The sequence below is a fragment of the Sus scrofa genome, chromosome 1 (assembly GCF_000003025.6).
Source record: "Sus scrofa isolate TJ Tabasco breed Duroc chromosome 1, Sscrofa11.1, whole genome shotgun sequence".
NCBI lineage: Eukaryota > Metazoa > Chordata > Mammalia > Artiodactyla > Suidae > Sus > Sus scrofa.
Window position 1 is genome coordinate 145,768,638 of NC_010443.5, and position 118,291 is coordinate 145,886,928.

The 118,291-nt window shown below is 51.1% G+C and overlaps 1 protein-coding gene across 4 annotated transcripts; it reads right to left on the reverse strand.

Moving 5' to 3' along the window:
- Window positions 1,126-43,036, reverse strand: CTDP1 (CTD phosphatase subunit 1). 4 transcript variants are annotated; one of them, XM_005660586.3, is made up of 13 exons: window positions 42,344-43,036; window positions 34,866-34,949; window positions 33,902-33,995; window positions 31,646-31,774; window positions 29,965-30,115; window positions 27,467-27,557; window positions 25,269-25,435; window positions 23,835-24,773; window positions 22,444-22,585; window positions 22,098-22,301; window positions 15,630-15,792; window positions 4,897-5,075; window positions 1,134-1,866 (listed from the first exon to the last, which is right to left on the reverse strand). In XM_005660586.3, exons 1-13 carry the CDS (start codon window positions 42,646-42,648, stop codon window positions 1,725-1,727), a joined length of 2,790 nt encoding a protein of 929 aa, XP_005660643.2. In that variant the 5' UTR covers window positions 42,649-43,036; the 3' UTR covers window positions 1,134-1,724. The 4 variants fall into 4 exon arrangements, 3 of the variants coding, with proteins under 3 accessions (XP_013849439.2, XP_005660643.2, XP_013849438.2); XR_002345811.1 differs by lacking the exon at window positions 15,630-15,792 and having other exon boundaries at window positions 1,126-1,866; window positions 42,344-43,009; XM_013993984.2 differs by lacking the exon at window positions 22,098-22,301 and having other exon boundaries at window positions 1,142-1,866; window positions 42,344-42,785.

Here is a 118,291-nt window from a genome sequence, read left to right on the forward strand (position 1 = left end):
GAGGTTGAGGCCGAGGGCTCCGAGGTGGTAGATGTCCAAACCCCTGTACAGGGCAAGCAGGTCATTGCCTCCACACTTCAAGGAACCCAGGCTTCATGGGGGCCTCTCTGCAGAGTGGACCTGGCCCATCCGGGGCCCCTCACCCCATGTGGCACAAGTCCCCTAACAAATCTGGGCTTTTCTGGAACACTGTCGGCTCTGGGGAGATGGCAGGGCTGGGGAGCAGCTGCCCAGAAAATGCTGTGGAACTCACTGCAGCCTCTCAAGTGACACATCACATGGTGACCTTGTCAACTTGCGTTGCTGCGCGGAGCTCAGATGCCAAGGTCAGGCCCTTAGAGGGCTTTGGTTTTGATGCGGGTTATTCCGCTCTGGCTCAGTGCCAAGATGTAGTGGACCCTTGGAGGTGTTATCAGTTCGTGCCCTCAGGGACCTGCATCTTGTGTGAATGTCAGCTCCAGGGTGGTGGCATGTACGTGTGTGTACTTGTGTGCACGTGTGCCCCCACATGCATGTGCACACATTAAGTGTGCACGTGTCTGGAGGCAGGGTTCATATGACCTGTGGGCGCTAAGCAAGCATAACACTGTGTCCACTGCGTCACTGACAGCATCTGCTGGTTCACACACATCACAGCCCCAGCCCTGGCCGGGGGTCCTCTCTCCCCAGACTCTGGACCTGAGGGCAGGCTTGGGCAAATGCACCACTGTTACCTCCCCCTGGGGCCTCAGCCCAAGGCTAGTGCCCAGGGGTTTCCAAAGAACACGTGCCCAGTTGTCTGGTGTATGTGGGGATCCTCGTTTCAGGCCTTGCCAGAGGTGAGCTCCTATAATCAGAATTGCCTTTGGTTTCCCTGGACGTATCAGATCTAATTTTCATTAATCTAACAATCAGAAATAACACTGATCCCTTGCATGCCTGAAGCTCTGGTGCAAGCTCACCCACCCCAGTGAGAGGAAGCTCAGGGCGGTGGACTGGCTTCGGAGAGGATCACTTCTCCCTGTTTAAATTCCAAGGCCCTGGTGATCCACCGGGGATCTCTGGACAGACCTTCTGTGCCACAAGACCCGACAGGGAGGGTGCCTGGGCGGCTCCACGTGGTGCAGATGGAGCACGGCAGAGAAGAAGGCTTACAAAAAGGACTTTTATTAAATGAAAGAAAAATCTGTTTGGTGGGTCACATATGAAATAGATATACAAAACTTTACATCTGATCTCACACAAGAGCCAAAAGCCAGCACGGGCCGTGCCCTTCACCCCAAAACCTGTGGGCCCAGTGCCGCCAAGTCACCTGCGGCTACAGAGACCAGGCGGTCCTCACTGTGCTGTTTCCATACACACTTCAGTTGTGGAAAAGCACGGGTCACGGAGGGTGCTGGGTCCCTGCTACATGGTTCCTATGCCTTGTCAGGTCCCCAGTCTCCACCCTAAATAGCCCTCTGTGGTCTTTAAAGGGAAAAAACACCACACCCCTGTCTTCCTGATTACAGACCACCAACTCCGGCCTTGCTGTGCAGCTCGGCTGAGCTCAGCAAGGGTCTTTGGCATGGCCCACATTCCCCACGACGCTGTCCCGTAAAAAGTAGGCTTTCCTGTAGTAAAACTTCTAAAAACACCTATTTCTGCAAAATAATGTGTTTCTGTAGGTGGAGTTCTGCAAAACAAGTGGAGAAGAGGTGGCCCCATCCAGGGAGGCCGGAGGTGAGTCGCCTGCCACCCTGTAGTCACATGAGGTCACCGAGCTCGGCCTCCAGCGCGGCTGCCATCTCATCTGCCTCCGAGCTGCCCCCCTCCTCGTCCTCGCAGCTGGATGCCCCGCTGGACTCACTGGCAGCGTCCTCGTCGTTCAGCTTCCTCTTGTGGCCCCTACAAGAGAAGCACAAGCACCATGATGCTCAGGTATGGGGTAGAGCCCTGTGCCTGGTGCAACCATGGGCTGGGTGCTGAGGTCGAGAGCCCAGGCAGCAGAGTGCTCACGCTCCCCAGTCCCACCAACTCTGTGTTCCCAGGACCAAGAGGATGTGGGAGAGGATGGAGGACGGCACTGTGGGGGCGAGGCCACTGGGCTGGACACAAACACTGTTAACCAGCATGCGTGCCCATCACCTACTGGACAGATGCTCACACAGCACCCTGGAAACATCCCTTCCAACTCCACAGGTCTGTGACGGGGGGTCTTTGGGCACAGAGACCCTCACACACCCTAAGGGGCTTTGGCCCGATCGCAGAAGCTTGGGAGTGACCTGGGGCTCACACTAGGAAGCCCAGTGGGTCTGTGGTCCTTGCGGTGGGGATCCTATGATCCCTGGGAGAGAGGGGTTGGTCTGAGGTCCCCGGGGGGGTGGGGGGGTTCTGTGGTCCCCAGGTGGGAGGCACAGGTAGAGCTAGGAGGAAGATGAGGGACCCTGGGAGGGCAGCTCAGGGGTGACATGTCACTAAAACCTCCTGAATTGGGTTTGCAGCCCTTGCTGCACTGCAGCCCCTGGGGAGAGCGTGGGCTGCATGGGCACCGGCCCTCAATCCTTGAGAGACTTGTCAGGTGGGGTCAGAGTCCCCAGAGCCAAGCCCCAGGGAGATGCCTGCTAATGTGCAGGCGGCACAGGCACAAGGTCATCTCCCAGTCCTGGGAACGTGGACCTCAGACCTTCTGTGATGAATGACAAAGAGCTTGACTAGGAACAGGCAAAACCTTCAGTCTTGGTTATATACACACCACAATTGAATTTTACTAATTAACTGATACTAGCTTCCTTTCCTCTTAGAACAGGCAGTATTTGTATTTTGTTTTCACCAACTGCACAGCCCCCTAGAGAAATGCTGACAGATTTACTTTGGAGAAAATTTAAGGCCTGAAAATCATCTCAAAGTCCATGTGGGATAAAGCAAGGACATGATGGAAACACAAGCGCGTAGATTCCTCCTTTCTTGGCTCTGCCATAAAAGGGCACTCGGACCCATGCCCAGCTACCTGATCTATTTGCGCCTCTGTCCTCTCTCCCTGCGTCCTCTGTGTTCGTCACGCAAGTGAATCCTAGTGCGGCTGAAGCTCAGGAACCACCTGGTCAGGGCTCACACCAGAGCCTGCCTCCTGAGCTATAACTGTTTAACACAGGTTGCTCATCAACACAAAAAACCTACATGGAAATTGCTATGTTTGGGGATTTCCTTCTTTTTTTTCCCACTATTTTAGGGCCACACCCACAGCATATGGAGGTTCCCAGGCTAGGGGTCCAATCAGAGCTGTAGCCGCCAGCCTATGCCACAGCCACAGAAACGGGGGACTTGAGTCACGTCTGTGACCTACACCACAGCTCACGGCTGGATCATTAACCCACTGAGAAAGGCCAGGGATAGAACCTGCATCCTCAGTGATCCTAGTCAGGCTCGCTAACCACCGAGCCATGAAGGGAACTCCCGAGGATTTCATTCTTTTAAACAGATGCTCTAATAGGTGACAAAGTAGGCCACAGGCACACCCCAGTGCTGGTCACACTGGCTCCTATTTATCCCCGCCCCGTGCGGTTAGCACTTGCACGTGTCACAGGCTGATGGTGCAAGTGCAAACATGTCCTCTCATAGCTGCGGCCTCACTCAGCTGAGCAAAGCAGAGAACCAGGCTCGTGGGCGCTCACACCCTCTGGGCGCCTTGCTTGGGGCGGGCGGGGATCCTTCAGCACGTCCTGTGTTCGAGCTCACTACGTCTGGTGCTGCAGCCCCCACCATGGATGCCAATATTGCTGGGTATACGATTCCTGGCTGTTTGGGCCTCAGTGCCTGCAGTTAAGCTCTCGGGTTCTCAGGGTTTTCCTCTGGCGGCTTCTAGGGCCTCAGCGCCTGCACTGGAGGACCCAGCTGGAGGGTGTGCAGCTCCAGGATGCATCTGGAGCACTTCTCTGCCTCCTCCAGGAGTGCTGCCATGTGTTGGCCTCACCTTGGGCCCCCCACTCTCATCTCTGATGGGACTCGGGCCACACGCTCCTTCCATCCTGCAGCTTCCTGTGGCTCCTCTGAAATCTTGTCTTTCACTATCCAGTCACCCTCACAGGCAGCTGCTCTCTGCCTTCTGTTCTGTGTGTGGATCCTCCTCTGTCTGTCTCATGATTCTTTTTGCTGGAAACTAGACGTTTTAGTTGCTACGCTGTAGCAACCCTGGGGCCTGGGCTCCCTCTGCCCAGGGCCTATTGCTGCCGTGTGCTTAGTGACCGGCTGGGCTCCGGCTCCAGGTCCGGCCCACAGGGAGGGAGAGGCATGTGGAACTATAACAACACACTTTTTATCTACAAGGTGCACTGGCCAGATGCTGTCACAGAGCATCGTGTAGTAGAAGGGCAGACTAGTGAGACTTCTCCTGGAAGGAGGGCAGCTGGGAAGTAAGGCTGGCGTGTGGAGGACGCCCTCACACACCCACAAACAGGTGCAGAGTGGTGCGCAGGATCTAAGCCAAGGGCTCAGGTCCCAGAGTTGGCTGCTAGCAGCGCAGATGCCCCATCCCCACTCTACCCCACCCCACGTCTAATGGCATTCGAGACCAGGGGCGCTTCCTCACAGATGCCACAGGGCCCAGTTTCCTCCACCTCCGGGAAGGACAAACCTCCTGGGTGTAAATGAGAGCCCTGCCCAGGCTGACCACCCAATACTCTCCACATGGAGAGAGGGCGCTGGGGCTCTGGAGCCAAACATCTGGGACACGTTTCTATAGTTTCCTGACAGTGGTGGTCAGACCAGTCTGCACCCAGGTGAGCATGGCTCCACCCAAGACGCCTGTCACAGGAGAACCAGCCCACAGACCTTGTAGTCAGCTCAACACCTCATAACTCCAAGGATGAGACAAAGGTGCCCATGATGCCCACCTCACCCAGGCCCACGAATGCCCACCTCACCTGGGCCCGCCCTCACCTGGGCCCCCGGCCATCGGCTGCGTGCCTCTCGCTGGGTGGCGCTGACTTGAGCGTGTGCCCCCTCTGGGCCCTCAGGGCCCCGAGCTCCCCAGACTTGGGTCCTGGCTCCTCTGGATCGTCTGGCTTCTTTTTCTCACTGTCACTGTCATCGCTGCCTTCTCCTAGGATGTCATCCACCTGACAAAGGGCCGAGAGTCAGCACACTTAGAGACAGACCACCTTCCTGAAGAGCCCACGCAACACTCCCTCCCAGGGGTAAAACCACTGCAGATTTCAGCACAGGCCCCACTTCCATGAAAAGAACAAGGGACACCTTCAAAAACTCCAAGATAGGGTCTGCAGGCAGAGGAGCATGGAAGAGGCGCCCGGGATGAACAATGTAAAGAGGCGGTGGCCTAGCCTGTCTGTTCCTGCGTGCCCACCTTGCCCGGGACAGGCCACGCAGAACACCCAAAAGCCGCTTCTCAGCTGCACGACTCTTAACGGGGGCTCTGCCTGAAGTGCCTGGCAGGTTTTGTACTTAACGAGCAGGGCACTCGCCAACTGCTTGTGCTCGAGGAGCAGCAGAGCCTGGGGGATAGGTGCTGCATGGGGAGCCCCAGCTGTGTCCATGGGGGTCTGCCCCCCTTTTCCCTGACAGACCTCAGGCCTGTTTGAGGACACGTCAAGTGAGGGGGGCTGGGACAGGAGGAGCAGGGCCCTAGTGACACCTGACACAACCAAGGATGGGGCGCCGACAGCAGGAAGCACAAAGAGGAGGACAGGCAGGTGGCATCCTCCTGGGAAGGCACAGAGGGAGGACGTAGTGACATCCCCGCTCTGTTCCAGGGAAGGGACAGAGGCAGGATACAGTGACATCCCAGCTCTGTTCCTGGGAAGAAACAGACTCTGTTTCTCTCATGTCACTCTCATGAAGCAGTGACATGTCGGGCTCTGTCCTTGGGTCCCATGTCCCTTGGAATTGCCCGGACCCTTCACCTGGCTGCTGGCTGTCTTTCACCACCTCTGTGATGATGTGCTTCCCTGAGTTCTGAGCCGCCCTGGCAGAGATGGACCCTGGGCAGGTGGCTGGCAGGTTGGAGGACGGTGACCACCTGGGACCTATTATCTGCACCAAGTCTGACCTGGGGTGGGCCTGTGGGTGGGGTCCACAACGCCATGTTCTCGACATTGAACACACGGCTCCCGGCAAGCCCGCCCTGAGCATGGATCCAGGGAAGGACAAAGGGTGCTGTTTGCTTGGGAGCGTCTCAACCACCACCTTCAGCCAGAGATGAAGGTCTCACAGCAAAACCAGGTAATGCTCCCTTCCCTGACAACCGAGCATGAGTGCCCACCCGCAAACACTCAGGACACGTGTACGCCAAGGACAGATTCCACCCAACACCGGGGAGAGGGCCTGACGATGGCGGAGCAGCCTGGGACACCATGCGCAAGAGGAAAGCTCGCTTTCCGGACCCTGAGGAGGGACGTGGCCACGCAGGCTTTTGGGCTTTTTTGAACTTTTCATATTTCTGTAGTCGTTACGTCCCTGTGGTTTAATGTGGAGAAAACACGCAAAGGAAGGAGGGCTGTGAGATGGACTTAACTCCTGAGAACTTTGACTTCCTCCCACAAACCACCCATTTTTTGTTTTTTTGTTTTTGTCTTTTTGCCTTTTCTAGGGCTGTACCCGTGGCATATGGAGGTTCCTAGGCTAGGGGACTGAATCGGAGCTGTAGCCGCCGACCCACACCACAGCCACAGCAATGTGGGATCCAAGCTGCGTCTGCGACCCACACCACAGCTCACAACACCGGATCCTTAACTCACTGAGCGAGGCCAGGGATCGAACCCACAACCTCATGGTTCCTAGTCGGATTCATTAACCACTGCGCCATGATGGGAACTCCAAACCACTCATTTTTAACGAGGCCCTGGGGTCAGGGGGCTCCTGCAAGGTCTCAGACCCAGGGCACCTATGGGGTCCCCTCTGTGTCTTCCTATGCCCGCAGCACTCGGTGCGTCCTGTGCAACCCTCCTCCACGTGGCTCCACCAGGCTGTTTCCCTGTGCGGGAGGCACGCCAGATGGCAGGGCACCTGCAGCAAAGCACCACAGCTCAGGACCAGCCAGTTTTTACCCCCCATTAAATTAGTGGACACACCCCAGCCCAATACAGAGCAGCTCTGACCGGGAACCACCAGCCACACCCAGAGCGCTCAGGCCAAGGGTGACGTCTCTGACACCACTGTCTCTAATTTCTAGTCTTTTTTTTTTTTTTTTTTTTTTTTTTTTGTCTTTTTAGGGTCGAACTTACGGCATACGGAGGTTCCCAGGCTAGGGGTCAAATTGGAGCTGTAGCTGCTGGCCTACCCCAGAGCCACAGCAACGCCAGATCCAAGCCGTGCCTGCGACCTACACCACAGCTCATGGCAATGCTGGATCCTTAACCCACTGAGCGAGGCCAGGGATTGAATCCGCATCCTCATGGATACTTGTCGGGTTCGTTAACCACTGAGCCATGACAGGAACTCCCAATTTCTAGCCTATTGATGCACAGTTCACGTGCCTACACACTGACCTCAGTGTTTAAGTACAGAAACACTCCAGTCTACAGCTAATTCATCATTAGGTGGTCACGAGCTTTACCCATAACACATCCTCTTGGGCTAAGCTAAAGTCATTTAACAAAGAGCACCTTGATTTATTAATTTTAACAAGTTACGGCATTTACACTCACTGGTATATTTAGTTGGCTGTACTTACTCTATTTTGAATATTTCACTAAATTTTGGTCTAAAAATACTGAAGGCCATCCTTTCACTTTGCATCCTATCTCTTCAAGGGAAAAAAAAAAGCTGGTCATTTAAAGCCTGCCTGAAGCACACAATTCGGCACCTCAGAGACTGGGGAGCGACCCCAGACTGGGCTGCATGCAGGGCGCCCCACAAAGGGTTCACCCCTGGGCATCAGCACCTGGCTGGGTGGGCGCACGGGTCTCTCAGGGAGCAGGCCTGGGGATTCCCAATGTGACCTGCAGGCAAGCCACCTGTGGCACTGGGATGTGGCCTCGGCTGAATCCTGCTCAAATGTGTTTTCTCCTGCCTTCGACTGAGAGTGACACTGTCTTTCCACGGCTTGTGTTTACCAAAAGGTAACCATGCTTTCTGAAATACAGTAATCTGTAATGAACTACTTACTTTATGAATGTTACTTTTAAAATAATATAAATATTTAAAAATCTTCAGAACTAAAAGTGACTAAGTGAAGAGAAATACAAATTCGTTTTTTACTCATGTACACAATCTCTCAAACAAAAGAGTGAATGTGAACGGCATCAGACGCTCTTGGAAATGTCTCCATCTATCTACTTGGAAGATGTAGGACCGTGAACAATTCTGACATATGGAGATGAGGCAGCCGAGAGATATGGAAACTGCATGTCTGGGGCTAGAATAGTGGGGGCGGCTGGGGGGAACGCAGAGATGTGGGCAGTGCAGCCTATTCCAGCAGCACGTTCCTCCTCCACTGCTCTGTTATTTTACCTGCAGAGGGAATCTGACACAGTGGGGGGAGGCTCTTTGGGACATCATGCCGATGACCAGTCACATGAATTCCAAGCTTCAGTCTCAGGCAATAAATTTCTCCTAAGACAGAAGTGATACCACCTAAAGGGGATTCAGACCAGCAGAAACATCTCTCTTGGCCAGAGAACAAGCATCCCCGGTCATTCTCTCAAACGTACCGCATTCTCATGAAACAGAACCAGAAGCATTTCTAGACATTTTAAACTAACTTTCTCCAATGACGTTTTCCCAAGATGGGGAAAAGGGGGAAAGGAAGGCAGCAGTGTACACACATGCACCGTCTCCCAAGTTCAGCTAGTCTTTAAGCTTCAGGGAGACAACACCAAAAAGTCTGCCTGTTCCCCTGGCGGAACATGGCCAGGGAGGCGGTAACAGAGAAACGCTCTCCCCTGTCTCACCGGCCCCGAGCTTTCAACAGCAACCAACCTGGCAGCCTGGCTGCTCTCAATAATCCTTCCACCCTCAGCATGCACCAGTTCTTCCTCAGGCAGACCCAGCGGGTCTGCGGGAACAGGCGTGCTGGGAAATGAGAAAAGTCCTCACATGCCTCCATGTTGCTGTCATAATATTACAATGCTACTTTCACACATTATTTTCAGTATCAATTATTTTTTTCCTAAAGCCCAATACATGTTATCCCCAAATTATCTGGGAAGTTCCTGACAGTAACCGCAGTACTGCCAGCGTCCTAAAGCAGAGCACAGAACTGTGGTGATATGCACACGACTTCGTCACACTGATTTTCTGGACACCTTATCTGGGGAAGCCTGTTCACCCATATAAATCTTGGTCTTGTAAATGTACCAGCTGGTTCAGGAGCACCTGCCCCAAATCTCAGCAGGAGACCGTGGCGTCCCTGCTTCTCAGAGTGGGAAACCGACCCCACAGTGCCAGGAGGCTAACCAGCCTACACAAACCGAAATGCGTCCCATGGCAAACCTGGCCAAGCAAATGGCTGAAGATAAAGGAAAAGATTCAGGCTGCCTCAAAACCAAACTCTTTGCAAATGTGTGCTGCTCATAAAACAGGCGTAAAGTCACCTCGTATTTTTTTTGGCTGCCCAGAGGCATATGGAATTTCCTGGGCCAGGGATCAGATCAAAACCACAGTTGCAACCTATGCCACAGCTCAGCAATGCTGGATCCTTAACCCACTGTGCTGGGCCAGGGACTGAACCTGTGTCCCAGGGTTCGAGATGCCACTGATCCCACTCGGCCATGGCAGGAACTCAGATCCCTCATATTTGAGACATGCGTGATCTAGCCTCAGCCAACCCTGCAGTTAGAAGCAAGCAGGGCTGCACCCCCGTCCTGGTGACCGTCTCAAGTCCTCCTTCCTCCCCGCACACTGACGAAGCCTGCATGTGGCCTTCTCCACAGCCTGCTATGATCCCAGAGGAAAAGAAGCACGCACACAGCGAGTGCCTCTGAAAACGTCTGCAACCAGCCAAATCAGTTTGTACCATCAAGGCCAGTCAATTGATCTTTCAACAAATATGAGGATTTCAGCCCTTATTTCCCTGAGTATCTTCTCCACACCAATCTCTCCCTCTTTGACTCAGTGACACACACATGCAACTACTGATTCAACCCAAGTGTTCTTGGGACTCTGGTCCCCTCGCCTGGCAAGTTTCCTTGCTGTTCTTCAGGGTGGTTTTTGTATGTGTCTTCAAGCTTAGTCAGTCTTTCCTTGCCACCTGTCACTGGGGGTCCTTCTGGTGACTTTCAATGAACCTGTTTTCAGGTCTGATGTTTCCATTTGGTTCCTCTTCGTGGTCTGCACCCTGCAAGGCTGTGTCTTTCCTGATAGCCATGGGCACAGCCACGCAAACTGCTGCAGTACCTGTGCAACGAGCCATTGCCTGGGCTGGGGGCAGGCACCTGCTGTCACCTCTCAGGAATTGCCAGTCCCTGTGTTCGCACGTTGAGTAACTTTTAAATGGGGTCCTGGATACCCTGACTCTTACATCCTGTTAGAAGCTCTGGAGAACAAAGTTTTGTGTTTCTGCAGGTGACCAGCCCAGTCAGGCTAAGATGGAAAGTTCCGTCTTGCCATCTATGGACTGTGACGTGAGTCTTACACCTTTGCAATACCATCTACCCCACACCCAGGGTGGGTTTCCATGGTGGGTCAGCTCTCGTGCCTCTGATTTATTATTTTTTCCTTTTTTCTTTTTAGGGGCATACCTGTGACATACAGAAGTTCCCAGGCTAGGGGTCTATTAAGAGCCGTAGCTGCTGGCCTACACCACAGCAACACCAGATCTAAGCCATATCTGCAACCTACGCCAAAACTTGTAGCAATGCTGGATCTTTAACCCACTGAGCAAGGCCAGGGATTGAACCAACATCCTCATGGACACCAGTCAGGTTCTTAACCCACTGAGCCATAACAGCAATTCTTGTGATTTCTTCTGTTCTGCATCTGTACTCGGGGTGAGCCTGGGGCTTGGGCTGGCTCATATGCAGAATTGTGGCGCCCTCTCCCAGACAGGGACCCCGAGCCCTGGCACAGCTGTGCTTGGCTGAAGCTGTCCATGGTGCAAAAGCCATAAATGACAGGGCATCCCTGTCCCCTCCGGCTATCCCCTGCCCCCAGCAGGGCAGCCCCACAACAGGGCCAGCCCAGGGCAGAGACCAGGAAACCCCCTACTGTGATGGCTCTTCTGGCTGTGCCATGCCCCTTCCCAGGGTGACAGTGCAGGGTCCTGCTTTTCCTGCTCTGCCGAGGCTTCTGTTGCTGTCATAGGGCAGGAGAGGTGGCAGGCCTGCCTCTTGTTGGCTGGCGCCAAAAGCCAGCCCTGCCTCGCTTTCACTTATAAAAACACTGTCAATGGCGTCTATGATCATTTAGGGCTAGCACTTAGCCACCTGCCTCTAAACTTTACCTTTCAGTATGGGTTGCTGTGTGTTTCTATACGAGGATGGGCTTTCCTCCCGTGTTGCAGCTGAGACCTACACTTCCCACCACAAACACTTATCAACCTCAAAAAATGGCAGACACAAACAATCAGGTTCTGGGTGGGAGTCCTGTTAAGGCGGAACCAACAAAGACCTAACATCAGAAGGAGCAAGAATGGCACTGATTCCTAACAAAGAGCCAGTGAAAGAAAAGGTGAGATGAGCAGAAATGGCAACAGAAGCCCACACAGCACAGGGGAAACACGTGTGCAAGCGGTCCACAGGCCAGACCCACGGAGAGGGGTGCAGAGAAGGTAGACTCCTGCCGCCAGATGTGTCACCCACGCACCTGCAGCTGTGAGATGCCTGCTGCTGCTAAGCGGGACCTGAGAGGTCCAAGTGCTGCACTTGCTGTGGGGGTGGGGAGGAGGCCCAGGCCGTCGCCGCCCCTCCCTGCTCCCTCATCACTCTAACGTCTGCACTTGCTGCCTCCCACCAGAGCTCGAGCAGATGCTGCTGAGCAAAGGCTGTGAGGAAGAGCTCTTTTCCATGCCTCCCTTGTGAGTTTGCCTTGAATGTGAAAATACATATGACTAAATCCTGTCACTAGCAAAACAGTGCTATGTGAAGACATCACAACCTTGGGGATACGACAATTCTAAAACAATGCCCTGCAGAATATAAGACCCCGTTAACCCTAAAGAGAATCATAATTTGGGCAAAGAATCAGGAAGGCGCTAACGGTCCTGACTGACGGACACAAACTGAAACATTGCCAGAGCTGCACCTGCACCTGCCTCCTGCTGCCCAGAGCAGAGGCTTCAAGCAGCTCTGGGGGTAAACCTGCTCCTTCTCAGCATCTTGAAGCCCAGGGGAAGTGTGCCTGCTTCACCCAGAGTCATCACAACAGTACTGCTGCCAGCACGGAGCGAGGCATTGTCAGGTGGGAGAAGTGACTCTGAAGACTCTCTGGGGCACCGGCCCCACCACATGTGAAGCAACAGGGACCATGGGCGAGGGCGTCAGGCTGAAACCATGAAGTCTCAGGGGACTAAGAAGGCAAGTGGGATCATTTGCAGGATAGACATGGCGCATGTGATGGCCTCTCAGGGTCACGGGACCACCTCGGGACACTCTGGTTAGTTCGTACCAAACCTGAACCCACCAGCCGACAAGCCTGTGTCTGAGGCCTCAGCTCCTCCAGTGACAGGTGTTCATGCTCACAGGGGGAATGACACGTGCTCCCTCTTCTTGGATGGAGCCCATGGGTCCAAACAAACCTATGGTCAAGGAGGACAAACCAGCCCCAAACTACAAAGTCTATACTCTCTCCTTGCTGGAGGCTGCTGTGGGCAGCTGCCCTGGCTCTGCACACAGGCCACACACGCCGGCCCTGCTCACTTGGGCCCTGTTCACGCTGGCCGGCACCCTCACTGCCTCTGCCTGAACCACGGCAGACGTGACGCTGCTGAGCCTCTACTCAGCAAATGGCTTTTCCATGTAAAAGTATGAAATACACAAACATAACCATATGGCAGTAACAGGACTCAAACAAACAGGTGTAATCACGTTAGACCTGCATTTGCTTCTGTAAGACCCTGAAGGGAGTAGAGAGCAGATTCTGCCTCAGACCCTGGGTTGACGAAGAGGCTGCTCTATGCATGCCAGCCTGTGCGCCTGGTGTGTCCTTGCCAGCAACATAGGGCAGGCAGTGAGGACAAGACAACCTTGATGCTGGCAAGACAGTGAGCTTTTCAGTGAGAGTGGCAGAGACAAGGGGCTGGATGTGAAGTGGGGGTGGCTGGGAGCTGCGCTGTGGAGCTCTAAAGGTTTGGAGCACTTGTCACTGTGGGTCAGAGCCTGACTGAAGAGCCCCCTCTGGTGGGTTAAACTACTACCACAGGCTCAGATCCAGTGCTCGGGTGGGGTCACCTCACAGAGCACAGGTGGGCGCAGGGGCCTCAGGACTTATCCTGGGTCATTAATCTCATGTTTCTCCATCACAGTTCCCAGGACCCCCCCATTTACTGAAACAAGTCAAGCATGTCACCTGACAACTGTGCACAACTGCGGTGACCTGAGGTAAGTTTCGGGATTCCTAGAACTGAAGCATGTTGGAAACCAATGTTTCCAGCAGCTAGCCCACTGCATTCAGGAACATCTGTCATTCAATGGAAAGATAATTTGCTGATAAATCAAGAGAGAATGCACAAAAAGCAGGCCACTTCATAAGTATGCAGTGTATAGAAATGCCTACAGAAACCAGAGTGAAGCTGAGAAAAAGCAACCTATTTCAAGTTGTCTCAAAAGAGCAAGAATCTCTGAGGCACCAAATCTCCCAGACTCACTCAGACATGACAGTTTCCTGTCAGAATCGATTCCAGCACAAGGCGCCTTCTGGCATTTTCTCCTAAACCCATTTTGATGAGCTTATTTCGGGGAAAACAACAGCCTTTTAGACTCACTCTGAAACCTCCCTGCACAGCAAATGTCCAGTGGGCACCCAGCCCCCTATTTCAGGATGACTTTCATGGATTCTCTCCCCTGATCTGGAGCTCTCCGGGTGCAGACCTCCCAGGACTGGAGGAAGTGGGGGAAGAACTCAAACCTCAAGGGCAGGGCTCAGGACCAGGGCTCCTCACCAGGGGAGAAGGTGAGGACAGCCAATCGGCAAACTGGCTGTGCCCGCCCCAGGCTCACAGCCTCTCGGGGACTCGGATCTGAAGGGCCAGTCTGGGACTCCCCTCCCCACACCATGTGCGGACCTGGCCCAGGAGCAGGGGACAGTCGTGCTTTACTAAGCGTCAAGGGCTTGGACGTTCTTTGGCTCAGCTGCTCTCTGTGGGGATGCCCTCTGAGGAAACAGTGGGAAGTGGGACCTAGTGGGCACCGCTCCAGCTCCCAACCTGGTCACTGGGCACCAAATGCCCTCGCTCCCGAATGACAGCCACGTTCACTGCAATCCAAGATTCAGGATTTCACTGTCTTTCAAAATCTCTTATTTTTGAGGAGCCAAATCTAAGGTTTTAACTATGTTTTATTTCTGAAAGGAGAGTTGGGTTTCAGAGTGACAGAAGGTGTACTTAACACTTTAATTTCCTTTGATACAAACACAACAAGTGGCAAAACTGGTGCCACTGCTGACAAACTGCACTGTGTCTGTAGGGACCCACCTGTGGTCACTGGGAGGACTGGGGGCCGGGGCAGAAGGGAAGTGAATGTCCAGGTGCACTGCCCAACCCCCACCCCAAGCAGGACGCTTCCTTCATGCAGACTAAAGGTCATCCTAGATCGAGGGGACAGGCTAGGGGATAGAGACGTCTTTTAGGGAGAAAACATTTTATGAAGAAAAACCCAGCATGTATACTGGCTACACCTTCAAAAAGGCAGAAAATGGCAGAGAGAGGCACTCGGCACACCCACAAACAAGCTGCAGTGTCCCGGGATAAACTGCTGTCTGAAGATGCGGGTCTGAGCTGTTGGAAGGACTGTACCGACTAGGACCACGAACGCTTCCTGCTACTGCTGGAAATGAGCTGAGATGCCCTGGCCCTGTGTTCACTCAGTGCCCCCAGTTGTCTGAGATGACAGGACCCCTGGGATAGTGATCCAATGGGCAGAGGCGGGGAGCGTCTGTCCTGACCAGGAACCCTGGGGGCGAGGGGTTGTTTCCCTGACAAGCCTTGTGAAGAACAATTAGCCCACGAATGATGCCGTAAAGCCACCTCCAGCAGGTGACCCATGACTGAGGAGGGGCACTTGGGGCCTGGGGAGGCACAGGATACAGGGCCCAAAGGGCAGGCCAGGGGGAGTTCCCGCAGGTTCTCTTGTGGACCCAAGGCAGGTGGCTGACTTGCATAATTACCTGTACTTTAGTTTTGTTTTGGTCCCAAGGAGAAGCCTGTTTCGTCGTCAATTCAAAAAGGATTCTGGGTCCTATTATCATTATTCCCCAGACCGAGCACTTAAAAGAAACCCCGGACCCCCACCCCTGTGCTGCCTGAACCATGGGCATATCTGGGGAGGTGGTAATGACCTTTTGGCCTCAGCCAGATGAAGTGTGGGGACTGTCCTGGGCCCTCCCGGCCCCACCCACTCGATGGCAGGAGCCCCCCTATCACAACAGCTCCCAGACACTGCCAGGTGCCCAGGGCCCGGAGAGTGTGGAGGATCAGAAACCCAACTCTTGTGCTGCAGCGCCGTCCGCCCCCTTCGCCAGAGGCCGTGGAGGCCAGGACACAGGGGGCTGGCCTGGGGGCTCACCTCTTTGTCCATACTCTCTAAGTCCTCCTTACACAGCGTGTACAGCGGCATGGCCTCGGACATGCTGGGCTGGCGCTTTCTTCTAGAAGGACCAGGCTGCTCCCCGTCTTGATTATCTGGCGAGTCTTCACCAAACATCTGCTGCTGGTGTGGCTGAACCGCTCTGCAAGGAATTTTATAGGCCCCACATGAGGAAGGTCACTCTGAATGTACCATTCCAGCCCTGAATCAGATTCCTGAATCGGAATAGGTACCACACACACACACAGGATATTTCAGCTGCGGAAACACGGTACCTCCTTGGGCTTTATCAGGGTTTGTTTATGAAACCAAATCTTTGCCGGTCCAGCCAGGCTGCGGGCAGGCCAGGCTCACCCTCTTCTGCCCAAGAGCAAACGAACACCCACCTTCTTTCATCAACAAACCGCACCCTTTGGAGTCCTCCTGGCTGGACCCGTTTTAGAACAAAGGGCAAAGGTGAAGACAGATGGTGGGCAGGCTCCCAGAAACCAGCCAGAAGGGCTGCTTATCCCCCAAAAAAGTTCAAGCCAGCTGTATGATTTCAAGAAACAACCGTGTCTATATCACCCAGGCTGAAAGAAAGTCTGTGATGGCAACTTTAAGAAACAGACGGCCTTGGCCACAGGTAAAGTTGTCCGTCCACAGAGGACAAGAAAATTCAGGGTTTTGTGTGTGTCTGGTTTTATTAAACCTTAAATATTAATAAAACAAGCTTCTGTTTTAAGGCTGCTTTGCTGCAAAGCTAGCCCCAGGCTTAAGAACAGTGACTCCTCTACTACTTAGTTTCAGGGCCACAAGAGCAGTTTTTCTGCCCCCTCTGCACACACTCTGCCCCAGGTGTCAGGTCAGGGACACCTGCCAGGGGGCATGGTATGAGCCGGATGTGGAGTGGGAATCAGGTGAGGAAGCCCTGCAGAGCTCCTGGCCACCAGAGCTCACGCACCAAAAAGCTGAAGACGACCTAGTAAAACCTCATTGGCCAGGGGAAGCCAGAGGGCAACCCACGGTTTGGGCTCAGGGAGCGCCCCTCGGAGCCCAGCCTATCACAGTGGGCTGTGAACTGAGGCTGGCTGCGACAAACTGCAGGGCCAGCCACTCTCCCTGCAGTGCCCCAGAAACCCTGTGCAGGGCCACCCTTGTACTCGTGGACCGCAGGACATGAGTTCCCAGGGACCTCGGACTCCAAGGCCCCTGACGGGCCGGCACTTTTGTCCAGAACCCAAACATCAAAGCAAGAATTACAGAAACTCACAACTGTCCAAGCCTCAGCTCTGACAAGTGCCCAGGAAGGAAGGAGCTGCCTGTTGGCACCAGGGATGCTGTCACAATAGGGTCTCTGTGGGGTTCCAGGCTCAGAACACGGCTGAGACACCACTCCTGCGGCAAGAAGGAGGCCCAGGGTTCAAGGACATGGCACACTAGACACCTGGCATCTGTGGTGCCCACTCTCCAAAGGCAGGTGCTGGGTGGCTGCCTGAGGTCAGATAAACGAGACACCCGCATGTCTGTGGTCAGCACACATTCTCCTCAGAGTCCCACTGCCGTGCCCGCATCCTGACAGTTAAGAGAATAGAACTCCTAGCACCCAGGCCCCGTCAGGAGAGCACTTGGCTCCTGCCCGGGTGAGGAAGGAGAAGCAGAGTCAGGGAGTGTCAGCCTCTCTGGTTCTCAGCAGGACCAGGCTGGTCGGCTGTAGCTGCCTACCCACCAGCCCCACAGGATTAATGTGACTCAGTGCACCACAGACACACCCTCCCATGCATCCAAACGGTCTGACCATAAGAGAAAAAAATGAATGCTTTGTTGTAAAGCACACTTCCAAGTTCACTAAAGAAGAAAATTTCCTATAAAGTCAACTCTAGCATAAACTACAAGCCCAGTGAGTATGTTTTCCACAGAAAAGACAGCCAGGGCCAAACATTACCAAGGCTACTGTTCACGTAAATTCCATACCTTTTGGAACAAACGTGGTTACGTGTTGCTTGATTATCAACCTTCTCTAAGTTCACCTCCCCATCGGCGAGTCTGCTCTCAGACAGCACTGAATTACATCTCCTCACCCCTAGCCCACTGCCACTGACTTCCAGGAAGGCTGGACCAATGAAACACCAAGATGTACCTAATTTTTAAATATTCCAAACAGTTTCAGACCATATGCCTTTGTTCTTCACATTTAAAAAAAATAAGTCCAATGTCTGTGATTTTATTTTCAACAGTATGAGAGCAGATGCTAAAAACCACGAATGGCTGGTAAATGGCAGTACAGTACTTTGCTTACAATGACACATCCCTGTAAAACTGCATTTCTCTGTCATTTTAATGCGCAGGTCCTCCCTGTCAGCATGCTTTCAGTTCAAATTATTAAATCTATCTTTTTAATTTAATTTTTTATTATTTTCTTTATGGCTTCACCTGTGGCATATGGAAGTTCCCCAGCCAAGGAACGAATCCGAGCCGCAGCTGCAACCTATCCTGTAGATGCAGCAACACTGGATCCTTTAACCCACTGCACTGAGCTGGGGATCAAACCTACCCTATGCAGTGATTCAAGCCGCTGCGGTTGGATTCTTAACCCACTGTGCCATAGCAGGAACTCCCAAATTACGACATCTATCAAACGGAAATGGGAGCCACACAACCAGTAAGACCTCAGTGAAATGTGAGCCACGGTGTCGTTTTGCTCCAAGTGATGATCATTTCAGCCAATCTCAGCAGTGACCACTGCTAGGAGCCTAGGGAGGTTTGTCAGTGCTGCAAATGGCTGGAAGTGAGTCAAAGGAAGAATCACACCAACAGTGAGAGGTTAGGGCTATGACAGAACCTTGTCATGAAGTCGGAAATGCTCTCACTTTTGTGGCCGTGCCATCCCCGTCACCCCAGTGGGAAACATAGCCTCATCACAGGCCCCTCCCTCTCTCACATCTACCCCCACCAGGCAGGACCCATGGCCCTCTAGGTCCCATCCAACACAGCCACGCCTTCTGCCTTGAAACGACCAACTCTCCAGAGCCTCCAGGTCTGGCGGAACTGCGGCCATTGCATGGGACTCACTCAGCAGGTGCTCCCGCTCCCCTGTCCTCGGGGCCGCCTGCGCAGAGTGGCCTGGAGGTTTGCAAGAGGCCATCCCAGGGTGTTCAAGTGGCCTGCTGGCCCAGGGAACCCTCTTTCCAAACGACGTTCCATGGTTGCCTCACGATGCCCCCAGAAGACCCGACCCTCTTTCCAATCCCTCCTGTGTGTGCACAGCTGGATTTGTACCAAATGCCCAGCTTTTCTTACAGAGGTGACCTTATGACACATTGATGCCATCAGCCCTAACGTTCTCGTAGCAATTAAAAAACCAAGTTGCTTTAACATTTTTCGTTACATAGAAATTTAAATTAAAATTTAAATTACCTTAAAACTTAAGAGGTAAAAACCAACCCATTACGTAATTATATACATTATGTAACGAATACATAACTACAATGTCACTTGATAGTATAATGCACTATTAATGTACCAACATTAACTAATGTTAATCTCAGACATTAGCATTAACTGAGAGCACGTGGGGCATAGACTGTCACACAACATACGTAAAGCTCTGGTTTGCGAGGAGCTTCACTAGACCTGACTGCTCTGCTTCTCTCCACTGTCTAGCCTGTGGTCCCTGAACCTTGGGATCTGTGCACTTGCTCCTAGTTGGCTGGGAACTTCCGAGCTGACTAGTCCCCACCCTGGGGTCCCGCCTGTCCCATGTCTCCCCTTTCCCAGCCCTCCCTTCCACAGCTGGCTTGAATATTTTCCAGTTAATTTTAGGTTTTGTCACTTTCAGTCTGGCATGTCCACATGGCTGTTTTCAAAGGCTGTGATTCTCTGTCGAGAAGCTCTGCCTTTTCATCTGCTCTGCTGCCCTTTTGCTTTTTCAATGTGGCAGCCGCTGCGCTCTGAAGGCTCTGGGGGCCCTGGGCTCCTCCTGCCCAGCCTCCCTTCCAGGACCTGCTCCAGTGGCCTCCAACCCCAAGCTTGTTCCAGCTTCTGTGCAGTTTCTGGCTGTCCTGTCCTAAGCAGGAGGGTTAACCCAATCAAAGCAGCACTATCGCGCCAGGACCAGAACCCCTGGACACAGGTTCTGACCTCAAGGCTGGCACTCTCCCTTGGGGGAGGTGCCCAGAGCCCATTAAGAGGAACTGAGCGCGTCTCCAGTAAATGCTGCAGGGTGCTGTGTGCTGTACTGTCCACCCACCTGAACACAGACAGGAGCAGAAAGACCATGGGCCTGTGCCACATCTACAAGGGCCCCTGCGGGCAGGCGGGTCCCCTGGGAGGTATGCCCTGCACACCACTGGGTTTACTTTCATATGGAGGAAGCTCAGAAATGAGGGTGATCTCAACACTTTAAAGAACGGGTCAGAGAAGAAGGAAGGCACGATGAGCACACACCTGGTGGTGACAAACAGAACACGCTGAACAGATGCAGGTCTGCCCAAGCCAGGAGTCTAAGGACAGGCGACCAGGCTGGGTGGAGAAAACAAGCCGCCCCGAGACTCTTTGGGATGCAAATATAGAGCTGCAAACCAGGACAAGGTGGACGAGTTATTCTAAAATATGGCAACGTTTCTGTCCTGATGGTGGGGCCCACCAGGTGCTTCAGCTGGACCATCACTCGACCAGCAGTCCATTTAGCTGGTATTCGGGCAACAGAGAAAACCCCCAAACACCTACTCTATGTTGAGAAAGGATCTGACAGTGAATACAGCAGCCGCACGTGTTTACACCTTAAACATTTGCGCTAAAGACAAAGCCCAGCAATCCGCATTTTCAAAAAAGGCTGCCGCCTCCAGCGTGGCTCAGTAAGAGCCTGGGCACAGGCTGCTGGCACAGGCACCTCCTCCTGCAGCCATGAGGGCATGTCGTCATCAGAACACTTTCCTACCTTAGACTAAATATTTCCCAAAAGGGACAGAGGTGAAATTTCAAAAGCCCCGGAAGGAAAAAACAGTCAATTAAGGATATAAAAAGCTAACCCACTGAAGTGAAATCTGAAAGGCTGACCAACACATGAGAGGCGGCCACCCTCGCTGGCAGCCAAAGATGGACAGAGTGGATGTACGCCTGGGAGACAGACCTGTGATGGAAGGAAGGAAGGAGCGGCTGGGTCCTCCTGCCTGGGACCCTGAAGCGCAACACTTTTTTGGCAAAATAACTGACCTTGTTTATTAAAGTTAAAAACATACATGATCTGGAGTTCCTGTTATGGCTTAGTGGTTAACGAACTCGACTAGCATCCATGAGAATACAGGTTCGCTCCCTGGCCTCGCTCAGTGGGTTAAGGATCCGGCGTTGCCATGAGCTGTGGTGTAGGTTGGCAGTTGCGGCTCGGATTTGACCCCTATAGCCTGGGAACTTCCGTATGCCACAGGTACAACACCCCCCCTCAAAAAGACATACATGACCTTTAAACCCAATAATCTCATTTCTAGAAACTAACTCCACAGGAGAACAAGCAGCAGCAGAGACCATAACGTGTCTCTTTAAATGATAAGTAACACGTTATTGGAAAAAAATGAACGCTTTATCAGCAATGGTGCGTTTAGTTACAAATAAAATATATCACCAATAGCTCAACTCAAACCGGCCTGAACCAGGGCATCTGTCTGTTCACATTCGGAGCCCAGCAGCAGGATCAATGGACACCCCGTGACCTTCGGGAGAGGCTCCTTGTCTGTGTCCACTCTGCTCATGTCAACCCTGCAGTGTCACTGTCCACCCATGGGGTGCTCTAGGGGAGCCACACCAATCAGTGCAGGTCTGCCAGGAGCCAGGGCAGAAGGAACCCACTGCCACATGGGACGGCTACTGTGTGTGGCAACTCTTAGGAAGGGCTGGGCTCCAGAAAGGTGGGGCCCAGAAGCAAGACTCATCAAGGCGCTTCAAAGCCCTGGCCACTCTTCAAAAAGAAAATGAAGTTTCAAACTCCTCATCTAAATCTGCATCCTAGTTGTTCAAAAAATGGTCTGTGAGGCCCTCCACCCCCAATCACCAATCGATGTGCAGGAAGGGAACTTGCACAGAGACCACTGGCCAAGGCCCTCAGGGTGGCACCAATCCAACCACCCTGGGTTTCTCTCTCCACATTCCTACTTACCAAATGCTACAGCCACCATGGCCCTCAGCCTGAGGTGAGTCAGGAGCAGGACAGGGAGGGCTGGGGCCACAGAGCAGGAAGGGAGAGGCAGAAGGGGCCCATCCAGCTTAAGGCCCGCACCCTTGGGCCTGACTGAAGGCGGGATGAGTGTGTGAATGTCCAGGCTGAACTAGTTCTGGGACAGGATGGAAGGAGGTTCAGGCAGGGCTGGCGTGCATGTGGGCAGGCAGTGTGCCCAGGCCCGTCGCACATGCACCTACCCTGGCACCTGCCGGCTAAGCCCCAGGAGGATGTCCTTGTGTGCAGGGTGCCTGTACCTGAAGGAGGAGAGCTCCGTGTGGACTGGCAGGGAGCCAGGGGGTCCGGGGCCCACAGCACCCTTTCGGATGAGCTTGCCCGTGCTGGCGTCGTAGATGCGAACTTCGGGGCCGGGCGGGGCCCTGGGGTGCACAGGCGTTGGGTGGCACAGGGTGGTGGGAAGCACGCCCTGCCTGTCGGGAAAGGCTGCTGGGCAGTCCTCCCTGTGGGGACAAGTGGGTGTGAGGAGGGGCTGGAACCCACGGGGATGCCCCAGCCACCTTCCCACACCCTCAGACTGTGGGTTGGGTTGAGGGACCAGGCCTGGGAGTGGCAATCACAGGAAACAAGGCTGGTGGTGCTCACCGCTGCCCTCTGCCATGGTCGTCCTGCAGCGGGAACAGCTGCTCCTCCACCTTGTCCCACCGCTCCAGGCAGCTCCACAGCCAGTCAGGGTTGACCACATGCAGCTGTCCACACTCCTGGGCCTGACGCACCTTCTCTGTGCCTGCGATGAAACACCCGCTCAGCTCAGCGTTGCTGCTGGGGGCACAGCAGCAGGCGGGCTGGGGTCCTGGAGGGTATCCCTCAGGGCACCATTCTGTGGGACTGGTGAAGGGCCCAGACCCTGGCATGATTTCTCTACATCAGTGTCCACTCTCGGGCCCCAAAGCCGGGTGCGTGGGTGTGGTGGAGAGGAGCTGAGACCATGAGAGCAGACCAAGCCTGGGCCAGTAGGTCTCCCCATGCAAAGCTAGGCACTTGGCACAGATACACCCCACAGACGAGCTGTGGCCCTACCCTCTTCTAAAGGATGTTTCCCAACCCCTCCCACCTATCCTGTCTAAAAGCCCAAGCCACACCCTTGCCTCCTCTGCACCCTCGGCCAGCTGCGTGGAGACCCCCACTTCCGTGCGCCATACCCCTGATTCACTGCCACCTGCTCAGAAACCCACAAGATCCTCCGCATGGGGCGGAGTCCAGGGAGGGCAGATGGGGCTTGGTGTCCCATGTGCACAAGGCCAGGTCTCGGAAAAGTGTCCGTGCCAGTCAGAGGACCCCTGCCTGCCCAGCACAACCTCAGAGAGGACCGTGCTGGACCATGACCATGAGAGTAGAGGCCAGCCCAGTGGCCATGACTGTCCCAAGCATATGCCTGCAAACAGTGACTTCAGGATGGGGCAGGAGAGAGGGTGGGAGATGGGGTGGGGGGGAAGAGGCACCCTTCCCTCCCAGTTAGGGTCGGCTGGTCAGTCTTTCACCACAGACAGCCTCCTCCACCCCCAACAGAAAGGCGTGTCTGGGCACACACGTCACAGGCCCACCATAGGCCTGGGGGACAAGCTTCTCTGTGCAGGCGCGGGGGCAGAGGCAGTCTTTGGAAATGTTAAACTGCTTCATTGAAGGAAATGATAAGGTTCTCTTTTTCTCATTCCCTTTATTTTTTAAAAGCAACTAGGTGTAAGCATCCCTTCAGGATCTGCCCATCCCTGAGGGTGTCCCCTGGGCTGGAAGCAGCCTGAGGCCATGAGACTACCCCCCACCATGCTTCAGTCTCTTTCTGTCAGTCCAGGGGGTGGTAAGGTCCTAGGCGGCCTCCGAGCTCACTTCTCTAAGCCAGAGGCTGTGTCCCAGTAGCTATGTGACTGCCCACACTCGCTCTGGCACAAACTGCAGCCCCACCTCCACCCCAAGCATGCGGCCCACGGAGGAAGCCTGTACAGCAGCCGCAACAGCTCGCGGAGGGGTGGACTTACCTGCCCGTGCAGCAATCAGGTGGGTGGGTCTGTCGGGGTCATCGGGGTCCAGCACGAGCTGGGTAAGGATCCTGGCTCCGAGTGCTGTGGCGTGGTAGTGTTCCCGCGTCTTCTCAATCGGGAAGTTCGTGGGGTGCAGCCCACTGAAGATGATGGCCACGTCTGCCAGCACCCTGCTCCGGAGCTCTGGGACAATCTTCCGGATGTCAGGAGCCTCCTGGGTTTCACCGCAGAGGAAGCGGTCGTACTTGGCGTAGTAGTCGGAGTGCACGCGGGCGAGGATCTCCTCCAGGTGGACAAGGTGGTCGTCGTCATCAGCGTCTTCCTCCTCCCCCTCCTCCTCCTCCTCCGCACTCTGGTCCAGGGACTCGCCTGCTGTGACGCCAGACTGCTCGCTGTTCTGGGACTCGGTCTCTGCCTCCTTCCTGTCAGCACTGCCGCCCCCCAGCCCGCAGAGCCCATCCCGGCCGCCCTCCTCCTGCACGTCCAACTGGACTCCGGGCATGGGCTCCCCACAGTGCTTCACCCCTAAAGGCCTCTCTATGGCCGAGCCAGTGTCCCGAGGCTTCCTCCGGGTCCTCTTATCCCCACTCTCCCCATCAGAGGCGCCGGGGGAGGGCTGGCCCTCAGAATCGCTGCTGCTGCTCCCGCTGTCACCCTGCACATCCAGGTCTAGGTCAGGGCCTGCTGGACCCCGCCCGGGCCTCTTCTCCGGCAGTGTCCGCCCCCGCTGCTGGGCACATGCTGAGGACCCCCGGCTGGTGGGCCGAGAGCCCCTCTCCTCCTCCTGCCCGGACCAGGGCCAGGCCCCCCGTGGGGCAGTGCCCCCGTTGAGCTCCCTCGCCGACTTTCCGAGGCCATTGCTCTGCTCGACCCCAGATGCCTGCCTGCCTTCCTCAGGGTCCTTGACGGATGCAGGCTGTTCTGTGACATCGGCACCTTTAGAAAAAAGATTTACTACACATGTGTACACAAGAAAAGGTTACCCTTACTTACTAGTTAACAGGACCCTTCCTGATGAAGTAAACAGACCACCTCCCATGGCTGCCGCCGCCGCCACTATACTCTGCACTGGGCAGCAATACCCGCTGTGAGGCCAGAGCCAGGACTTTAAGTCTGCAGGCCTTATCCAGGCCCAGCAAATGCAGGACACTCTTAGTCCCTGGGCTGGGCTCATCTAGGCACAATGGCACATGTGCGGGACCTTTTTAGTCCCTAGGCTCTGGGTGGCTGCTCAAGCCAGGCGGTCTAGCTCTGTCCCGAGGCTGCCCTTAGGTCTCACCCCTCCTGCCTTCACCTCTAGTTCTACTTCAGCGACTGCAGCAGCAAGCGCATGGCTCGAAACTTCACAATGAATCTTGAATTTACAGCAGCCACAACAGAGACAAGAGACAGAAGCCAATGTTCTATCTGCCGGCCGGGGAGGCCACCCACCTCTCTTTCTCGCTTGAGGTTCCCGGGGCCCAGATGGAGCATTGATGTCGCCTATGCCCTGGAAATACACGTATTTCTTCACAGTTATCAGGTTGGGGGCAAACTTCCAGACATCTTCTCGGTCATCGATAATGCAAACCATTGAGTCTCCACAAGGGAACAGATTTCTGGAAGTAAAAGCATATCAGAACTACTAGTACAATGGACAAAAAATCGTCATCAATCAGAAGTCAAGATCATCTTTTATCTGTAATCAGTAGATAGCAGGTTAAGCAGACACAGGTACAGGCTGCACTGAAGGGCTTTTGTTTAGCTCCCACACAAACTCTGTTTCCAGAAGTAACACTGAGACAGTTATGCTTCTTTCCACTGTGTGACACCCCTCAAAGAGCAGGAATCAGTACACTTTCTTTAAAGGGCCAGTGAGTGGAGTTTCTGTTGTGTTTGGCGGTATCTCTGCAGCAGCGGGATGTAGGTTCGATCTTGGGCCAGGCACGGTGGGTTAAAGGATCTAGTGTTGCCACAGCTGCGGCACAGGTTGCAACTGCAGCTCAGATCTGATCCCTGGCCTGGAAACTCCATGGGGCAGCCAAAAGGAAGGAAGGAAGGGAGGAAACCCTGGCCTGGGAACCCCATGGGGCAGCCAAAAGGAAGGAAGGAAGGAAGGAAGGAAGGGAGGAAAGGAGGGAGGGAGGAAGGAAGGAAGGGAGGGAGGGAGAAAGAAAAAATGGCCAGAGATTGAGGATTTTCGTGTTTAGGGGCCACGGAGAGCCCTCGTCCAGAGAAGCTGGCTACACCCAGTGGGCCTGGCCATGTCCCAACAACTTTATTTACAAGCACACAGGTGAGAACATTCAGTTACAGGCACAAAGGCAAGACCTTACTCAGATCTTAGCTGTCTGAAATAAACCACCATTTCGTACCTGAGTCAAGTCCAAAATCGGTCTATTATTTCCAAAAGCTATTAGGAGGTATGGGGTGAGCAGAAACGCTAATGAGGGTCCAAAAAGCCACCTAACAGGTGCAGGTGAGCTCCGTGGTCTTTCAGGTTGATTTCTGCCTACAATCCTGAGGTTCCGACAGGCAGGTGTGAAGATTCAAAATGCAGAAGGATGGGTGCTTCTTGCCTGGCTCCCTGAATCTAGAATCAAACCTGGGAGAAACGCCCACTGTCCTTCGGGGTCTCAAACTGCTGAAAGAGGCTACAACTAAGTGTTCATGGGTCCAAAACTACTATCACTTTGTATGAGTCTGTTTCCCAGAGGTGACCCCCTAAGAGGCAGCTACAATGATTTCACAGCTGCCTGCCCCATCTGCACCAGCCCAGTGCCCACAGCCTCACCACGCTCATCGGGGGTGGCTATCCCCCTGAACAAGTCGTCACACTGCTTCTCCACTTCTCGCCCTTGCCAATCTGCTCTCGGAAACAGGAGGGGCCTGTTTCTGCAACAAGTCCTTGCAGGGTCCTATTTTCCCTGCAGGTGTGCATAGCTCTCAGTCTCGTGGACACCCTACATCTAAAACATGAGACAGCAGTTGAGGGTGGCCAAAAGGCCACTGAGGCCACAGCTGCTGCCATCCAAGTCTTGTTAGGAATCAACACTCATGAGAAAAGTTATATCTGATTTAGGGTCACAATGAGGGGAGCCTACCTTTCTGGGTAGAAATGGGGAAATTTCTTATACAGAGTGAGCAAGAAATTCCCAAGAACATAATACAGCCTCCCAACGGGAGGGAGCACCCTGCTGGAAACCCTGCTGGAAAGCACAGGACGGGGTAGCCCAGGCAGATAGAGGGAAGTGGGAACAGGCAGCGCAGGAGCAGATCGTATCATGACTTAGGAGTTTATAACTTACTACAGATATGACGGCACGCAAGGTCCCACAAAAGTATAACCCCTGAGATGCTGACACCAAGGCCAAAATCCTCTATCAACTCCTGACTCAGCAAAAATGATCGCCCCGCCCCCTGTGGAGGCTCTGGGGGCTCCTCTGCCCAGTCGGCTGCTCCACGCGTCCCCTTCCATTTCACAGCCCCTCCCCCACACCCTTGCTGTCCTGGGCTCCAGTCGGAGTCCCCCAGGAGCCACCAAGGTCTGGATGCTCAGGGAGAGGCAGGGGAAGGGGGCCGGTCATGGGACAACGAGTCCAGACCCGCAGGCCTGAGGCTCAGCGCAGCCCGCACAGCCAGGGACATACCTGAGGTTCCCTGTTTTGGAAAACGGGTCAATACATTCATCCCTCGATAAAATTCGATGAGAAAAGAGCTTCTTCTCAGGATCTAAAAAACCTGTGAAAAGGAAAGAGGATAAGGTCAGATGTCTAAGACGCACTGGCATCTGGCCCCATGTGCAGCAAAGCTGTGACACTGTCCAGGGCAGAGTGCTTCCTCTTGGGTGAGGACGCTGACTCTTGACCCTGGGTGAGAGTGCCCACCCAGGAACCAGCAATCTGCGAGGAGAGAGGGGGAGGAACAAGGCTCAGGTTCCCTGGGCAGCTCAGCGCCCTCACCATGTCCACCCACCATCAGAGAGGGGCTCCGCGTAAAGCGGAGGGGAGGGGAGGGCAGGGTGTCTGGGCACCACCTTCAGCTCACCCCAACAGTGTAAGCTGTGTTTTCTGCAGGCTGCTCACACACAGGGCAGCAGCTTCATAATGTCACGTGAGCCCTCTCCCACCAGAGTCCCCGTCCCCTTCCCACTGGCTTCCATCCAGCACTGCGCCCTCCTGGAGCTCGCCTTGCCTGTGACAGGACCTCTGAAACCACAATCTATGCACCATCCCATCATGTTCTGCTCCAGACTAATGCAGACATGCCGCAGTACACAGTTTGATAAGCCTGCACGCTTCCACACAGTGCTGCATGCCTCACCCTTGGGCCCAGGTGGCCTTCCTGAGGACCCTCTGCAATGAGGAGGCATCGCCACCCCTGGAGCTCAGAGCCTCCCCATCGCCAAGTTGTTACAATCTCATCAACAGAAAACACTCATCCGTAGAAGAAACAATATACTATTTTTTTTTTTAAAACCATACAAAGAACGTAATTTCTATAGAAACCCTAAAATCTCTCAGTGGCTAAACTTAAAACTAATTAGTAGGATTATCAGTCTTTACATTAAACAAAAGCACGTGAAGCTTTTATCAATTCAACCCCAATGAAAATGTTTCTCCCTTAATTATACTGAAAATACATATTCTGTGAAAACAGTAAATTTTTATAATTAGAAGGTGAAAGAAGAAGTTATGGAAGCCGTCATCGTTAGGAACCACTGTTAGGTGCTGGAATGAACACCTGGCCTCTACTGGCATCTGCCAATGATCAGACTGACACAGATGATCAGTTGGCTCCTTCCAGCAACAAATGCCACGACTGTGTGTGGATGCTGGGCTCAAAGCCACGGGCTCTCAGAGGCCTCAGGCCATGGGGCAGCCATCCTACGGGCCCTAAACTTGCTCTTGGTCCTGGTGAGCGAAGCCTCATTGGTCTCAGCGCCCTGCTGGCTGAGATGATACCCCGAGGGCTTCTGCACCCACTTTTCAAGGGACAGTGCCTGCAGTTTCCAAGGGACACCCCTGTCTGGACTTGCTGGATGTGGGAATTCTGTAGCACACAGCAGAGCCTCGGCCAGTCTGCTCCCGAGAACCTCAAGATACAGCTTAACCCACGGGACTTCTTAACCCACGGGGACACCTCCCCAGGGACCTGAGTCCTGCCAAGTGACCACTGGAGAAGGGCACCTGAAGGGCTCCACACACTATTCCCACGCTGGGCACTGCAGTGTGAGTTCTACAAAGGAGCTGGCCAGTCTCCAAAGCCTGTCTCCCGGGTGGCCGCAGAGCAGCCATCGACTGCAGGCAAACAGGCTGGGTTTTACTGATAAAGTGGATTACCTTTAACATGCCGCTTCCATGTTTGTGATGAACATTTCCTACAAAGGCACTAAACCTTCAAGAGGGATTCAAAATCTATTTCCCCGTCAACAAAAGACTGAGGCTGATCTGCCAAAATAATTGAATTTAAAAGTATGGAACCTTGTAGTAACTAACCCTAAGGAGCTGTGACTATGTCACAGTGCAGGTACCAGTGTCCACGGCTGGGTCCTGGTGGGCGGGAGCCCAGCTGTGCCTGTGCAGGGTGAAGCAGGTGTCCTACAGTCCCTCCCCAGCCAGAGGGGAGGCCAGTGAGTCCTGTGCACAAGCATGAGCATGGCCAGCCCAGAACCACAAAGCCCAGCCTGGGACAGCAGGCCCAGGCTGACGCAGCGCGCTGTTCCCCTCCAGGTAAAAGAGCTCCATCTGTGCTGCAAGTGCTTCCCGCAGACAAACACCAGCAACGTGATCCTAGCTATTTTCAAACCAATGAATGGTTTTCTAAAGGACACTTATAAAGAAAGTTTCTACTTTCCCGTCTATCTGTGGTACTGACCAACTTCCAAACTGGCCTGCAGTGTGCAGCTAATGGGAGGGGCAGCAGCTTGTCTGGTGGGCCCAGCAGAGTGGGGAGGTGCCCTCCCAGCAGACATGAGCTGCAGCACGTTCATCTACCGTGCCCAGCCGCCCCTAACCGCCAGCTGGAAGATGAAACTGCATCCAGACAGGCTTTCCTTCACCTTCACGCAAACACCACTGGAAACCAGAAGCAAGCAAGCCCTCTGAGCAGGTGCTCACTTGTGATCGTGTCTCCACAGGGTACCCACCTGCGATCGTGTGTGCATACAGTCGGCTGCCAAAAGTGAAGACGTGCAGCTCGTACAGCTGGGCGATCTTCTCCAGGAACTCCTTGCAGTGAGGGCGCAGGCGGGTGTGCAGCATCGGTTCACCCCGGCCCAGCTGGAAGTGAAATATGCCCTGCAGAGGACAGCTGGTTAGGACAGGGCCCCAAGAGCCTGGAGGGCAGCCTGCGGCCACGGATGGGGTCAACATACAGCCAAGGACACTCGCTTAACACAAATACTTTCCTTTCCCACCTTCTGTGAGGGGGACTTGGCCTTCTCTGCTGTGGCAGCCATGTAATCACCTACAGTGCTACCTGGGACGAGCACAGCAACCACCCAGAGCCACCAGGGAACCACCGGCCTGTGGTCACTGTGTGACTGTGCTAACTGGCGCCTCAGCTGCCTCAGGACCAGGAGCCTTGGGCCTCATTAACTGACAAAGCCAGCACCCCCAGTGAGTGACCCACCGCCTCAGCAGTCTCCAGGGACCCACTGACAGCGTCTTTAAGAAGCAGTGATGGAAGCAAACCACAGCCCCAGCAATGGTCTAGCCCACGGACAGTTTTAGATGCAGCTTCACTAACACAGTGCAAAGCTGAAGATTGTGACCTCAGCCATCTTCAGGGGACAGGCAAAATCAGTAATACTGGTCTGCTCACACATGATTAGCATGCAAATATGTCTACTCTCTTAAGGAAGATTTGGATCCCTTAAATTCTGCTCATCATTAAATTTCTCAGTAATAATAACTAAAAATGGAAAGTAAACGACCTGAGACCCAGTTAATTTTTTACTGATCTTAAATTCATCACACCCATCATGATGGGGCTGTCCTGTTAAAACGTTTGGGAGCATACATTGTATGAACAACCTTGATCGTACCCAACACTTAAAAAGTCCAAAAGCTATAATAGAAACATTTTTAAAAACTGAAGTTTGGGTCTCTGAGGTGAAGGAAGGACTAAATGTAGCTTTCTAGAGTCACCAGCAGGTGTTTGGCAGGTTTGGGGGCCATTGCAAGCGGGTGGCCAGGAGTCGTGGACACCAGATAGGGGTCAGCAGAGGAGCCTGACCAGAGTGTGTATGTGTGTCGGGGGAGGGGGGGGGACAGTGAAGCCCCAGAAGTAGCTGAGTGGCCCGGAGGACACCTTCTAGGACACAAGAGCCAGAAGAGGCATGTTAGAACTCGTTCCAAGTGTTCAATGAAATGATTTAAAACACCCAGCATCAAAGGCAGCCAGGCCCTGGGCAGCCACGGTGGTGGTAGTGGTCTCGGTGGCACACTCGTGCTCTGGCTGAGTGAGCACCGCAGCTGTGACACACAAGACCGCCTGGTAGCGCATGCGAACAGCTGGTGGTGCATGTCCTCCAAGTGTGAAAGCTCCCTCCACCTACAAAGATAACTCATGTCACCAAACACACCGTTTCCTGGGGGACAGGGCTAGACTCCAGCCACTCACTGGTCACTCCTTGTCCCCCACACCCGGAGCGTCAACTCTGGGGGCAGAGTGACCACTGCAGGAGGACACATGTCCCTACCACCTATTCACTGCCTAAAGCCTAGGCAACCAGGTGTTTTCAGATGAGTGTGACAGATCTCTGCTGACGTGTGCTGTTCACTGAGCTGGCCCAGCCAAACCTCCCCTGCCCAGGAGCTGCTCACTTTGTTGGACATCTGCTGGCAGTGCTGCTCCGTCGTGTGGATCAAGGTCTGGTCCAAGTCGACCATGAGCACCAGTTTGCGGTTACGATGCAGTCGCTGCTGGTCTTCCCGTCCCAGCTTTTCAGCCTGCTACAGGTGCAAAGAGAAAAGAAATGACAAAGTAAGCACATCTGGATCCAAAGTAAAATTCAGCCTTATGAGGAACCGGAAAGGAAGCTGGGTGCTGCCTTCCACGCCCATACACCCTCTGCCCAGGGCCACGCCCCAGCTGCCTAGAGTGGCTGTTCCGTCCAAACTGCTTTAAGCCAGCCTGATTTGTGAGTGCCTTTTTTTCTTTTTTTTTTTTAAGGCTGCATCATAGCATACGCAGGTTCCCAAGCTAGTCAACTCTGAGCTGTAGCCTCCGGCCTACGCATGGAAACAGCAACGCCAGATTCAAGCCTCGGCTGCAACCTATGCCACAGCTCAGGGAAACACTGGATCCTTAACCCACTGAGCGAGACCAGGGATTAAACCTGCATCCTCATGGACGCTAGTCAGATTCATTTCTGCTAAGCCATGACAGGAACTCCCTGTGAATGCTTTTTTATTTTTTAATTTTTTCTTTTCATGGTCGCACCCACAGCATATGGACGTTCCTGGGCTAGAGGCTGAATCGGAGCCGCAGCTGCAGGTCTACACCTCAGTCAAGCAACACCAGATCTGAGCCGCATCTGCAACCTATGCTGCAACTTTGGGAACACCGGATCCTTAACCCAATGAGAGGCCAGGGATTGAACCCACATGTTCATGGATACTAGTTGGGTTCTTAACCCATTGAGTCACAATGGGAACTCGTGATGTGAATTTTTAATTAAATGTATAGACCAGTCAAAGGGGGATGAGAAGAAACTGGCTGTGTCTACACAGATTCAGTTGAAGGCTCTGGAGCCACTCAGGGCCAGTGAGGTGCAGATCTAGGATAGCACAGGGAGCCGAGCTGTGGGACAACGCCACCTTGGGCTTCTGCCATGTTACCCTGGGGAGAGAGACACAGGTGGGTCCACAGCTGGCAAAGCACAGATATCCCCACATTGGCCACTGTGGGACGCTGTTCTGGAAAGGAGCCCTGGTCCTACCCTGCATCAGCCAAGGGGACATGAGTGATGGTGAGAGTTACCTTAGAGCTGCGTCATTTTACCACTTCTCATGGTAACTGATACGCACTGACTCCTATTAACCCAACAAGTGGTCCTGACTGGGTCAGACAGGACTTGCAGTCTGTTCCTGAATGGGTTATGATCTCAGCAAAAACAATGAGTGACACCTTCTTCTCATTTTATCCCCAAACTTCCTTGTTTTGCTTTAAACACGCATTTATTTGCATTTGTTTAAATTTCAGTAACTTGGGAAACCAGAATCATGTATCTGGCATTTTGTCTTTCCTGTGAAAAATGGAGTAGCTATCTATCATTTAAAAGCACAAATCTAGGAGTTCCTGTCATGGCTCAGTGGTTAACAAATCCGACTAGGAACTATGAGGTTATGGGTTGGATCCCCGGCCTTGCTCAGTGGGTTAAGGATGTGGCATTGCTGCAAGCTGTGGTGTAGGTTGTAGGCCTGGCTTGGATCCCGTGTTGCTGTGGCTCTGGCACAGGCTGGTGGCTACAGCTCCAATTAGACCCTAGCCTCGGAACCTCCATATGCCACAGGAGCGGCCCAAGAAATGGCAAAAAGACACACAAAAAAAAAAAAAAAAAAAAAAAGCACAATGAAAAATATTTTTACCTACCTACTTACAAAAATGTACAGCTCTGAGACTGCCCTGCAGTGAGGACAAGAGCCCCGTTTGTCCAGGGTGCTGCACCTCGTGCTCTGTCCTGGAGATGAGCACTCACTAGACCCTGGCCAGACAGCAGGCTGCCTCTGACCAACACTGCTGGGTGACTCTGGGATGGCTAAGAAGAAGCCTCTTCTCTTCCTGGACACCTGCGCACACGCTCCTTCAGAGGAGCTCCCAACAGCTCCCGCTGCAGCACCTGGGAGAGCTCCCAGCCCCTGGTGCTGGGGCCTGGGTGCCTCTGCAGTGAGATGGCTTAGGAAAGAAAGAGCAAGAAGGGCAGCCCTCACCCTGCAGGCAGGCAGCATACGCCATAGTGAGCACCGTGCACTGTGCTCATCCAGGACCAGCGCTGAAGGCAGGCCTGGATTTCCTCTGACTGCCCTCCTCAGGGAAGACAGGCTCGCGGACACGCTCACGGCTCTCAGTGCACTTACCTCGGAGCTCACCATCAGCTCCGGGACACTGTGCACCATTGACACAGTGGCTGTGGACAGCGGCACCTGCTGCTTCCCATTCTTGCTCTGCAACCTGCAGAAGGAGAAGAACACTGCTGAGCAAGGTTCCAGAGGGTTTCAATGACACTTTGAGTGATATTCATGGAAAGCTTAGTGCAGAATTTTATTCTGTGGACAGCTGCTGAAATGTCCTCCATTGAAAACAAACAGGAAAACTGGTGAAAAAATTTAAGCAACAGGCACACTCATTATCACAATTCTCTTTGAAAACAGTATGATGGTCACCATGACACGTAGAGGCTCACAAACAAGCAAGTAAAGGAGTTCCCATCATGGCGCAGCAGAAACAAATCCAACTAGGAACCATGAGGTTGCGGGTTTCATCCCTGGCCTCGCTCAGTGGGTTAAGGATCAGGCATTGCTGTGAGCTGTGGTGTAGGTGCAGACGCGGCTCGGATCTGGCATTGCTGTGGCTGTGGTGTAGGCCGGAGGCTACAGCTCTGATTAGACCCCTAGCCTGGGAATCGCCAAATGCCACAGGAGCGGCCCTAAAAAGACAAAACAAAACAAAAAAACAAGCAAGTAAAGAGCAGCCCACACTGCTCCACACGGACAAACGAAGAAACCACTCGCAACAGTGGTAAAGCAGCCCTGGTCTCAAGCTGAGGGCCTGGGGTGGTGAAGACCAGGCTACCTTCAGGGATGGCGGGTCCCAGCAGCAGGGGCCCTAAGGTCTGCTCAGATGGGACAAGGAAGTAAATCTCAGCCACTAGGCATTTCCTACCACACCTGTGAGCAGGAGACAACTCAAGTTGGTTCCAGAACTCAAAGAAACCAGAAAAGAGCACCCCCCAGGGAAGTTGATGGATTTTTGCTGCATGTCAGCAGGTAAATGGAGGGGTCCTCATCCCATCCCATGCCCCCTGCAGCCGCCAGCACTTACTGGGTTAGGTCCTGGCCACACTCAGCACACAAGCCTTTCATGACCACCGGGTGGCTACATCCTTCCAGCCGCACCAGAACCGCTCTGGAAAAGAGATGGGAACAGCCACAGTCAGAACTCAAATCTCCTGGTTTAGCACATTGTTCTAGAAAGAGCATCTGCAGGGCATGAAGACACCGAGACTGCGGCCCTGATTCTCCCGGTGACGCTGGCGGAACTTGAGGGAGGTCACGTCACCCTCCTGGGTTCCCTGCTCTGGCCACAAAATGAAGGGCTCGTTCATCTCTGGGTGCCCCTCACATAAAACAAAACAAAGGACATACAGAACAACTGGGCAAACCCAGGCCATCCTGTCAGAAGAGGAGACTTGAGGACAACGTGAAAATTATCAACATACATTACATACTTACATGCGGTTGTCCTATGTTTCTGACAAATAACTTTCAAAAATGGAAACCATGAATAGAGTAAGGAACAACTTGGTATAATGCCAACAAACAATAAAGGACTGTTATCGCCCATGTATTAGTCCCCGTCTAGAGGAAAGCTAGGATTAATCTAAGTTTTTCTGATAGAACTATTGCCATGTTCCTAGTTTTCCTAAGCACAGAAATGACTATTTTCTCGGTACTTTCACATCCAACTCTGGCTGCCAGGCAGCAGTCTCTGCAGGTGGGCTTTAGATCCAGGTTATGCTCTCCCATGAGCATGGTACAGGCCACTCGAGCACCGGAGGCTCAAGGGTTCCCAGGCCTGGGAGGGTGACCTGGGAGCTGGCCTCCACTATCAGTGCTCCTCCCGAAGGCACAGCTGATGGGGTAAAACTTCCGGGGTAAAGCATCTCAGAAACATCCAGCCCATGTTACGAGGAGGAGACACAGACCTGACAGTTGTCCTTCCAGATCCGCTAGGGATGGGTTCCAGAACCCTGCAGGTACCAGAAGCTGAGGATGCCCAAGTCCCTTAAATACAATGGCCTAGTGTTTGCATTATAACCCACACACACCTTCCTGGACACAATAAGTCATCTCTAGGTTACTTATGATACCTAATACAATGTGAATGCTATGTAAATACCTGCTAGTATACAACAAATTCAAGCTTTGCTTTTCGAAACTTTCTGAGAATTTTCACCCCAGATGCTTCAAAGTTTGGCTGGATCCACAGATGCAGAACCTGAGAATATGGAGGGTTGATTGCATCTTGTGTCAATTATAAGATCATTCAGAGCTGCCCTCCAGGATCAGAGCTGAGCACAACACTACGTATCCCAGCTGACTCCTGCATCTCTGCACAGGAGGCAAACATCCCCCAAAGAGATAGAATGGCCAAGAGAAAGGAAAGGGATCAGAAAGAAGCACAACAGCGACATCATCTTTGGCACCACATGTTTTCTTCTTCAGCTCTGCAGACACCGCTGCCGACAGGGGCAGAAGGCTGCAGGGTGGCTCATGTTCACCCTCATCCACCACACCTTCAAGGGTCTGCCGTGCTGCGAATTCTAGAAACACCATTTCTACCAAAGAGACAGGCCCCAGAATGCCAGGCCAGTCGTGAATTAACTTTCCAGGTTTGCCCATGAATAAAATCATGACATGCAATTTCTAAACAAGTTTTTTCCCCCCAGAATACAGAAGCATCAAAGTCCCCTGAATTTTGTGTACTCATCAGCTTTCAGGTCTGCTGACGGCAAGGGCGGAGGGCACAGGGTGTACTGGAAAGAGCAAACGTTAGGGAGGTTAGGGAGCTGGGCGGCTCTTCAGGCACTAGGCCTGGGCGGGGCGGACTGCCTCTCTCTGTAGCATAGATTAGGAGCCACGGGGCTCTTCTAAGCTCTGAGCATCTGAGTACTGAAGTGTGTTAGGGGAAAACAGAGACTCTCGTGCACCCAGACGGTGACTTCTAAATGTCATTCTCCACTAAAAGCAAGCAGGATTTCTTGGGGGAAATGGCTGATTCCAGGTCTGGGGAGGGGAGAGGAAAAGCCATCTGTACCAGAAAATAGGACCACGCTCTAAGATAAGGGCACCTTGAAAGGCACCAGCTGGCAAATCTAGGATAATTGCAGCATCAGGACATATAACAGTAATGCAATACAATCCACAAGATCCAAGAAAATAAGACCTTCTGAGTCTACACGAAATTAGTTTTCTTACAGCAAAAAGCTGACCAAGAAATGGGGACGGAATGATGGACAGGAAAACATCACCACTGTACAGTTCTGATAAAAACAGCCAACTAAGACCATCATCCAACTCAAAAAGTGCTGGGCCATGCTCCCTGAGCTTTACGATGTTTACAAGAAACAAAGTCTCTCTCATGTGATACTTAATTACCAGAGGAGAAAAAGGAAGGTCTTACCACAGACACCTCCCTAACTGAACGACTGACACAGAACCAACCGGCTGCTTGGGAGACAGGGCTGGTCTCAAAATCTCCCCACCAAGGAGAAGAAAGAGGAGGGAAAGACAGAGGGACTGTTCCAGGTCACAGGAGACCCAGAGCTGACAGCTGAACATACCAGGGTTTCTTTTGCTACAAAGGACATTATGGGCCCATCGGGGAGATCTGCAGGGAAGAAAACAGCCCATGCCAACATCATTCCTGATTCTGATGACTGTACATAGGTAAAAGAATATCTTTATTTTTTAGAAAATCCAAGTATTTAGGAATAAAGTTCTAGCATGCTACAACTTACTCAACTTTACAGAAAAAACAAGGTGTGAAAGAGGAACGAAGGATGAAGCAGATAAGGTAAAGTGTCACCATTTGGCAAATCTGGGTGAAGCTTATACAAGACTTCTTGGTACTATTCTTGTAACTCTTCTCTATGTCTGAAAAATTACGTGCAAAAAGCCAAAAAGAGAACTTAGTTTGTAAGTTCTACAGGGATGGGTGAGTGGAGTGCCTGTGACTGGGAGCACAGCTGGGCTACCAGTGGCATATCCCACTGTCATCCAAGCTGGGAGCAGGGCTAGAAGTCACTTAGAGCCAGAACACAGCCACTTGCAAGAACCTCGGCCAGCCCTGGCCTAGTTACTGAATCTTTGGCTGTAAAACACAAAGTCTAAAGATGGAACTAAAATAAAAATGGACTATCCATTCCCGGTGCCATCACAAATCTACAGTTGCTACTGAAATTTTACAAAGACAGTCTATACAAAACTCCCTTAAAACTGTACATGGTGTGTCCTAGGGTGACTTAACTTGCCGAAACTGTCTTTTCCTAATATATTTCAGAGGCGGGTAGAACCCTGCACATTCGGGCTCCCCATCCTAAGTAAACAGGCTTGAGGGGCTCCCCTCCCCAATCTGCCTCCCCTCTCTCTGAATTTCAACAGTATTTCCAGCCACACTCTGGAGGGATGCAAATCCTTTAAAACAACTTGTCAGCCAGAAGTGCTACATCCTTAAAAAGCAGTAATCACCCACCCCGGCTCCACCCCCCACATACTCAGATGAAAAGCAATGCGGGGCGAACACACATATCAGCTACTGGCAAGGTGGACTCAACTCCATCAGCCCACCTCCCAGGCAGCACAGGAAATGCATCAAGAGAGCATGGAACCAACAGCCACCACAATTCCAAGCGCAGGAAAATCATGAACATCTTTTAAAAGCTACTTCAAAATACAAACATCAAGCAGGTTAAAATTTAGTTCAAGGTCTTCCTGAAGTTCTAAAGAATTTTGTAAATATAAAATGCCAAATGAGTAATATTTAAAATCTATTTATAATATTTAGGGAGTATATCTATCTTTTAAAACATGATGCAAATACTATAAAATTGATCTGTTTTATTTTCTCTAGATTCTCACTCCCATATATAGGCCTTTTATATAAAGTCATTTTCCTGAGACAAATTGACATGGTACACATCACTTGTTATTAACTGAAAATTCACTCAATCCCTGTAACCAGATGTTTGATAGCACAGACTCCACTTTAAAATTAACTTTAAAGAAAACATGAAAATGGAGATAAATCTAATTTAAAGAACACTACAATTTCTTAAAGGCTACCTATCATGTTTTAGGAAGACATGCTTCAAAGCCCATTTGGTTCAAAGGAGTATATTTAAAAGATCTGACAAGATGACAAAAAATCAGAAGTGTAGCAAAAATAAATCACATGTGTACATAGAACCAGGAAATGAAAAGGCCAATGGTTTATTGCTAACCGAACACTGGAAAACAAAACAAATATCCATCTGAAGTACAGACTAAGTATAATGGGTTCAATTAAACAAAGTGACAATTTCTAAAGTTTCAGACATTAAGTGTCTTTAAATGAGTAATCTTTTAAAGAGGACAAATGTCCATGGCCAATGATAAAATGTTTTAACTGAAATAACTGACTAATTCATTAAGATTCTTTTTTTTCCCCCTTTCTTTTTACAGCTGCACCTGTGGCATATGGAAGTTCCCAGGCTAGGGGTGGAATTGGACCTGCAGATTGCTGGCCTACACCACAACCACAGCACTGCCAGATTCAAGTCACATCTGCAATCTATACCACAGTTCAAGGCAATGCCAGATCCTCAACCCACTGAACAAGGCCAGGGACTGAACCTGCATCCTCATGGAGACTACGTTGGGTTCTCAGCCTGCTGACCCACAATGGGAACTCCAAGACTCTACAGATACCAGGATGAAAAAGTAATCCCCTTGCTTCCCAGGTAAGACTTCTGCAGACAATTATTTCACTGTACCAACTGAACTGCATTTAGAATTTTAAAATAGCCTCACTAATTTCAAACACTGAAATGGGGTACTAATCTCAGGTTGCACTCTATTCTAAGGGTTTTTTTTTTTTTTTGCTTTTTAGGACTGCACCCATTGCATATTGAGGTTCCCAGGCTAGGAGTCGAATGGGAGAGCTGCAGCTGCCGGCTTACGCCACAGCCACAGCAATGTGGGATCCAAGCCGCCACATCTTTGACCTATACCACAGCTCAAGGCATCAAGGGACCCTTAAACCATTGATGGAAGCTGGGGATCGAACCTGCAACCTCAAATCTAAGATTTCCTATTTTAAAAGCCAGAGACAATAATGGTGCTTTTATTGGAATGGTTTTCACTTTATTCAGTAATACTTTTGTCCTGCTCCTCAGTTGACTCCCTCCAAACTCTGGCTGAGCTGCACCTTCTCCCTGAAGACAGAATGGCTACTGGACACAGATAAAGCTGGTCAGGTGTCAGTAAAAGATGCAAACACACACCTACACAGCCTCTTCCTGTGTCGGTCTTTATCTCATATTTCTTCCCTGATTATTTTAGATTTATATTTTCCTTTTCTTTGGAGTCTTCAATGTATGCCTATGAATAACAGGAAAAAAAAAAAAAAAGCAGACTTGGGATGGGGACATCATCAAGAAAACAATTAACAGATTTAGTTTCTGGCAGATGGTGCCTTGTCAGAATATTCCCAAATCAAAATAATTTCAACTCACATACATGTTATGAAGACAGAAACAGACTCTCATTCCATTCACTTCCCACACTGGGGTGCTTTGGATGAAACACGGCCCAAGGAGAGAGCAGCACGGAGGAGCCAGGGGAAGCCTCACTCAGCAGGGCCGACGCCGGCACATCAGAGCCCCTGCCTCTGTCAGAGGAGCAAGGATAGTCCCCACCACCACCTGACAGCATGAAGTACTACAAAAACATACAATCCTGTTCGAGGTCCCGAGAGTAATCTAGTGATTATTTTAACTCCACCCCAAGGCAGGATTTTTAAGTTTCTAGAAACGTTCACTGCCTGAGAACCACCTCTGATGTGGTCAGGATGAGCCTTGCTGATGACAGCAATGACAGAGACAGGGTGACTCCAGCTAGGTGAGCCCAGCTCTGGTCTGGTACTTTACACATACCTCGCACACCTGTGTTCCAGGAGAAATGCTATCACTCTTCAGATTCTCAAAAGGCCCTGTGATGAACCTCTGCAGATCTGAGATCTCAAATACACAAAACACACAAGACAGAAAACTACTCCCAGCTGGGAATTTGTCAGAAGATTGTTTTCTCAGCTGATTGGTGAGTTTACTGTATTGGGTTACTCAGACTTGCGGGACTGATCAACACACTGTACATGAAGTCTCATTAACTGCTGTGACAGCCACTGGCCTGTCTGGGCCCTGGCGGCCTTTTCTGAGCAGTCAGAGGAACAGAACAGCATGGAGAGGAGTTCTTTCCCTCAGGGATTTTCTACACAGTGAAACACCAGCATCATGCTGCACCTTCATCATTTAGCTGACGGATTTACAGGCTCATTAGTGCCCAAGCAATGGTCAGGTAAGACTTGACTTCAAAGCCATGCTAACAGCATAGTAGTGTGTTAAACACACCAGCACAGCGAGCCCCTCCCTTCTAAAGGAGGCCAAGCAGATGGCTCCAGTGGAGGATGCAGCCTAGGCCACCCCGCCTGCATTCAGTGGGCAGGTACTGGCAGGCGAGCAGTAGGCTGAGGACTAGGCTCTACCTCCCAAGATGACAGAGACATAGATGGAGAAGGAGGCTCCCCGCGGTTGGGGAGGAGGTGGTTCTATCCTGGTCATTCGCTTCTGTGTGAATGGAGCAGAAGAGGCTCAACAACCAGAGGTCACTCAGTCCACAGGGGGAGTAGCAGGATGAGAGTGGGCAGAAAGGGAGCACTCAGGGCATACTGTGGCCTCCACAGAGGTAAGGTAAACAGGAGCCACTACAACAGGAGTCGGGAATGCTCGCCTGCCCCAGGTTCTGTTCCTGAAAACAACCACATGTATATACACCTTTGCACACAGCACTGGTAAACTTAGAAAAATATGAACTGACGAGCTCATACACTTCAAAGAAGAAAAAAAGTCATGCTACATGGTTAAAACAGAGGTACCCACAGCAAAAGCCTATTGTAGGAGGGTGTACTACTACTTTGCACACTGACCTACTTGTGCCAAAGCTGCACCCCCCTTCCTAAGCTTGATGCAGAACTACACTAGGTATTACAGGCAACGTTTCACGGGGTCTAACTAGGATCTAAAGAAGTGCACACCTCCCAACAGTTATTACCACGACAACCAGCATGGAGCATGTCTGATTCCTCCTGTACTCGCTATAGACCCATGTTTTCCTAATTTACAAACGTGCAATCCTATCACAGAAAAAAGAAGGGAACACAACCGTTTTCTAAAGAATTCAATTTTGGTAGTTGAGAACTTTAAAAAAAAAAAAAAAAAACCCAGCCGCCTCTGATTATTAAGTCACAAGTAGTGACTATCGTCTGACCTTAGAAAAACATGCAGACACACAACAGTGGGCCTTACATTCTAAAGCTCTCCCCAAGTGCATCCCGTTCAACTGCAGCCTCAGAGACTTTTCCTACCCAGTTCCCAGCTCAGGACCCCCTCCTGTCCCCGGCCCTTCTTCCCTCTCCCGGCCCAGAACCTCTTTCCAACCCGGCCGCCCCGCCCGGCCCGGCCCCGTCCTCCCCTTCCCACTCACCCGGGGACCACCACCTGGCCCGGCTGCGCGCACAGTTCCCGAACCACACCAGCGCGCTCCGACCTCAGTCTGCGTTCGGTACGCACGCAGCTCCCAGAGCTCGCGCGGGCAGGAGCGGGCCCGGCGGGCTGCGCGGAGGTTGCGGCCTCGCACACAGCCAGCACCGAGCCGATGCGTACGGCTGCGCCCGCCGCCACCTTCCACTCGAGTAGGCGCAGCGGCCCGGGGCCGGGACAGCGCACCTCGGCCACCGCCGGCGGCGGGGCGCCCTCGGTGGGAACGCGGCCGCCGGGCGGCGCCTCCATCGCAGCTGGGCGGAGTTGCTGTGGAAAAGCGGCGGCGGACGCTCAGGGCCCGGCGCCCATCGCGGGCTGGCGGGCGACCCAGGCCCAGGCGGAGGTGGCGGCAGCTGCGGAGCACCGATTCTCTCCCCGGCACCGGCTCCCACCCGCCGCCCGTTCCCCGCCGACTTCCGGGACAGCGTGCGATGTCACGTGCCGCCGCGTGCGTGCGCGGATGCACTGAGGACCCGAGTTAAAAACCACGCCCACGCGGGGCCCTAGAGGTCCTGCACCAGCCACGGGCAGTGAGCCCCATCCTAGAACTACACCTATGGGGCTGATTCCGGTGGAAACAGTGTTCTTAGTCCCCATCCGTCCCACGAACACCAGCGTCTGGGATCGCGGGTCCCAGCATACAACGCGCACCCCCCCCCCCATCAAACGCTGAGGTTGGACGTCGTGGTGGGACTACAATTCCCGGCGTGCAATGCGCCCCTCTGTGTCACGAGTTCCCATCAGGCACAGCGGCTGGGGCTTACAATGAGAGTCTGTATCCTGCAGTTCCCCTGGGCTGCTGAGATCCAGTATACTGAGAACTAAAATATCGGTATGCACGGTGCTTGGCTGTCTCACAGTCCTCCATTTGCTGAAGTCTTGGGGGTGTCTTTGGACTACAAGGCTGAAGTCCCGGCATGCAACTTGCCTCTGTCCCAGAAACACCGTCAGGCTCTGCGGTCCCAGCATGCAACGCGGGGCGCTGACCCACGACTCCTCTCGCTGGCGTTGAGGCTGGCTGCCTGTGGGACTGCAAGGCCTAGGGTGCGCCACCGGTGCGCTGCTGTCCCATGGGTTCCAGTGGGGCGTTTGGAATTCCGGCATGCCACGCGGGTTTCGTGGAGCTGCTGTCCTAGCATGCGGAGCGCGGTTGGGATTTGGAACCTGGTGGGCGCCAGGTTCCCTGCATCCCCCAAGAGTGCCTGTTTTGGGGTCTTCTTTGGTTCCGACCCTCCCCGCACTGTCCCAGCCCTCTTGCCCTGGTGCCCGCCTGGGGAGACTGGAACCACCTGGAGACCAGCCTTTGGGAGGAGTGGACGTGGTGGACTGCGGCTGCCCTCAAGGTCTTTCTTGATTCGATTTTTGAAGAGCTGCACTCTCTGGCGGGAACTGGACAGAAGCACCTGTCCCAACAACAGAACCCTTAGGTGCATGAAGCAGAAACTGATGTAATTTAAGGGAGGCAGACAACTCAACAGTAGTATGTGCATAACTATGTTGTACTTTGCTTTATTTCACTTTGTGGATACTGCATTTTTTCACAAGTTAAAGGTTTGTGGCAGCCCTGTATGGAGCCAGTCTATCGGCACCATTTTTTTGTAAAAGCATTTGCTCATTTCATGTCTGGGTCACGTTTTGGTATTTCTCACAATATTTCAACTTTTTAATTATTATTTGTTATGATTATCTGTGATTAGTGATCTTTGATGTTACTATTATAATTGTTTTGGGGGTATGCCCTGGTAAGATAGTGAACTTAATTGGTAAATGTTGCGAGTGTTCTGATTGCTGCACTGACCAGCCTTTCCTCCCATCTCGCTCCCTCCTCTCTGCCCTCTAAGTGTAATTAGGCAGATTAATAAACCATAATGGCCTCTAAGTGTTCAAGTGAAAGGAAGAGTCGCACATCTCTCACTTTAAATCAAAAGCTGGAGATGATTAAACTCAGTGAGGAAGGCATGTCAAAAGCTGAGATAGGCCGAAAGCTAGGCCTTTTGCGCCAAACAGTTAGCCAAGTTGTGAATGCAAAGGAAAAGTTCTTGAAGGAAATTAAAAGTGCCACTCCAGTGAACACACGAATGATAAGGAAGCGAAACAGCCTTATTGCAGATATGGAGAAAGTCTTAGTGGTCTGGATAGAAGATCAAACCAGCCACAACATTCCCTTAAGCCAAAGCCTAATCCGGAGCAAGGCCCTAACTCTCTTCAACTCTATGAAGGCTGAGAGAGGTGCGGAAGCTGCAGAGGAAAAGTTTGAAGCCAGCAGAGGTTGGTTCATGAGGTTTAAAGAAAGAAGCCGTCTCCATACCGTGAAAGTGCAAGGTGAAGCAGCAAATGCTGATGTAGAAGCTGCATCAAGTTATCCAGACCTAGTTAAGATAATTAAGGAAGGTGGCTACACTAAACAACAGATTTTCAATGTTGATGAAACAGCCTTATATTGGAAGAAGATGCCATCTAGGACTTTCATCGCTAGAGAGGAGAAGTCAATGCTTGGCTTTAAAGCTTCAAAGGACAGGCTGACTCTTTTGTTAGGGGCTAATGCAGCTGGTGACTTGAAGCTGAAGCCAATGCTCATTTACCATTCTGAAAACCCTAAAGCCCTTAAGAATTATGCTAAATCTACTCTGCCCGTGCTCTATAAATGGAACCACAAAGCCTGGATGACATCACATCTCTTTACAACATGGTTTACTGACTATTTTAAGCCCACTGTTGAGAACTACTGCTCAGAAAAAAAGATTCCTTTCAAAATACTACTGCTTATTGACAATGCACCTGGTCACCCAAGAGCTCTGATGGAGATGTATAATGAGATTAATGTTGTTTTCATGCCTGCTAACACAATGTCCATTTTGCAGCCCATGGATCAAGGAGTCATTTCAACTTTCAAGTCTTACTACTTAAGAAATACATTTCGTAAAGCTATAGCTGCCATAGACAGTGATTCCTCTGATGGATCTGGGCAAAGTAAATTGAAAACCTTCTGGAAAGGATTCACCATTCTGGATGCAATTAAGAACATTCGTGATTCGTGGGAAGAGGTCCAAATATCCACATTAACAGGAGTTTGGAAGAAGTTGATTCCAACCCTCATGGATGACTTTGAGGGGTTCAAGACTTCAGTGGAGGAAGTAACTGCAGATGTGGTGGAAATAGCAAGAGAACTAGAATTAGAAGTGGAGCCTGAAGATGTGACTGAATTGTTGCAATCACATGATAAAACTTTAACAGATGAGGAGTTGCTTCTTATGGATGAGCAAAGAAAGTGGTTCATTGAGGCAGAATCTACGGGTGAAGATGCTGTGAAGATTGTTGAAATGACAACAAAAGATTTAGAATATTACATAAACTTAGTTGATAAAGCAGCAGCAGGATTTGAGAGGATTGACTCCAATTTTGAAAGAAGTTCTACTGTGGGTAAAATGCTATCAAACAGCATTGCATGCTACAGAGAAATTGTTCATGAAAGGAAGAGTCAATTGATGTGGCAAACCTCGTTGTTGTCTTATTTTAAGAAATTGCCACACCATCCCCAGTCTTCAGCAACCACCACCCTGATCAGTCAGCAGCCGTCAACATCAAGGCAAGACCCTCCACCAGCAAAAAGATTACGACTTGCTGAAGGCCCAGATGACTGTTAGCATTTTTTAGCAAGAAAATATTTTTAAGTTAAGGTATGTCCTTTTTTTTTTAGACACAGTACTATTGAACACCTAATGTGCAACATAACTTTATATACACTGGGAAGCCAAAAATCCATAGAACTTGTGATATGTGCTTTACTGTGGTGGTGTGGAACCATACCCTTAATGTCCCAGAGGCAGACTGTCATCGCCTTCAGTTGGATCTGTCTCCTTTTGTTCTCTCCTCTGATTTAAAAAGTATGTAAATTATGTACGTATCAAAGACTGCAATGCTAAAATGAACCTATCTGCCAACCTAAAATCTAGAACATTACCAATATTGTTATAAGTACTCCTCACCATCCCATCCCATCGCCTTGATTATTCCCCTCCAGAGGCGTCCGCCATCCTCTGTTTCATGTTTGTCCTCCTTTTATGTAGTGTTTTGCTGCATTTGTATATAGGTATGCACAAAGGTACTGTTTAGTCATGCCTGTTTTTGGGGTTTATAAAATGCATCATGTTTTTCAATCTACGAATGGCTTTTTTATTCATCACTATATCTAAGATGTATTCATAGCACTTTATATGGTCCTAGTTTTTATTGTGACTTCTGTATAGTAGCTCACTGTATGAATGTAACAGGATATATATATATTTTTTGTCTTTTTTTTTTTTTTTTTTGCTATTTCTTTGGGCCGCTCCTGCGGCATGTGGAGGTTCCCAGGCTAGGGGTCGAATCGGAGCTGTAGCCAGTGGCCTACGCCAGAGCCACAGCAACGAGGGATCCGAGCCGCTCCTGCAACCTACACCACAGCTCCCGGCAACGCCGGATCGTTAACCCACTGAGCAAGGGCAGGGACGGAACCCGCAACCTCATGGTTCCTAGTCGGATTCGTTAACCACTGCGCCACGACGGGAACTCCCAACAGGATATATTTATCCATTATCTTTTAGATGGACATTTGGATTGTTTTCACTTTTTGGTATTATGAAAATTGCTACAGTGAGCATACCTCTGCATGTTTCTTGGTGCACATTGGTTAAAAATCTGAGGATATGTATGTGAGTGTGGAATTGCTGAATCAGAGTATGCAAATGTTCAGATTTGTGAGATAATGCCAAAATGGTTGTCTCAGTGTATGCCCTCACCACATCTTCAGCAAATTGGTTTTATCAGACTTAATTTTTGCCAATCTAAATGAAAATCCGAGTGGTGGTTTTAATTTTCATTCTTCTATTAGCCATTTTGGCTTAGTATCTTTTCCTATTTTTTATTTACCTTTTGTGTTTTCTATGAAGTGTCTGTTCAAGTTTGTTGCTCATTTTTCTGTTGGGTTGTTTCTCTTTTTCTTGTTGAGTAGTTCCTTATGTTTTTGGGATATATATATATATATATATCCTTTATTGTTACATGTTACCCACAACATCTTCCAGCTTTTGGCTTGTCTTTTTCATGATCTTTTGAGAAGTCCTTAATTTTTAGAATACATCCCCTAACCTGAGGCTGTAAAGATGTTACACCCATTTACCTTAATAAGTTCTTTTATTTCCTTTTTTACTTCTGAAATTTGTAAAAGTTTGCCTTTTACAGCTAAGTCTATAAATAGTAATAAATGGATGTTTTGTTTATGCTGTAAGCTGGGATCTGATTGATGTCTTTCCCATGTGGGTAACCAATTGTCCCAGCTCTCTATTGAAAAGCTTATCTCTTTTTCACTGTGCTGTGATGCCATCTCTAATACACAGTAAGTCTCTATAAATATATGAGCCTATTTTGGACTTTCTGTTCTGATTTGTTCTTGCATTGTCTTAATTGCCACAACTTCACTGCAAGGCATGGTATTTGGGAAGGCAGTTGGGCCCACAGTAGTTTACTTAAGAAGTTTTGTGGTTATTCTTGGCCTTTGTTTCATAAATTTTAGGAGTAGTGTGTCAAGTTTATGGTTTAAACCTGTTAGAATTTTGATCAGAACTGTATGGAATCTATAATTCGGTTCGAGGAGAAATGACATCTTTGTAATATGAATCTTCCCATTTGTAAATGCAGTATATCATTCTATCTATTTAGGCCTCCTTTAAAATCCTGCAATAAGGATTTATAATTTTCTGCATATAGGACTTGTACATTTTTTGTTAGATTTATTCCTTATTTTTTGTTGTCAGTACTTTTGTTGATACATAAAACTTTTTAAAAATTGACGATTTTCTGCTCATATATAAAAACGTAGTAGATTTTTGTGAACTGATGTTACACCTATTTACCTTAGTAAGTTCTTTTATTTCAGATAGTATATCAGTAGATTCTTTGGATTTTTATGTAGAAGTTTGTATCATTTACATATAAATGTTTTATTATTTTCCAAGTTTTATAGCTTTATTTTTTTCTTTTCTTTTCTTTTGTGTGTGTGTGTGTGTGTGTGTGTGTGTGTGTGTGTGTGTGTCTTTTAGAGCCACACCTGCGGCATATATTCCCAGGCTAGTGTTCGAACTGGAACTGTAGCTGTCGGCCTACGCCAGGGATCGAACCCTCATCCGCATGGATATTAGTTGGTTTCATTACTGCTGAGCCACACCGGGAACCCCTGTATTTCTTTTCTTGCCTTACTGTGCTGGTTTATCTCTGTTCTGAAGTGATGAACAGGATCAGATATTGTGGGTATCCTTGTCTTATTCCACATTTTAAGGGAGACGTTTACAACAGTTCCCTGATGAGGGTTTTTTGTACATCCATTATAAGGTTAAAGAAACTTCAGTCTTTCCTGAGCCTCTTAAAAGATTCTTAGGATCATTTTAGAATGATAGCAAAAGTTTTCTGCATCTTCAAGGTAATCATATGGCTTTTCTCTTTTGTTAAAATTATATGGAATTTTACGTATATAAAAATATATAGGGAGTTCCCGTCGTGGCGCAGTGGTTAACGAATCCGACTAGGAACCATGAGGTTGCGGGTTCCGTCCCTGCCCTTGCTCAGTGGGTTAACGATCCGGCGTTGCCGTGAGCTGTGGTGTAGGTCGCAGGAGCGGCTCGGATCCCTCGTTGCTGTGGCTCTGGCGTAGGCCAGTGGCTACAGCTCCGATTGGACCCCTAGCCTGGGAACCTCCATATGCCGCGGGAGCGGCCCAAGAAATAGCAACAACAACAACAACAAAAGACAAAAAAAAAAAAAAAAAATATAGGAGTTCCCATTGTGGCTCAGTGGTAATGAACCTGACTAGTCTCCATAGGGATGCAGCTTCGATTCCTGTCTGCACTCAGTGGGTTAAGGATCCGGTATTGCTGTGAGTTACCATGTGTCGCAGATGCGGCTTAGATCTGAAGTTACTATGGCCATAGTGTAGGCTGGCGGCTGTAGCTCTGATTTGACCCCTAGCCTGGAAACTTCCATATGCTGGGAGTGTGGCCCTAAAAAGACTATATATATATATGTATATGTCTTTTATATATATATATGTATATGTATGTGCATACATATACATGCACACATATACATACACACATATGAATTCTATTTATATAACCAAGTTAAATTATGCATTCCTGGGATAAACCCAATTCAGTCCGAATATTATTTAGTTACCCAATATTTTACTTAATATTTTTACATCCATGTTTATGAGTGAGAATAGTCCATAAGTTTTCTCTTCTGTATTCTTATTTAACTTGGTATCAAGACCAATAGGTTTCATGAGTTGGGGAGCTATTTCTTTTTTTTGTTTTTATTCTATTTCTAAATTTTTTTATAGGTGTGGAATGATCTATTTCTTGAAAATTTGGTGGAACTAGCTTTTATAATCTTCTGGTCTTTGTATCTTATTTATGGAAAGATTTTACCCTAATGATTCAGTTTCTGTCCTACTTCTTGGTCTATTCAGACCTTCTGTTTTCATCTTGAGTCATTTTTGGAAATTGCGTTTTCTAGGAATTTTGTCAGTTTGTTCGGATTCACTCTTTTTTTCCTTTTATCTTTAATCACATGTTTAAAGCATTAATTTTAGACTACTTTTATTATTTTTTTGTCTTTTTTTTTTTTTTTTTTGTCTTTTCTAGGGCCGCACTTGTGGCATATGGAGGTTCCCAGGCTAGGGGTCTTAATTGGAGCTGGAGCCACTGGCCTACGCCACAGCCACATTAATGCCAGATCGGAGCTGCGTCTGAGACCTACTCCACAGTTCACGGCAACGCCAGATCCTTAACCCACTGAGCAAGGCCAGGGATCAAGCCCGCAACCTCATGGTTCCTAGTCGGATTCGTTAACCACTGAGCCACAAGGGGAACTCCCTAGTCTATCTTCTTTTAAAGTAAAAACTCTAGGCCATATATGTCCTTGCCTTTCTCTTAGTTTTGATATGTAGTTTTTTTTCACTATCAGTCATTTGATAATTCATTTATATCCATTATGATCTTTTTCTTTGTTTGACCAGTGGGTTATTTAGAAATATATTTTAAAATGCATGGGAATTTTCTCCATCTTTTTATTGGTGATTTCTAAGTGAATTGCATAAGATGAATGATACTACTTCTTTGAAATTTAATTCAATTAGCATAACTCTAGAATATGGTTAGTATGTGCTTCAAAAGAATATATCTTCTTTCCTTATTTAAATCGGGATTCTATCTACCCAATAAATTAAGCTTGTTGAATATGTTACTAAAATTTCCCAGGTTTACTTTTTTTTCCTGATTGACCAAGCAATGATCGAGAGATACATGTTTAAATCTCCTTCTGTGATAGTGGACTTGCCAATTTCTCCCTGTAGTTTTATTGATTGTGTGTGTGTACACACAATTGTACATATATATACACAAATGGGGGGCAGAGATTGTTATTAAGGTATAGACATTAACTTTTTATATCCTTGAAGAATTGAAACTTTTCAATAGGTAGAGCCCTCTGCATCCTGAGTAATTCTTATCTTTTAAAACGTTTTTTTTTTTTGGTCTTTTTTTTTTTTAGGGCTGCACCCACGGCATGTGGAGGTTCCCAGGCTAGGGGTCGAATTGGATCTGTAGCCACTAGCCTACGCCACAACCACATTAATGCCAGATCGGAGCTGCGTCTGGGACCTGCACCACAGCTCATGTCAACGCTGGATCCTTAACCCACTGAGAGAGTCCAGGGATCCGACCTGCATCCTCATGGATACTAGTTAGGTTCGTTTCTGCTGAGCCACGACGGGAAATCCTGTTTGAGTAATATGACTATCTTAATTTTCTTTTTTTTTTTAATTTTTATTTATTTATTTATTTGTTTATTTATTTATTTATTTTTGCCTTTTTGCTATTTCTTTGGGCTGCTCCCGCGGCATATGGAGGTTCCCAGGCTAGGGGTCCAATCGGAGCTGTAGCCACCGGCCTACGCCAGAGCCACAGCAACGCGGGATCCGAGCCGCGTCTGCAACCTACACCACAGCTCACGGCAACGCCGGATCGTTAACCCACTGAGCAAGGGCAGGGACTGAACCCGCGACCTCATGGTTCCTAGTCGGATTCGTTAACCACTGCGCCATGACGGGAACTCCTCCTTAATTTTCTTTTAATAAATTTTCGCCTGGTATATACTTCACTTCTACTTCTAATCTTTTTATACGTTAAGTTTAGATATTTCTCTTTTGAGTGACGTATAACTAGACTTTTATAATTCATTCTGACAATCTCTATCTTTTAACTGGAAAGTCCAATATATTTATTTTTAACTTTCCAATTTTTCTATGGATATCTTTTCTCTTTTATCATCTTTTTCTCTTTGGGGATATATTAAGATCTGCTCTTCTGTTTATTTTCCTGTTACGTTTTTTTCTTATTTCTTTTTTTTGGTGACCACTATTGAAATTTTACCTTTGCAATATTGCAATTTTTAGGAAAAGTATATATTTGGTCTTCATCCACAGTAGCTGGATCGCAGCTCCCAAAACCCTTGGAATTTCCTGAGTGCTAAGAAGAATGGGACAATATTTGGTCTCTTGAAAATGCTTTCAGGAAGGGACTTTTGGACCCCACCCAAGGGTAAGGGCTGATTGCCAGAGGACCAGCCACGTGATTAAAGGGTTGGAGCTTTCACCCCTTCCCCTCCTCCACTCTGAACTTGGGGAGGAGAGGGACTGGGGATTGAATCAATTGCCAGTGGCCAGTGATGTAATCAACAGTGCCTAACCAACGAAGCTTCTGTCAAACCCCAGAGGACAGGGTTTGGAGAACTTCTGGGTTGGTGAACACGTGCGGACCTAGCAGAGTGGTGCACCCGGGGTGGGGGGTGTGGAAGCTTTATTTCTCTTCCTGTGCCCCTCTTTCATCTGGATGTCTACCTGTATGCTTTACTGTATTCTAAAATAAACTGGTAATCCAGTAAGAAAACCAGATTTTCTAGATGCTGTGAACGGTTCTAGCAAATTAGCGGAAACCGGGGTAGGGTCCATGGGAACCTCTAATTCATAGCGAGTTGATCAGAAGTACAAGAACAACCTGGACTTGTGATTGGCATCCTGAATTGAGACCTCGCCAGGATCTCAATTCTGTGACCAGTGGATCAGGAGCAGGAAACCTGGGCTTCAGACTGGAGTCTGCAGTGAGGCTGTCCTGTGGGTCTGAGCCCTCAACCTGGAAAATCTGATTCTGTCTCTCCAGGGACCCAGCATCAGGATCAAGTTGAATTTTTGGGCACCCTGCTGGCATCTGAGAATTGCTTGTGGTGTGGGGAAGCCTACACACTCAATTACACATATACACAGTTACACACACACAATTATACATATACACAGTTACACACACATACCACACACACATAGTTATACATACACACACATGGCACACAGATGCACACTGGAATTGGGTGGGTCCAGGACCCCAAAAGAACCTTGTATTCCTAACTTAACTAAATTTAAAGGTAACATTCCAGTTTCCTTCCAAACAATACATCGATCTTAAAACACTATACCTCTCTTCTCCAGACTTACACGCTATAATTGCCAATATTTCAATTCTGCTTTTTTTACAACCTCCAAATTAGATATTATTTTAAAGGCAATGTGTGTTTTGCTTTAACATATTGACCAATTGATTTTTCACCGCTTTTTTCTTACATTTGATATCTTCCCTTTTTAAAAAAAATAAAAGTAAATTTGTTAGGAGATAAGATTCCAATGAAAAGAAACTGGTTCTACTAAAATGATAGATATCTAATATATTTATGTAATATATGATTACGTATGATATGTATCATAATACACATTTGTATATACTATGTTATATGTAAATAATCACATTTTATCCATGTGATTAGGGCTCACCTTGGCATACATTCTTTAGAATTTCTCTGGTAGGAATTCCCATCGTGGCTCAGCGGTAATGAACCTGACTAGGATCCATGAGGAAGTGGGTTTGATCCCTAGCCTTGCTCAGTGGGTTAAAGGATCCTGTGTTGCCATGAGCTGCGGTGTAGGCCGGTAGTTGCAGCTCTGATTCAACCCTTAGCTGGGGAACCTCCATCCGCCACACCTGCGGCCCCAAAAAGCAAAAAAAAAAAAAAAAAAAAAAAAAAAAATTCCTCTGGTAAAGTTCTTCTGTAGTTAAAATCAGTTTCTGTTTATCTGAGAATGTTGTATGTTGCTCTCATTGTGGAAAGGTAGTTTTGATAGATATACAGCCGTAGGGTGACAATGGCTTTTTTCATTTAGAAGACATTTTCTTGCATTCTTGTTCCTATTTTTTATTGTTGAAATTCTGTTAATCTGGTTCTCCTGGCATTGTAGATGATGGTCTTCTCACTGCCTTTGAGGGCCTGTAATTGTGTTGCAATGTGAGGTTTCTTTTTGTTTATACTGTTTGAAATACATTGTGAGTTTATGAATTCCATTAGTTCTTGAAAATTCTCAAACATTATCTTTTTAAATATTTGTTTTTAGTCTCTGGACCTCTGAGTGTGTATGTGCGGAACCTTCTTATTCTCTAATCATCTCTCAAGCTTTTAAAAGTTCTTCCTCTTATTTCTTTATCTAGCCTTCTGGGGAATTTCCTCAAACACAGACTCCAGTTTATTCATCTCTCCTTATCTTTGGTAATCTGTCATCTGACTCATCTTTTGAAGCTTTATCTCAGAAATTATATTTTTCATTTATGAAAGTTCTGTTTGGATATTTTTCAAATATGCCTTTTCATTTATAGTCTATTTTTACTTGCACATCATCTTTATAATTTTATCTTTTTTATTTCATAGTTCACACCTGGAGTTCCCATCATGGCTCAGTGGTTAACAAACCCGACTAGTATCCATGAGAATGAGGGTTTGATCCCTGGCCTCCTTCATTGGGTTAAGGATCTGGTGTTGCTGTGAGCTGTGGTGTAGGTCGCAGCTCAGACCCCACGTTGCTGTGGATGTGGTGTAGGCCAGCAACTGCAGCTATGATTTGACCCCTAGCCAGGGAACCTTCATGTGCTGAGGGTGCTGCCCTAAAAAGACAAAAGACAAAAAAAAAAAAAAAAAAAAATAGTTCACACCTAATTTTCGAGATTCTGAATCTGATCATTTGAATAATTGATATCCCTGTGGGTCTGAGTTGGTTTGTATTTGTAGCTATTCCTACTGATTCTCATCTCTAGAAGTGTTTCTCTTTATGCTTGGTGCTCATTGTGAGCATACACTTGGTTGAAATCTGTGGAAATCCTGGTGACATTTGCTGTCCTGAGAACCAGAGGCCCCGATGAGGACACTTGTGAATCCCCCAGGCTTGCCTTCGGGAGCTCGCCTCTCCTGCTCCCTCCTTGGTCTGTGGCCCTGAGGGGTCCTGACATTGGCACATTCTCTGAGGCCATCTGTGTTTCTTGAGTTTTTTAACTGGAGTTCCTTCCTTGGATCAAGCCTATTAGGGATTCCTTGGTCTGAGAGACTTCAGGCCCAGCGCTGGCACAGAGAATTTAGTCCTAGACAGAGATCCAGCTGTGTTGTATGTGAGGGCCTTTGGGAGTTCCCAGACTGCTGTACCGCCCCAAGTGGAAATGCACTTTGATTTTTTCTTGTCTTGGCTTTTAACTGGATCCCAAGGAGATTGGGAGAAAACATTTTCTTGCTCCCCCTCGCCGTCTTCCTTCTCCTCTGCTTTCCCCCTCCCCTCTCCCTCCCCCCTCCCCCTCCCCTCTTTCTCCCACCCCCTTTCCCCTCCTGGTTGTTTTCCCCTCTTTTACCCCTTGGTTTCTCCTTTTCTGGTCTGTACTTCAAGTTTCCATTCTTGGAGGAGTCGTGTGCTCACCAGCCCCTTGATGTTGATGAAGGAGGCAGAGGAAGAGGAGGAGGTAGGAGAGCTCCTGTTGGAGGAAGAGTACCACCGACACGTCTGGGAAAAGAGACACTTGTGATGTAAGGGTTTTAAGTCATTTGCAGGAGAATCCGCTGTAAGACCAGGTGTCTGCACAGCCCATACGTCTGTGTGTGGGATGTTTTCACCTGATGGAGTGACCGTAGAGTGGAATTGCTGTTCTGTGCAACACGGTACACAGACAGTCTAAATTGATTGTGCAAGGCGTGTAAGTACCGGATCTGTTCTGGCTTAATCAACGATTTACTGACTCTTTGTCACTCGTGGGGCTTGGCTGCATAGCACTTTACTTTCTGTAAAATGCCTCTTTGAGAAGAGAGGAATAATGAAAACAAATGTATTCTGGCTAAAAGAAACATTCTACCATTTTTTTTCAAAGGGGGCAGTGGTAGTTACAGTGTGCTTTTGGGAGCGGAGAGGGCTGCTCGGGAGACCGTGGCTTGTGCTCTCTGGGAGAAGAGGAGTCGTGGAGTGATAATGCCTATGCTTTCATGACTCCAGACCACAACTAGTCGGCTGTGTAGCCAATTCATATACAGGATAACCATCAGTCAGAAACATTCCCTTTAAATAATCCCACAAACCTACCAGAATAGAGGGTATGCTTCAGAACCCCACACACGTCTGGCGGGATCTTCTAGGTTGTGTCTTGCACCAACAGTGACTTTTTCAGGAGCATTTCCTAGCGCTTGGCAGCAATTGGGCAATCCTGAGAGAAGAAACAGACTGTACTTATTCCTACTCTCTTGTTATACTTCCTAGTAAAAGGAAGTGCTGTGAAGCCTGTGGTTGGTTCCCCCGGAAATTCCTATGAGGTTATGATCCAGAGAGCACACAGCCTCTTTCCCAACTGTGGTTTCAGTTGTAGTGGTGGAGAAGTGGCATCAAAGCATTTGACTATTTGAGCTTTGCCATATGGCTCAGATTTAATTTTTTAATTATTTCAAGTCCTATTAAGAAAACATTTTAGGAATTTTGTCTGTGGCTCAGTGGTTAATGAACCTGACTAGTATCCATGAGGATGCAGGTTCAATCCATGGCCTCGCTCATTGGGTTAATGATCTGGCATTGCCGTGAGCTATGGTATAGGTCACAGACATAGCTTGGATCTGGAGCTGCTGTGGCTGTGGTGTAGGCTGGCGGCTGCAGTTAGGATTCTACCCCTAGCCTGGGAACTTCCATATGATGCAGGCGTGGCCCTAAAAAGACAAACAAACAAACAAACAAAAACCCAAAACATTTTAGAGTGCAGCTGATCACATCTCCAGGCACAGGTTTCATTTGAATCAGGCTTAGAACAAGAAGGTAAGCCTTTCTTCTGCACTGAGGCTCAGCTTTCCTAGGGCTGCAGCTGCCACCTGAGATGACCCCAGTGCGTTTCGTGGGTCGTCTGTCCATTTTATCTCGCATACTCGGGCCCGGCAGGACAGCAGGTTCCTGACCACTGCTTATTGTGATATTTGCTGCTGGAAAGTGTATTTTAAGGGGGAAGTGAGCGTGAGACTCATTTGATTTCACATCCTCAGATGGGTGTAAAAAAGCTGTTCACAGAGAGCATTGGGCTTCATAGGCTGAATGCAGAGTCCATGGAGCTTATGGAGGATTTCTTCTGTTTATTTTTTAGATTCCCATAGGAGAATACAGGTGATTTATTTGGCTATGGATTTAAGAAGAATATCATTTAGATATATGTGCTGAGATATTTATGGATGAAATAATGTGGTACCTGGGGTTTATTTCTAAACAGGTAGGTTCCGGGAATAGTAGGTACAGCAGAAAGGAGATAGGTTCTGTGCTGATAATCGTTGGGAGCGGGTAATGGGAACATGAGTATTTTTGAATGTTTGAAAACTTTCATAATAAAAGTTTAAGTGTTGCATTAGAGGAAATAATCTTCCTGCATAAATTCCACGTGTAATTTATGTACAAGTTACTTCCTAATTTGCTCTCATCTTATGACTGCCAAGTTTCCATTACAGCCACTGGAGAGAGTTATAAAAAGCAGGTCCCAAGATGACTGTGTTCGTGTAATTCTAAACAGAACAGGTTGAAGTCATGGCCTGTCAGCCCGTTCTCTGAATTGAGCACAAGTTAGACCTGAGAATATACTATGGGGTTGAGGGAGCCTTTAATAGAAAAAAATCTCTCTCCAATGACTCTTTAAAATGTTACTTGTGTTAAAATTTATAGTATAGACGATGAACATCCTCGAATTTCCAGTTCTATTCCATTGATCTTCCCCCCCCCCTTTTTTTAGGGCTGCACCCACGGCATACGGAGATTCCCAGGCTAGGGGTCCAATTGGAGCTCCAGCTGCCAACCTACACCACAGCCACAGCAACAATGGATCCGAGCCGTGTCTGTGACCTACACCACAGCTCACAGCCACACCAGATCCTTAACCCGCTGAGCAAGGCCAGGGATCGAACCCACAACCTCATGTTTCCTAGTCGGATTCATTTCTGCTGTGCCACTATGGGAACTCCTGTTCCATGGATCTTTGTGTCTAGCCTTATGCTAACACCAGATGATCTTGATTACTCTAGATTTATAGTAAGTTTGAAATCCAGTAGTGTAAATTCTCCAATTTTGTTCTTTTGCAAAATTGTTTTGACTACTCTAGGTCTTTTTCATGTCCATATAATTAATGGGATTAGTTTGTCAATATCTATAAAAACATGATAGCATTTTGATAATGATTACATTGACTCTCTATAATTTGTGGGAAATTAACATATAAATAATATCAAATCTTTTTATCTATAAGCATGGAATGCCTCTCCATGTACTTAAATTTTCTGTAGTTTCTCTCAGCTATGTTTTATAGTTTTTAGTGACCAAATCTTGCATTTCTTGCAAGTTGCCATTGTGACTCAGCGAAAACAAATCCGACTGGTATCCATGAGGATGCAGATTTGATCCCTGGCCTTGCTCAGTGGGTTAAGTATCTGGCATTGCTGTGAACTGTGGTGTAGGTCAAAGACACGGCTCAGATCTGGTGTTGTTATGGCTGTGGTGCAGGCTGGCAGCTGTAGCTCTGTTCAACCCCTAGCCTGGGAACTTCCATATGCTGCAGTTGCAGCCCTAAAAAAAAACAAAAACAAAAACAAAAACAAAAACAAAAAAGGCAGGAAAAAAACTCTTGCATTTCTTTTTTTACATTTAATACTCAGTATTTTATTCTTTTTGATGCAATTGTAATTCTTTTTGATTTCATTTTCAGGTTGTTTGTTGATAATAATGACCCTTGGACAACACAAGTGTTAGGAGCACCCCTGTTCAGGAAAACATCTGTGCATAACTTCTGACTCCTCCAGAACTTGACAGCAAAGAACCTACTATTGACTGGAAGCCTTACCTGTAATATAAATGGCTGATTAATACATATTTTGTATGTTATATGTAATATGTACTATATTATAAAGAAATAAGCAGAGAAAAGAATGTTATTAAGAAATCATAAGAGAGTTCCCATCATATCTCAGTGGTAATGAACCAAACTAGTATCCGTGAGGATGCAGGTTTGATCCCAGGCCTCCGTCAGTAGGTTAACTATCTAGCATTGCTGTGAGCTGTGCTATAGTTTGCAGACGTGGCTTGGATCCCGTGTTGCTGTGGCTGTTGGGTAGGCCAGCAGCTTTAGCTCTGATTTGACTCCTAGCCTGGGAATTTCCATATGCTGTGGGTGTGGCCCTAAAAAGACCAAAGAAAAACAGAAAAAGAGAGAAAGAGAAATCATAAGGAAGAGATGATACATTACGTATATGAATTTATTGAAAAAATCAGCATATAAATGGACCTGGACAGCTCAAACCCATGTTGTTCAGGGGTTGACTGTATGAAAATGGGTTTTGCACAGTGACTTTGGATCCTGCAATCTTTTGTGGGTTTTTTTTGCTTTTTAGGGCCGCACCTGCAGTATATGGAAGCTCCCAGCCTAGGGGTTGAATCAGCTGTAGCTGCCGGCCTAAGCCACAGCCACAGCAACACAGGATCTGAGCTGCACCTGTGACCTATACCACAGCTCATGGCAACGCCAGGTCCTTAACCCACTGAGCAAGGTCAGGAATCAAACCCGTGTCCTCATACTAGTCAGGTTCATTACTGCTGAGCCACAACAGGAACTCTGGATCCTGCAAACCCGGTAAGTTCATTTTTTAGTTCTAGTGGGGTTTTTTGGTGTATCAGAATTTTCTTTATATGGGATCAAGTTATCTGTAAATAGACAGTTTTATTTCTTCTTTTCAATATTTATTCTTCAATTTATTTTCCTTTCTTTCCTTCTCTTCCTTTGTCCAGCAGTGTTGAGTAGAAGTGGCAGAATCCACACCCTTGCCTTGTTCACAGTCTTAGGAAGGAGAAACATGTTTTTCTATGATGTATAGGCTTTTCATATGTCCATTACCAGGTTCAGAATGTTCCTTCCTCGCTTACTGAGAGGTTTTTCTTTGTTCTATGATGGATAGGTGTTATATTTTGTCAATAATACTCTCCCACATCTATTGATTGATCAATTTTCAGATGTTCATCCAACCTGCATTCCTGGGATAAATTCCACTGGTCATGGTTTATAATCCCTTTTTATACGCTGTTGGATTCAGTTTGCTGTATTTTATTAAGGTTTTTTATGTCCATGTTCATGAGAGATGTTGGTGTGAGGTTTTCTTTGAATTTTTTGTGTGCTTGGGTATCAGGGTGATCAGGTCTCATAGCACGAGTTTGGGAAGTGTTACCTCGTCTTCTTCTGAAACAGCTTTTCTTTAACTACGTGGTGGAATTCATCCCTGAAGCCAGCCAGCCTGACCTTTTCTCTGTGGGAAGACTTCAAATCACCAATTGAATTTCTTAACAAATTTTCTGTTTCTTCTTAAGTTGGTTTTGATCATCTGTGTCTTTGCAGGAATGTGGGCCTTTCCTCTTCATTGGTATAAAGTTCTTCATTTTCCTTATGATCCTTTTCACTGCAGTTGGTAGCCGAAGCTCCTCCTCCACGGCCGGTTTTGCCCATCGTGTCTCCTCTCTTTCTTTCTCCTTGGCTAGTCTAGCAAGGATGGCTCAGCTTCACACCTGTTGACACCCTGAGCTAGATGATGCTTTGGTGTGAAGGGCCGTCTTCCGCCTGATGGACTGTGGCTGACGTGCAGGTGGGCTTGAGGTGTGAGGTGTGAGAGGAGGAGCGGGATCAGGACTGAGTGGGGAGAAGCAGAGCTGCAGTGCTGGCCTCACTGGAGGGAGGGTGGCCATCAGAACTCTCCCTAGATGCCACATGGGCTTCCCCCTCGGCCCTGCTCAGGCCCCTGCTATGGCTCTGGCTGAGGCACCGAGGCTAGAGGGGCAGCAAAGCCCTCTGGGGAGCAGATTGGGGTTGGTACTTTTGCTGCCCCCACAGAGGGCACTTCCCCAGGCTTATGGATGAGGAGGACCAGCTGAGGGCACAAAGATGTGAGCTGTGACAGTGGCAGAGCTAAGGCTCGCCCTGGGCGCTGGAGGTCTTGAGGCCATGTGTCTAACACACCTCTGTGGGAGCGCGCTCCTGGCAGGCGGGGACCACTCAGTGTTCTCCCAGAGAACGAGCTGTGCACAGAGGCTTTGTTTTCCACTGTATCCACACCTGTAGCTGAGTGAGGCTGAGGCTGCCTCTCAGCTGGAAAATTAACACTTGAATCCTAAATAATAATAATTACTGTTTCTGGTTATTTTGAATCCACTGACAAAGACCTTTACAAAATAATTGCACTGATCAATCCCCTGTGAGTTACAGGGGAGATTCTTGAGTTGGTGTGTGATGAGAACATTAGTGGGAATTCTGTGATGGTGTTCTGTTTAGTAAGTGTAATTGTAAGGAATACATCGTGTTAAAATGCCTGACGTAGTGTCTTGTATAACACATGGTTTCCATCAAACAGCAGATGTTTCTTAGCCTCCCCTTAGAATAAAACATCATAATTTAACCACACCCACAACTCCGCAGCGAAGCAAGAGCAAAGGCATATGCTGCACATTTCAGATCTGTGTAGCTGCAGCTGGAAAGCACTTTCTAGGGTGAAATGGCCTTAAAAAGAAACAACTCAGGAATATCAGATAAGGACTCCTGGGAAAACTGTGCTTAATAGGAACTGTAGCTGTGGTTTACAAACAAACAAAAATGAAAGAATTGATTTCTACTTTTAAGACCTCTGGCCCCTGGATAAACTTCATGTCCCCAAGACAAAGCAGAGAAAAAGACACCCTTGCCATGCTTTAGATCATTTCATTTCACCAAAGGAAGGCTAGACAGTGTTTTCTCTTCTGTTCATAGTGAATCCTTCACATTTTTGGAAAACTGAGATATGACTTCTGTCATGGAATGCATCCCTTTATTTTTTTTATTTTTTGCTTTTCAGGGCCACACCCGCAGCATATGGAGGTACCCAGGATAGTGGTCTAATTGGAGCTACAGCTGCTGACCTATGCCACAGCCATAGCAACGCCAGATTCGAGCTTTGTCTGCGACCTACACCACAGCTTATGGCAACACCAGATCATTAACCCACTGAACGAGGCCAGAGATAGAACCCGCAACCTCATGGTTCCTAGTCGGATTCGTTTCCACTCTGCCATGACAGGAACTCCAGAATGCATCTCTTTAGAGTGTGCAATTCAGTAGGTTTCAGTATATTCAAAATGATAAGCAACCATCAGTATTGTCTAATTCAAGAACTGTTTCATTGGGAGTTCCCATTGTGGCTCAGTGGGTTAAGGACCTGACGTTATCTCTGTGAGGACACAGCTTAGATCCCTGGCCTCTGTCAATGGGTTGATGATCTGGCATTGCCAAAAGCTGCAGCATAAGTTGAAGATGCAGCTGGGATACCCCTGTTTCCATGGCTGTGGTGTAGGCTTCAGCTGCAGCTCCGATCTGACCCCTAGCCTGGGAACTTCCATATGGTGTGTGTGCCATGTAAAAAGAAGAAGAGGAAAAAACCTCAAACCCTGCTCCACCCACCCACCCCAACCAGGTGCCAGAGCAGGAGCTTGCTTCTCAGTGTGATGAGAGGGCCCAGCCACTAGATGGAGACATCCCTTCAGCGAATCTGCAGATTCGACCCCCTGACTTGTGCCGTGGGGTGTGGGGGGTTGCAGAGGGGACCCAGGGGGCTCTCTTGCTGGAAGGGGATTTCAGAGCTGGTACCTCCCACTATGCAGGCGAGGCAGGCATGCTCCCTCAAAGGCAATTTTTTCAAACAATTTTCCCCAACTGCTACACTGAATCCTTTGGTACAAGAGAGGATTTTTAGGTGACATGGATAAACATGTTTTATTTTACTCATTATATAGTTATTATATATTATATACATATAGAAAAAATATAACAAATACATTAAGCCCACGGTGTTATTTTATTTGGGAGGACAGGTTTTGTTTTTTAAGGATTACATTTATAATTAAAGAAAGCTATTAAGTAACTAAATAGCACAAGCGACATGTGAATATGGGAAAAGCAGTGTGTGGGCGCTCAGGCCCTGAGTCTGGGAACAGCGCTGGAAGAGTGGCCGGGAGGAGCCCTCCCCACAGTGAGAGCGGGAAACTTCCTTTCCAGAAACAGGCCATCAGTGCCAGTGTGCCTGAGGGTCATCCCTCCCTGAACCAGAGTCCTTTTCTCAGAGCACCCTCGGGAGGCCTGCCCTTTATGGAATTAGTGGTCACTTGTGCATGAGTGGGGACCTGTCTGTCACCATACACTCAGTGACACAGGGACCGGGGAGGGGGATGGACAGGGAGGATCTGGGAGGCAGCTCACACCTTGGAAGCCAGAGCCAGATTGGGAAGTGTGCACTAGTTGGTGGTCACATGGACACTGCAGCCTCCCGCTGACTCTCCTCTAGGAGTGCTCACCTTGTGTTCCCACGATGTTGGTGACAACCCTGTGAGGCAAAAGCCTTTTCCCACTTTCTCAACGCGGAATCTGACATTCGGAACAGCTGAGCAGCTTCATGGGTCCCAAAGAAATGGACTTGAATCTTGGTCTTCTAACTCTGGATCTTTCGCTGTGTTATAGTTTCTCGGAATCATTTCTGCCCCAGCACGAGAAAGTTCTTGCCCAATACATACGCTGAGTCTCCTTGTGTGGGGTGACCTCAGGCTTTCTGGTGGGGAAGGCCATCGGAGTGAAAAAACCTAAGACAGGATTTCCCTTCATGGCTCAGCGATTAACAAACCCAAGTAGGATCCATGAGGATGCGGGTTCAATCTCTGGCCTCACTCAGTGGGTTAAGGATCCTGCGTTGCCGTGAGCTGTGGTGTAATGTTGGCTCGAATCCTTCGTTGCTGTGGCTGTGGCTGGCAGCTGCAGCTCTGATTGGACCCCTAGCCTGGGAACCTCCATATGCTGCAGGTGCGGCCCTAGAATAGCAAAAAAAAAAAGAAAGAAAAAGAAAGAAAAAGAAACCCAAGACAGCGTGGGGTTTCTCTGGATCACAGTGCTGCAACCACAGGACGGGATTCACTACTAAGTCATTGTCTTCGCTCACACATTGTGGTGGTGCCTGGTCATATTGCATGAAAGGGTGTTTTTCCATTATAACCATCTGTCTGAAATGCTTGGGGGATACACATGCATTAAGGAATATGAAATTTTTCACAAGTAAATGAATAAGCTAGATAACAGAGTACCTGGTCTCAAAGAATTAACAAGCTAACAAAATCCTCCAACTTTACAAAGACCAGAGTTCTGTAAAGAAGCTGGTGTGGCACTGCCACCCTCGCTAGTTACCTCCAGTTCCTGGCACTGCCTTTCAGGTGTGTGTAGGTCACGTGCACTGCGTGGCTCTGGTTTGCATTCTTCCCTGTCACCACACTGGGGCACCATCAGACCTTTAAAAGCACACGTGTAAGCCGTGAGTGTTTCTGTAGGACAGTGTCCTCACATGGAAACGGCAGGACCCAGTTCAATGAACAGGGGAGAGGCTCAGGCTTTAGAGAGGCTGCCATGCTGTGCAGAGTGGGAGGCACTGAGGCCAGGGGTCCTGGGTGGGGCCTCAGGTGGGCTCACCCTGCTTCACTTGGAACAACAGACCATCCTGGTTGCAAGTGTGAGAGGAAGGCAGGGCCTCTCTGAGGTCGTCACACCAACAGCAAGTGGGTGAACCATCCAGCCGGGAGGTGGGGGCCTAGGTGACCCAGAGCTGGGAGGCCCGGGTGAAGGTTTGCAAGGGCACCCCCTTCACTGCTCCCCGCCATTTTCCACCTAGAAAGGGACCTAAGAGTCGTCACTCCTGATGAAAATCCCAGAACCCGGGGCAGCAGCATCAGAACAGCCTGTGGGTCCAGAAGGAAAAAGGCCCAGCAGGAGGTGCTGCTTTTGGCTGGGACGCCACCAGGACACCCGGACGCCGCCGAGGAAAAGCAGACTCAGTGGTCTGGCCTCGGCCGGGAGGCAGAGGTTCCAGAGCTGCCGTCTTCCTCCCTCCCTCTCATCCCCCTGTCTTCCTTTCTCTTCACAGATTTTTATTAGCAGAAAACCGATTTGTAGATGGTGTTGGTTATCAACGTCAAAAACAGTAATTACCAGTACATTTCAATTAAATGAGTTAAATTTACAAATGTGTAAAAAGTAGCTCAGAGAAAGATGAGCTCGCTTATTCAAATACAGTGGAAGCTGGGGATATACCAAAGAATTGACGCAGGATCTCAAAAAGATATGTGTGGTCCCCAGTGCACGGTCCCCTGAGCCAAAGTGGTCTGATGAAGAAGAGCAAAATGCAGTAAAAGACGAGGCAGTGTTGTTTATTGCTAAAAAGGAAGGAGATTCTGATTCAGGCAACAACATGGGTGAGCCTGGAGGACTTGAGCTGAGTGAAACGGACCCGTCACAGCATGTGAGAGACTTGGAGTGGCCAGATTCACAGAGAGTAGAGAGTGTGGCCAGGGCTGGGGAGGGGTGGTGGTGTGTGTAAGGGGGACAGAGTTTCAATCTTGCAAGAGAAGAAGGGTTTTGGAGATGAATGGTGGTGACAGATGCACAACAGTGTGACTGTACTTGGTACTGCTGAACTGTTTTCTTGAACATGGCGAGGATGGTACATTGTATGTGTCTTTTACTGCAATTTAAAAAATGCAGTGGGAGCTCCCCTGGTGGTACATCTTGTTAAGGTTCTGGCACTGTCACTGCAGTGGCTCAGGTTCAATTCCTGCCCTGGGAACTTTTGCAGGCTGTGGGTGCAGCCAAAAAAAAAAAAAAAAAGATTAAAAAAAAAAGAGTCAAAATTCAGGGAAGGAGCTAACCATTATCAGAAGGACCAGCCCTGTGGTGAAGCTGCCTTTGGTCCTTTGAAAGTGAGGACTGCTTTGGACTCATCAGTCTGCAGGCCCAGTCCCCCTCCCCTGGCAGACAGATAAAACGTGACACACAACAGAGTTGCCAGGACCCCTCTTTCAGGTGCACCCCGCGGGGTGTCGAGCCGCAGCGTCCCTGGGGTGAAGCTCCACTCTGCACTCCACCCTTGGCCTCATGGGGGCCACAATATTCATGCCCTTTCCTGTACTTTTCCCTCCGCATTCCATCCATCCCATGAGGGAATTCGTGACGTTCTTTACGTAGATGTCACTCTTTTCTTCCCGTCCCACACAGAGGGACCCTGAGCTAGAGGTTAAGGTCTTTTCCTCCCACTCAGACCCCAGTGGGTCTGGTCCTGCGGCGACTTGGGCTCAGGCCTGTCTCCCCACGATCCCTGCCACGATGCACCTCTTGGGCGGGAGAGAGTGTCCTGAGAGCCTCTCCAGCCCTTCAGAAGCTTCTCCTTAGCCCACGTGACCGGGTTGGAGAAGGAAAGAAAAGCAGTTAGAACAACACAGCAGGAGGGGCTCTAGAGGTGCAAGGCCGGGCAGCCCACCCGGCTTACACTGACCCAAAATAAGTGCCCTTATAGACACTTCTCAAGAGATGTTTTCACCCAAACGTTTAAGCCTATCACAGCATTTTAGGTCAGAGTTTCTAATTTAGAGTCCAGACATGGGCAAAGATGCATGGCAGAGCAATGGGAGTTGAACAGCACCTTCTCATTTTGTTTATTTATTTATTTAAGATTTTTATTTTTTCTATTATAGCTATATTTTTTCTACTATAGTTTCTATAGTTATATAGAACGTCTATCATACTTTCTCATTTTAAAAAGATAACATTTTTCACAAGGTTGGGACAATGCCGGGGGACCAGCCCAGGCCCCTTCTTTTCTGGTTCTGGCCCAGAGAGGCAAGGCCACCAATAGGAGGCCTAGAGAGGCAGCTCCCCAGAAACCTCTTGAGAAAAACCTGGAAGCTGCCCAACTTCAGAGCCCTTAAAAGCAGCGGCTTAGAACCTGGTGGACCAGCACATGGAAGATAAGTTTTTGTCTGAGCGCCACTCCAGGCTCTGGGATATGACACTGGTGTGGCCCCTCCCCCACATCTGGGGGTGTCACCAGACCAGAGTGGACATTTTTCCTGCCAGAGGCCACATGCAGGCCTCGGCCACTTGGCCAGGCAGCTGTGTCTCCCACTCTGGGTTGTCAGAAGCCAGCAGGCCCAGCCTCTCCCAAGTCTTCCAAGAACAGGACCCCCCAGAGCACCCCCCCAGCCAGCGCCTTCACTCCTTTGCACACAGCACAGCCGCTCAAGACTGTTCTGTCCCCACTCTGTGTGTCGAGTGAACAAGCTGGAGCAACTTCACAGAAGATTAGACCAAGAAATGCTTTTCCACCTGGAAAACAGAAATCAGACTGTCTCCTAAGCGGCTGGCCTCTTACCCCCGGGGGCACAACAAGAAAGTGCAGCAGAGCAGACCAGACCCGGGCCAGGTAGACAGCCTCTCCTTCGGGAGACACCGCCCAGTGGCTGAGCTGTGCCGGGTGTTTGGCCCCATGGAGCCTGCCTTCTCTGGGGCACATCCAGGAGAGGCACCCTTTGTGAGGTCATGTCCTGGTTCCTCTTTGTTATTAAATCTTAGCTTGGCCTGATGCAGCCATGACAGGGGCCCCCTGCCATCACCCTTGGCTGCTCTCTGCGCTCCCCCAACCCTGCCCTCCTGTCTACCCCAGCTCACAGAACACTCCCTCCTGGAGCTTGTGTGCAGATCTGATGCTCACATGCCCATCCTGGGAGGCAGCACAGACACAGAGATCAGCCCTGGCCTGGGAGCAGGGCAGCAGGATCCTGGCAGGATGGGCAGCCAGACATTAGCCTGGTTTTCCCGCTGGGTCTCAGAAATGCAAGCAAGAGGTGGGACAAGGAGGATCAGGTCACCAGGACCAGCAGATGTGGACCGAGGTATGGACTGTCCACACCCGCTGGTCCTTGGGGCCAAGGGTCTGCGGGCATCAGAGAGCTGTGCTCCTGCTCCGCCCTTGCCCTGGAGGTCCTGGATGGCTCTGTCTGCCCTCGTTTCCCTGCAGTCTGCCCTCCTTGGCGGTGGCGGTGCCCTCAGCAGAGGAATACTGGTGATCTGACCTTCCTCACTGGCCCCTCCTCATCATCTTGGCTCTGGGAGCACCGGGCGGCTCCAGAACTCCAGGCCCATCCGCTGGGACTCCTGGGGTCATTTCATCAACACCCAGGTCTTGTCAGGGCTCCTGCTCCCCTGAGGGTGCAGCATGGGTGACCTGGGTAGTTTTCATGTCGGCCCTATGGGGTGACCCCTGCTCACGGTGGGCACTGGGGGCCGGACGATGATGGGCTGCAGGAGTGAGTGCATGTGGGGGGCCAGGAAGGAAACCTCCTGGGAAGAGATGGAGGGGAGGGGTTGGAAGTGCAGCCAGCAAAGCGTCCAGCCCTTTACTTCCTTGAGCTTATTTCATGTTTTACAGAGAGTAAATTGGAGCACATAAGTTATTTTCCCTGAAAGTAGAATTCTGCCTCAAGATGGCCTGAGCCTTGTACTTGAGAGTTTTGCCCTAAACAGAAGTTGTTCCATATATGTTGACGCTGTGGTATCACCAAAGCCCTGGCAGGGAGCAAGCCTGTCACAGAAAAAGGATGTGATCCAGCCCTTTATAAATACCCACCTCCATGTCTGTCCTATATTTGCATCTTCGTTCAGATTTTGGGATTTTTTTTTTTTTTTTTTTTTTTTTTTTTTTAGTGTCAGAATTCTCATTTATTTTACTTCTACTTTTACTTTTCTGGACTCCATCATACTATTAAGAAATATTTTAAAATACAAGTATAAACTAATATTGAGTGTAATTTACCTTAGCTTCCTTAAAAGCCCACCATCCCGTGGAAACCTGCTCCCATGCATCAGGAGTAGGAAAATATTGTGAGGTCTGGTGGACAACACACAGGACAAACTGCTCTCCGGACACTGACTGTGCCTCGGAAAGAGGAAGTGTTTGAGCCCTGCAGGCCTGGGGTCCTTGGACATGACTCACCACCCTTGTGGCTGGGCATAGGTCCGCCTGGAGACAGAAGCGCCTCCGGGAGGGACTCCGGGTGGTGTGGCGGCCACAGCACAATGTCTTCCCCATCCACCTCTCTGTTTTGGCTTTAAGTTTATAATCCCCCTGCCCAAAAGCATTAAAACACACATGAGGAGTTCCCATGGTAGCTCAGCATGTTAAGAACCTGACTTAGTATCTGTGAAGACGTGGGTTTGATTCCTGGCCTCACTTAGTGGCTTAAGGATCCAGCGTTGCCGTGAGCTGTGGTGTAGGCCAGCAGCTGCAGCTCCAATTTGACCCGTAGCTTGGGAACTTCTATATGTCCGCAGTGCACCTGTTAAAAAAAAGAAAGAAAGAAAGAAAAATTTACTCACATAAAAGGACAAATGAGATTAAATTTCAGCATTAACAAAAACTGATCCAAGGTACTCCATGTTCCTGGACTCAGACACTAGCTGAGCTTTGAGCTCAGGCTCTAGAAAGAAGCCTGCCATTCCCTCAAGTCTCAACTTGGAGTGATGCTGCCGGCCACCCACTCCCACCTTTTCCTTCATCCTCCCCACCCCTGGCCCCAGCCCTGTGTTGCTGTGAATTTGGGTTTGAGGAGAGCCTGCATCAGCTGTGTGGCAGGTGCAAGACTGAGCTCAAAGCAGGGTCTGGAGGCCTGGAGAGGGCAGTCACCCCACCCTGGAGCTTCCACCTGGCCACTGAAGCTCTCTATGGGGCTGACCGCTGCTCCCACCAGCCGGGAGTCTGGGGCTGGTGCCGTCAAGGGGCTGCAGTCCCACAGTAGCAGTGAGTGGTGTCCGCAGGAGCAGAAGGCCTTTCTCTTCAGGACAAGACTTGCTACAAGACCACCCACCCAGCAGTGAGCAGCCCAGAGCCTTAAAGGGTCTGTAACCGGTTGGCGGTGACAGCCAGCCCAACTGCCCTGAGCAGGCCACAGACTGGCAGCCTGGAAGAGTCATCCAGGCCCACCATGTGCAGGGGACACAGCAGGACCTCAGTTCCAGGGGACAGTCAGGAGGCAAAGTCAATGTCTGTCCAGTGGGAAATGAGTTGCCTCGAAAAGCAACCAGGTTGCCGGAGTGCAGGGCAGGGCTGTGGGTTTAACAGGACAGACATGGAGAGGGTCACTGGGAAGTGACTTTGAGGGGAAGGCACATGGGTGTCCCAAGCAGGAGAGACTTGCTGGTGTGCTGGGCTGTGCACCTGGCGTGGGACCCAGAGTTGCTCTGCCACAGCCCAGCACGTGGACGTCCAGAGCTCCTGAGAGACATGGCAGATCAATGGTGTTTTCCTGGACCCGGATCGCAAAGGCCGATTAGACTTGAAGTAACTGATGAACTTTCCACATCCCACCAGCATCTCCTCCTCCCTGGGAGACACGAGAAGACAATTTGATATTAATTATTAATATACTCATTTCAAGTGAAGCCTCCCTAAGGATAATAGCAATGATAATAAAGACAGGTGACATTTATTGAGTTATCCGGCCGGCACTGCTCTCTCCATCAGAGGATGATATCTCTCAGGTCAGCGTTTATTTTAAACGTATCGAGTGTGTTCTTAGAGACCAGGCTTCATCTTTCCAGGGGCACTTGCTCCATCTCCAAGCTGCTTTCAGCAGTTCCTCCATCTCTGGGTTACCAGCTGCTCTGGCTGCCTTTCAGGTATTCACAGCTGGCGCCTCTGCCCAGCCTGCCTCCACCCCGTGTGCACAAGGCACAGACCCAGCAGCACTGTCACCACACCTCTGCCTGCAGCAAGCCCACTGCTATCCTGGCAGTTTCCACATCCTTAGATTTGAGGATTCTCGCTGGAATCTTCTGAGGCATGATGCCCTGCCGTCTTGACTTCCAGCCTCCAGCCTTGCTCTTGAGCCCAAGACCCACTCTGTCTCCCTGTCCCCCAGGACACTGCAGCCCCTGCCCCGGCGGCACGTCTCTGTAGGATCAAGTCAGGTGTCCGCCTGGAGACCACGCCTCCAGTTCCAAGGAGCTGTTCTCCATTATTGCTTGATTTCCTCTTTTCCTTCTTAAATGTGCTCCCCTTTCCGGGGCTCCTGGAAGCCAAATGTAGCCCTTCCGGGCTGGGCCTGTGGCTTTCTTTTCCTTAAACTGTACTTCCTGGTAGATTTCCTAACATTGGTCACCATATTTCTAATTTCCAGGGCTCCTTGTGTTTGCTGTGTTTTCTATTGTAAACAGAGGGTTTGCATATATTTTCTGCCTGTGACACGTTTCTGAAACAATACTAAGCTTTTCTCCTGCACAGTGCCTGCTTGCATAAGCTCTTGTTGGAAGTTGATGTTTTTCACGTTGGAGAGTTTGCTCTGAGGTCTGCTTCTATTTGAGGGTAGGGAAGTGTGGGGGGGGGGAGCTTCTAGTGAGGGTTACGCCCTGTGAACTCCCCTGGGGATCTTCCTTCAGGCCGGTGGGAGTCCCAGAAAAGATGCTCTGGCCCTTGCCAGAGCCTGTCTGGACACTTGGCTTCCAGCCCCTGGGAGCCGGTGGTTCATCTGGCTGTCCTTCCTGCTGCCACACATCCTCCACTTCCCAGGCTGCCTCCTGTTCCCCTGTCTGTGCCGTTTTGTTTTACAACATCTCTGTGCTTGAGCAGAGCGATCAAATTTAAATGGAGATGAAAGCTAGATGTGTTTTCACTCTACATCTTCTCCCGACTGGTTCACTCTAATAGCACCGTTTCCATGTCTTTGCAACACCCTGGAGCAGGTGTTCAAAACCAAGAAGACAACAGTTCATGCCAACTAGTTGCTTCAGTAAATCTCCTACATCTTCCCACGTAGCTCCAGAACTTTCTCCTTATCCACTCTCAGGGGCTTCAAGGGCCTGCGGTTTCCTTTCCTGCTGCCTGAGACAGGGTCTGGCGCCAGGCAGCCCTCTGCTGGCCTGGGCCTGTGCGGTGTCTACCAGAGGGGTTCCATCTGGGCTGGTCCACACAGTTTAGCCCTCGTCTGCAGGGTTTCCATGGGTTTGGGGACATGCCTTTGGCGTGTGCATTCCGTCCATGTTGGGGCGTGAGGGTGGCGAGGACATGGGAACTGCCCCCGTCACTTTCCACTAGACTGGCCTCCTGCAGGTCATGTGTCCACCCACCACCCACCCAAGCACTCAGGTCTGCGGCCTGGCCTGCAGTCTGGAAGGGGCTGCAGGAGGCAAGCAGGTTCTGCATGAACCATGGTTCCTTGTTTCTCCTGCCCACCCTCCTCCAAAGCAGCCAGACCTGAAACTGAGGCTCTTAATCAGTGGGACCTGAGACCCAGCCGGGCCACCCTGCCTTTCCTTCTCTGGCCCCCGGGGAACGAGATGTGGAGTGGCCAGTTTGGGGCAGCCAGTGCCTGGGGGCCCTTCTCAAGGCCCAGGGCCTGTCAGAACCGTCCCTGAGGCTCCAACACCGATACTGGGTCACAGCATAGAAGCCTCTGATGGTTTTTGGCGGCAGCTCCAGGGGTCTTGCTGTTCCTTGCCAGACCCCGGTTTGCTCCGGGCTGGGCCCCTTCTGCTTGGCCAGCCTCCACCAGCAGCTTGGGTCTGCTCCTTTCATCGCTAGGCTTCTCCTCCAAGGGCGGGTTGTGAACATGACCTCCAGCCTGGCTTATGCATCCCGGTTGCTTCACTTCAAGTTAAAACTCCGATTTAGAATTCTCTCGGAAGCCTGACACCTGCTTATTTGGGTGTTAGAAACGAAAGTCTTCACTGGCCGGTCACTGCACTGGCTTCTCTCAAATGGACCGTCTCCCGTGAGTTGCTGGAGTTGCTGTGCGTGGCCAGCTGGCCAGTGCCAGACGCAATGAGTCTGTCAAGCTGGCTTCACATCAGGCCAGCTCTGGGCTGGGGGGGACGTCCACACTGCCAGCTGTCTGTTAGGGGCTTTTAAACACAGGCTTCTCCCAAATGCAGATTCCAGAAGTGGGTGGAACACTCCGGTGACTTCCTGATGGCTGTGGCCGTGGAACACGATGCAGTTATACTTAGCCCAGGCTGACAGCTCCTCCCGAGGGCCGCGTGGGCGCTAATAGGTGCCAGCTGTTGCATCTGAACCACTCAGATACAGAGGCCATTCCCATCTCCTTTGAGCAACAGAGCGGACACGAGAGAATAGAGGGTCCACGGAGCCTGTCCCCTGAGGCCCTGCATGCCAGACCAGTCAACCCGCAGAGGACTGACTGTCATAAAGTGGAAGTGACCAGACTTTATTTTATTTTATTTTTTGCCTTTTCTAGGGCTGCTTCCCGTGGCATATGGAGGTTCCCAGGCTAGGGGTCTAATTGGAGCCATAGCCACCAGCCTACACCAGAGCCACAGCAATGTGGGATCCGAGCCACGTCTGGGACCTACACCACAGCTCACGGCAACAGTGGATCCTTAACCCACTGAGCAAGGCCAGGGATCGAACCTGCAACCTCATGGTTCCTAGTCGGATTCGTTAACCACTGAGCCACGACAGGAACTCCCAACCAGACTTTAAAGAGGCAGCTTGTTCATTGTTTTAAATCTGGCCTAGTTCCAGACAGGTTGAAGGTAAATCATGTGAAATAAAATGTGTAAAATGAATGGAAAAGGAAATTGTGACCAGAGAAATGAGAGGTGGGCCTGAGGCCTAGGGGAACATGTGGAGTGGGTTGGGGGCCTGTTCTGGTGGCTGCACGGGAGGAGGGGGTGCAGCACGCCTGGCACTCAGAGGAGACTGGCCTCCTGCTGGGCCTGGACGTCCCACTGAGGGACATGCAGAGAGAACCCTGAGCCCACAACCCCCAGCAAACATGGCAGGTACCCCAATCAGGTGCCCCTGTCAAGATCCCACCCAGGACTGGGCTCCTGTGGGGTGAGGACCCCCATGGCATCTGGGGAGGATGGAGCCACATGGGGTGTGGCCAACTGCTGTCCCTCGGTCTCGGCACCTGCTGGGACACTCCAAGTTCCCACAAAGTCTGGAGGTGGATCAGGAACAGATCCATCTTCCGAGGGTGGCGGAGCAGTGGTCTCTGGACCATTTATCGAAGAATCTCTTCTTTGGTTGCGATGGCCCGCGTCACGTTCCGCGCGCTGCTATGCGTCCTCACCTGCTCCTGGCTGTCAGTCCCATTCCCTCTGTCTGTCCAGTCCTGAGCTGCCCCCTCATGGCCTCAGTGGCTGCATTTTGTGAATCTTTAACTGCGTTGGAAGCACAAATACTTCCTAGAACTGCAGGGTTTTTGTTTTGTTTTGTTTTGTTTCGTCTTTCTTGATACTTTTCCAAAAAAGAAAAATGAAATTTTCCAAGTTTCAACCCAAAGGGATGGACTGACTCAGGGCCGGTCATCGTCTCCCCAGGTGACTGTGCAGACTTGTGTCGGGTGACGGGCTCGGGATGGGGACTCGGCTACAAGGGTCCAGCCTGTGAGTCAGGGGCCCATGTCCTCGCACCTGCCATGGTGTCCTCAGGAATACGGAAGGGAAACTTCCGGTTTTTCTCTGAAAGAGGAAGCTGGGATCCATCATGAGTGTTTTCGGTTGGTTTGTTTCTTCTTTCCCCAGAGACGTCTCTCTGCGGGTGAGACATCCCAGCTCACAGTGAGGGCTCACAGGAAAGTCCCTTGACCCCTGGCCTCTCTGGATTTCCGTGCTGTAATTAAACTGCCTTCACAAGAATGTTACTTAAAAAATGTTCAGAACAGGTTGCTGGCCTCTTGAACTGCAACCGTTTGCTCTCAAAAGCATAATGTTGTTGTTATTAATATTTTAAATATTTTCTTTAATATTGAGGGTTAGGCTCTAAATAGAAACCCCCTATACCTGAATTTCCCATGGCAGATATGTCGTCATGAGGTTCGTGATCTCCAAGGTGGTGCTATGGTGGCCGCACCAGTTAATGCCATCCCTTAACCCTGTAGATTAGCAAGGATTTACAAGACCCTGTGCTGGGACTCTCCTGACATATTACCACTTAGAGCTTAACTTGGCCTAGGTGGGGTCTTCAAGGCTCAGTGAAACTAAACTTCCAGCTGTTATACATTAGGATTCTGTCAATTCAAACTCACTTATATGACAATATAGCAAAGGAAATTTATGGCCCCTACAGCTGACAGGCTCACAGGGTCAGGCTTCAGGGATGGTTTGATCCAGCAGCTCAATGACACCAAATAGTTTCTTTTGTTTGAAATTTTTGGTTCCATTTCACCCTGAGGCTGGTTCCACCTGCCATCACCAGGGGATTCTGACAATGCTGTGAGAGTGAGGGTCTCCCTGTCCTAGTATTGGAGGCTGGATCTGAGGGCCACTCTAGGAGGCTATCTTTGGGCTACATGTCCAATGGCAGGGGAGAGTGCTGTGCTGGATGGCCCCTCAGGGCTGGGCTGGGTCAGCCTTCCCAAATGCAGATCCTGTGAGTACGGAATCTGGACCAATTCCCTCACTTCCTGGTGTGTAAGATAACAGTGCTGAGCTAACAGCTCCCTGAGGGCCCCTTACACCCGGTTCTCTTTCTCTCAGCCTTGGCCAGCGGTCTTGCCCTCAGAGCACAGGACAGGGGCATAAGGAACGCCTTCTTCTGTGGGTGCAGGTGACCTGGGGAATTTTAGAACCTGGTCTTCCCTCCGCAGGACTTGGTTTGTCAGCACTGGGACATGGGAGATGGACGGACTTGGATTTGGTACATTGGATCCTCCACATGGCTCTGTCTGCAGGTGTCACCAAAACAGAGGGCCTGAAGGTGGGTCCGCAGTGTATCTAGGACAGTAATGAGTTATATTTAGGAGTTCCCATCGTGGCTCCATGGCAATGAACCCGACTAGTATCCATGAGGATATGGGTTTAATCCCTGGCCTTGCTCAGTGGGGGATGCCCCAGAGGGCGCTGGGACAGATTGGAGTGTCAGGGGAGGGTCCCAGAGGAGACTGGAGCCTAGAGAGGGCTGGGAACAGAGTTGGGGTGTCAGGAGAGGGGGCTGGGGGCAGACGTGGGGTGACTGGGGATGACTCCAGGCTCCAGTCTGATGCCCCTCAACATGCTGTGGGCTGGCGTGCGGAGGACACCAGCCTCTGCGTGTGCCCGTCTCAGCAGGTGCAGATGTGGCTGGTTTGTGTCGTGAGGAGGGATAATAGGGAGCACATTTTTCCACACACACTGAGTAATTAGCTGAAACCGTTAGAAAGACTGTGGGCTGGAGCAGAGGACCAAGGGGTCTGGAGAAATTCACCAGCTTCTCCAGATCTGCTTCTTCATTTGCAAAACAAAGGAATTAGAACAGAAGATTCTAGCAAGTGATTCTGCTTCCATATTTTCTTCACAGGTGTTCTTTCATTTGTTGACTGAAGACAAAAGAACAGCCTAAAAGTTTGAGTGAGGTTTTATTCTGGGAATGGTAGTTCTGAGATGCTGCTGGGAGGTTTTGGGAGGGGGGATGGGATATACAGGAGTTTTTCTTGAAAAACGCCCTTGAGATCAGACATCAGAAGATCACTGATAGTCACAAAACCCAAGACTTTACAAGTTAATGACTTTGGTGCTTTTCCATGTGAGGGAAGATGCAAGAGTCAGGCTCCTTGAAATCAGTCTTGACCGTGCATCCTAACCGCCTGCTCTCTCCTCCCTGAGTCCCTCAGGGCGTACCATCCAGCAACCTGAGGGGCTGATGGCTTGGGTGGGCAGCATTCATTGTTTACTTAACTGGCAGGCAAATTTTTTTGTCCTATATTCATTTGTTGTTTTATACTAGCTTAAAAAAAAAAAACCCACAGTGATTTTCAGTTCATTCACTGAGCTGTGGAGTCTTCCCAACAGTCCATTTTACAAATTTCCATCTCTTCAAAGCAGCCCTGCACCCTGGCCCCCAGCTCCACTGTCCAACCCCCACTGCCCACTCTCCACTGTCCCCCCCGATTCCCAATGTCCCACCCCTTACTGTCTAGCTCTCACTGTCCACCTCCTACTATCCTGCTACCCACTTTCCAGCCCCCACTGCCCACCCCCACTGTCTCACTCCTTACTGTCCACCCCCCAATGTCTTGCCCCCACTGTCCACTCCCACTGTCCACCCCTCACTGTCCATCCCACTGTCCAGCCCCACCGTCTGACCCCACCACCATCTGGCTCCCACTGTCTGGCCTACTGTCTGCACACACATCCTGGTCCCGACTCTTTAGCCCTCCATTGTCCAGCCCCCACTGTCCTTCCAGCCCCCTCTGTCCAGCCTGGCCCCATTGAGCTGCTTGCTGCCCATGGACTTGCCTTCTCTGGACTTTTCCTGCATGTGGGTTGGACACGTGTTCCTCTGGATAGCCATGGCTGCTTGTTTTTGGCGGAGCATCCTCCCTCTGGCCTCACAGGCAGCATGGGCTTCTCTGTGTCACCTGTCAGGGACAGTAGTTTAACAATCCTCTTAGATGTCCCTAAAACCCACACTGGGGCTCAGGGGGAGGTGCTCTCATGCTCACATGGCCACCAGGCCCAGCCCCACTGAGTGGTGAGGCCAGGGGACCATGTCCAGTGCCACTGCCTGTGTCAAGCACACTCAAGGGACCTGCTTCCCAGTGCTGGTGCACATTTCAGATTGTTCTTCAGGACGGTCCGGGCCACGTGGTCAAGGGTGGGGCAGTGGATCCCGGCTCACAGCTGCTTATCCAGAAAGGGATGGTGCTGTGCAGATGGGAAGTGTGGCACCAGGAGCGAGTGAGCCTCCCTGACCGGCACCAGCAGGCCTTCCCTACTGGCTCCCTGCGGGAGAGCATCTCGTGGGCTTTGGCAGTGTCAGCTCGCCCGTGCTGCCCTGCCTCCCAGATTGTGGTGACAGTGACACTCTGACTCTGCTGATGCTCACTGTGCCAGGCGCCTCTCAAGCACGTGCTCGTGTCAACTCGGATAATCTCTCACCCACTTCCGGGACATGGAGACCGAGTCCCAGGGAGTTTCCTTTGTGATCCCTGCACACCCAGCTCTGGTCACCCCTCAGCTGGAAAACACTCCGTGGGCACTCTGCCTTCTTGTTGGAACTTGCGTCCAAACCCAGCTGAGGGTGGGGTCCTCCTAGGCCGTCCAACATCCCCCTCCCCCTAACATGCCTGTCTTTGTTGAGCCCCCAAGCCCATGCTGAGGCTCTGGCTCCCTCAGGGGTCCTGACCACAAGCCCAGTCTGTCCCCACCTGGTGCTGCCTCTCCACCCAGCCGGAGCTGGGTCCATACCTGGATGCCTGCCTGGCTGCACAGGCCCACCTGCGGGGTAGCTGGGCCAGAGGACATGAACCGCGAGTGTGTGCCTGTCATAGGGGACACTGGAGCGGGAACGAGAACATAGCATCACTCCAGAGGCTGCAAAGGTCTTTCCCTTCCTCTCTCTTTGCTAAGAAAGCATGTGGGAGGGATTCTGGGTCCACTGGCCATTTTGACTCTGAGGGCATTAACGCAGAAACCCATTTTCTCTGTTCACAATTTGTTTGCACAGAACTCACCAGCTCTGCCACAGGAGGGCACAGACCCCCAAGCAGGTACAGGTGGTATATTTCCCAATGGCACCTCCCAAAGCTCCTTTGAGGGGCAGAGGCTGTGAGCTGGCCTCGAAGTGGCCATCATGGGCCCAGGTTGTGCGCTCTATCCAAGGGCTCACGGCTGGTGCGGGATGGGTGGGTGGGGGGCTGCTTTGCTTCCTCCCTCCTCAGGTCCTCTTCCACAGCTGCTTCTCCTGTGCTCACCCCTCCTAGTCTGCCAAATTGAAGGCACTTGAGGGAGCTTCTGGATGAGGAAGGCTTTCAGTACATTTTGGTGAAAGGGTGGTTCTTTTTTGTTTGTTAGTTTTTGTTACTTTTAACAATTGAAGTATATGTGATTAAGTGTTGCTTCTTTAGACCGAAACCAAAGCCTAAACAGAAACTGGACTGATGCCCAGGCCACTGTCTGCGCCCACCTTCCAGAGCACGTGTTCAAGGAGGCAGTGGCCTGGGCTGGCAGGTGGGCCGATGTAGGCTTTTCAGGAAAAGCATCCGCAAAACATAGGCAAGTTGGCTTTGTTATATTTACTGTTTTAAGACCACGTCATGTAGACTTTCTTGATTTGTAAAATCAAAAGAGGAAATAAAATGAAACATATTTGTTGTTTTACTGAGAGCTATAGTTATCAACGTTTGTTTAAAATGAAAGAGATGTTCCTTGCTCTGTACAGTAGCGGTGTCTTTGAAGAGCAGATTAGAAGTCGGATTTTGGTCCATTGCCTTGTCTGGCTACAGTCTAACTACACTGGAGAAGGGATGAACATGTTAGTGAAACAAAAGCCCCTCGTAGTGAAATCCTCCAGCCTCTTTGTTCTGTTCACTTAGACTCTGCAGTAGGAGGCTTCCTTCCATTGTGTCATCAGGCAGGGAAAACCAAGTTTAACCAACCGCGTCACCAGGCGGGCCTTTGTCTTCTGTTGTGGAACCGAACTGACCATTATGAGAAGGTTTAAGACGAACAGCAGGGCTTTATTATTATTCCTGCTGACATTTTACTGAAAGTCACAGGTTGATCCGGGACTTTGAATTTGCACTGCATCCGACTGCTGGATGAGAATGCATCCACACATGTCAACCGAAAATACTTTCCAGGGTTATGGAAAAATATTCTGACCTATCGCCAGACAATTCGTACTCCAGACGAGGCTTGTCTGCTGCGATGTCGTCAGAAAAGCTCGCTGGCAGCTGGAGCGGGGAAGGCCGGTCTCCGCCCTGCTCACTGTATTGATCCAAAGAAGATTTTCCACATTACTTGGACCCGACCCGAACGCCTGCGACACCACTGAGACCTCTCATTACAAAGGTAATGGGGCACAGAGCTGTGCCCCCCGCCTGTGACACCATCCGAGCCAGGCCACCCTCGTAAGGAGCACACTTGACCCCTCGTGGTGGCAGCGTGGCTGGGAGGCTGAGGGCTGAATTACACCAGGGGCCTTGAGGTAGCCTGTGGCCGCCTTGGCCTCCTGGTCCCCTGTGGTGTGTCGTCTTAATGTCACCACTAAACTTTGCTCCCAAAAGGAGGGGACAGAGGTGGTGAGGAAGGCTTGCTTCTGTGGACAATAAATTGTTTACTTTGACCCGTTTGGGAAATAACTCTTCTCTCGATAAGATATCCAAACTCGACAGAATCTCCTCCATCAAAATCCAACGCAAACGCACCAGCCTAACTTTCAGGTCCATGTCAGAAACCCCCCTGGCCTAGGCCTGCTGGTTTGTGCTGAGCCCTCCTCAGTCAACTCATCCACTCGCTCACATACTGGAAATGCCGGCTCAGCCTGGGCCTGGGCCCCGAGGCCCTGAATCCAGATGCCCCCCCCAACACAGAGCTTGGGGAGGCTGTGGGGGCTGCCGGGGCCTCGAGTGACAGCAGGTGACTCAGTCAGCTGTGAGGGCTTCATCTTGCGGGTTCCTTTCCATTTTATCGAAGTGGTAAAAGTGCAGAAGGACGTGCAGCCAGGCCCCTCCCCTGCCCCCGAGGAGAAAGGCCCACCTACCCCCCACCCCTGATTCTAGGCCATGGTGCTTGGCTGGTTTCTCCAGGGTGTCCCTGAGCCCCCACAGCCCATCACACTTGTTGTCTGGTTGATACGCGGTATGGCCAAAGGTGTTCTGTGTGCTCCCTGCTCGGCATGGGGCCTACGGGACACCGGGAGGTCTGGAACTGGAGGCTTTGGACGTGGACTTGGGAGCAGTGTGGACAAACCACTGTGTTAGCGCCTGAGCTCGTGCCCACCCCCGCCCTGTCCAATAATCCCTCCTCCTCCCTGTATGGCTGTTACCGTTCTGTAGTTGTGTTGCTCTCTCTGCGCACCTGTCACGAGGTCTCCCAAACTCCCCAGAGCTGTCAGGGGCACACCCGTGGATGTCCACCTGCTCTGTTTTTCCCTTGTCTCCTGCTCCGGGGGACTATCGGGGTGGAGGTCCCCTCCCTCTGGTCTCCCTGTCTGGTCACCTCCCCATCTGGGCAGTGCAGTCACACCCGTGAAGGTTTGGAACCTCTGAGGGTCAGGGCAGGGGGAGCTGAGGCAGGCGCCAGGAAGGGGGGACACTAGAGGGACCTCGTGTGGGCCTGAAGGGTGGGAAAGAAGGGGAAGTGGGCAGGGAAACCTCAGCCTTGTGCTCCACCAAGGGAGGCGAGAAGGGCCTGCTCCCAAGGCTCTCAGCAACCTTGGCCCCTGGAGTCAAACAGCAGGTCAGCTGCCTGCCTCGCCCAGGCTTCTCAGACTCCTTGGGCTGCACAGATCCCACAGGCACCGGGACACCCAGGGCTGAGTGCCCTGAATTCGCTTTGGGAACCACAGAGTTGAGGCCAGGCGGTGCTCTGTGTGTGGCACGTGCCCATCACCAGGTGCCTGCCTCGCTATCCACCTTGCAACACCTCGGTGCTCCTGAAACTCAGTGACCAGTCCTCCTGCACCCCCTCTGGGGGGGGGGGTCCCAGGGCCTGGAGGACCAGCTGGACTCCCAAGGCCACTGAGGCCACTGTAGCCCCTCCCCTGCCCCGGGACCCCTGGCTTCCTCTCACCTCCTCACCCTTGCCTGTGTGCTGTGCCTGGGGGCCCCTGCAGGGCCTAAGGGAATCCCTCCCCAGAGGCCTGCTAGTGGCTCCTCATATGGGGAGGGGCCACAAGAGGTGAACCTGCACCCTCCCTGCTCCCGCCCACACTTCAGATGAACAATAAAGATTCAGGACACACTTAAACGAAAATATTATTCGTTGTTCTGAAACTCAAACTTCACTGGGCATCCAGTATTTTGTCTGGCAACTCAAACAGCAGGGCAGGAAAGCCTGGCTGAGTTGCCCGAGTTCCTGTGGCATCTGGGGGCACCACTCAGAAGCTCAGCCCAGGAGACCACGCGCGCTGGGCTCTTGTGTCAAGGAAGGGAGTTGTCCTGTGTTTGTTGTCCTGTGTTTGCAGCAAGCCGGTGCCCAGGGGCAGGTGGCCTGTTGAATGAAGTTTTGGTAAGTGAAAACAGCCTTTTGAAAGGCCTGGAGCTGGAGGAATTAAGAGAGAAGCTGGGGGGGCCAGACAAGGCTGACTGCCACTTGACACCCTTAAAGAGACCTTCGCGGGAGACAGAGCTCAGCAGGCTCTAGAGAGAAGCTGGCAGGGCCGGAGGGATAGCTGCGAACCCCGAAAGGGGCAGGGTCTCCGCATGGCAGCTCCTCAGTCATGGACAGTCCCCATCATGCTTTCCTGAAGGCCCTCTACAGCTGTGACAGGGATAAGAGGTCACAAAAGGGCTTCTTAGAGGCTCCAGGTAGTGTGACTAGTCTGCAGGAAACTCATAACTCCTTTCAAAGTTATCAAAGCCCCCACCCAATTTTGTTTATGTGGGTTGCACATAGTGATATGCACCGTGTTAGCAATTAAAAGTGAGAAATTTAAAATACTCATCAATCGATTCATTTAGAAGTAGCAATAATAAAACCAACAAGTGCTGCCATAAGTAACATTTTTGATGAAACAGAACAAAAATTTTAGTGAGAAAAAATGGCATCATTTTACATTTTTGCAAATGTCTTTGGTGTCTGGTCTAACAGTTGTTTTCTCTCACATCTGTGTCTGTGTTTAGACAGCTCTGGTTGGAATATAAGAGAAAATGGGGCACAGTGAACCCTAAGATGGATTGCTGGATTATTTCTAGTTCTGTCTTTGCAGGTAATTGTGCATATTCTTTGCTACTATACAAAACTTGATCAATAGAGTGTCTTAAAGGTGAGCTGCCTTTGGAATCTGAAACCACACCACAGGCTTCTCAGCCTGTGAAATCACTGTGACATCCTGGCCTCCTCATCTGCCTTGAATCCGAGTGGATTTGTCATCTGAGAATGGTTTGGACTTATGGTCTGGATGCATGGTCCTTGCAGAAAGTTTGTTCCTTGGGTCGTGCAAATCTTCCAAAGGCTGAACATTTTTTATACAATAGCAGAAAGTCAGGTTTGTCCAGACCACCACCAACTGCCTCAGAAAAGTGGTTACAAGGGTTCCAAAATTCCAGTTTTTGTTTGGAAGCTCAAATTTTGTCATCATCTACAAATTTTGCCTGTTGTTTCCTTAAAGCAACAGGCTGACCTTGTTCAAGTCTAGAAAGTGTCTGCTGATGCCCATGTCTGAATGACCACCCTTTGTTGTTCTTTCAGTTGAAGCAGGGCGGGTTCAGCCCACATGCGGACCACATGCTTTTCTTCAGGCACCAGAGCACAGGTAACAGGAGGCCTCTGTGTTGTTTCCAGTTGCTGACACAGAATATCAAAAAGACTGTATCCAGGGGTTGAGATGGGAAAAAATTAGTACTTTTTGCTTTTTTCCAGGGTGTTTTTTAGTGAAGCTAGCATTACCTTGTTCCGCTGCATATGTGTGATGGACCAGCTCAATCTGGGGCCACATGGGGCTTGTGCTTAGGACCAGCCATCTCACCTGCCAGGGTCTTGGATCAGAACAAACGTCCACATGGAGAAGGACAATGACATCTTGCATGGGTGCTATGAGCCAGCTCTGATCTGTGGACCCAGGCATCCACAGAATTGCAGCTGGAGTCACACATGCTGGCAGTTGGCCAACTGCTGCTATTTGCCTGGTGGTGGTTGGAAAATTTGTAGAGTGAAACAGAGGAAAGGCCAGTGTGCTGAGGTCAGGGGTCGCAGATCCTGGTCCCTGTCCTGGTCCTGACAGCCGTGTCCAGTGACCATGTGGACCAGACCCTCTTTCCTTGTTTGTGAAACACGTGGGAGTAACTCCTGGCCGCAGGGCCCTTTCCTTTGCGAGCCTGGCTTTCTGTTTACGGATGTCCCCATCCACGTGGTCTTCTGGGCACTGAGCGAGGCCCGCCCTCACTGAGCAGGAGAAAACCTACACTGGGCTCAAGTTGGGAAACCTCTGCTATTATGTCTCCATGTGTTTTTAATGTTGAATATCTGTGAACAAAGTTCTCATTAATCTCTGCTGACATCAATCTTGCATCGAGGTCCCGGATATGGAGCTAGAGGAGCTTGAGTCTCCCCTTTGTACAGGAGGAGGCTGGAGCTGGTAGCCCTGCCTGGAGCAGCTGGTGTCCCTGGTCCAGGCACTCGAGCTAGTGAGGTGGAGGGGCTGGGGCAAGAAGTCTACCCCCGGGCTCTGCTTCCTGTGGTTGTCAGTTCCCACTGTAGATGTGAAGTCTGGTCATTAAACAGGATTTCTGGTCTCTCTCTCGCTCTCTCTCTCTCTCTTTTTTTTTTTTTTTTTTCCTTTTTAGGGCCACACCCAAGGCATATGGAAATTCCCAGGCTAGGGGTCTAATCAGAGCTACAGCTGCCAGCCACAGACACAGCAACTCGGGATCCAAGCTGTGTCTGCGACCTACACCACAACTCATGGCAACGCCAGATCATTAACCCACTGAGCAAGGCCAGGGATCGAACCCACATCCTCATGGATTCTAGTCGGATTTGTTAACTACTGAGCCATGAAGGGAACTCCCGATTTCTGGACTCTTGGTAGGCCGTTTCTGCCTCGCTGTCAAGCAGTTCCTCCATCAACCTCCCTCCCGAGTGTGACCATCAGCAACCTGCACTTTTACTGTGTCCGCTGCCCAGAGCCAGGAGTGCCATGCCCTTAACAGGCACAGCCTTCAAGCATCGCCTTTGCTGGGTGAGTGGGCTCAGCAGAGGCCAAGGAAAGGGCCAGTTAGCACCCAGCATGACCATCTTATTGTCACACACAGTCATGCCCAGACCCCCACCCTGTCTTTAAAAAAAAGGGCGGAGAGGAGTTCCATCGTGGCGCAGTGGTTAACGAATCTGACTAGGAACCACGAGGTTGCGGGTTCGATCCCTGGCCTTGCTCAGTGGGTTGGGGGATCTGGCATTGCCGTGAGCTGTGGTGTAGGTCGCAGACGCAGTTCAGATCCCGTGTTGCTGTGGCTCTGGTGTAGGTTGGCAGTTGTAGCTCCGATTTGACCCCTAGCCTGGGTACCTCCATATGCCACGGGAAGTGGCCCTAGAAGAGGCAAAAAGACGAAAAAGAGAGAGAGAGAGAGAGAGAAGGACAGCAGACTGGTTTCTGGACACTCCCTCCCCTCTTACCTGTCCCTGCCTCGCCTTCCGTTTAAGACCCCGGGTTGGGGATGGGGGGTGATGCTCCGCCCCTGCCTTCCGGCTTCTAAGGGAAGGACAGAGCTGCTCCAATAAGGAAGCAAAGTGGGGTGACGCTGGGAAGGGCACCCTCAAGAGAACCATCTCTGACCCGTGCAACCGGCTAGAGGAGGCAGCAAGTTCCCTGGTCTTGCACATTCATCTCAAATAGACATTTTTAGCAGCTACTGTTCTGAGCACCAGATGTTATTTGTAAGACCTGCTCACACAGATGGTTTCAGGTGTGCATCTGAGCCAAGCCAGGTCTCATGGTGGCCGGCACTGCCTGCGCTGTGTATGGCGAGTGGCCTCAGGCAACGCCTTGCAAGCTCTGGGAACCCTGGCCTCTGGGAAGGTCGCGCCTGCCTGGCCTGGAGCAAAAACCAAGGCCCATAACCCTGGATAGCAGCTGCAGCTTCCTGCCAGGTCACCACCAGCTTCCGGGGCTCCCGTCCAGCGACCAGCTCCCACGAGCATCAGGGGTTCCAGGGTTTGCTCTGATGTATGTGGAAGTGACCGTGTGGGAGAGGAGACCCAACTGTCCTCCAGGCTGGGATGGCCTTGGGTTCCAGCGGCCAGGCGGGGCCTCAGCACCAGCTCTTTCTTTCAGGCCTTGTGGTTGGGCTCCCTGTCAGGTATAAGCCTGGACACTGGCAGCAACCTAGGAGCCAAGGCCAGCCTCAGACCCCAAGCAGCCCCTTCCTCATCCCACTCCAAGAGCCTGTCCAATTCAGCAGCTGAGGGTTGCCAGGTGGGGTCACTGAACTTCCATCTGTCTGATGCGTCTCAGAACCTTGCAGCTGCTTTCACTGTCCTGGCCATGGCCTCGTGTTAGTCACCCATTGGATCTGCCAGGCAAGTGCCAGATCCCTCTGAGCAGACAAAGGAGACCCTCCTCATTTCAGGGTGGGAGCCTCTTCCCCTGGGCATTGTCAAGGGGCTGTCAGAGCCCAGCCTGGGCCCCACCCTCGTCCCACACAGCAGGGCACTGCAGCCAAGGCTCCCTTCCCTGTGCTCATTAGCACCAATGACAGTTTTGAGAGACAAACACCCCTCAGCAGAAAAGAAAACAAACCAGACGCACCTACACAGATTTCCCTCCTGACTCACCAGGTGTCAGCGCCGTGGGTGGGACTTGACTGCACACATGGCGCACCCTGGTCCTGCCTCAGGTCTTGGCTGGACCACAGGGGATTCTCGATCCCCTCACCTGCCTGGACAGAGTGGGAGGTGCACACCAGGACAGGGAGGGGACCATCCAGGTGGGGTTTTGGGCAAAATGAGCACATTCTGCAGGTACAGCTGTTGGATCCAAATGCAGGCTGGGGTGTTGCTCTCAGATTGTGTTTTCTTGGGCTAATTTGCTAAGTTCCCTCTAAAAAGCAAATGCCCAGTTTACGAGCAGGATGGCTTGAGCCCCTTTACCTCTGGCCACAAGCCATTCTCCTGTGGGGTTGGTGACACTCGTGGATGAATGAGCACAAGGAGGATGTAAGGGGTCCATGGGCTGCAGAGGGAGGTGAAACAGACCCTCTGGGAGCTGCCAGCCTGGCCAAGTGAGGGGGAAACATCTCAGTCACTCCTGACCTGGCCTGGCCAAGCTGCAGAGGTGAAGCCTCCTTGGCTGCCCTGCCAGGGCTCCTCTACCTCAGCACAGCTGCCAGGGGCCAAATCAGGGTGAGGCAGGCTGGGAGCCCATGGCTGACACAGAGCTGGTCCCCAAGGAGGGCGAAAGTGACGCAGGCCTGACCATCCATGTCTGACCTCTAGTTGGCCTAGGGCCTGGGCCCTGGCCCTGCAGCTCCTGGATGGCTCAGGCTTCAGGGATGATGCTGGGATGGGGGCTTGGGTGTCATCCTCTGTGAAGGGACTGGGCAGCACCTGAGCTTGGGGTGCAAAGCTCAAGCCCCAGGTGATAAGCAGGTGGTAGGAACAGACTGCCAAGGCGATGCTGTGGGAAGAATCCACGCTTGAGAGACCCCGGGATTTTCTATAAACACAGGAAACCCTGACATCCCAAGTCACTGTGGGGAGACCCCCGACATCCCAGGTCAGTGTGGGGAACCCTGACATCCCAGGTCAGTGTGAAGAACCCCAACGTCCCAGGTCAGTGCTGGGGAACCCTGACATCCCAGGTCAGTGATGGGGGACCCTAACATCCTGGGTCATGTAGGTTACCCCAATATCCCAGGTCAGTGCTGGGGGGACCCCAACATCCCAGGTCATGTAGGAGACCCCCAGCTCTCCCAGTGTAGACACCCCATCTGTTGTTTGCCAATTCCACCTTTTCTGGGACAGCAAGTGGTTATAACCGGGGGCATTTCCAAAGCTGTGTATAAAGCTCTGGAAAAGCTGTTCTAAAGGAGTTTCCATTTGCAGCAGAGGGGTTATGTCTCAGTATCACGCAGCCCCTCTGTTCAGCCACGTCAGCCCTGTGGCTGCTCCTCTGCTAAGTCGGTTCACGTGGCGTTGGTCTCCTGGTTTTCATCAGCGCTGCCAGTCTGTGTCCCTTCCTGGTCCAGCTCCATCTTCCGGCCGTCTCCATGCATCTTCTTGGTCCCTCACACATTCTCTCTGCTTTCACTCCCGTGGCTGCGTTTCCTGTGCTTGAGGACAGACTTCTCTGGGGGGCCAGGGGGAGCCACTTCTCCTGGAGCAGCCCGCTAAGAAGCCCGCTGGGTTGTGGTGGCATCTGCCGCTGAGAATGCAAACACCTGAAGCCTGAGATGGCAGCAGAAGCAGCCCTTGAAAGGTTGGGTAGGTCAGAGTCCCTTCCTGTGCCGTGAAATTTCCACTCTTTGAAAAAGATTTTCTTCTGACTTTTTAAATAAAAAGCATGCATTCCAGACAGAGTCTGCATATTGCCTTAACAAATGTTGGGAATAAACTCTTCACATCGTTTGGAATACAGACTAGAGTTTGGGCTGACCCAGGGGGTCCCGAATTCCAGGCCACTGTGGACCAGGCAGGGGCCCGCAGCTCCCTGGACCTTGGTCTCCTCTCTGTGCAGACAGCAGAGTCTGGGGACAAGGGGGAAGGGTGCCCAGGGGGGCCTGGATCTCCCTCTCAGCACAATAGATGCTGTTCCCTTTGAAGCAAATAAAACTCCCCGCAGACGGGCACTTAGAGCTCAAGGAAGTTCATTAACACACTCTTGCTGTCTTATTTTCCTAGATACAAAGCTAATTTGGAAAGACACATGCTTCTTTTTAAAGTTGCGTGGTTAAAAGGGTTTGGGAGCCGAGCTTAATTAAGAGAGAGCAGCCCTTAGCGTGCGATCATCCTAAGCAGAAGGAAGATATTAGATTATGGCCCTTGCTCCCTCCCGCCCACGCTCCTGGATGCCACGTGGCCGCACATCGACCCCGAGTGAACCTCTTGGGGCTCCCGTGGGCCCGAGGTCCCGAAGCAGTGTCCACCAGGCAACACTGGGCTTCCTCCCTCTATACGACCCCTGTGGATGCCCATACCACTTGGTGACCCTAGAGAGGGGCCTCGGTCTGGAGAAACCTGGGGTGAAGGTTAGGGTCGTGGGGCCACCATGGGGCTGGAATTCATGCTGGAACCTCTGGCTGGGAAGCCTGGGGGCTTTGCTCATCTTCATGGGTGGGCTCTGCAGGCCATTTCTCAGAGCCTTTTGTGCGTGGGGTTTTCCTGGGCTGAGGACACTAGGGTGAGTAGCCCCCACCCTACACTCTGGGTCTGGGGAGGGGGTGCTCCTGCATAAAGGCCCTGAGTGAGCAGGCAGAGGCCATTCCTGGGCAGAGGAGAATCTCAGGCTCTCGTCCCTGGTGGGCCTGGGGTAGGGGGCGGGGCGCGATGGGGGCCCCAGCTCTCTAGGGGGCACTTGGTGGCCCCATCACAGAGGCTGGGTGCTCTTCCTGCCACCTGTCCCCCGTCCAGCAGGGCTGTTGATGCAGGTGTTTGGCACCACAGCATCTTGCCGCAGTCACCCCCACCTGCTGGAGGACAGGATTCAAGGCCTGGGAGTAGTCCTCCGCCTCTGCAGCCTGGGACAGAGCATGCAGCAACCCCACTTCTAAAGCAATAGGACAGCTAAGGGGAAACCATTCTTCTGCATTTTCTGGGAGAAAAAGATGACAAATTAACCCCTATGTCTCTAACAAAGACTAATCAATGACTTTCTTAAAAGCTTAGAAACTATTGTGCTAAAAAATGTTTAGAGAGGAACAGAAAATCTGTGAATTCCAAACACTTATGTGGGTTCTCACCCTCCAGGAGGGAGCGTGTCACCCCCCCCCCCCACTCTCGTCCCCATCATTGTGCCTGTGGTGGCACTCCTAACAGGTGCCTCAGGTTATCAACGTGACTTCCCCCAACCCTTCAGCCAAGTCTCAGCACGTGAAAAACTGCAGCCAGGTCCGACCTCAGGGCGTTGAACAAGACACCCAACCAGCTCACCTGAGACCATCTGGGTCTTCAGAGCCAGTGAAGCCTGGGAACCCCTGTCACCAAGTTTCCTGTGGTGACCTGGGGGGATCCTAGGACAGGAGGTGACGTGAGGGGACACTGGGGACATCTGAGCATTACAAAGTCTGGTTAATAACATGTCAGTATGGCTCATCACTCAGGTTCATTGAGTGCATATTCCAGCCTTAAACCATCATAACGTGTGACTTTGGCCTTGGGGTAGCTGGCTGTCAGGTGTGTGGGGTATGTAATATTTTTGTAGCTTTTGTGTAAATTTAAAACTCTTCTAAAATAAAAAAATTATTAAATAATTTTAGAAGTAAATTTAAAATACAATAGTGTAACAGAAAGAATAAAATCTCATCCTTCAGATAAGATTTAAAAAGAAAAAACTTCCCCTCTTGCATCTTGTGTTTTATTTTATTTTTGTCTTTTTGCCTTTTCTAGGGCCACTCCCTCGGCATATGGAAGTTCCCAGATTAGGGGTCTAATTGGAGCTGTAGCCATTGGCTTACGCCAGAGCCACAGCAACACGGGATCCGAGCCGCGTCTGCAACCCACACCATAGCTTATGGCAACGCTGGATCCTTAACCCACTGAGCAAGGCCAGGGATCGAACCCACAACCTCATGGTTCCTAGTTGGACTCGTTAATCACTGAGCCACGATGGGAACTCCGCATCTTGTGATTTTTCAGGCCTTTTCTGGGGCCAGTTCCAGGCTCCTGAGTGCCAGCCCCAGGGGTCCAGATGAGATGGAGTCTTGGGTAACGAAGTCGCTGAGTTTGTGAGTTTCAAGGAGGGAGGCTTGACTGTATCAGCTTTCCTACTGCAGGCCCCCAACACAGGTGGAGCGGTTCCCGCGTGGCTCAGAGCAGGTGAAGTGCCTGGTTTCAGGCAGGCCCTTGCTGACCCTGCTTGGAGCAGATGGGACAAGACTGACCATTAGCCTCTGCCCGGGGATGGCTGTGGCTTCCCCTCTGGTCTCTGCAGCCTGACCTCATGCAGGTAGGAGAGTGCTTTTAGCCATTCCCCAGGGCAGCCTCAAGGGGACTCCACACAGGGGTGTCTGGCCTCTGACCCAGGCCCAGGTCAGCTCAGGCCTGCTCCCAACATCGGAGGTAGGAGGCCGCACGTGTGACCTGAGTTGGGGGAGGAGCTAATTGTTCTCCCATGCAGGGGCCTCTCGGTTTCCTGGAGTGGTGGAGGCCTTGGGGTCTCTGCAGAGACCAGGGCCAAGCATGGATGTGGACAACACAGGCAGCAGCTGCTGTGGGCCAAGGACCCAAAGGCTTCCCGGAGCCTGTTGGCCCCTAGGCCCCGGCAGAGGCAGGAGGGAGCCCCTAGGATGAGACTTAACTTGCCCTCATCAGCAGGTTGGGGCTGGGACAGGAGTTGGACAAACAGGATCAGAAGAGCAGCTCTTGGCCTGAAAGGCACAGGGCATCTTGCACAGGAAACTGCTAGTGTGGCTGGTCCTGCTGGGAGAGGCGTCCAGATCTGAGGGTGGCTTCCTGAGTCTTTCTTTGCATCCATGTGTGATGAAGTGGCTACATGGCAGGGGGCTGCTAGGCTTTGCCCTCAGGACTTCCCAAGCCCCAGGGCACAGACAGTGCACCCCCAAGGCCACCTTCCTGAGTCTTGTGATGCATCAGGACTGGGGTTTCAGTCAGGGATGGGGTGGTCTAGATGCAGAGGAGACAAGCTCCCGCCTGCTGCCTGCTGTCTGCTGCCCATTGGGTGTGAGCGCGGCATGAGCAGCCCTGGTGGGGAGCCAGCCCCACTTCATCAAGTGGGCGCCCTTGCCAGGCTGAGGCAGGCTCTGCAGCCTGTGGTCAGCCTGGGGCTCCGGGGGATGGGTTTCAGGACATTCGAATGCTCACAGTTTGGGGTTCACAGAGGCCCCCTTGAAGGGTCCATAATAGCCCCCACAGCTGGCTCAAGCACCGAGGCTCCACGGGGTCCCAGGACCCCAAAGTGTGCCCAGACCACCTGCAGTGCCCCTGCTACAGACGCTGGGTGCGCTGGACTGGGCAATGGTCCCCAAATTGATGTCCATCTGGGACCTCAGAGTCAGGCCTAGGAGGAGGGTCTTCCCAAATGTGGTCACTAGGAGGAGGTCGCGCTGTATGAGTGGGTAGGCTTCAGCCTCTGACTGTGACCTCAGAGGGGATGTGCAGACCCAGGGGAAGACCTGAGGAGATGGGAGCCAGAGACTGCGGTGACGTATGACAAGCACAGAGGCTGGATTGGAGGATGGACCTGCCCCAGGTACTCAGAGAGCTCAGCAGGACCGAGACAGGTTTCCAGGCTCCAACCTGGGGGAGAGTGAGCCGCTGTTGGGAGCCGCTGGTTGTGGCTCCAGGACACTCACACCTGGAACAGGTGGCAGGGAGGACAGCAAGAACTCCCCAATCTATGCTCACAGCTCCTGGAAGGACTGACCCCCATCCCTCGGCCCCCCAGGCCCCAGGGAGCAAGAGGCAGCACCACCAACATACCTCAACCTGCAGCTTGAGGTGGATGCTGGGCCTGTGAGCACCCTGTGCCCAGGACAGGGGATGCCAGGACCTTGGACTCTCAGCAGGAAGACCAGCCAAGTCCTGGGGAAATCGGGGGGCAGTCACCCTCTTGGGGGCTCTGGGAGGGCACAGCCCAGGGAGAGGGGACCAGTCCATATTCTGGCCTGAAGGGTACCTTGGGCTGCTGCCCCTGGGAGAAACCGAAAGCAGAAGCAGCCTGTGTCGGGGTGAGAGCCCCGTAAGCCTGGAAGAGAGGCTGCCGGCCTGGCAGGGCTGCAGGGAGTGGGGGGCAGGCCTGGAAGGCTGGCACAGGTGGTGCCTCAGACATGGTGTCTGTTCCTGGCTGCAGGAGGTGGGCAGACCAGGGCCCTGCCTGGGATTCTTGTCTTGGTGCCTAAAGCACCTGCTAGGCTTCTCTGCTTCTTGGCTCTGATATGGACAGAGCTGGACTGTGTGGGAGTGTCGGGGACACAGCTCCCCAAAGCCTGGGGACTGCTGTAGGCATAGGGCGTCCTGCCCCAGGACCCAGCACCACCTGGGAGCAAGGCCACCCTGGAGGCTGAGCCTGGACTTCTCACCACCTGGAGGGTGTCAGAACAGGACATTTAGAGACAAAAGGAGACTTGATGGTTCTTGATGCTATGAATCAAGTTCATATCACCAGAGACCACGGTTGTGTCACACTGCCACTGTTGTAGAAATCTCAAAATACCATTTATAGGTGTCTCTATGTCCAAATTGTGGAACCCAATAGAACCGTCACTGGATATTGCTATTTAATGAGTTAATATCTCTATCTCATGACTGTGCTTTTAAAGAAACATTTCCACAACAGTGGTGCAGTTGCTGTGATCCTACGTTTTTACTTTACGCATCAAAAACATTTCTCTGAGCCGGGCCGTAGACCCCCTGCTGCCCCCTGAGGCCTCAGGGTCCAGAGGGGATGTAGGTCTGCTGGTGGGGGGACGGTGTGGATGAGGGTCTCACTGGCTAGCTGGCTGTATTCTCCAGATGTTGCCCATCCGCTTCTGAGAGGGATTCGAGGCCATTTGCTGCAAAGAAAACACACTCAGGTCAACAGGAGGGTGAAAATGTGAAAATAGCAAAGAGCAAGAGTCTCATAATTCAGAGAGGGGGGTGATTGGGCCTGAACCCCGAGCTTCCTGGCAGACAAGGCAAAAAGACCCTCAGCCATGAAAGGAGGCCTGGCTTTCCAAGGGCTGCTTTCAGAGTACAGGTGTGTGAGCAGGAGAAGCTCCCTTTACCCCCATGTGGTGGTCCTCTGCGTCCCCTCTCCCCACCGGCACTTGTCCCAACAAGGGCTCCGGCAGCTACTGGCCAATGTCCCTTTCACCTCCCTCAGTATCCCATGGAAGAAGCTCCTCCAGGACACAGGCCACCCTGCAGGGCACCCCCACCCTCCATCCCTCTACCCCTCGGCTCTAACTTTCAACCTTAAGTCAATTTTGTAATCTTTTGTATTGAAAAAAATCTGCCATAAACGTATATATTTAAAAATGATTGTGCCAGGGCCAAAGTGTTCTTAGTAGTGCAAAGCAATAGGTGCAGAGAGGGTCCCAGGAATGCTGGCCGACTGACTCAGGGTTAGAGCAGCAAATAACCCTGAAGGTGAGAGGTCATCAGCTCTTAACTCCTTTCCGTTTTCTGGACTCTTGTGCCCTCAGATCACCTTCTCTCCTTCCTTCCACCCCTGCTCCAGCCTTCATCAACCACGGTGTCTTCTGTGACCATGAGTTCGGTTTGGGGGGATCAGACAGAAATTGATTTTCCTTGGAGAAGATAAAGGTGAGATTAGATTCCAGGAGCCCCATTACATTTGAAATATTCAGTTTTACCTGCATTTGGAAAAGATGAACTGATTCGGTGTTTTTGTCTCAAATGAAGGCAGGGGAGGCTTCCCTGGCCTGCTTCTCCTCGGAGGCCCTACCTGTTCTCCAAGGTGGCGGAGGTGGCTGGGGGCTGGGGGGCAGCTGCAGGGGGCTTCCAGCAGGTCAGGGCGAATCCAGGGCTAAGACTCGTCAAGGAAGGCAGGCCGGGACAGACACATTCTGGACACACGGACGGTTCTGGGCAGGATGCGTGGGCCAGGCCCTGCAGGGCCAGCCCTGAGTGAAGCTATTTGATGCTGTGACAGTTTTCTGTTGGGGGTTAATTGTATCTCTGTTCACACAAAGATGTTCAATTCATGCCGTAAATCACACGCTGACATGCTGCCTCCTGGCTTCTTATTTTGTTTACTTAAAGCCATTTCATAGAACCGACTTTGAGGTGAGGAATGTGTGCGTGTTGGTGGGTGTTTAGAGGAAGATTAATAGATTATTAGCAACTCCTGTAATGAAAACATTACACAGGCCCAGCAATTGGCTGTGTCCTGCTCATTTGCTGCTGCTAATTGCAATGCATGCAGGTTCTGTTATGAGATGAATTGCCATCCATAATCTTAGCCACATTTATTAAGATATAATTGCTTTAATGAAATTCTTACGGAATAAGGCATAGTTCAAACAAAACAAAGCTTTATACAGGTTGATTTTCCTGGCCAGTTACAGAAGCTACGGCAGAATCTCTAGGTTTACATTTGATGATTTCTCATTGGAAACATTCATTGGAGGAAACATTCCAGCAACTTGCGATGGGCTCCCTTTGGTAGTTTGAACCTTCCAGTTTGACCTTAGAATCTGCCCAGTGGTTAAAAAACAAAACAAACCCACGAAATGGTGTGAACCCCACCCACTCCGTGACTCTGTGGGCAGCAGGGAGGCTCAGCTTTGTGGTAAGGGTGGGAGTCAGGGCAGGAAGGAAGCCCCCCACCCAGACCAAGAGCCCCCAGGGGTTACCTCCCAGGCTGGCCACACCCTGACCTCTGGCTTAAGAAGTCAGAAGCCACCCTCACTGCCTCCAGATGCAGGAGCCTTGGTTGTGGCCCCCTTGGTTGGGGCTTTTCAGCAAACTGATGAGAAACAGACCAGACGGTTGGATGGTATTCATACAAGATAAAACCCTCTTTTCTTCTCAGTCTCAAGCAAAGCTCTTGGCTCCGCTGGGGTTCAGTCTCCCTACCTGTAAAGAGGGGTTACACCTCGTCACCTGTAGCACTTCTGTAGCTGTCCCTGTGAGTTCCAGCCAGCCTCAGCCTCCCCCCTCCCCTCCTGGCCTCAAAAGGTGGTTACATTCTTTTTTTTAATTTTTAGGGCCACACCCACAGCATATGGAGGTTCCCAGGCTAGGGGTCGAATTGGAGCTGTAGCTACCGGCCTATGCCACAGCCACAGCAACACCAGATCTGAGCTGCGTCTGTGACCTACGCCACAGCTCACTGCAGCCCTGGATGCTTAACCCACTGAGTGAGGCCAGGGATCAAATCTGCGTCCTCATGGATGCCAGTAAGTTTCATTTCCGCTGAGCCATGATGGGCACTCCAGATTACGTTTTGCTGGGGATCTGAGTTTTGAAAAATGGATTTAAATGATTTGGTCAAAAAATGGACCGTCCGTGTCCCCAGGACTTCCCCCGGGGGAGCCCTGTCCCACTGCTGGCAGCGGGCGTGGGTGAAATGTCCACAGCCATACCTGTGTGGCTCAGTTTGTGATCGGCAACCCCTCTGTCCGCTCACTGGGCACTTGGAGCCCCGGGGCATGGTGAGCCCAGGTTCCATGTGAGGTAGTGGTGATGCCCAGGTGAGTTCTAAGGTTGGGGGCCTGTAAGTGTCTCTCGAGAGCTATTCGATAGCTATTTGTCCCCAGGGACCCCACACCAAGGCCATAGGTGGAGCCTGCACAGACTCACGGGATGCGTGGCCCCTGGCTTTGTGCTGGCCCTGCTTGCCTGCCCTGAGCTCTGTTCCTAGCAATGCTCACTCCACGGGCAGTGCCGGACCCCGAGCATGGGTGCTTAAGGAGGCTTTGGGAGCAGGGTGGGCTCTGGGATGGTGATGACGGGGCCTGGCCCCTCCTGAGCCCACGCAAGCACAAGGATACACGGCCGTTGTCCTCCTGTGTGGCATCGGGCCCAGGCAGAAGCACGTTTCCTTGAGGCCGGAGACTGAGGCAAAGAAGGGCCACCAAGGGCAGTTCTGGGCTGTCCTTGCCCCTCCAGGTGGTGCCCCTGGGCCTGTGGGTGACAGTCAGGAGGAGCCTCTGGAGCAGGGCTCCCAGGAGGCTGGGTCCTGTCTGAACACATTTTCTGGAACAGCAAGTCTGGGTTCTGCAGTCATCCCTAGCCCCCGAGGGGCAGTTTGGGGCCACCCTTTGCACATGAGGCTCCAGGCTCTGTGAGATCTGTCTGGAGGCTGCGTGTATTGACAGGTGTGTCCCTGTCCTCCTGGGCTCTGTTTCTCTGGGTGGTAACACACCCACCCCCATCCTTCTGTGCCTGTTGCCCCCAGCAAGCTGCCATTTCACCCGCCCTCCTTTTACGAAAGGAAACTGAGGCCCAGGGAAGCTGCCCAAGGTCATAACTAATTAGTGGCTGAATGTCTGCAAGGTTCCATGACGACACCTGCCTCCCACATGGAGCTGTAATTGGAAGGGCACCAGAGGCCCGCTGACAAGGCTCAGAGGTTCCCCCCCTCACCGGCCCCCAGCCAGGTGTGGGTTGCCTGCTGCGTTTATGTTACAAATAAGAAGGCTGGTCTCCACCCGCCTGGCTCTGATCTCTCAGAGGAGCCTGGCCTGGGCTCTGTCCTTTCTTAAGTGTGGGGGTCCCTCACTTCTCCTGGGAGAAGCCTGTGGGTGGGACTAATGCAGAAAGACACACAGGGTCCCAGGGCCCCCCTGGGGAAGGTGTACAGGCTTTCAGGTCCCACTGGCACCGGGAGTCCATGGGAGCCCTGGGGGGGTGCGGGTGGGGCTGCAGAGGTTCTGAACGGCAGCACATCTGGCCCCTCCACTAGAGCTGGGTGGCAGGGGGGAGGTAAGGCAGGCCGCATCCAGAGGCCCACTTTGTTCCAGGCCCCTCCTGGGGCACCTGCGGGGGAGGGAGGGTCAGGATGCAGGGCTGTGGGGTGGGGGAGGGGCCACAGAGCCGCCTTTGTGTGGCTGCGAGCCAGCCCTTGTGGGGCTGCTGCTCACCTTCCCGAGCCCACCTCATTCCCCAGGGAGGCATGGGATAAATGGCCTGCCGGTGGGGTGCACCCCGCTCCCCAGCCAGTTTCTCATGAAATGGTTTAAGGTAGAAATCTGTGTTGCTCACCAGATGCCCAGCGTTGGCCCTTCAGTTCTGTCCAAGTCTGGGGCAGGGGGCCATGACACAAACATTTGGAACCACAGCTCCCCCCACAGGGGGCATGGTTAGGGGTGGACCAGCCGCAGGAGCCCCCATAGGAAAGGGGCTCCCAGCTCTGGTGGCCAAGGAGGGTGATGGTCAGACGAGGACCCGCCAGGGAGCCTGGCTGCCCAGAGTGGCCCCCCAACCCTCAGCACGTCATCCACGGGGATAGAGGAGGCAGGGGACATTGCTCTAGGCAGACATTCCCCCTTGTCCTGACCACCAGCAAGGCTGTGTTAGTCCAGGCCTTTGAAAAGCAGATTTACCAGGACCAGGACAGACCTCACCTCTGCCGTGATGCTGAAGAGGACAAGGCCAGACCCAGCGGCACCTCTAAGGAGGGATCGGATGAGGCCGGCCCCTGCCCTTCGAAGGCAGGAGGGTTCCAGAGAAGGGTGCAGCAGGACCCCTGGGGCTCCCACAGTGCTTCCCTGCCACCCCTCCACCCCCACTGCTCTGCCTTGTTCCAAACAGGGTGAAATGGTTCTCATGTCTCACCTGAGCAGGAGCAAGCCCCTTCTGTTCCTTCCTGAGCCCAGCTACAAACTCTGGAAACAGCAGGAGGCAGCCAGAGAAGAGCTGGGGGTAGGAGCCGAGAGGATGGCAGAGGTTTGGGCCCAAACCTGGAGTTGGGAAACATCTCACAGAGAGCAGCTCGCCAGAGGAAGGTGGCCCAGGCCGAGGCACAGAGAGCACAGAGTATGAGTCCTCCTGAGACAAGACAGTGGAAGAGGGGGCCAGGCCCACCCAGCCCCTCAAGACAGTGAGAAGGGGCACCAGTCTCTCTAAGTCAATGAGGATGGGGGACCAGCCCCCCAAGGTAGTGATTGGGCCCGGCCCAGCCTTGCCTCCCTCCCTCTGACTGACTCTGTCCAAGGACCAGGAGCCGGGCAGGAGAGGGCCCACATCAACAGCCATGTGTGCCCGGGAAGCTCCTTCCTCCCACAGGCCAGAGAGTCCCTCTCCACCAGGACCCTGGGGGAAGGCCCTTCCGCCCCCTTGGGGGGCCCTAGCAGGGCCAGTGTAACCTCCTAGGCACCAGACCACCAACCTGACCCAACTGCACTGCCCAAGCTGAGCATGGCCATGGGACTTACCGCAGCCCACAGAGTGGCCAGGACGGGGGTGGCCAAGCCTAGACCGGTGACTGCCGGCTAAAACATAAGTCAAGCACCACCCACAGCCTCCTGCCATAGTGGATACATGCCAGGATAAAACTTAACAATCACCATCACACCAGGATCAGGAAAATCACAACCTGGGTGAAACTGTCAGCATCACCAGCACTGGATCCGTTGGACGCTGGGACCAGCTGACAAGGCTTTTAGAGCAGTTAGTGCAAAAACAACTTGGCGAGTAGGTACACATTCTCAGTTTTAGCAAAAACCCAGAAATGATTACAATGAATCAAATGGAAATTACAGAACAAAATATTCGACAAGAGAATGACTCCCAGCTCGGGGGCCGAGGGGAGGCAGGGCAGAGACAGGGATGCGCGAGGAGTTGGAACTCATCTAGTCTGAACAGCTGAGAGAGACAAGCTGAAAAAAACATGGATGGAGCCTCAGGGGCCAGTAGGACAGTGGAGAAGACATGGTGAATTTGGGTCACCAGAGTCCCAGAGGGACTCCCCAAATTTGGTAAAAGACATGAACCTACAGATCAAGAATCAGAACAAATCCAAATAGGAAAATATCCCCCACCCATGTCAAGACACATCATGGTTAAACTTCTGAAAACTAAAGACAAATCAGAAGTCTTGACAGCATCCAGAGGAGACACGTCACTGCTAGAAAACATCAGTTCCTTTGGCAGCTGGTTTGTCACCGCCACGGAGCCCAGAAGGAAGTGGCGCGTTTTTTCAAGGGCTGAAAGAAAAGCCCCTCCAAGCCCAGATTACCTTAAGGACTGAGGGTGGACTCAGGCCACATTCTCAGACAAGAAATAAATACAAACAAGAGAAAGTGTTTTTCGTTAGCACACCTGCCCTCTTGCCGTGGCAAAGGGAGGTTTGGAGGGCAGATCAGAGGTGCTGGGGGCACCAGGAAGGAAGACAGGATCTCGGGCATGGCCATCCTTTGGTCCCCACAGGAGTCTCCTGCGTCACATCGATGATGGAAACCCTTGGGTATTCTAGACAATGGCCTTTAAAAGTGAGGAAGTAGAGGGGGCTGAACTGAGGCTGGGATTGCCGGGGGCAGGGGTGCGAGGTTGACATCCCTGATGCACCGGCAATGCCCAGCTAATGGGAGGTGGACAGCAGATACCACAAGAGAATCCAGAGGACCCTGAGGACTTACAGCAGCCTCGTAAGAAATCGGGGTTCAGGGATCTGGGTTGAAGTCACTCACAGCACACCCTGTGGGGTGCTTCTGTTGCCTGGGCTGCACAGCCAAGCCCCACAGACCAGGTGGCTCAGAGAATTTTTTCTCTCCCCGTCCTGGAGGCCGGGAGTCCGAGATGGAGGCTGGAGCCTCTGAGGGACGAACTGCCCTGGGCCTCTCTCCTCCGCCCTCATCTGGGTGTGTGTGTCCATCAAATAATCCAGGACTGTCTCATCTTGAGATCCTTATCCGAGTTTCATCCCCAAAGACCCATAATCCACACCAGGTCACCTTTTGAGCTTCCTGGTGGGCATATTTGGGGGGCCACTGTTCAACCCCCCATGCTGGCCAAGTGTGTGCTGTGCTTCCTGGCAGTGAATGCAAGCAGGGAAAAACCACAACATGCCTAGAGTGTCTGTAAAATAAAAACCCAATATTCAAAAGTAGCTCAACTATTTCGAGAATTTAACTGTGGGGGAAATTTCTTCCCTGGGGGTCCCTTTGAGAGGTCATTTGATGAGAAAAACCACAGCAATTGTGGGAATAGGGCCATTCCTAGCGGCTCCCCGGAGTCACATGCACCAGGCCAGCTGCTCACCAGACGTGGCCACGCTGGCGAGAGCCTTGTGAACCAAGAAGGGCCATGGTGGCACCAGGAGCCCATGGGGGCGCAGGGATGGAAGAGCCAGGCCCAGGAGGGGTGATCCCTGGCTGCCTCTGCCTGAGCACCCCCCCACCCGCCCCCAGCGCATGTGCCACCTGGTGAGAGGTACATGGTGCAGGCACGGAGGTGGGGCAGGGGTGAGGGGAGCTCAGGGGGACTGAGGTCCACCAGGGATTTGTGGACAAGATGGGTTCCAGTGACTTCTCTTCCTCGGGATCTGTCTTCTGTATTAATTACTTTCTCTCAGATCTTTTCAGCCCCTCTGTTCATAAGAAATTTGCCTTGCTCACTTTTCTGTTTGCAGCTGTCTAGTTTCCTATTTTTTAGCTTCTATGTGTCCTCACCCTGTGACAGTTTTACTTTCTTTTCCATGTCTTTCCTGTATTCTGCCTCTTATTTTTTCCTTTCCTTGAAGAGCCTCATGAGACCTTCACGAGCTCTTGTAGCTCTGCTTGGGCTCTTGTTCAAGCGTGATTATTTCCTTCATTTTTTTGCACTTACAGTGCTGAGTCAGTACAGCTTCATCTGTTCTGGGGGTTCTTGGATGGTGTGTGTTCTTTGTCTACCCTGTGTGTTTTTATCCCTCTTTCCTTGTTTTTTATAACATCTTTGCATAGATCCTTCTGGATTATTAACCCTCAATGAATATGGGGTGGGGGGGTGCTTGGCAGACTTTGCACATGCAAGAGGCCTGTAAGGGAGATGGTCCGAGCAGCATCCCAGGTTCTCAGCAGAGCCTCGCACACGAGTCTGCACATGGTCAGACCACTCCACCCGACAGCCGAGGTCAGCTCCACAAGAACAGCACAGGGCAAGCCCCTCCTGGACGGGTCTGTCCCCATTGGGGGAGCAAACCTATGACATGCCTGTCTGATCCGGACCCTGGGCCCCTCAGCAAGACAGCGACACCACGTTTACATCAAGTGCATTTGGGGAAGCCGCCCCACCAAGCATGGCAAGGGGAGAGGAAGTGAAACAAGGAGGAGCTAGGGCCGGCTTCTTGGATGGGTTTGCACCTCGAGCAGCAGAGCTGCCACGCGGGGGACAGTATGGATACACTGCCGACTCAGGGTCTCTGGAGAGGTCCAGGTACCCAGAGGGAGCAGCCTCAGAAAGACCTGTTTGGGAAATGGCCCTGCTGCTTGGTGGGCCTCCAGTGAGACCCGCAGCTGTTCAGAGTTCCAGGTTCATTGGCCACCTGACACTGGAGACAAAGGAGGTGGAGAGAATGTGCTGGCTGCGTATCTGGAACCCAGGTCAGCAGCCAGAAGGCGACGCACACTAGGTTTCCCCAGTAATACGGATGGAATGGCCTTGAACCCCAGCCCAAGAGCTGTCTGGAAGAGAGAAGCTACTGGACCACCTGGGGAGCGCATCAGATGGAGCCAAGGTGTTTCTAGTGAGCAGCCAGGTCCAGGTGCTCAGAAAGCCCAGGCCTCAGGAATATAGGAGCCAACAAACAGCAGGGCCCGCGGGTCCTGGGCCTTCGACGGGCTGGGCAGCCCCCCCCATCCACAGCCAGTGCCTCATGTGTGGGGGCATGAGGGCCACCAGAAAGGGATCTCGGGCTGGCCATGGAGAGGCCGGCCAGACTATGCAGCCTCTTTTTTTCTCCCTGGCTCCTCACCACCCTCCCCTTTGCCTCAGTGTCCGTGGCTGGACATGGGCAGGTAGAGGCCAGGCCACACGTGTGACTTCTCCTCCTCATCCCTCGGAAGTTCTGCTTCAAAGCTAAGAACATGAACGAGAGATGGGCTATAAGCAGGCTCCCATCAGGCCTGGACGGAAAATAACTACTTCTGCCCATGAGCTTTGGATGCTTCTGGAGGGCCTGGCCCCTCCCGGGTGGTGTGTCCTGCCCAGGAACAGGGCGTTGCTGGGAGGGGCTCTGAGGGGCCTCCCCAGGGTCTCCCTCCAGCCTCTAAATGAGGCCTTGGAGACTCTGTGGTGGGCCTGCAATGTGCAGACAAGCCCCCCCACCGCCAGGGGACGATGCTTTTTACAATGTTGCTGAAAGACCTGTTTCCAGAGGTTGCTACAGGACACACCAGAGGAGAGTCCAAAATAGAACGTCTAGACACACTCCTACTGTCTGACCTTTCCCTGTTTCCTCACCCACCCGCCCTGCCAAGCAAATGGGTGACTAAGCACCGGTTCCGTCGGCACCCTGTCACTGGGCCTGATGAGGCCCAGGTCACTGTTATAAATCTCCGTCTGGCTGCACTGGCGACGGCTTCTCCACCAGCAGGGCTCCCGTGTGGTTTCCCAGCTGCCATGTGTGTCTGGATCATCATGAACTAATTTCGAGTCTGCTGCGTCCAAAAGCCACAGGGCGACCGAGACACAGAACTCACTTTTAGCCAGCAGGGGCCCCAGAGCCCACAGAGGGCTCCCTGAGGGGCAAGGCGGGCAGCTCAGGAAGATGGATGCGAACCGGTCACCAGCTGGCCTGTCCTGGGAGAGCCCTAGGTCCTGGCTCTGCCACAGTGGAGTGTCGAGGGACCCGGCTCAGCCAGCCTGGAAACTTCCTCCCCTTTTGCTCTCCACTGGCAGCTGCGCCCAGGCCCCTGGAAGCAGCCGCAGCTCCAGTGGCTCCGATGGAAGAGGAACGTGAACTCAATGAACAGATGCTTGACTTTGTAGAACCAGAGATGGGCTGATTTTTCCTGAACCTGAAGCTGAATGTCAGGGACTTTGGCGGGGGGGACGTGGATGCCAGGGGCTCTCTGGGACAGTGGGCCACAGGCACAGGGATCAAGGCTCAGGAGAGCAGCCAGCAGCCTCCAGGACACATCCTGACCTCACAGCCAAGCCCACGGACACCCCACCAGGGCTGTGTCCACTGGATGTGCCTCTGGCTTTACCAATTGAAACCTGAGAAAGACTGGATTGTTTTTCTGAAAAAGATGCTGCTTCCCCAGAACAATGTTGGCAGGGCAGCTGCGTCCTCATGGTGGCACTGACTGGCCAGATGCTGTGAACTGTCCAAAAAGGAAAAGGCCATCTTGGCACCAGAGGGCATCACCTGAACCAAAAGGTAAGGGACCCCAAACCTTCTCGTGTAGAGCCTGGAGTCCAGGCCCATGTGTCTTAGTAGTAGGTGTTTGTGGCCAGAGTGTGTTCTGAATACACATGATCTCCACGCACAGCACAGTGATTCTCTGTGGATGCAGAAAACGGGAAGTTCCTGGAATCTGACCCAAGCAAGCTTCGCAGTATCGGCAGTTCTTCAGAAAGTGATGCCAGAAAAGTGGAAATGCCTCTGAATTTCTCCCAGGTTGTTCGGGGGAGGGTCTGAACATCCCTGTAAAGGGGGCCAGAGGACTGTGGGCCCCCCCAGACTGTCCAAGCCAGGGCTCCCAGTGATGAGGGTACTGCTCAGAGGCCCCCTCCAGGCACAATCCAGAGACCCTCGTGGTTGTCAGGAAGGGGTGGACACACTGGCATCCAGCTGGGGGAGGCTGGGTGCTGCCAAACACCCACGTGTGCCTGGGGTCCCCATATCTGGAATTGCACAGCAGAGAGTCCCACGTGCTGAGGCTGGGAAGCCCTCCCTGCCTAAGAGGAGGAAGTGACAGACCTTGGGCAGGGCTCCTGGACCTCATCTGTGAAGTCCCAGGCCCAGTCCTATAGCTCCTGCTCTGAGCAGGCGAGGCAGAGGGGGGCCTGTGGTGGTGGTGGTGGTGGGGGGGCGGTCAACCCACAGTCAGTGGCATGAGTGCCCATGGCAGTGCAAATCCACCCTGCTGGAGGCTTCACAAATCCTTGACCAGGGCCCAGACTGGCTCTTGTGCCCACTAGCCTCCATTTCCTCAGCTGCAGCCTGGGCAGAATCAGCCACACAAGGTGTCAGCATTACAGGAGCAATGCTGGCCCTGGGATATGAGTGAGGGGCTATGGTCAAAGCTGCAGGGAAGCCCCTGTCACCAGTAGACTGGAGCTCCTTGAGACCATTGCACCCCTGTCACCATACTCGTCCTTAATCTTGACTTCTCAGCACACCTTTCCCACCTGTGCACAGGTCCAGGTCTATTCCCTCAGGAGATGAACTTAAATGTCGTGCCAAGGTTACCCCTCAACCCGGGACAGCAATTCCAACATTGCTTTATTTTTATTTATGTATTTATTTATTTGCCTTTTTTTTTTTTTTTTTTTTAGGGCCGCGCTCACAGCATATGGAGGTTCCCTGGCTAGGGGTCTAATCGGAGTTGGGGCTGCTGGCCTATGCCAGAGCCACAGCAATGCCAGATCCAAGCTGCATCTGTGACCTACACCACAGTTCACAGCAACGCCGGATCCTTAACCCACTGAGCGAAGCCAGGGATCGAACCCACAACTTCATGGTTCCTAATTGGATTCGTTTCTGCTGCGCCACAACGTGAACTCTCCAACATCACTTTAATATGACTTATATAATTTCCTGATTCCAAAGTGAATCCCAAATCTACAGTCGTCAAACACGGTGGGCCTGGCAACAAGTCAGACATGTGGACCAAAGGAACAGAATTGAGATCCTAGAAATAAGCCCTCATGTGTGCTGTCAAATGATGTTCATCAAGGATGGTTTCCGTTCCACAGGGAAGGACAGTCTTTTCAAAAAGTGGTGCTGGGCACACTGAATATGCACAAGAATAAAGCTGAACCCCTACCTCACACCATAACACAAACATCACACAAAATGGATCAAAGACTAAAACGACAAAACTCTTAGAAGAAAACATACGACAAAAGCTTCATGACATTGTTTTTGGCAGTGATTTCTTGCCAAATCATTTCATATGACACCAAAGGCACAGGTAACAGAAGAAAAATAGGCAAAGTGGAAATTTAAAAACTTTGTGCATTAAAAGATAGTATCAACAGAGTAAAAAGACAATCAACTGAATGGGTGAAAATATTTACAACTCATGTATCTGATAATGTGTTAGAATTCAGAATAAACAGGGAACTTCTAAAACTTACCAACAAAAACAATCACTGGATTCAAAAATGGGCAAGGGACTTGAATAGATATTTCTCCAAAGAAAACATATAAATGGCCAATAAACACATGAAAAATGCTCGGCATCACTAATCAGGGAAATTCAGATCAAAACCACCATGAGATCATGTCACACCTTTTAGGATGGCTGTTAGCCCCAAACCAGACAACAGGTGCTGGCAAGGGTGTGGGGAAACTAGAACCCTTGTTTGCTGTTGGTGGGAGTGTAAAAGGTGGTACAGCCACAGTGGAAAAAAGTATGGAAGTTCTTCAAAAAACTAAACATTGAACCACCACGTGCCCCAGCAATTCCACTCCTGGGCATCTCCTGAAATGAACTGACAGCAGGGTCTTGAACAAACATTTATACCCATGTTCACAGCAGCACAGCACTGTTCACAGTAGCTGAAGTCTGTCCACAGATGGATGGAGAGGCAGGGAGTTCCCATTGTGGCTCAGTAGTAACGAAACTGACTAGTATCCATGAGGACGCAAGTTCAATCCCTGGCCTCACTCAGTGGGTTAAGGATCCAGCGTTGCCTTGAGCTGTGGCGTAGGTTGCAGACATGGCCCAGATCCCACATTGCTGTGGCTGTGGCGTAGGCCAGCAGCTGCAGCTCTGATTCGACCCCTAGCCTGGGAACTTCCATACGCCAAGGGTGCAGCCCTAAAAAGATGGATAAACAAACAAATGTGTTGATAGCGTTTTCTGACTATTATTCAGTCTGAAAGAAGGAGGAAATTTGGCCTCAAGCCACAATGTGGAAGATCCTGGAGGAAATTCTGCTCAGTGAACTAAGCCAGGCACAAAAGACAAATTCTATATGATTCCTATTGTGTGAGGTACTTAGAGTCATCAGAATCCTAGACAGTAGGGGGGAGAACTAGGCCTGGGGAGTGGGATGGGCAGATAGTGTTTAACAGGGGCAGAGGTCCAATTTTATGAGATGAAATGAGTTACAGGCAAGGACAGTGGAGAGGGCTGCACAACAGAGTGAGTGTATTTAACATCGATGAACTGCACACCACAAATTGTTACGATGGTAAATTTTACATTATGTGTATTTTAAAACAATTATTTTAGAGGAGGGAAAATGACCTGTGGGGGGGGAGGAGCTACTCATTTGGCTTTTTGTTGACACATTTATAGTATTGGGAAGACATAAATGTAATGCACTGCAAGTTTCTGCAAGTGCAAAAAGTTCATAATTCTGCCTGCCTTTTCCAGTCATGTAACTGTGTGTTTTTGATGATATGAGTTATTGGAAAGAAACTGGCATTATAATCTCGTTTGGAAATTCCAAGGAAGAGTCTTGGACTGCAAAGGGCTCATCCTTTGTTAGCTGGTCCCTGCTCTGACCAGAAGGGCTGGGTGAGTGGGGGGTGGAGCCGGGGCTGGGGTGCAAGAAGCGCCAGGGCCAAGCCTGGAGGCCGGGGCTGCACTGGTGAAGGCAGAATCCTGCCAGAGATGAGACTGCACTGGCCCTCAGAGTCCACCCAGGATCCCAGCCCCGAGCCAGTGCATCCCAGGGCGCAGAGGACGCCAAGGCACAGAGGTGCACTGGGTTTGAACTCTGCTTCTGCGGATGATGGGTGATATGGTGCCACTGTGGGCAGCTCCTTGTGGCCTCTGGGCCTCAGTTTCCTCATGTGTGAAGTGGATCTGACTGTTGTCCCAGCTTATCAAACCCAGCATGCCTGGAACTGAATCGGGAGACATTCCCACATCTTCAAAAGGGAGGTTTTGCTCCTCTTCAGCACACACTCTTCCCCTGAAGATGGTTTCAGGCTTTGCGGCTTGGTGGTCCTACGGGACTGGCCCGAGGGGTCTCGGGCTATGGATGCTCAGCCGGGTGCTGGCAGGGGGCTGGAGGTGCCAGGTGGCTTCCAGAAGGAATGAGCCACCACACATGGGATCTCCCCAAAGCTTGCCTCTGGATGGAGCCTCTGCATGGAGGGCCATGGGGCCATACTCAGCTTGGCTGCCCCAGGACCCAGGGCTATGACCCCACACCCAGGATGCAGGTGGCCCCGCTGAAGCACCCAGACCAGACAGAGCCCTGGAGCCATGAGTCCATACACATGATAGACTCCAGCTCTTGGAACATTTGTTACATGTGGCCCAAGTCCTGTTTCTGGCCCAGCCCAGGCCCCTTGAGGGTGGGGGTTAGCTCTGAGTCCAGAAGCCAGTGGCCCGCACTCTCGCTCTTGCAGGTGCTGCGCCTGTCCCTGCGCTGAGCATGGAGCCGTGACACCCAGGCCCGCTTTGGTTTGTGTACAAAGTGGACGCTTCCACACCAGGTGCGTCTGCTCCCAGACCCAGGCTAGACAGCGAGGAGCTCTGGGGTGACTGTTGACCCCAGAGTGTCAATGTCCACACGGCAGGAGGTGGACTCCTGGGTGCAGGGCATGCTGGCACGTGGCAGGGTGGGGGGAGGCCTGAGGGTGGCGGGTGACTTCTGTGGGGACTTAGGCCGATCTTCACGTGCCCCTAGCTCCCAGGGAGAGATCTGAACACCACAATGCCGACAGCATGGCCACTCTGAACCTCAGGCTCCTCATCTCTAAGCATGGGGGCACACATGGCACCCTCATCTGGAGATAGCACCCTTGACAGAAGCAGGTCAGCAGGTTGCCCTGCGAGCCCAGGCTGGGCTGCACCCAGCATTGGGGCCCTGGCAGCTCCTGGGTTGAGGACTACTGGGCTGCTGCGTGGACCAACCCTTGGAGGGCCTCATGATCTGAGTGGGAAACGCTGTGAGGCTGATTTAACAGGAAAACGTAATAAACAGAGAAGATGAGAGTCACAGTTTGGATTGTGTTCCCAGAAATTCATTGAGGGCTTGTGGGTGGGACCTTGTTTGGAAGTAGGGTGTTTGCAGAGGTCCTCAAGGTGAGAGGAGTCCAGGGGAGGTGGGGGGAACCTGCTCAAGGCACAATGAACTTGGCCCCCAGACCATGGAGGCAGAGAGCAGGGGATGCGGCGTAAGCTGAGGACCCTGAGCCTCAGCAGAGGCAGGAAGCATCCTCAGAAAAGCCCCTGGCGGGAGCCACACACGGGCAGGATTCATTTCTGCTGTCTGAGAAAGTTTGTCACAGCCGCTCTAGGACACTCAGTCAAGGAATGGAAGAGAAAGAGGCTCCCATGGACCCCAGGGCAGCAGCCCTGGCCCTGGGAGTCCAAGCTCAGACATGGGCTCCTCATCCAATGTTTCTTTGATGGGCAGGCTTTCATTTTACTTGTCCTGGATGTGGTTGCTCCAGGCTCCTTGAAAGGTGATAAAAGATCTGCCATAAATAGCAGCAGATTAGAGGCTTTCCGAGATTCTAGGAGCATTAGCTGCTCAGGAACCGGGGAGGTGGGAGCCAAGGCGGGAGGCTAATGTCTGGCTCCAGGCGCTGCTGCCTCACAAGCAATTTATTCAGTTACTGCTTAGTGCTTGCAATTACGCTTCTTTAATAAAGAACATTTGCTGAGAGAAAGACAGAGGCTAAAAGCAATTTTGGCATCAGATTGAATCAAAGTGAAACCAGGTCAGTGCGTCTTGCACTCCAGTGCGCAACCCATGTTAAAGTGGGGAGAGGGGATCCCCAAACAGACGGCTGGGTGCTGGGGCATGTGTGCCTGGTGTGTGTGTGTGTGTGTGTGTGTGCACGCGCACGTGTGTCTGGTGTGCGTGTGTGTGCCTGGTGTGCGTGCGTCAGAGACTATAGGCCCTTTGGAGGAAAGGTCCATCAACTCATTCACAGGCCGTCCCAGGAGGCCAATTCCAGATTCTGCTAGTCACGTCTCACGGGTGCTATTTCTATGGCAGTGCCTGGATTGTGAGGGATGCTTTCCAAAAATGCACAGAAGTTCTCCAGCTGAAGCTACGTGGTTCCAAACTTCATTGCCACTCAGAGCTTGAGCTGCACCCCCAGCAGCCTGGGTGTCCCCTGAGGTGGGGGCAGGGTGAGGAGGGAGCACAGGCCTCCAACCCTGAGGGTCATGTGAGACCAGTCCTGACCTCTTCTGCAGAGCCCCTTCCCTGAGCTCAGAGCAGCACTTCAGTGCCCAGCCTTATTCACACTAATGTGTGAATGACTGATGGCCTTTTAACAGCCCCCATACATTTGCATTTTTAGAATGGAATTCTATTACCCAAATAGATCTCTAATTGGCTGCATTCCTGGGGGTTGAAGTGGAAACTTTGGAAGCAGGCATGGGGAGAGGGATGGGTTCAGCATCCATCAACCCCCGACCCAGGGCCCCCGGCTCCCTGCTCACCTGCTCCCCACTTCCAACTCCACAGCACATTGCACACTAGAAGGGAAGAGGGCAGAAAGCAGGGACTGAAGAGGAGCTGTCACAACGCTGGGAAGATGGTACCTGGAGCATGGGCCCCCTCCTCCCCACCAGGAACCCCCACCCAAAGCATGGGGGTCTCCATGCCCTCTGTCGCCACTGAAAGTGCCCATTCCCGCTTCCCTCTCTGAACCCCAGCCCACTGTCATCTTGATCCCTTTCTGCAGTTTCTCCCATTTCTCCCTGGTCCCCTGTCACAGGCCTTGTGATTTAGGCCCCCAACACATGGCAACACAGACAGTGTCCATCTCTTTCATTCAGCAAGTGTGTTCTGAGCATCCTCACTATGCCATCAGCATCCTCAGGACATGTCACAGAGCAGAGGGACTGCAGCCCCCCATCTGGCCTGGCCCCACTCCTGGACAAGCCTGGTGGCCCATGGCCAAGACTTGGATGCAAAATAACTTTAATAATTTAGGCAGGAAGAGGCTGAAGCAGAATCACAGGGCAGTCCCAAGGGCAACTCTGTGCTAAGTCCTAGGATGCCCCAGGGCTGCCCCCCAACCCCCACCGCCCAGGGCTCTGCATGGCCAGGACCCTCACCTGACCCTACAATCAGACGCCTGGGGAGATCCCCCCAAAGCACTCTCAAAGTCTTCTCCAGAGACCTGACTCAAACCAGGCCCAGCTGTGCATGCCCGGCAGCACCCAGGGAGGAGACCCTGGGTTCCAGCCTCATACTCACCCCTCTTCACAGGCCCCGTGCTTCAGCCACGGAAGGTCTCATTATTTCTAGATCACCTGGTGCTTCTACATATCACACAAGGGAGCACGTCTCCAGTGAAAACTCCTCAACATCCTTCAAAGCCCCACCTTCCATGATGGGGCCCCTTCATCCCTAGAGTGAGTGGTCAGCCAATACTCTACACAGCAGGGAAGCGTGTGGTCAGATTGTGGACCCAAGCGCTCAGCATCCAGCCCCCCTGGTGGTCCTGAGGGCCGCTGGAATTGACCAGACTTGGGCTGTGCACTGGGGAGGGAAGGGCTTATCCCAGGCTGGGTGTATGGCATATCGACCCTCTGCTGCGGGCTGGTCTGGGAGCTCTTGGTTGTCCCTTTCCCTGGTTATTATGGGCCTGACCCATTCCTGCTCTCTGTTTGGCAGGCTCTCAGCTCTCAGGGGAACTGCCCTTGGCAATCACCTTGGGTGGGCGTGCCCTCCCTCCCAGCACTGGGCTGGACCCCCTCCAGGACCTAGCCCCCCGACTCTGGCCACCTTGGGCTCCAGGACAGCTGGAGTCCAGGCCGGATGGTACACCTCACCCATCAGGACACAGCACTTGGTACACGGCTGCCAAGAGCACCCGCCAGCTGGAGGTGTCGCTGGCACCCGCGTCGTCCAGCAGGCCTCACCAAATACCTGGGGCTCAGCGTGGTCCCCTCTTCCCTCTGTCAGCGGCCAGGGCCCGGGGGGCGGCTTTGTTTGGGCGGCTGTCTCGCTGAGCTGTGTGAGTACAGCTGCGGAATAAGGCAGAATTGCAGGTTTGGATTTTTCTCCCTCTTCTCATTTCAATTTATGTGACTGAATGGCTTGCAGCTGCTTCAAAGGGATCCCCACACCCCCACCCCAGCATTTTATTCCCCCTTCTGGGCAGGGGATGGGGGGGAAGGCTGGCCAGCACAGCTGGAGTAAATTAAAACCCACCTATTCGGGCTTGGCATCCGACAGCCATGCGTGCCCGGCGTACACACAGACTTACACAGCTCGGCAAAAATAGTCTTTTCATGGCGAGGCAGGAAGGAAACCACAGCCTCGTGTGAAGGGCCTCCCAGTTTAGGCCCCGGATCCGTCAGATCCAACCCTCGAACAAGGAGTGCTGTGTTCCCGCAACAAGTCTCACTCGGAGCCCAGCCCCCACACTCACAGACGTGCGCCCGCGTGTCTCTTCCCATTTGTGAAGGGCACGCCCAGGTTTTCATCTTCTGCTTTTTCACTCCAGTTCATTTGAAACCTTCTACCCAAATTGTTCCAAGCAAAGGAAACTTCCCCAGGGCCTCAGCAAGGACTCCTGGCAGACCTGCCCCCGACAGTGTTTGGGAAGATCGAGCCATGGGGGTCAGCCTGTCCCCTAAGAGCCTGTGACGCATTTACACGTGGGGAAGGGGCAGGAGGGAAGCTGCGGGGAGAGGTGAGAGTAGAGCCCACGTTGAGTTTAAAGGTGACGGAGGGGCCCCAAAGCAAGTTTGTTGGGATTGGTTCCCCTGGATCTGAGAAGGACTTTCCTTTTTAAAAAGGTTTTTGCATTTATCATTATCTCCCAGCCAGCACTGAGGTGCCTGGAATGCATAAAAAAGGATTTTTCCAACTGAAAATCCGAAATAGAAGCACCAATAAAAACAGATCCCAGATTTATGACCATGTTTTTTCACCTCCCTCCCTCTCTTTCTTTCTCTCTCTCTCATTTTTCTTTCTTCCAGTTGACTTGGGACAACTGGAAAAAATGCCTTTGGAGCTTGGCGGGATGGGAGCTCCGTGAGCTGCGTCCTTGTCCCTTTCCGCGGCTACTCTGGGAGGGCGTTCTGGCCCTGGCGTCCCACTCTCCTTGTGAACAGCAGTCTTGGCAACTCTGAGCAAAGGTCACTTTGGGAGCGAAAACTTCGGACTGTGGGGGGAGGTGGGTAAGAGCTGTGTTCATCACGGTTTCTGCGCCTTTGCATGCAGTTTTCCAGCTCCTTCCAGAGTTTGCCTGGCCCCATGCCTACTCTAATCTGTGGCCCTTTGCATTCTTCCAGAAGGCGTTTCCCTCTCAGCCTCTAGGCCAGTCCAGGAGGCCCTGCCCCCCCACGGGTCAGTGCTGTGCCCACGGCCACAGTGGTGCACCTCACCCACCCCGGGCACAGGCCTGTGCAGGGCCAGCCTTGCTGCGGCACCTGGACCAGGGCCCGGGAGTAGGAAGCATCTGAGTCACGGTTTCCCGTAACTCGCACCCAGGCCCCCGGGCCCCACAGCCACGTCAGGGCCGGCTGGCCTTCAGGGGCCCACATGGCACTTAGCCACCCCTAGCTCTTCCCTCATCGGTGAGAACTGTTTGCTTTTGAGGCCGAAGGCAGAGAGAAGGGGTGAGGAAGTCCCCACAGTGGCTGTTTGCTTCATTAAAACACACTTCTTCAACTTCACAGACATCAAGAACTTCATCTCATAATGTTTTCGCAGGAGCAGTGCGTGGGGTAGAACCCCCACCCCGCCATAAAACATCAGAGCAGAACTCTGTTGCCAGGGGTACCCTTCCTCCAAGTTAAACACAATATCACATTTGTTTTATATTATTCTAAGTGAAAGCAATTAGGTCTGCAGTTTAGTTCAATCAGTTGCCAGATCCTATTTCTGAAATCCTAACCATTTAGGGGTTAAAACTTGAAGCCTCCTCTCCCAGTGCTCCAGGTCACGGGAAGCTCAGTGCTGACGGGATGGAGAAACCCTGCCGCCTTGCAGAGCAGGTCTGGAAAAGACAGAAGGCGCGGCAGATGGAGTGGGCAGAGCGTGTAAGGGGCAGAATCCCACCTGGAGCTGTGGGAGGCACTGGCAGCCCCACCCGAGGGCACCCCTTCTGGGTACTAGCTCCTTCTTCTAAGGGCTCCCACCTCAAGATCAGCAGGGAGTGGTCTTAGGGGAGCAGCCCACAGTGTAGGGTCCAGGGCTGGGGTGGGGAGGCCTCCCACCATCTCTCCAGCAGTGGTGGGTGTGGGGTCATGGCCGGTGCTGGGGAGCTCACAGGCACCCTGGGTTTTTTTTCATTTCTCTTTCTCGTGCACTTCTTTTTAATTGCTGCATTGTTTACTTTTTATTAAAGTAATACATTATTTAAATTTAGTGTTTTTTTTTTTTATTTTTTATTAAGGCCACACCAGTGGCATATGGAAGTTCCCAGTCTTGGGGTTGAATCAGAGCTGTAGCCGCTGGCCTATGCCACAGTCACAGCAATGGAGGATCCGAGCCACGTCTGTGACCTACACCACAGCTCACAGCAACATCTGGATCCTTAACCCACTGAGCAAGGTCAGGGATCGAACCTGTATCCTCATGGATACTAGTTGGGTTCATTACTATAAGCCACAATGGGAACTCCAGATATGGGTGTTTTTTTATCCTTACAGCAACAACACAACAAAACAGTACTCTTGCTCACTCCCCCACACTCTGCTTCTCACTCACTAAAGACCCTCATTTCAATTCTTTCAACTTCCTTTTCATTTTTACCTCAAATTTTAAAAAACACGTGTTCCACTGACAATTGAAGATTTTAAAGATTTAGGTCTTATCTGCTGACTTCCTACTATGGAAGGTGAAGGTGAAGTTCTTTAGTTCTCACCTCTGTGGTCTCTCACATGATTCCTCCTAGTTGGAGTGAGTGATATCACACACAGGAGTGGCTTCATTATATCCATGTAGATGCCAGGGGACACCAGGAACACAGCACGACTGTCACCTCCTGCCTTCTAGACAGGAGGAGGGAAGTTATTTGACTTTTCAAAAACTTTGTTTTAAACTGAGCAAATTCACCTGATACAAGTAAACACTTGTACAAATCTCAGACATCGTGTTTCATCCATAATAAATCCAAAACGAATCTCAGACATTGTGTTTTAGCCATAAATACTTCAGTATGCCCCTCTTACAGATTAGGGCTTTCTCTTCACATCACCCCAACTTCACTTTCATACCCAGCTAAGGTAATCATCATCCCTCAATATCATTAACCACACTTCCTCCAGTTTTCTCAAGACTACTTTTGTAGCAAACTCTCACCAGGCACATGGGTAAATGTGCAAGGTTCCTTCATCCCAGGTCTACCTTTGAGGGGGTGAGCCTTGTGTGCATTCCAGGCTGGAGATGGGAAGGAAGTCGGCTTGGCAGCAGGGCTTGAAGCAGCTGCATAAGACCACAGAGGAAACCATGTGATTAGGACAGTGGAACAAGAAAGAGGGGCTGGGTCCCTAGCACTAACCTCCCTGGACAGCAAGACACATGACTTTCTGTTGGTTGGGGTTTGGGGGGCTCCCCTCTGAGCCCTCTGCTCTCACCCACTGGCCTGGCTATTGGAAAACTGTCACCCAGGACAGTCTCTGCTGTGGTCCTCAGAGGCCTCAGCCTCCTCCTATGCTGGGCATCTGGGTCCCAGGCTTCCTCCTCAAGATTTAGTCTCCCATGTTGGTGGGGCCTCCATACGTGTCCAAAAATACCTTTTTTCTTTCATGCTTAATTGATAAAGTTGTTCCTAAAATGGTAGAAAAGTATTTTTCCTAAAAAAATAGCAAAGCCTTGCTCACCATCTTCTGGTTTCCACGTTGCTATTTAGGGTCATTTTTGTTCCTGAAGCTTTGGAAGTTGCCTGTTTTCTCTGGAAGGTCTCAGGGTCTTTTCTATATCTCAGAGTTCTCAACTCCAATATGTCTTGAAGGTGAGTCTCCAGGCAGATGTGCTTCAGGCAGAGGGCCAGGAACTAGAAAGCAAACACTTCAATCCTGGAAACAGGTTGCATTGTTTTTTTGACTGTATCTTGTCCTTCATTTTCTGGAACCTGAGTTAGATGTTGGCTTCTTGGTCTGATCTTTTAGTTTATGTAATCTCTTACTTCTCTCTTTATATTTTGTTCTGCTTTTCAGGATATTTCAGTTTTACCTTCAACTCTTCTTTTGAATTTTTTTCTTTTCCAACATTTTGTTTGTTTGTTTATTTATTTTACTAAAGGAATTTTATTTCACTTATAGTTGTACAGTGATCATTGGATTTTTATTTGTGCTATTATCTTCTCTGATTTCCAAGAGCTCTTTCTTAAACTCTGAGTAAGACTTTTAACCTTGCCCTTCTTTTTTACATGACTGTAATGTCTCCTTCTATCTCTCTGAATATACATTAGGGTACCCCCTCCTATGCTTCTGATATTTTCTGTGTTCCTTCTCCTTTCCTTTTCTGTCTCTTTTCCCCTCATGTTTCAGGCAGTGCAGAGCACAACAATCGACACCCTGTAGGAAAAAGCCTTGAGTTGTCCATGTCTCTCTCATCATAGACAATTTCAAGTTTTCAACAACGGGCTCCTCAAATTCCTAAAAATTTAACAAAGGGCTTGTCAGAACCAAAAAAAGCCATTTTTAGTACGTGGTTGGTTGTAGACTTTCTGCAAGGTCTGATGGTTCTTGATTGGCCCCTGATTGTTCATTCAGAGTTAAAACTTTATTGTGCATTCAGAGTTAAAACTGAAGTCTAAAGTGCTGATTGGAAACACAGGGTTCGTGGTTAGGTCTTTCTTTTTAAACACCTTCATTGAGAAGGAATTCACAAGCCATACAATCCATGCATGTAAAGTATGCAAGTTGATGGCTTCTGGTCTAGTCTCAGAGCTACACAGCCATCCCACAATAAATTTCAGAATATTTTCATCACCCTAAATAGACCTTGCACCCCTGAGACATCACCCCCAAGTCCCCTCACATGCCTACTCTCCTTCCAGCCAAAGGCATCCACTCCTCTGTGTCTCTATAGATTTGCTTGTTCCAGATATTTCATGTAAACCTGTAGAATTTTTGACTGATAGTAGGCTGTTTTTCTGAGTGGCTTCTTTCAACTCAGCATCATGTTTCCAAGATTCATCCATGGTGTAGCCTGTGCTATTCATTCATAGCCTGTATTTCATTGCCTTTTATAATTGCATAATATTCCATTGTGTAGATGTACCACATTTTGTTTATCTAGTCATCAGTTAATGAATATTTGGGTCATTTCGACTTTGGCTATTGTGAATAATGCTACTATGAACATTGATGTGAAAGTATTTGTGAAGTCACAGGTGTCCATTCTCTTGGTATATTTTTTAGGAGTGGAATTTCTGGATCATATGGTAACTCTATCTTTGATAACTTGAGGAAATGGCAGGCTGTTTCACAGTATCTATACCATTTTACATTCCCAGGAGCTGGGTATGAGGATTCCATTTCTCCATATCCTCATCAAGACTTGCTACCATCTGCCTTCTTGATTCTGGTCTTCCTAGTGGATATGAAGTGGCATACCATTATGATTTTGATTTGCATTTCCCTAGTGACTAATTATGTTGAGCATCTCTTCATATGCTTATTGGCCATTTGTGTATCTTCTTTGGAGGAATAGCTATTCATATCCTTTGCCATATTTTTCCCCCTAGGACTGCAGGTGTGGCATATGAAAGTTCCCAGGCTAAGGGTCAAATCAGAGCTATGACACAGCCACAGCAACACCAGATCTGAGCCATGTCGGCAACCTACACCATTGAGCAGGACCAAGGATCAAACCTCCATCCTCATGGATATTAGTCGGGTATGTTTTCACTTAGCCACAACAGGAACTCCTCCTTTGCCATTTTTAATTGGACTATCTTGTTATCTTGTTGCATTGTAATAATTGTAATTTTTCTTTATATAATTAAGACAAAATTTATTAATAGATATATGATTTTCAAGAGTTTTCTCCCATTCTGTGGGTTGTCTTTTTTTTTTTTTTTTTTTGGCCTTGCCCAAGGTGTGCAGAAATTCCCGGGCCAGGGAGTGAACCTGAGCCACTGCAGTGAGAACACTGGATCCTTAACCTGCTGTGCCACAAGAGAACTCTTGTGGGTTGTTTTTTACTTACTGGATAGTGTCTTTTGGACCACAAAGCTTTTTAATTAGATGATGTTCAATCTATTTTTTCTTTCATTTCTTGTGTTTTAGCATCGCCTAATCCAAGATCATGAAGATTTACACCCACATTTTAAGACTTCATAATTTTATCTCTATAGTAGGCCATTGATCCATTTTGAGTCAACTGTATATATGATGTGAGGTAGGGCTCCAACTTAATTTTTTTTGGCATGTGGATATCCCAATAGGTGGGGCTTTTAACTGCTGGGTCCACTATAAGACAAGCAGAGAGCCCTGCTTTTTCATTGGCAGAGCCCTAGTGTTGGACTTATCTCCAAGGGTGGTCAGTTTCCCAGAGTGAAACCCTCTCATCTCCTGCCTGGGGAGCAAGCAGAGCTGTTATTGTTCAGGGAGACATGAGAGGAGGGCATGGGGTCTCAGTGCTGTGCTGACTATCATTTACTCCTGAGTTTTCATACATCCCTGCTCTAGACTTCCTGACTCAATGCTTCCAGAGGGCAAAACTCCCACTTCTGCAGGGGAGAGGAAAAGCATCCTGCTGCTGGTGGGCATGATGGGAGGTAGAATCCAGGGTCTTACCAACGCTTTCAAAGCTAAGGACCCCATCCTCATGCCTTCGGGATGTCTGGTTATTCTGAGGCACACCAAGCCGTGTGTCACTCGCCAGTTTCTCCAGCATTTCACCTCACATGCTTAAGTTAGTTCCCCCTCTCCCACCTGCTTCCAAAATTTTGTGGCCATTCCTTGTCAACTGTCACTTCCTCCCCTTTTCTTTGTCCTTGTGGAGTTGCTTTACTGCCATTTCAGTAGAGTTTCAGGAGGCAGCAAAGGGGGATATGCCCGGCCCACAGTGGTTCCCCAAAGGGATCTTGGAAGTTAGTCCTGCTCCTCATTTGCTGGTGGTGACTCGCACCAATGAGATGAGTTTGAAGAGTCTCTTTGGCATGTACGTCCATTCCTCTGGGTTTTCTACTTTACATCAGAGCCTTTTCCCAAGATGACCACCTCTGACCCTCTTGGTGCTGGAGACACTCCCCCCTTTCTTCTCCAGCCAGTGGTGACTTTCCCCTTCAGTTTAGATGCGCTGAGATCTGACTCTGGCTCCCAAGTCCCTGACACCCTGTCCTGTATGCACAGCCCTCACTTGGAGGACGCAGCTCTTGGCCTCAAGTGAATGCCATGAATGGCTTGTCCTGGACACGGGCTATGGTCCTCGCAGCTCAGCTCCCATGGGAGTCAGGCAGTGGAACCTGATGTCTGCTGAGGCCTCCAGCACATCAGCTTCCAAGAAGAGGAAAGCCC

Bases quoted from the DNA above. Each gene is read 5' to 3' on its own strand.
- CTDP1 (XM_005660586.3), bottom strand. From the start codon at position 42,648: ATGGAGGCGCCGCCCGGCGGCCGCGTTCCCACCGAGGGCGCCCCGCCG. The intron at 30,116-31,645 runs GTGAGCAGCTCC...TGTCCTCTGCAG, and splicing joins GCCAGCAGATGTCCAACAAA to GGCATATTTCACTTCCAGCT. The intron at 22,302-22,443 runs GTGAGCACCACC...TTGTCCCCACAG, and splicing joins GACCATGGCAGAGGGCAGCG to GGAGGACTGCCCAGCAGCCT.